The sequence below is a fragment of the Bos indicus x Bos taurus genome, chromosome 13 (assembly GCF_003369695.1).
Source record: "Bos indicus x Bos taurus breed Angus x Brahman F1 hybrid chromosome 13, Bos_hybrid_MaternalHap_v2.0, whole genome shotgun sequence".
Lineage (NCBI taxonomy): Eukaryota > Metazoa > Chordata > Mammalia > Artiodactyla > Bovidae > Bos > Bos indicus x Bos taurus.
In genome coordinates, this window is record NC_040088.1 from 29346776 (window position 1) to 29447964 (window position 101189).

The 101189-nt window shown below is 56.9% G+C and overlaps 7 protein-coding genes across 30 annotated transcripts; 5 read left to right on the top strand and 2 right to left on the bottom strand.

Moving 5' to 3' along the window:
* The first annotated feature begins 1870 nt into the window (after positions 1–1870).
* On the top strand, positions 1871–22664 carry RTEL1 (regulator of telomere elongation helicase 1). Of its 14 annotated transcripts, none has more exons than XM_027559154.1 (36): positions 1871–2335; positions 2768–3028; positions 3913–4108; positions 4356–4449; positions 4887–4968; positions 5164–5224; positions 5982–6057; positions 6501–6585; positions 6858–6923; positions 7566–7719; positions 9846–9884; positions 9958–10036; positions 10688–10785; positions 11186–11241; positions 14311–14382; positions 14569–14650; positions 15484–15616; positions 15739–15852; positions 15935–15975; positions 16091–16176; positions 16290–16367; positions 16718–16795; positions 17213–17359; positions 17445–17581; positions 17715–17838; positions 17927–18074; positions 18220–18377; positions 18523–18618; positions 19869–20067; positions 20252–20392; positions 20920–21036; positions 21195–21428; positions 21508–21654; positions 21779–21895; positions 21985–22088; positions 22222–22664. In XM_027559154.1, exons 2-36 carry the CDS (start codon positions 2927–2929, stop codon positions 22300–22302), a joined length of 3822 nt encoding a protein of 1273 aa, XP_027414955.1. In that variant the 5' UTR covers positions 1871–2335; positions 2768–2926; the 3' UTR covers positions 22303–22664. The 14 variants fall into 14 exon arrangements, with proteins under 14 accessions (XP_027414955.1, XP_027414957.1, XP_027414958.1 ...); XM_027559156.1 differs by having other exon boundaries at positions 1871–1999; XM_027559157.1 differs by having other exon boundaries at positions 1871–1999; positions 2872–3028.
* A 98-nt stretch (positions 22665–22762) lies between these two features.
* TNFRSF6B (TNF receptor superfamily member 6b) lies at positions 22763–24497 on the top strand. Its single transcript, XM_027559181.1, has 3 exons — positions 22763–23393; positions 23481–23684; positions 24089–24497. Exons 1-3 carry the CDS (start codon positions 22997–22999, stop codon positions 24376–24378), a joined length of 891 nt encoding a protein of 296 aa, XP_027414982.1. The 5' UTR covers positions 22763–22996; the 3' UTR covers positions 24379–24497.
* Positions 24498–25173: 676 nt separating this feature from the next.
* On the bottom strand, positions 25174–31406 carry ARFRP1 (ADP ribosylation factor related protein 1). Of its 4 annotated transcripts, none has more exons than XM_027559182.1 (8): positions 31302–31406; positions 30729–30827; positions 30401–30488; positions 30151–30233; positions 27248–27329; positions 26969–27039; positions 26276–26376; positions 25176–26207 (listed from the first exon to the last, which is right to left on the bottom strand). In XM_027559182.1, exons 2-8 carry the CDS (start codon positions 30819–30821, stop codon positions 26120–26122), a joined length of 606 nt encoding a protein of 201 aa, XP_027414983.1. In that variant the 5' UTR covers positions 30822–30827; positions 31302–31406; the 3' UTR covers positions 25176–26119. The 4 variants fall into 4 exon arrangements, 3 of the variants coding, with proteins under 3 accessions (XP_027414983.1, XP_027414985.1, XP_027414986.1); XM_027559184.1 differs by having other exon boundaries at positions 30729–30822; positions 31302–31383; XR_003514067.1 differs by lacking the exon at positions 31302–31406 and having other exon boundaries at positions 25174–26207; positions 26969–27034; positions 30729–31295.
* ZGPAT (zinc finger CCCH-type and G-patch domain containing) lies at positions 31325–41375 on the top strand. Of its 3 annotated transcripts, none has more exons than XM_027559177.1 (7): positions 31325–31408; positions 31937–32601; positions 39164–39297; positions 39516–39671; positions 40219–40338; positions 40428–40833; positions 40962–41375. In XM_027559177.1, exons 2-7 carry the CDS (start codon positions 32015–32017, stop codon positions 41098–41100), a joined length of 1542 nt encoding a protein of 513 aa, XP_027414978.1. In that variant the 5' UTR covers positions 31325–31408; positions 31937–32014; the 3' UTR covers positions 41101–41375. The 3 variants fall into 3 exon arrangements, with proteins under 3 accessions (XP_027414978.1, XP_027414977.1, XP_027414979.1); XM_027559176.1 differs by lacking the exon at positions 31325–31408 and adding an exon at positions 31456–31534; XM_027559178.1 differs by lacking the exon at positions 31325–31408 and adding an exon at positions 31576–31671.
* Positions 41376–41606: 231 nt separating this feature from the next.
* LIME1 (Lck interacting transmembrane adaptor 1) lies at positions 41607–44394 on the top strand. 2 transcript variants are annotated; one of them, XM_027559180.1, is made up of 5 exons: positions 41607–42950; positions 43129–43186; positions 43274–43358; positions 43443–43792; positions 43891–44394. In XM_027559180.1, exons 1-5 carry the CDS (start codon positions 42751–42753, stop codon positions 44167–44169), a joined length of 972 nt encoding a protein of 323 aa, XP_027414981.1. In that variant the 5' UTR covers positions 41607–42750; the 3' UTR covers positions 44170–44394. The 2 variants fall into 2 exon arrangements, with proteins under 2 accessions (XP_027414981.1, XP_027414980.1); XM_027559179.1 differs by having other exon boundaries at positions 43129–43358.
* Positions 44349–48475, top strand: SLC2A4RG (SLC2A4 regulator). Its single transcript, XM_027558112.1, has 8 exons — positions 44349–44459; positions 44802–45179; positions 45487–45611; positions 46536–46645; positions 47071–47234; positions 47306–47406; positions 47502–47918; positions 48006–48475. Exons 1-8 carry the CDS (start codon positions 44349–44351, stop codon positions 48115–48117), a joined length of 1518 nt encoding a protein of 505 aa, XP_027413913.1. The 3' UTR covers positions 48118–48475.
* Positions 48476–48666: 191 nt separating this feature from the next.
* On the bottom strand, positions 48667–100297 carry ZBTB46 (zinc finger and BTB domain containing 46). Of its 5 annotated transcripts, none has more exons than XM_027559171.1 (5): positions 99985–100297; positions 78720–79688; positions 66276–66560; positions 53781–53956; positions 48667–51844 (listed from the first exon to the last, which is right to left on the bottom strand). In XM_027559171.1, the coding sequence occupies exons 2-5, from the start codon at positions 79654–79656 to the stop codon at positions 51473–51475; spliced, it is 1770 nt and encodes a 589-aa protein (XP_027414972.1). In that variant the 5' UTR covers positions 79657–79688; positions 99985–100297; the 3' UTR covers positions 48667–51472. The 5 variants fall into 5 exon arrangements, with proteins under 5 accessions (XP_027414972.1, XP_027414971.1, XP_027414973.1 ...); XM_027559170.1 differs by lacking the exon at positions 99985–100297 and adding an exon at positions 99161–99328; XM_027559172.1 differs by lacking the exon at positions 99985–100297 and adding an exon at positions 88959–90065.
* Positions 100298–101189: the final 892 nt, after the last annotated feature.

Sequence of the window (101189 nt, forward strand, 5' to 3'; positions counted from 1 at the left end):
ATTTGGTGAGTGGTGTCCTGCCTGCTTCCTCCTCAGACTCAGAGTTCTGGTTGATACCCTCAAAGGGAAGGCCTTTCCCGGAGTAAGCATCACCTCTTTGGGAATGGGAAGTCAGGCAGATGGAGTGTTGTTCCCATTTTAGGGACAGAACCACTAGGCCAAGAAAAGGGCTGACCCCCAAGCAACGGAGTCCTGGAGCCAGAAGTAGAACTCTGGGGAAACCCGGAACATGCAGAGACGAAGAAAGCAAAGAACCTTGATGTGCACACTCAGTGAGCATAATGGGTAACCATCTGTCCTGTGGTCCACATGGGGGCTGGTCTACCATGGGAGTCCCACAAAGCCTACCAGAACAGACACTCAGTGCAAGTTCACTGACTTGATTGAAATCTCTGTGCCGGCCTTCTGGGGCTTGCTATGTGGCCTCCATGTCCCTTTCTGCTCATGTCTCAGGGTGTAGGACCACAGCACTTACATGTTATAATTTTAGAAGACTGGGCAGGTGGTCCTGATGCACAATGTGTGACCAGGGTCCTCAGCTCCAGTTCTGGCCCAGGGTTTGCTGAATCTCTGGGTCCTGGACTTCCCTTCCTTGGACTTCTGTGGGAGAAAATGCCACTACTCTTAGAGGGTGGGGGGTGTGGAGGGTAAGGGTAAGACTCCCAGCTCTGGGACTTGCTGCCATCTTTTCACCTGGTGGCTCAGACAGTAAAGAATCTGCCAGCAACGCAGGAGACCTGGGTTTGATTCCTGGGTTGGGAAGATCTCCTGGAGAAGGGAACGGCTACCCACTCCAGTATTCTTGCCTGGAAAACCCATGGACAGAGGAGCCTGGCAGGCTATAGTCCATGGGGTCACAAAGAGTTGGACACAACTCAGCGACTAACACTTTCACTTTGGGAAATCTACTAACCACTGCCAACAGTGTGCTTCTTTTCCTCACCTGTAAGGAGTGGATCATAGACGCACTTATCTCAGGGATGGTTTGCCGGATGGACAAACATGTTAACTCCTGCATAGATGGCACTGGAAAGTGTGCCAGGTAAACATCCAGCAAGTGTGTGCCAGGTCTCCTCATCTTCTCCAAACTCCCTGCTGAGATAGACACTTTGCCATTCTCTTACTGGAACAGGTGGATATGGGTGGATGCCAGCGTGTGCCAGGGGCTTCCCAAGCATGATTTCAGACCAAGAGCCTAAACACACATGAGGCATTAACGTGCTACCAGCAGGAAAACCTCTGGACATTAAGCGGCCCACGGGACCCTCTAAAATCAGCCTGGCCAGAGTACTGCGGCTGCCACTGCACCGTCAATTTCTTCCTGGCGCTTTCCGGGGCATACTGGGGTCACCTAGACAAACATTTCTAACCACGGAGAGCTGCGTAGACCCCTGGAACTTCCTTGTTGACTGCCAGCTGGTGCCGGGAGCTGGGGATTCAGAGGGCCTGCCCTGACCATTTGGGGACATTGACCGAAAAAGCGGCTGGACCGAGAGGACAGTAAGCAGAAGAACGGATGAGGCTCTCAGGAGCCAAGTCACGGGCAAGGGGCAGCCATTTGCGAAATCTGAGAGTGATCAGCTCAGTCAAGTTTTAAAAAGACCTCTGGGCGTTTCAAGAAAAGGTGCAAACCATAGGAAACCTGTCAGAAGGTTTGTACAGTTGTCCGGGCAGTTGTCTGAGAGGGACTTGGCCCAGGCTAGGCGGGAAGTGGAACAGAGGCCCCCGTGGGGATGACTTTGAGGAGGGAGCCGAGCGGGATCCTAGGTTCGTGCCCCGGGGCGAGAAGGGGCGGGCCCTGGGCTCAGGGTCAACGGAAGGGGCTGGTGGGACCTGGACCGCAGCGCGCGACTAGCGCGCGCACCCTCAGGGGAGCAGTTTCCGGCCGGAGCACTGCGCAAGGGACTGGGAATGGCGGCGCAAGTGCAGAGAGTTCAGGGAAGACGGCGCGCCTAAGCCCGCATACTCAGACTGGCTGCCGGCTGCGGACACGGTGGTGGTGTGTGGGCCGGACTGGGGCGAAGTTCTGGGGACCCCTATTGTGTACGGCTCCCCTCGGAGACCCGGGCACTGGAACCTGTGCTCCAGCAGCGGCTTCCGTCACTGCAACTCCCGGCAGGCCCCGCGCCACCCTCAGGTCCCGCGCTGGCGGTTCTGCCGCGCTGCATTGTGGGGCGCGTAGTGCCCAGCTCTACGCTCGCCGAGTGGGCCGGGCCCGCGGGAAGGGCGGCCGGGCGGGGTTTTGGAGCGCGGGCAGTTAGTTCCAGTGTCTAGGCGAAACCAGGCCTCGGGAGGCGGGTTGGTTTGCGGGACGCCGCACGGATTCGCGTCCCAGGTCAGAGCAGCACACGTGTTCTTTCGCTGCCCGCGTGGGAGGGATGGAGATGGCCCAGAGAACCGAGGGTGGGAGCCGCACGGGTGGGAGGTTCCGAGCCGCCCAGGCTGAGGAGCGGGTGGACGGTGGTGGGGCGCTGCTGGGAACTGGCTCCTCTGCTGTGGCGGAGGTCAGTGCAGTGTCGTTGCGGGTGGAGCACGTGGAACTGCACCTCCGTCTCTTCTGTTGCCTCTCCAGGAGTTCGGTGGAGCTGTGTGGGGCGGGAGAACAGGGCAGGGACGGCACCTCTCCGAGCCCCTTGTGATGGGATGTCACAGGCTCACCTTCGGACCTGTCCGCGGGAGGCACTGCCTGCGGGAACTGATGAAGTGGCCTGCACTCGGGAAAAGCTCGCTAGACACAGGCTTGTTGTCATTTCCGTCTCTGCTGTAGGATCTCGCGTGGAGAGAGGCTCCTTGTCCCCGCAGTGCAGGCTGGCATCACTTGCCTGAAACCGCTGAGACTCTGAGATGTTCAGAGGAGGTTTTGTCTCGCAGATCCACACAGCCTGCACTTCAGCCAACCTCTGTGACCCCCCAAGAGTAGACCAGTATGCCCAAGATAACCCTGAAAGGTGTGACAGTGGACTTCCCTTTCCAGCCGTACAAATGCCAAGAGGAGTACATGAGCAAGGTTTTGGAGTGTCTGCAGGAGGTGAGGCTGCAGACTGAGGGACTTGTACCTGGGGATGGGTCAGCGTGGGTAGAGCCTCTGCAAAGACCTAACGCATCAGTACATACACCTCCTGTTAACTTTGGCCAGGTCCTACTGGTAATGCTGCCGTTATGGATGTGGGCCTTAGCCATAAATAGGGCTCATGTTTTAGGTGGAGTAGGAGAGATGCTGAACAAATAAATTTAAAAAAGGTAATTCTAGATGGTGATGAGTTCTATAAAGAAAGGCATAAGGTGGTAGGCTTAAGAGCACCTGGGGGAACCTCACTGAGAAGGTGGTGTGTGAGCTGAGGCCCAGCGATGAGAAGCAGCCAGCCATCTGAGGATCTGGAGGACGTATTTCCACACAGAGGGGCAGCTGGTATCCAGCCCTCATCTGGGGCGGTCATTAAACCTCATGGGATACAGCTAGGGTCCTGCTGGGTTTCTGGGCATGCCCTCTTGTCTCTGCCCAAGCCCCCAGCCCTCAAGGGCTGCATCTGCAGCTGGGCACGTTGTGTCTGCTCAGGCTCCCCACTCAGGCTCCCAGCTGAGAGCTATGTAGGCCATCAGATCTCATCAAGATCATGTAAATACTTGGATCCAGAATTGTAGAATGGAACTCCTATTTTGAGGCTTGACACCTAATTAATCATTTTCCTATTTATGGCATGTTAGAAGATACTGTGGTGGTGTTTTGGGTAATGCTCTGCAAATTGTTTGCTAACATGTATTGACCTAACCTCCAGCTTTTGGTTTGGGAATGGAAAGATCCTGTGGAATTTTATGCTCTCTGCTGGCTGCTGGGCTGGTCTCAGGTGGGCTGTGTGGCCTGCGGTGCCTGCCCCCTGCTCCCCCCTGACCCTTTTTCCCCACCCCATTCAGAAAGTGAACGGCATTCTGGAGAGCCCCACAGGCACAGGGAAGACACTGTGCCTTCTCTGCAGCACACTGGCCTGGCGAGAGCACCTCCGAGACGCGGTCTCTGCCCGCAGGATCGCTGAGAGGGCATCAGGGGAGCTCTTCCCCGACCGCACCTTGGCGTCCTGGGGGAACGCCATCCCGGAAGGAGATGTCCCAGGTGATGCTCCTTCTGCCCCACTCCTGGCAGGGAGGTGGGAAAGGAAAGGGGATTTGTAGCTGCCACGCCATTTCTCATCGTCCTAGCTGTAAACCTAGGGTCATAGCCTTACAGACAAATGAGGACTCTGCAGAGACCCAGTGCTCTGCTTCCTGGTCACAATTTCAGGCACCTGATGCTTAGCTGTCTGTGGGTGGACTTAGCTTAGTGCCCGTAGCCGTGACCTGTCCTTCTTTGTGCTGGGCAGCCTGCTACACGGACATTCCGAAGATCATCTATGCTTCCAGGACTCACTCGCAGCTCACGCAGGTCATCAGCGAGCTCCGAAACACTTCCTACCGGTGGGTCGGGGGGTGGTCTGCCAGGACTCCACCCTGGGACACCCTTACTGGGCTAGAACCCTGAGCTCCTTGTGGCCATCAGGATGTCAGCTGTAGGTGTGGGTGGGGCAGCGGAGGTGGGGCTCTGCCCTGTGTCGGAGCTCCCGGCACTTCTACAAGAGGGCTGTGTCCCCTTCTTCCAGTGTCCCATGAGAGGAGTGTGGAGGTGTAGGGGCCTTCCAGAGGCCTGCCCTCATTTCTCAGCCTTGCCTCCTCACTTGCCCTGGACCCTGACTCAGGCTGGGCTAAGCCGCAGGGAAAGCCCCTGTCAGTCCTGGGGCAGATTTCTGCCCTGCCTGCCCGCTCTGGTTGCCTGGGCAAGTGAGCCAAGCTTCCCAGTATAACTCTTGGCTCTTGTCGCTGGATGGCACTGGGGCCCCCGCCCTGTCTTCTGCCAGGCCCCGAGTGTGTGTGCTGGGCTCCCGGGAGCAGCTGTGTATCCACCCTGAGGTGAAAAAGCAGGAGAGTAACCACATGCAGGTGCGTTCCCGTCCCTGCCTGTCTCCTGGGGTTCTGCTGCTGCTGCTCTGTAGGGGCTGCCCAGGCTTTAGGGCCTCAGCTGTGCCCTGGGATGTGGGGTAGGGGTGCAGGGTGAAGAGCTGGTGGGGTGCCTGAATGGTGGCAGGGGAGGGCAGGGTGCAGTTGTCACACAAGCCCAGACCTTGTGTCCCCCAGGTCCACTTGTGCCGCAGGAAGGTGGCAAGCCGTTCCTGTCACTTCTACAACAACGTGGAAGGTGAGAAGGCTCATGCGGCCCCTCCTCGCCTCAGTGAGCGTGCTGCAGGGCGGGGAGTGTGGGCGCCTCTGAGGGTCGAGCTCGGCGGCCTCCTATGTGCAGGGGCACCTGGGCTCTGTTTCGTGACATTGGCGAAGGAGCTCATACGGGCTGAGGGACTGGGCTTTTCGGGAGGGTCCCCGCCATGCCCAGTAGGGGAGGTTCCCTGGGCCTAAACTGTCCCTTCTAGGAGTCTGGAATTGAGGTGCCTGTCAGGTAGGAATGCCAGTGTGAGCAGCCCCTAGGACAGGCTAGGTACTGGGTCTCTGGAGAGCATTTCTCTTGGGGTCTTAGCCGCCTTCCACAGCAGCTTGTGGGTCAGCTTGCTCCCTCTGGTGGACCAGCCTTCACCTGCAGGGTCCCTCACCTCACCTGGAGGGACCTTGAGGAGGGAGGGGCCAGGAGGCCAGAGTGGGGTGGGGAGCTGGGGGGAGCTTTTGGCCTACAGAGGAGGTACCCTCGGAGCTGGTGCCTGCTGGTCCCTGGGCTGCAGGCCCCCTCCCACTGCCCTCAGCCTCCTCCCCTGGGTCTCCCGTTGGTGCTCAGCCTCAGCCTGTGGCTGCCTTCTAAAGCACAGAGCAGGGCTCCCTCAGGACTTGGTTGAGGCTTGGTGCCCTCCCCAGGGGCTGCCTGGAGTCATTCCATCCCGGATGACCCCTGTGGTCCAGGGGGACTCGGTGAACCTAAGAGCCTGTGTTCACTCCCACCGTGTCCCCAGAGAAGAGCCTGGAGCAGGAGCTGGCCACCCCCATCCTGGACATCGAGGACTTGGTCAGGAGCGGGACCAAGCACAAGTAAGCTCCCCTCTCGGCCGCCCCAGGCTGGGCTCCCTCCACGTGCAGAGGCACATCCATTTTTTTCCTTTTGAAATCATGAAACTAACGTTGTTCGGTATGAAAGTACATGCCAGTTGTGAGGACTGTGAAGTTCTAAGAAGTGAGACCCTTCTTCCTGGCCCCCAGCCCGCCTCTACTCCCCAGGCATTGAGCTTGTCTTCCACCTGACGTGCCCCCCACCCCCGACATCTGCTGCAGCTTCATGGATTCAGGGCTCTGGTCGTGGGGGCACAGGCCCGGCTGTCCCCTTTCCTCCCGTCTCATCCACCTGCCCAGGAGTGGGCCTGGGGCTTTTGTAGATTTTACACGAGTGAGTGGTCCACTCACACGGTTGAGGACAGATGTGTAAGATGTGTAAGCCTCGCTGCCCGTGCAGTGCCCCAGCACCTCCTCCCCTCCAGGCTATGCCCCTACTACCTGTCTCGGAACCTGAAGCAGCAGGCGGACATAATCTTCATGCCCTACAACTACCTGTTGGATGCCAAGGTGAGGCCTCAGCCTGCGCAGCTGACAGTGCCTGATGGCAAGAAGGTCCCAGGCTCAGAGGTGCCAGCAAAGGAGCCCTTACTGGTTCTGGTTCCAGTATTAGATTGTTGCTGGGAGCTGCAGGCTGGTGCCGGAGGACCAGCCTCCCTCATCAGCAGAGCTGGGTGGGTGGTGGGAGTGAGGGACTGCCCGGGGTCGCTCTCCTCCCACTGGACACCACAGGGCAGCCCGGGCACATCAGCCCCAGCCCAAAGTCCCACCTCTTGCTGTAGAGTCGTCGTGCACACGGCATTGACCTGAAGGGGACGGTTGTGATCTTCGATGAAGCTCACAATGTGGTAAGTGTTTGGGGGCCTCCCAACATCCCCTTCCTCACACAGAACAGCTGGGCCGTCCTGTTCAGACCTCCGTGCCCCACTGTCAGGACCAAGCAAACTTGGGCAAGGCAGGCTTCCAGCCTGTGCCCGCCATTTCCACACAAGACCCCAGAATCCCCCTGCCATCTTATCCTTCTCTTCCCTTTGTCCCTGTTGGCTGCCTCTGTCACCTGCTTGCTCCGCCCCACCTGTTCTGCGGCCTCTGCCAGGGCCCAGGGACCGTGTCTCCAGGCGTGGCGGGCCTTGACCGGGGTGCTGGAGGAAGACCACTTGGGGAGCCTGGCATCCTGGGCCAGAGGTGGTCACCCTCAGCCCCACTTGATTCCAGGCAGTTGTTGCCATGGGGGCAGTGGGCCCAGTGGGCTGGTTTTGACTCGAGAGTAGCTAGAAGCCAGAGTTTAGTGGGAAATTTATTAATAATGGCAACTCAAACAAAATAGTTTTTCAATACTGTCTGGACCAGACGTCCACCTCTGGGCCAGTTTGAGAGCTGGCCTTGAGATCACAGGGTGGGACTTGGGGGGCTCTCACTTCCTCTTCCCTCTGCCCCCCGCCCCACGTCTGCCTCCCGGAGCCCCATGACAGGTGGACTTGGGCTCACAGGAGAAGATGTGCGAGGAGGCTGCGTCCTTCGACTTGACGCCCCACGACGTGGCCTCGGGGCTGGACGTGATTGACCAGGTGTTGGAGGAGCGGACCAAAGTGGCACAGCAGGCCGAGCTCCACCCAGAGTTCAGCGCAGACTCCGCCGGGTCAGGTGAGCTCGCGGTGGGGCCCACAAGCGGGACAGGGGCCAGTCTGCCCAGCACCCTTCTTTCCATTTGGCTTCTGCAAACATCAGCTTCTGTTCGGCTTCTGGAAACATCAGTTTGTCAGGCTTCTCAGCCTCACAGACTAGGGGGCTGGGTAACCCAATGAGTCAGCACTTTCTCAAGTCCTTTCTACCATCTTCCTGGGGCGTGGATCTACTTCTGGGTAGACGTGAAAACCAGGGATGTTAGCTGTAGGGATGTTCAGTAACAACCTGCGAGCATCGTGCGCATGAAATGTTCTCTTCTTGGAGTCCTCACCCCTTTTTCTGTCTGATCAGGGTATGCATAGAGGTGTTGGTGGACGCGGTTAGTGTGTGCACGTGGTTAGTGTGTGTGTGTGGTTAGTGTGTGCATGGATTCTACACGACCTTTGGTAGTTAGTAATCCACGTTTTGCTCACCCAGACCACTTGGTAGCAGGGGTTTCGCTGTTGAGTTGTGGTGGGTTTGTTGCATTCGCACCTGCCCTGTGGGCATCTTCCACATCCCACTGTGTCCTCACACAAGATGCAGCAGGGTGTGAATAGCCCTTGCCTCCCAGTCCCACACGTGGACAGACTCCGGACGGAGCAGAAGCCCCTTCTCCCGTCAGGCTGCCTGCTTCTGCCTGTGAGGGTCCCGGGTCCTCTCTTGTCGTGCTCACAGGCTGTGTTGGGGGGAGAGTGGGTTTGTAAATGGCTTTGTGTGTTTAACACAGAAGTTCTCAGACATGTCAGCTTCAGGACCCTTTAGGTTCTTAAACTTTCAGTTCTGGAAATTTACTAAGCTTTGTTTTTGTGAGTTACATCTACAGATAGTTATCCTGTTAGAGGTGGAAACTAAGAAACTAAATAACAAACTGTTTTGTGTTACTAGGTGTTATGTGTCAGTTTCCCAGGTCTGCCCTAACTAAGTACTACACCCTAGCAGTGCTGGGTCAGGTGTCAGCGGGCGGCCCCTTCTGCGATTCCTGGGGCGTGCGCCCCAGCTCTGGTAGCTGCTGGCAGACCTGAGCTTGTAGACACGTCACTACAGTCTAGCTCCATCTTCACACCATGTCCTCCATCCTTGGGACATCAGTCACCAGATGAAGGCCCAGCCCAGTCCACTAGGACCTCATCCTAACTGACTGTGTCTGCAGATAAGGTCACATTCACAGGGATCAGGGGTTAGGATTTGAACATAACTTTCTGGAGGGTACAATGCAATCCAGAACATGTTAACTTAAATAGCCTTTTTTAATATAAGGTAATTGAATCTTGTAACGTGATAGCACACGTCACAGCTGTGTTCATTTCCCAGTGCTGCTAAAGGAAATACCCAGATGTGGCTTGAAGCAGCACATGTGTTCTTTCATGGCCCCCAGAAGCCCGGGAGGATCTTCAGCGCCGGCTCCACTGTGGGCTGTGGAGGAGGCTCCATCTCCTGGCCTTTCCCAGCTTCTTGGGGCATCTTCTCTGACCCTTTGACGACCTTCCATCTTGCTTAGGGTCCCCAGACAATCCAGAGTGATCTCCCCATCTCCAGGTCTCAGCATTATGGCACCTCCAAGTCCCTTTGCCACAGAGCTGACATAGTCAGTGAAGTATAGTAGCCCCTGCTCACCACAACTAGAAAACACCCGCAAGCAACAAAGACACAGCACAGCACAGCACAAAAATAAATAAAAAAGAAACCAAAGATATTTCACAGAACAGGAGAAAGTTTTTGCAAATAATATATCTGATGAGGGGTTTGTATCTAAAGCATAGAGAAAACTCATAACAAAAAGACCACCCAACCCAGTTTTAAATGGGCAGAAGATATAAACAGACACAGATGGTCAATATGCTCACAAAAAATGGAGCCCATTGGTCATCAGGGAAATGCAGATTAGAACCATGATTGGTGTGTGTCCCTGGGTCCCTCCGAAGATGACCCCCTGCCCCCACCCAGCTCAGGCTGCTGCTTCCTGTCCAATTGGGACAGCGTGGGTTTCAGGGCCAGCTCTCTTCTGTGGCATCCTGCCCTTTACGCCAGCATCCTGGCTCCTTAGGACAGCCGGTGGAGCTGGAAGTAGGTAGGTTTGTGCATGTGCACTTTTCCCTCCCCAGGGCTGAACTTGGAGCCGGAAGACCTCGCTAAGCTGAAGAGTAAGTGCCTCTCTTTTCCTGCCTGTGCCCTGGACCCCCACAGCCCCAACCTGATAGCCCCCTCCCGCCACAGTGATTCTGCTTCGCCTGGAGGGGGCCATCGATGCTGTGGAGCTGCCTGGAGACAACAGTGGTGTCACCAAGCCTGGGAGGTGAGGGCTGGAGTGGGCAGGTGTGCGGGGAATGTCTTGGGTCACAATGCAGGGAGTCTCCCCATCCTGGAGGCCCTGGAGTGGCTGCCAGCATTTCGTTTGGTCCTTGAGAAAGTTGGGACCACTCGCTGCTCTGGTCCAGCCCTCTGTCTGCAGTTGCCTTTTAGAATGAAGCACCACCTTCTGTTGGGAGGAAGAGCAGGTGTAACTGCTTGCATGCTGCCAGCTGTGCCAGCTCAGGATGCAGGCCCTGAGCCCCGCCTGCTCTGCTGTGCTCAGACCCTCTAAGGGCCCAGTTGCTCCCCACATGGCCCAGCCGTCTCCTAGGCTCGCGCAGGTTTCCTCAGCAGTTTCCACTACCCACCTCCTCCCGACTCTTTTTCCAGAACTGCTCCCTGGATGCCCTGCCCAGAGCCTCCACTCCACAGAGGCCTCCATCTGAGGCCTGAGCCCCAAGCCCAGGTCTTTCTCTGGGTATGCAGGTCTCAGGCAGACTGCTTTCCTCTCCATGGGGGCTTTTGAGGGGAGAGGCCACTCCCCTCCAGCTTTGGGCCTCCCTGGAGGCTCAGAGCTTGTTTGCAGGTGAAGGAAGCTTAAAATGACTTAATGGCTGTTATGTTCCCAAAGTGCAGAGCTGCCTCTTTCTCATAGCTACATCTTCGAGCTGTTTGCTGAGGCCCAGATCACGTTTCAGACCAAGGGCTGCATCCTTGACTCCCTGGACCAGCTCATTCAACACCTGGCAGGACGTGAGTCCCGGCCACGCACTGGGGCCGCCCCTTCCTCTGGGCCACTGACTGCTTTCTGATTGGGAGGCTGAGTCCTTAGAGCGTCTGATGGCATGTATCCCATAATGAGCAGTCTTCCTGGTCAACCCCTTTCAGGAAAGAGGATTGAGGGGCTGGGTGGCCAATGAACCGTGGGCCCCACCACTCTCTCCTCCAAACCTCCGTGCTCTTTCCACCCAGAGGGTTCCCCAGGACCACTCCCCATTGGTCTCCCTGGGGGCACCCAGCCTTGCTGTGCTCTTGGCCCCTGGGCAACCCCAGAAGCCTTTGTGCTTGTCCTACTGACCCAAAGGAGACCCCCTGGGAAGAGGGGAGAACTGTCTTCTGAGGGTACGCCCCTCACTAACCGCTGCCCCCACAGGTGCCGGGCTGTTCACAAACACGGCGGGCCTGCAGAAGCTGGTGGACATCATCCAGGTAGGGAATGACTGCCGCCAGCAGGTGGCGCCTCTTCTCCCCATGGAAGGTCGGGGCTTTCTCTGTGGGCTGCTGATGGTGCTAGACTGGCAGCAGGGCCAGCTGCCCCAGCACATGCTTCAGGTCAGCCCCACAGTGTGGGGTTCCTCTACTCTGGGCACCTGCTTCAGGCCTTGAGGATGGGACCAGGCGGGCAGCGGGTCCCCCAGATTTTCAGACAGGCCTGGCCAGCTGTAGGCTCTTCTTGTTTCTTACTGACACAGCTCTTCAGGGGAAAGTTAATGATAAGTGGATCCCAGAGTAGGGGGGAGGGGGGCACAGACACTGTGCCCTGTTATTGCTGGGCCAGCCTCACCCAGAGGGTGCCCAGACATGGATGGGGTGAGTGTGTCCAGGTGATGCCTGTGAGCATTGGTGGGGCCTAGGGCCGGTGTTGGGATCAGTGGTGGGTTGCACATCCCTGGGCCAGGCCAGTCTCACTCTGGGCTTTGGGATCTTGGAGGTGGGGCAGCTGAGGCCCTCTTGGACCCGTGGAGACCCCACCTTCCCTAAGCCAGGGGACCAGGGGCTGTCACGTGCCTCAGGGCCACTGGTGTCCCCACCTCCTGCCCCTGACGTGCCATTCTCCTCGGGCTCGGCTGAGGCACTTCCTCCACTCAAGTGGACAAGCTGGGGCCTGTCTTCTGTTAGCTGGGTAGCTCAGGGCCTTTGTTCCTCCTTGCTGGGCCTTTCAGCAGAGGCCCCTCCCTGGCCATTGGTCCTTGGGACATGGGCACCAGAGGCCCTGTGTGGCATGTGTGTGGCTGCCCATGCCTCAAGGAGTCACATTGAGGGGGTCCCTAGCTGCGTATGCTCAGTGGGCTCGCGGCCCTCGGTCACCTGCCCAGCAGCGCCTGTCACTGTCACCCCACCTTGTCCCTCTCGCCAGCCCTTGCTGTGTTCCAAGGCCACATGCCCTCTTCCACTCCACTGCATGGGTGGCATCCATGGGGCCCCTGGCCGCACCCACAGGTGCTCGTCATATTGGGATGTGAGATGAGTAACTGCTGGGTCACACTTCCTCCAGCTGGAGGGGACAGGACGTGCCAGCGAAAGAGAATGGCCTGCAGGCAGTTCAGGCAGCAGAAGATGCTGAGTCACCCGCGGGGGCCACTTAGAGCAGCTGCCAAAGGAGATTCCAAAGCCACGGGCTTAGTGGTGTTTGGGCTCCAGAGAGTCTGGGGCAGGGAGCAACCCACTCCATAAAAGGGTATCCGGGGAGGGGTGGGGCTGCACAGGCCTGGAACCCAGGGCCCTGTGAGGAGGGGCAGGAGGGGTGGGCAGAGAGTGCCACGAGGGAGGGTCTGCTTGGAAGGGCAAGGCCAGGGCCCTGCAGTCAGGACTTGGGACTCCTAGAGACCCAGCAGGCGTGATGGGTCACCGCACGGACGGTGGAGGCCTTGGACGCCCGCTACCCTGGCACGGAAGTGCCACGAGGAAGCAGGCAGAGCCCAGGCCTGAAGGACCACCACTGGCGTCCTCCTCTGTGAGCCTGGCTGTCTTTCCAGCCCCATTCCTGCCTCACAGACAGGACAGAGCCCCCAGGGTGGAGTGCCGAGCTGCCGGCAGGCTGGCACCAGAGCCAGCCAGGAGGGAGCCACACCTGGCCCTCCCCCGCAGCCGTGCCTACGTCACTCAGCACAGGGCGACCACACTGGGGTCTGAAACTTCTCCTGTCCCCTGAAGTGTGGGAGCTGCTCTGGGGCCACGGCATGGGTTTGCAAAGGAAGCCATGGCCCCAAAATGGCCTTACCTGCCAGTGTGGCCTCCGCTCTGGGATGGAGTCATGTGTGTGGACCTGTCCCTGCAGGGAGATACTTGGGCAAATTACTAGGCTGGGTGTTTTGCCATCTGGATGATGGAAAAGCTTCTTAAAGCTCCTCTTGCCCTTGGCGCTTACTCCTCACAGGCTGCACGGTACCCACGGGCTGGGCTTCTGGGGTCTCACACAGGGCCGCAGGGTGCCTGCTGCTCCTCCTGGCCCCGCACCCACGTCCCCTGGGCCCTGCTGGAGTTTGCCGCAAACAGGGTGCTGATCCATTTGTAGGAAGGTGTGGTGGGTAAAGCTTCTGCCTCCAGCCGCTGGTGGTGCCGGTCTCCTGTTCTCATAGGAACCGGGTAGAAGTCGAGGTTCTGTGGTCAATGTCCAGCCCAGCATGAGGCCCCTGGGAGCGTGAGGCTGTGGACGCACTGTCCCTCCTACGTGTGTCTTGGCCTTGTCTCTACCGGCCAAGTGTCAGCTTCTTCCTTTTCTGTGAGAGCCTCCTGAGCCTCGGCCAGGACTCCTGGACCTTTGGGCTGTTTTGGGGCAAGCCGGGGCTCTGTAATGTCCAGAGGGCTGCCTGAGGCTCAGTCTCTGCTCTCCAGGGCGGCTGTACCGTCTGTTCTGGAGAAAGTTACATCTGTGTCTTATATATTTCCAGTGTTAAATACTTTCGTTGCTATTGAGAAAGGGATCTTTTTAATGCACCGGTGCTTGTGTATGAGAAACCCATTGACTTGTATCTGTTGGTCTTGTGTGAAGCTGTCTCACTCAGTTTTCTTTTCATTCAAGATGTTTGTCATTCTGTTTCCTGGGTTTTCTAAGTGGACAGTCATGTTGTTTGTAATGTTTAGTGTGCTGTACTTTCTGCCCCAATATTTATGCCTGCTGTTGTTTTTTCTTGGCTTGTTGCGTTCACCAAGAGTATAATTCCACTTGTTTTACTTAGGGATTAATTTCATCTTTTTAGTTCTCAAGTAAACTGAGGTCCTTTGCCCTGGCCCTGAGCCAGCGCTGGGGGGGAAGGGGAGGCGAGCTGCTGACCTGGGCCCGGTGCCCATGAGAGGTGGGGACTGGCGGCCGAGGAGGGGCCAGCAGGACTGCTGTATCGCATGGGGCAGCTCTCTCCCCTCAGCCTCTTGGCTTGGAGGCAGTGGCGGGTGACGACCATGCCCTGAGTGCCCGTCTCTCCTGCGTGGGAGCAGCATGTCAGGAGAGGCAGTCTCAGGTGTGTCCTGCTTACCTCATCCCTCATCTCTGCCTTCCAGATTGTGTTCAGCGTGGACTCTGCCGAAGGTGACCCTGGTCCCATGGTGGGGCTGGCATCTCAGTCCTACAAGGTGGGGCTGCCTCCAGGATGGGGCTCCTGGGTGGGATCTCAGTCCTACCAGGTGGGCTGCCTCCAGGATGGGGTTCCTGGGTGGGATCTCAGTCCTACCAGGTGGGGCTGCCTCCAGGATGGGCTCCTGAGTGGGGCCTGGGACACACGTGCACTCCTGGGACACCTGTCCACTCCGCCCCTCCAGGTGCACATCCACCTGGATGCGGGTCACCGGAGGACAGCTCAGCGATCAGATGTCTGGAACACCACGGCGGCCAGAAAGCCAGGTATGGCTCCTCGTGGGCAGGGACACGCTCCCCCTGAACTGGGGTGGCTCCTTGTCCAGCTGTGGGCTCCTGGCCGCCTGTCCATCCAGCCTTATCTAGGTGCCACCCATCTGTCTTCTGAGAGTCTGAACAGAGAAGCCAGAGTGCCCCGAGGCTGGGCTCCTGGTCCCCAGCATCCTCCGTGGTCACTCCTTTCATTGCTGGGGCAGGCTGGCCTGGGGCAGGCTGGCCTGGGGCAGGCTGGCCTGGGACATTATGGGCCTGGGTCCGCCTCCATCCTCCCCACTGAGGGCAGGTCCCATCCTAAAGGTTGGAAGAGCCTTCTCTGGTTCACTTCTGGAAGTGTCACTGCTGGCCTGTGATGTGGCTGTGATCCCAGGGTCACAGTGCCAGCATCCGCATTTGCTGTTCCCATCTCGTTCTGTGGAGCACGGAGGGCAGGGAGGCATGTCTGTCCTGCAGGCGTCTGTAGTGGCTTCCTGCCTCCTGGGGCTGTGGGCCCAGGCCCCTCCCTCTTCTGCAGTCCCACCTGGTGTGTAGGGAGGGGACTGGCTCTTCATGCCCTGAGCCACAGGGACCTCTGGGGTTGGAGTGGGCTGATCTCTCTGGAAGTGACCTCAGAGCCCTCCTCTGACCCCGGGGTGCTGACGGGCTTCTCCGGTGTGCTTGCTGTTCCTGGGCTCCCGAGGAAGCACTCAGCCCCAGGCCCAGCTCCTGACTCAGGCAGGCCCCTGGGCAGACTTGCACACCCAGGCCTCAGGGCCCAGCGCCACGCATTGGGAAGGCTGATCACTGTGTGGCTGGCAGCTGGGCCTCATGTGCGTCCCCTGCAGGGAAGGTGCTGAGCTACTGGTGCTTCAGCCCTGGGCACAGCATGCGTGAGCTGGTCCGCCAGGGCGTCCGCACCCTCATCCTCACCAGTGGCACGCTGGCCCCCATGGCCTCCTTCAGCCTGGAGATGCAGATGTAAGGGCAGGTCCTTGTGCCCCCCGGGGGTGGGGCGGCCATCCTGAAGCCAGTCCCCTGCCCTGGGCCGCAGGGTGCTGGGGTTCAGGATTTCACAGGGACAACCCCCTGCCTCCCTCCAGCCCTTTCCCAGTCTGCCTGGAGAACCCCCACGTCATCAACCAGCACCAGATCTGGGTGGGGGTCATCCCCAAAGGCCCTGATGGAGCCCAGCTGAGCTCTGCCTTTGACAGACGGTAGGGGGCCTGGTGGGCCAGCCGGGCAAGTCGGGCAGTGAGTACTGGCCCCTCATGGCAGCAGCCCCCTGGTTCTCTGCAGGTTTTCTGATGAGTGCCTGTCCTCCCTGGGGAAGGTGCTGAGTGAGTGCATGGGTGCCCCCCCAACTCCTTGTCCTGCCTGGTCTTCTAGGGAGGGGGGTGGGTGGAGGGGCTCTCTGGACACCTGTCCCGCTGACCCAGGCCATGGCACTTGCAGGCAACATCTCCCGCGTGGTCCCGCACGGACTCCTGGTCTTCTTCCCTTCCTACCCGGTCATGGAGAAAAGCCTGGAGTTCTGGAGGGTGCGTCCCCCCTCCAGTGTTCTCTGGGACGGGTGTGGAGGGGAAGCCCCAAATGGCCAAGAGTCTGTAGGAGGGCCAGGCGCACACCTTATCTGAGAAGTCTCCTCCCATAGGCCCGTGACTTCACCAGGAAGCTGGAGGTCCGGAAGCCCCTGTTCGTGGAACCAAGGAGCAAAGGAGGCTTCTCGGAGGTCCGGGTCCCAGGCCCCCCACCCCCGGCTGCCCTGGGCTCAGGCCACCCTTAGCCCTGCGTGGCTGAGGTCCCGCTGGCCTTTTAGGAAGTTTGGGCTCAGGGATGACAGCAGCAGACCCCACCCCACCCCTCCTGCCCTAGCACCAGACCCTGTGTTTTCTGGGAACGGTAAGCAGATGCTGGGTGCCAGTCCAGATTGGCCTGGAAGCTATGCCGTGAAGAAGCTGCTTGGGCCTGCTGGCCTGCCTCGAGGCTGGGGTGCTTTGTCTCGGAGGGTGATTCCTGGGGCTTGCTCAAGGAGGTGGAGGGGTCAAGGGCCGGGCTGGGCTGACCAGCCTTCCCTTCCAGGTGATGGAGGCTTTCTACGCCAGAGTTGCTGCCCCCGAGTCCAGTGGGGCCATCTTCCTGGCTGTGTGCCGGGGGAAGGTGAGCCTCCAAAGATTGGGTCTCACACGCCTGCCCTTCCTCCCCACCTTAACCCTGTGCCCAAGGAGACTGAGGGCTCTTGACCTGGGGCTGCACCATGGGCAGGAAAGGCTGGTCACATCCCTCAAGCCCCAGGTCCAGCAGATATGGGAAGCTGTGGTCCTTTTGGTCCTAGGGGGTGGGCCCTGAGGTCCTGGAGTGGGCAGGAAGGACAGAGGAGGTTCTGGGAATGAGGACGTGGTTGTGAGGTCCTGGGAGCGGTGGACTCCAAATCCAGCCTGGTTCAAGGTTGGAGGGTTCTTCACCCTGCTCATCCTGGATGCGTGTGGCCATGAGGGTTCAGGCACAGGGAGACCCTTAGGGAAGGTCCCGGGCTTGATGGAGACAAACGGGCAAAAAGTACCTGCTGCCCTCCAGGCTAGTGAGGGACTGGACTTCGCAGACGTGAATGGCCGTGGAGTGATCGTCACAGGCCTCCCGTACCCACCCCGCATGGACCCCAGGGTTCTCCTTAAGATGCAGTTCCTGGATGAGATGAAGGCCCAGAGTGGGGCTGGGGGCCAGGTGAGAGGCGGAGCTGGGTGGGGCTGGGGACCATGTGAGGGGCGGGGCTGGGAGTGGGCTGGGAGTGCTCCAGCTGACATGACAGCCCCTCCCCGCCCCACTTCAGTTCCTCTCTGGACACGACTGGTACCGGCAGCAGGCATCCAGGGCTGTGAACCAGGCCATCGGGCGGGTGATCCGGCATCGCCACGACTATGGGGCTGTCTTTCTTTGCGACCACAGGTGCAGCCCCTCCCACCAAGCTCTGGGGCCAGAGCCCCCACCCCCGACACCGGCTCTTCCCTCTGGCGGGTCTGCCGGAGGAGTGGGCGGTTGGGGTGTGGGGTTCCTAGACTGAGGCCCCACCACCCTGCAGGTTTGCCCACGCAGACACCAGAGCCCAGCTGCCCTCCTGGGTGCGCCCCCACGTCAAGGTGTACGATAGCTTTGGCCATGTCATCCGAGACGTGGCCCAGTTCTTCCGTGTGGCCCAGAAGACTGTGAGTCCCCAGCACGAGTTGGATGTGCCCTCATGCCCACCCCGAGGGAGGGGCCGGGTGTGACCCCTGACCACCTGTGACTGTCTAGATGCCTGAGCCAGCCCCCCGGGCTGCTGCCCCAAGTCTGGGCGAAGGAGGAGGCATTGTCTCAGTGTCCGTGTCACCAGGCCCCCTCCCCACCAGGAAGGCCATGAGTCTGGACGTGCATGTCCCCAGCCTGAGGCAGCGACACACGGGTGTGTGTGACAGGGTGGCACAGCTGGGTGGGGCCCACAGGGTGGAGGGCAGGCCGCTTCCAGCAAGCGGGTGACATGCTGGGACTGATGACCCGAGTGCCTGGTGAGCATTGGTGGACTTGGCTGCCCACGTGCGTTCCTGCAGGCTCGCCAGTCACCAAGGATACTGAGGGCAGCCTGTGTGTGGAGTACGAGCAGGAGCCCGTCCGTGCCCAGCGGAGGCCTGCGGGGCTGCTGGCTGCCCTGGAACACAATGAGCAGCTGGCCGAGGGGCCTGGCGATGAGGCCCTCCCGGTGGAGGAGGTGAAGGGCTGGGCTCTCTGGAGAGGACATGGATGGCTTGGCCCCTGGTTCCGTGCAAGGGGGCTGAGGGTGCCCTGCTGCTCAGAGCAGTGTCAGTGCTCTGGGGCTCTGAGACCTGGGTCAGACACAGCTGTGTCACCCTCAGGCCTGTGGCTGCCCCACCCTGTTGGGCCCTCGTGAGAAGAGGCCAGCGGAGGAGCAGCGTGGCAGGAGGAGGAAAGTCAGGCTGGTCGGCAGCTCGGTATGTTACCCTTTGGCAGACGTGGGGTTCTGGAGGGGGCCTCTGGCTGTGTGGCTCCGAATGGTGCAAATGGTGCACTGGCCTGACTTGTCTGTTCTTGCTGGGGGGTGGGGTCTGGAGTGGCTGGGGCCCAGGGAAGGAAGCTGGGTAGGCCTGAGGGTGGGTGCAGGGGTGGATGGGGGCGACAGACTCGTGGCATGCACTGCGCTCACCCCCTGTCCCACCTTGGCCTGCTCTGACCCCATCCCAATTCTACTGTGAGAACATCTCGATCTCCACTCACCTCTCTGAAGCAGCTCGGAGGCCAGTGTGCCCTTCACTGCCAGTTTCATGTCTCCTCCCAGGGTCCCTGGGCACCCCCCCCACTCAGGGCACTCCCACCACACTTTGGAGTCCTACAGACTCGTCAGATTCAGGCTTTTCATTTTGCATTTGTTTTGGGTAGTGTGGTGAAGTCCACACAGGCCCATGGGCTCCTTCCCAGAAGGTTCCGTCTTCCCCGCTGGGCAGGAGCCAGGCCTGGCCCTTTGGCAGGTTTGAGGTGGCACCTATAATTGGACTGTCTCCCCTGGGCTGGGCTGGGCTGGGCTCGGCACGAGCGTGCAGGCTGACGTGCCTGCGTGTGAGGAGTGTGGTGTTCCCAGCCTCGGATAAAAGCAGTTAAGAGCAGCTGAGTTAAGTCCCAGAAGCTCCGGAAAGCCCCAGATGCCACTACCTCTGTCCATTTTCCTTGATTCTGGGAAGAGCCGGGCGGTGCCCAGGGGACTGACACTGAGGGGGTGGCCTGGGTGCCAGGAGCCTGGGACTCTGCAGGCGGAGCTAGGGGGCAACCTGGGAGCCTAGATGGTCCTGGTCGAGGGTCTGTGGTCAGTACTGGGGTGTGTGGCAGAAGTAGGGCACAGGAATGTTTGACGTCTGGCACATCGAGAAGTGTCCCTTGCTGTGAGCAGATAGTCCAAGCCAAGAGTGCCCACTGCAGCGGCCCCTGCCGTGGGTACTGGGAGCTCTGCAGAGGAGCAGGAACTGCCAGCCAAGAGGGCGAACCTGTGCTGTCCCTCCGCTGTGCTTGGCAGGCCTGACCACCTCGGCTGAAGCCAACCTTACTTGCTGGCCCCTCCTGGCTGCCTTTGGTGACCCCAGCCGGACCAGGCCAGCCAGGCATCCTCCCCGGCAGCCCCAACAGCAGCTTGCTGTCCCTGTGGATGGGCAGGGTCCGCACCACCTGACAGGTGCTGGGCATGTGTGTGCAGGAGGTCCCGGCAGCCAGCACGGACACAGGCAGGGCCAAGCTGTTCATGGTGGCCGTGAAGCAGGCACTGAGCCAGGCCAGCTTTGACACCTTCACCCAGGCTCTGCGGGACTACAAGAGCTCCGATGACCTTGAGGCCCTGGTTGCTCGCCTCAGCCCCCTCTTTGCCGAGGACCCCAAGAAGCACAGCCTGCTCCAAGGTGCCTTGGCCTGCACAGGCTGCCCACTGAGGGTCCTGCCCTGGAGGTTGTGCTGCAGCTGTGGGGTGGGGGCCACCAGGGTCCACGGTTGACCTGCTCCCTGGAAGAGATGTAGGTGGCCCCCCAGTGGTGGCTGCAGCCCTGGGGACCCACAGGCCCAGAGCCCCACTCTCCCCTCCCACAGGCTTCTATCAGTTTGTGCGGCCCCACCACAAGCAGCAGTTTGAGGAGGTCTGCCTCCAATTGACGGGCCAAGGCTGCAGCTCCCCGCACAAGCACGGCCATCCCCAGAGGCAGGGGGCACAACTGGCCCTGGACTCCAGTGGTGAGCTGTCGTCTGCCTGGGTGGGACCCTCAGACTCAGGTCCTAGAGGGGAGGGTTGGTGCCTAGCTCTTGACCTGGGTTCTCACGTGGCCCAACCTCCCGGTTCCTGAGGTCCAGACAGGTGACCCCACTTCAGGGGCCATGGGCCCTTTGAGCACACATGGCGCGGGCCTCATGGAGCCTGGGTCTGGGGAGCCCTGGAGACCTGCCTGCCCCATCTCTACCTGGAGGGGTCCTGCATATCCAGAGCCTGGGAGCTGCTCTCCAAGTGCCCACCTCTGGACGAGATTTCCCCCAGGATAGTCATCACGGGGCCCTGGGATTGAAAATTCCAGCCTGAGTCACCCTCTGCACACCCCACCCTGTGCCTGCCCCCCAGGAAAGAAGCTCCACCTTTCCCAGCTGTTGTGGTGACCTGAGTAGAGTTTGAGGCCAGGTCTCCCCTTGGAAAGACCTTGTCCATCCTGGGGCACCCCTGGACCCTCAGGGACTAATGGGATGGCTGCTTGTCTCTTTTGTTTCTTCAGGAAGGAAGGAGTCTGACCCCAAGCTGACTGTGTCCCAGGGTGCAACCAGGCAACTGGACCCTTGCGAGCAGCTGAACCAGGGCCGGCCCCACCTGGCCTCTGGGCCATTCCCCGCAGGTACTGATCTGAAGAGGTCTCAGGTTAGAGTCAGGAGCAGCAGGAAGACCCTGGGGAGGAGTCTCTGGGGGCCACTGTGGCTCTGATCTCCAGAACAGGGCAGGTTGGTGTGAGTTCCTAGGAAACTGCTGGACTGAGACACGTCACTGTCCCATCAGGAGACCTCAACTGCTCACTGCACAAGGGATCTAGAGCCCCTGGAGCCGAGAAGCAGCACCCATCTACTGTGAGTGCCTACCTTGCCGATGTCCGCCGCACCCTGGGGGCTGCTGGTTACAGCCAGCTTCTGACAGCACTGACCACGTATAAGCAGGATGATGACTTTGAGAAGGTGGTGGCTGTGGTGGCTGCACTCACCACCGAGAAGCCCGAGGACCTGCCCCTGCTACAGAGCAAGTGCCTGGAGTAGGGGTGGGAAGGGGCAGGCAGCAGGGCTGGCAGCGGAACCAGCCTGAGCCATGTTCTCTGCAGGGTTCGGCATGTTCGTGCGGCCACACCACAAGCAGCGCTTCCGACAGATGTGTGTGGACCTAAGTGGCCCAGGCACCCAGGCTCCAGGACCCCAGGAGGGGGGCCCTGCCATGCCTTCTGACCCTGTCTGTGAGGCTCCCAGTCCAGGTAGGGCTGCCTGTTTGGTGCTTCTGCTGCCCTGTCATCCAGTCCCCCTCAACCCTCGCAGGGTGGGCAGGTGGGCAGCAGGGAAGCGCCAGGCACCCTCAGACCTGCTCCATCCTGTCTCTAGGCCCCAGGAAGACCCAGAGCAAGATCTCGTCCTTCCTTATGCAGAGGACAGCTGAGGACACAGGGGCTCCTGGCTCGCCCCTCAGCTTCCCCCGCGGGCAGGCGCAGTTGGAGTGGGGTAGGTCTCCTGGGAGGAGCTACAGGGACTGTTGGGAGTGGGGGCTGGGATGCAGCAGGCCCATGGCGCTCACATCAGACTCCTTGCAGCGGGTGTGGCGTGTGCAGGCTGCAGGGCGGAGGACGTGGTCTTCTTCAAGTGCCCCTCCTGTGACTTCCTCCGCTGCCAGGCCTGCTGGCGACAGCACCTCCAGGTTGGTAGCCAGGCCCTGTGGACATGGTGGTGGCCCTGTGGACACGGCCAGCAGGGGTTGCCCACCATAGTGGGGCTGAAGGGTGGGGGGGTAGGAGGTTCCTGGCAGTGTGTCCAGCCCTTCGTCTCCACAGGTCTCTAGGAAGTGCCCTGGCTGCTGTGCTGCCACCAGAAAGCAGACACTTGCACAGGTCTTCTGGCCAGAGCCCCAGTGAACATGGAGCCCCTCTGGGCACTCTGCAGACACTGAGGCTGCCCTTCCTGGGGCACTGCCTGGACACTTGCCTGTTGGCTGGGGGTGGGCCAAAGAGCCTGCCTGACAGGGAGGCCAGTCCAGTGTCTGTGGTGATGCCCCTGAGATGGCAGTGGGATCTGGGTCCCTGTGAGAGGCCTTGAGGTCACCTTGGGGTCTGGGGTGGGTCCACTGGAAGGTGCTTGCCCAGAACTTGAATGGCTGCCAGCCTCTAGGCAGAGCTCCCATAGGAAGGAAGGGAGCCCTGCCCCTCCTGGGGGTTGCCCTCGGCGGACCCGCTGTTCACTAAGGGACAAAGATGTAATAAAGCTGCTGGTACTGCTGGATGTGTCTGCATGTCCTGGGCTGGTTGGAGGGGTGAGGGTGCCAGGGAGGATGGAGGCATCTGGGCAGTCTCCCTTCCACATGTTTTGCCCAAAGGGGAAGCCGCTGCCTCTTCCACCCCGCAGTTGTCAGGCCCTGCCCTTTCCCTGCCCTTTGCCATTTGTGCTGGGGGCCGTCACAGGACCACCCTGGTACTGGCTCTGGAGGGAGGAGTCAAAGCCTAGGTCCCTAGGTCGCCGACCCCTCCTCCTCGGTGGGCGGGGCTTCGCGGGGCGGGGCCAGACCGACCCTTATAGGACGCGGCCAGAGGCCGCTACAGCTCCACAGAGACCATGAGAGCTCCGCCGTGGCCCGTGACTGCCTTGCTGCTGGCGCTCGCGTCGCGCGGGGCGGCGGCAAGCGCGCCCACCTACCCGTGGAGGGACGCAGAGACGGGGGAGTGGCTGGTGTGTGACCAGTGCCCTCCGGGCACCTTTGTGCAGCGGCCTTGCGGCCGGAACAGCCCCACGACGTGCGGTGCGTGCCCGCCGCGCCACTACACACAATTTTGGAACTACCTGGAGCGCTGCCGCTACTGCAACGTCATCTGCGGGGAGCGCGAGGAGGAGGCGCGGCCGTGCGGGGCCACCCACAACCGCGCCTGCCGCTGTCGGTCCGGTTTCTTCGAGCACGCCGGCTTCTGCCTGGAGCACGCGTCCTGCCCGCCCGGCGCCGGCGTGGCTGCTCCCGGTGGGTGAGGGGAGGGGCGGGGCGGACCCTCCGCCGAACTGGGACCACTCGACTCTCCTGACCGCGGCCTCCCCGTCTTGTCCCTAGGCACCCCCAGCCAGAACACACAGTGCCAGCCGTGCCCCCCGGGCACCTTCTCCGCCAGCAGCTCGAGCTCGGAGCGGTGCCAGCCCCACCGCAACTGCACGGCCCTGGGCCTGGCCGTCAATGTGCCTGGCTCCCCGTTACACGACGCCCTGTGCACCAACTGCACGAGCTTCCAGCTCGGCCTGTTGGAGCCAGGGGCCCCGGGTGAGCAGGGGGCGGGGTGGGGGTGCTCAGGGCTAATTAGCTGGTTCCTGGGAAAGGCTTCCGGAAGCGCGGTGGGGGCGGGCCAGGAGACTATTTGGCTGAGGGTTTCAGCACTGGTGGGTGATGCCATTTCCCGCCGGCATTGGGAAACAGGCTTCGAGGGCTTAAACGGTTCGCGGGAGGGCACGGCAGCGAGTGTGGCGGGCCCCCTTCGCATCGCATCCCATTCTCAGCGTCAGCCCACGAGCCGCACTCCTTGCCCGCCACGTTTCCCGCGGTCGCCCCAGACCCTCCGGCACGGCTCTCGCCTCGGCCTTCATGAGTGTGCGGAGACCCCTCCACGGTCCTGTCCTCCCGGGGCGCTGGCACCTGACTGGGTACCCCCTTACACTACCTTCCCACAGGGACCGAGGAGTGTGAGCACGCCGTGGTCGACTTCGTGGCTTTCCAGGACATCTCCCTCAAGAGACTGCAGCGACTGCAGCAAGCGCTCGCGGATCCCGGGACGCAGAGACCGCCGCCGCCGCTGAGGGAGGGCCGCGCGGCGCTGCAGCGGAGGCTATGGCAGCAGCTCATGGAGCTCCGCGAAGCGCGGCCCGGGGCGCTGGGGGTACGGCTGCTGCGGGCGCTGCGCGCGGCCAGACTCCCTGGGCTGGAGCGCAGCATCCGCGAACACTTCCTTCGGGCACGGTGAGCACCCTTCCTGGTATTTATTCACTCCAGTCCGAGCTCCTCGTGCTGCACCAAAGGAGGCTTCGGAACCGGCCCCTGCGGCGCTAAGGTTATTTTTCATAAAGCCGATTGGTAAACGAGTGTCCAGTCTGCCAGTCCGTGCTCTGCACCCGGGGAGGGACACACCTGGGCGCGCTGCCTAGCAGCAGTACCCTGTCCACTGCCTTTCCTCCTACTGGGACTGACCCTCTCAGGTGGTAGGTCACGGGAGAGAACAGCGAGTGACACCCCTCTCTCAAAGTTTCACTGAGCGGTTAGGGAGGTGTGGAGGGAGGGCGGGCAAGTCACTGAGTTCAAGGGCTCCGTTGTGGAATAGGCCAAGTCAGCGTGGTCAGCACCAGTCTGTGCCCTGAGGTGCCAGGAAGTGTCACCTTCAAGCTGCCCCTCTTTGAGGCTCCACCCTCCTCAAAGCAGCAGGGGATTTCCCAGCAAGGGACTAGCCAAGACCTCTGGGTAGGACAGTGTGTCCCACTCACTTTCTGGGAAACGATGCTTTTCCCTTCTGGGGCAGGTTCAGATGAGGCCTTGACTCATCAACCTAGGACTCCCAGTTCCGGCAGCCCCCACCAGCCCTGGAGGCTCCTGCCTGACCTCCAGGAAGGGCCCCAGGGAGAGGCAGGATCAAAGCACCCCCTCAATGAGTCACCTCACCTGCAGCTGGCACCCACCCCCAGCCCTGACTCATCCTTTTCCCAGCATCTCCTCCCCAGCTGCCTGGGGAACCTGACCCTCAGACAAAGCCACCGGGCCTCTGGAGAATGATGGATGGGAGCCACTCCAACTCTTTATTTTGCCCATGGCTAGGCTCACGGGGTGTCACCAGCTTCCACAAGGGCCACGTGGGAGGGTCCTGAGGACCAGCCTTGCCTGGAGGGCCTGTGCCCCTGGACACAGGACTGGAAAGGGCCCAGACCTGAGAGCAACCCCGGCCTTCACCCCCAGTGGGGAGCACAGGCCCAGCACACTACTAGCCTGGGCTCCTTGGGACCCTGCCGGCCTTCCTCACACCCGGAGCTCGTCTCCAGGTTATTCTGGGTGGGTGGCAGGCAGGCTGGGGGTGGGGGTGAGCAGATGCCCACTTCCAGCACAACCACCTAGCTTTCCCATTTTCACTGGAGATCAAAACAAGGTGGCTGGGGCTCATAGCCTCCCAGGCAGGTCTCCCTGCCTCCTCCTGAAGCTGCATCAGGACAGGGATAGAAACAAGCCCAGGTCTCCCTCAGGTGACACCAACCCCCCCCACCTGAGTCCAAGATCAGAGGGGACAGAGGCCAAGGACAGTCATAGCTGCCTCCATGGGCATGAGACACAGAGCAGCCTTGAGCACTATGGAGGGCCCCACAGCTCTGAAACACCTATTTCTAAGCAGCTCCCCACCAAGGCCCCATGCAGGGCCAAACCAGCAGGCCTGCTGGGGCAGCAGCTCCAAAAGGAGAGGTGGCCCGCGGGGGCCCCAAACTGGGTCTCAGGCAGGTCTAGGCCTGCTATGGCCATAAGTTCTGCTGGTGGTCGGCTGGCATCCCTAAGGCCCCAGCACCCCTAGCAGAAGCCTCCGCTTTTCTGCACACAGAAAAATTTGTCTTAGAGAAGAAACAAAGCAAATGGGAGAACCAAAAGGCAAAGCCAACCCAGCCCCCAGGATTGGTGGTGTGGAGCGGGCAGGAGCTCTTCAGGACAAGCAGTGGGCGCACAGGCAAGTGTGCCTATGTGATGTCCCGTTGCCTCGGCGGCCGGTGCACATTCCGCACGACGCACTTCACCATCCACTCGATGCCCTCACGCACCCCCTTGCTGTGGAGACAATGGGCATGAGGCGGGGCTGGCTGTGGCCCCCGGTGCCCAGGGTGAACCCCACTCACCCTGTGAGGGCCGAGCAGGCCTGGGTCAGGCAGTCCCGCCTGCCAATCTTGGAGGCACAGTCGCTGAACGCAGTCTTGATGTCAGGGATGGAGAGGCAAGTCTGGGGGAGGTGAGGCCGTGAGGGGTAGGCCTGCCACCCTGCCCACCCTCTACCCCCGGAGCAGTTCCCAGAGCTGTGGGGGTAGAGGGCAGGTGGGAAGCTTCCAGGAGGTGCCTCCTGGCTACTGTCCAGGAGGGTACCTGCCTGGTTAGCAGCCTCAGGGAGACACACCCTGGCAGCACGACCCAGATGCTACAGAACACGCCACCCGCCTGTTCAGGGCCCCCTCCATGCGAACGGCTGCCGTGATGCCACCTCTCACCAGTGGTTCATGGAGTGGGGCCGGCACAGCTACTGTGCTCAAGGGCAGCAGACAGGTTGGTGTCAGCACTGACTCCCACCCTGAGGTGCTTCTGCACTCTTTCCAGACCTTTACCTGGGTCTGCCCAGCAGGAGGCCCCTGGCTGCAGAGGAATGGGGCACTGCTGCCTCTGGTGCAGAGGTGCCAGCACAGCAGGAAGAACCCAGGGGGTGGGGGTGCTCTGTTCGCCTGGGGCAGCCACACTCAGGGTAACTGAGGAAGGCAGTGGCCCTCCCCTGGGAGAGGTCCCCATCTGGCGGGAGCAGAAGCCCACTTGGCCTAGGGGCTCACCTCAACATCCTGCTTATTGGCCAGCACCAGGATGGGGACACCGTCCAGCGCCTCGCTTGTGACCATCTTCTCTGGGGCGGGCAGAGAGGTGGCAGTGAGCACCCTTCATCCACCTCCACACAGGTCCCCACATCCCTGCCAACCCCACATGGACGCACTTGGCTGGTGCCCTCCTGTCCTGGCGTGGCCCAACCTCCCCCCAGCCCAGCTCTGGAATGGGAACTGTGCAGACAGAACCCTCCCACTCCCCGCATCCCCAGCCTGGCTGGCTGTACCCACCAAACGCCTGTTTGGATTCAGAGAGCCGCTCTTCATCTGTGGAGTCGATGACATAGATGACACCATGACACTCTGCATAGTACTGGGCAGGAGGAAAACCAGGTGCTGAGCCTCGGGCACTCAGCCACCTCAGGGCAGCCCCTAGCTGGGAGACCCTGCTAGGGTGCTTCCTGGAGGTAGGGCAGAGTGCAGATACACCCCAGACCTGCTGGGACAGGGTGGCCACCTTCCTCACCCACTTCCCAGGTGCTGTGCTCTGAACCCCACTTCAGGATCCACTGCTGAGACCTACCCACACTCCCTGGCCTGTGGAGAGTGGCCAGAGGAGAAAGGATGGGGCTCCAGGTCTCTATACACCTGGGTAGGGGGACCCAGTGCAGACAGCAAGGCAGTAGGAATACCAATAGGGAGCCAGGGAAGGCCTCCTACATGTTCAAGGCAGCTCTGACCCCTGCATGGGACAATAGGGCCAATGACAGAGCCATGCCAGGGAGTTTGGAGCTCTGTAGGCTGGCACCAGCAGGCCAGCCGGCCCTGGGTTCCTGCAGCAGCAGCCACACAAGAAACACCCCGCCTCCACACACACACACACACACACACACACACACACACACACACAAGCACTAGAGCACGCGCGCGCGCGCGCGCGCACACACACACACACACACACACACACACACACACACACGCACGCACGCACCAGAGCCCAGGGTACAGGGAGAGCTGTGGGGAGTGAACAGCAGCATCCCTGGGAAAACAGACACATGAAACAAGGCCTGGTGAGTCCACCTTCTGTCCTGATGTTAAGAGGACAGAAACGCCCATGTCGCAGGAGCAGGTGACTGCATCCTTCTTGTCTCCACCCCAGCTCCTGCCCGGCAAGAACTCAGGAACTGGGAACACCTGCACATCCCTCAACATGGGTGGCCTCCTGGTCCACAGACCAACCATGAACCCCAAACCTGAGGCCTCTCTAGCTGGCCTGCTTGGGTGATACGGGACCCGGGAGCTGCAGCCCAACAGTGCAGGCCTCCTAGGCAGACAGGGGCACTGTGGGGTTTGCAGCAAGTCAGTGAGGGAATCACTACTTGCGTCCCGGACCCCTGTGGTGGCAGAGAACTTCAACTGGTGTGTGACTGGGCCCTGGCAGATGGGGGCTGGGTCCACCAGCAGGGTATGACCAGGAAGCAGTGGCAGCTGTGAACCTATGGTGCCCACCAGATCCAGATCCTGAGGACAGTTGTCACCAATGCCCACACTCTGGAGGCTCTCATGTGTGGCCTGGAGAGACGGAGGCCACAAGTCCTCCCTGTGGCAGGGTGCCAGAGGGTCCACAGACCTGGCCTGCAGCCGGCACGTACACAAACCTATAAGTACCAGCTTGTAGCATGAGCAGAGGTGCTGGGTGGAGGTAAGGCTGTAGAGGTGGGAGTGAAGGTCCACCAGATGCTGTCGGACTGCAAGGGGGCAGGGACAGGCCCCGGGACATAGTCTCAGAACAAGGGGAGAGCAGGAGACCCACTTTACACTCCTCCTGGTGACTCACACGGCTGGGGACATGGCACCCCTGTGCAACCCAGTCACCAGAGGCCAGCAAAGCCCTGGCCTGGCAGAGGCACCTGATGCCATCAGCAGGAGGCAGGGCACCCACTCCATTTCAAGAGTCGGGGAGCATGTGAGAAATCCAGGGCCCATCCTGCCGAGATGGCAGGCTCAGTCCTCGTGAGGAGGCAATGGCAAGGCTATGGCATGAGCAGAAGTGGAAGCTGGGGCTACCACCAACCACCAAGCTGGCTTCCCCTTGGGAGGAGCCAGACCCCAGCCAGAGGCGCAAGGGCAGCAGAGCACCTTCACTGGCTGTGTCCTGGCTGCCATGGTGGGCAGTGCGCCAGCTCCTGCAGGACCCACCAGAGCTACCTGAGTATGTCATAGCTGCCCGCCATGGTGACCTGCCAAGGGGATGGGATCCCAGCCAGCTTGGCCTGACATGGGGCAGCGCCCAAGATGACCCTGCCCCTGACCAGATCTTCATCCCCCACAACACTTGCCAGCTGCTAAACTCTGACACGCCCTGCCCCTGCTACTCTGAGACCCTGGCCTGTAAAGAATGTCAGGTCCCCGTGTGGATCTGAGGTTTGAACAAACAGCCCCTGGCTTGGTCCAACTTAAATGGTCACAGAGAGCCTGTCAATGACCTTCTGGCCATGAAATGGACAGGGTCTTCTTGGCTGGAGGTCAGGACAGGGAGGACACTTTGGGGAGAAAGAGGGGGAAATGACCAAGGACTCCCTGCTGGGGTCAAGCCAGAAACCAAGACTAGGGCATTAGACATCGGCAAGTGCCGGGGTGGTCAGTACCCCTAGAGCTGAGCGAGCCTGTCAGTGCCCCTGGCTGTCCACTGGGTTGGGGAGGGGAAGAGGCTCGTTCCACCCTGCTCTCTGCTGGACCCTGCGCCTGGCAGAGGCTGAGTGAAAGACTAATTCCGATTCTGAGGTCTCAGAAATGCTTCAAAAGGTTGAAAAAAGAGACAGGTGCTGTGAGCCTTAGAGGACATCCTCCCCTCAGTAGGAGGGACCCCATGGGGGAGACTCGGGCCCCGGGGCTGAAGCTGAGAGCCAAAGAGGCATGTGTCTTCCCTGCTCCTCAGGCATCCTTTGTCTCGTCTTGTGCTGAATAGCAACAAAATCTCTAAACCTAAAGGAACCAGTGCATCCCTGCTCTTGGGGGTGTGACTGAGGAACTGGGATGGGGGTGAGCCTCAGGAACCAAGTGGGTCACAGAAGCTGCCAAGAGTAAGGAAAGAAGAAGAATCCTAGGCCTTCTGAGAAAAGGAAGGACGAGACTAAGGTACCACCCGGATAGAGATGGTGCCAGGGAGCCGACGTGGCACCCATCCATCTTACCTTGTCCCACAGAGACTGCAGCTCCTCCTGCCCCCCCAAGTCCCAGAACATCAGGCGGGCCTTTCCCACGTCCACAGTGCCGACTGCAGAGAAGAGACAGGTGAGGCTGCAGTTCTGATCCCTGACCCACCAGCTGCCAGCTCTCCTGGGAGAAGCAGGCTGAATGGAGCAGAGGCCTCACCCGTGGCCTGTGCACACTGCAGCATCCTCAGCGTTCTGCCCCCAACCCACACCCGCAAAGGACCCTTACTGTTTAGGCCCACGGTGGTAGTGATTTTGGACAGACTCATCCCCTTGTAGTTCTTGTTGAATCGGGTCTTTGACTGCTCCAAGAAGGTCTAAGGGCAGAGAAAGAGGCGTGAGATAGAATTGTAATAGTTTTCAAACACCCCTCCTGGGGCTTATTCCTTTACAACAAGGCAAAAGAGAACAACATTTGCCTTTTAAATCGGCTGGTTGTAACTATCCTATGACCTTAAGCAGGGTTCAGAGCCTGCCTGGGTGGAGAACACGCAGCTAAAAAAACACCAAAAGGACTGTGGGGGTGGGGGATGGTGCTGACACGGAGCGGCACTCACCGTCTTCCCGGCGTTGTCCAGACCCAGGATCAGGACGCAGTACTCGTCCTTCTGGAACATGTACTTGTACAGGCCCGACAGCAGCGTGTACATCCTGCCCTGGGCACCCGAGATCGGTCACGGACGAGACGGCCCGCACCGTGGACAGAGGGTCCAGCTGCCCGCACGGCCGCTCACAGCTGAAGCCCAGGCCCTCCTGGCTCCGCCTCGCCTCCCCTCCCCTCCTCTCCGCCCGCCTACGCCTCCGCAAATGCTACAGAATCGGCTCCGCGCTCCAGGTGCTCACACGCCCACTCCGGCCCGGCCAGGGCGCTCTGCTCGCAGGCAGAGGGCAGCCCGTCCCGCCCCGCTTCTAGCTGCTCCCCTGCCCGGGCTCCCTTCAGGCTTTGCTCCCCTCGGGTCTCCCTAACCAACGCCCGCTTCGGTCCCCGCCCGCCGCGAGCGCCTCTCAAAGACGGGGCGTCTGAGGACTGGTGACTGCCCAGAGCAGTCGTGAGGCGGGCGGGCGGCGCGGACAGACTGCGGACCGGTCGCCGAACCTGGGCCCAGCTCCGCCCACCCGCCTCGATGTACCTGCGACCGCCGGCCGGACCGCCGAGCCGCGGAGCCGGGAAACCGCCTCGCGCCTGACCCACCGACCCCGCGCTAACCCCGCGCGGCGCCTGACGGGACGCGCGCTGGTAGGCCGGGGAGGTGGGGGCCTTCCCGGCAGCCCCCGCGCCAGACACTTCCGCCGGCGGCGGCGCTCGGGCGGAAGTGCCAGTGGGCTGCAAGGGCGGAAGTGGGGCGCCGGGCGGCTTTGGCCGGTGAGGCCGGCTGGCCGTCTGTGGCGGGGGCCGGGAGACCGCGCGGAGAAGGGCCTGGCCGCGGGGAGGGGGTCTGGGCAACGGGGCCTTGGCCCGAGGTTGCTGGCCTAGCGGAGACGGGCGGCGCGAGGCCGCAGGTGTGGGCCCGGCCGGAGATACTAGACTTGGACGCATAGACCCCGGAAGAGCTTGAAGGCAGCTCCCGGGAAGGGAATCGAGGCCGTGGGGCCGGCGGCCAAGGGCCAGTTTTGGCTCCTCCTCTCGGAGCTTGAAATCTCTCCAGGTCCAAAGGAAGAGACTGGTTCCGCTGGTTGTCCACCGAGGGTTGCGGTCGGCCAGCGTTCAGTGCCGGCGTTGCGGGGGCTGTCGGTCCCAGACTCATCTATCTTCTCTTCTCCGCAGCTCTGGCTCCCACGCCTCCCCTCTGAGGACCCAGGGACCCAGCCCCGCAGGCCCGGGAAATCGGCCCCTCCCGGCAGGATGGACGAGGAGAGCCTGCAGACCGCCCTCCGGACCTACGATGCGCAGCTGCAGCAGGTGGAGCTGGCCCTGGGCGCTGGCCTGGATCCCTCGGAGCTGGCCGACCTACGCCAGCTGCAGGGGGACCTGAAGGAGCTGATCGAGCTCACTGAGGCCAGCCTGGTGTCGGTCAGGAAGAGCAAGCTGCTGGCGGCGCTGGATGGAGAGCGCCCAGCCCAGGAGGATGCTGAGCCTTTGGCTCTCCAAAATGCCATCGCGGAGACGGCGGAGGTGCCGGTAGCCCCCGGGGCAGAACTGGAGACTGTTCCTTCGAGGGAGACTGGGCCAGGACCCACGGAGCGTGGGCAAGAGGAGGACGACGGGGAGGACGAGGAGGGCGGGGCAGCACTGAGTGGGAGAAAGGTGAACGCCCCCTACTACAGTGCCTGGGGCACCCTGGAGTATCACAACGCCATGATCGTGGGCACCGAGGAGGCGGACGACGGCTCCCCGGGCGTGCGCGTGCTCTATCTCTACCCCACTCACAAGTCCCTGAAGCCCTGCTCGTTCTTCCTGGAGGGGAAGTGCCGCTTCCAGGAAAACTGCAGGTAAGGCCTGAGTTCTCTAGGCCCCTAGCAGTGGGGGCGGGGGGCACGGGGCGCGGGGACTTGCGGACAGAACCTTTGCAGTTCTTTGCAGTTTTGTTTTTCTTGGCCGAGCAAAATGCTGAGAAGAAAACTTTATAGGGGCATGGGGTTCTTCTAGCAGTATCCTTGTTTAGAGGTCTTCTTGGCTTTCCCCCAGGTATGTCAGAAGTACAGAAGGGTTTATGTTGAAAAGAATGGAGCGCCGCCCCCCCACCGTGACCTGTCTTATGCTTCAAAGTGAAACTTCTAAAATTTACTTATATTTTAGATATTTTATTAGGGAAGTGGTCAAACACCCGGTAACTAGGGAGAGTAGCATAGAGACTGCTCACACTGTCTGATAGGTCAATGTTTTGCTACTCTTGTATTCTCTGTTACTCCTCCTGGAGTATTTTAAAGCAGGTTGTAGGACTTACTGGGCATTTTGCCTGTAAGTACTTCAGGATGCCCGCTTAACCTCAGTGACAAGGATGTTATGTTAAAAATTAACCTCCTTGTCACTCTCACACCTCACCAACTTAACAGCAAGACCTTTTTCGTATTTAATCACGAATGTTGTAATGATGTTGTGTTTTCCTTATGTATATTACATTTAATTTTGCTTCTTTTTCCTTTCCAAGGAATATTTCCTGAGATTTCTAGTAGATGATTTTCTTCTTTAGTCAGTAGTCCAGGGTAACTATTCAATATCTTCAGCTGTTTGATTATCTTATTTCTTTATAGATTTTTGCTGGGCCCAGAGTCTTATTTGGTGCAGTTCCCCTTTTTTTCCTTTTTCCCCATGAGTTTTGTGAAAAGTGTAGTGTACATACAGGAAAGTGCATGAATCAGTCATAAGCCTCCTTGAGCTTCCACAGGGTGGTACTGCCTTGTCCCCCAGCAGAGAGTTAAGGAGCAGAGCAGGGAGCCCTCCATCCTTCCTGCCATGGTCCCTCTGGAGGGTTCCTCCCCGTCCCTGTGCCACGTCCCATGTGGGGATGAGAACTGACATATCCATGTGCTGCTTCCTCTGGGCAGCACTGTTCCAGGGGTTTCACGTGTATTCACTCATCTGGCAGCAAGCCCGCCAGGTAGGCCCTACAGCTGCTGTGGTTGCTGGACCCCCGAGGGGCAGTCGGGCTCTGAAATGCTGCTGCCTGCTGTCAGCTTCAGGCCTGACCCATGCAGCCCACCAACCCCACCACCACCCAGGTGTGACAGTTATTTTGTTGCTTTTACTTTGGATTTTTATTTTAAAATTTACTTATTTAAAATTTATTGTAAAGATAAAGTAGTGTTGAAGTGCCCTGGGACCTGCCTTTCTATCCTCCCCTCCCGGGAGGCTTGTCACAACTATGATGAGCATCTCTCTAGCGTGTGAATCCTTTACAGGCACGTGTGTCTGTGAACAGAATATTCTTGTGCTTTATTTTCTAATTAAACTGTGTTGTACAGCCTGCTTTGTTTTGCAACTTGCTCTTCTCACTGAGTGTGTCTGGGAGAGAAGTTTGCATCGATACTTATAGGACTGTTTTGTGCATTTTAACTGCTATTATTTTTCCTCATTAATATGCCATATTTTATTCTGTCTCCTGGTGTTTCCCAGTTTCTATTTACTAAAAAGAACACACTGGAAGTCCTAGTGCACATCTTTTGTCTCTGTTGAGAATGTCCCCAGTGTGGGTGGCACGAGCATTGTCTTTCCTTGTGCTCTGTCTGCTTCCAAGTCCCTGGTCTGCTCTGTCATAGTCACCTTAGGCACTCTTGGTCACGTTCTCTGACTTGTGGATTCGAACCCACTGAAGTGAAGAGGTGGTCTTGACTGAACTTGTATTTCCTCGATTATTAGGAAGATTGAACATTTTTTCATACGTTGTTCTAACTTTATCGCTCTGTGTTTCAGTATCCTTATCCATAAAACAGAGAGGAGCATGTCTTTTGCAGTTGTTAAGAGGGTGGAATGCATTAATATGCAAAGAAAAACAGTACCTAACATCGAATAAGGACGCAGTGGACTTAAAATTTTTATCTTGTTGTTTTAAAGGTCAAATCCAGGAAGTAAAGACAGCACAAGGGATCACTGTAACACTTGAGTACTCAGCTGAAAACTACAAAGCTGCCAGTTACCCTGGGGTCCTCTGTGCCTCAGCCCAAACACAGCCTTCTCCTTCTTCCAAAAAGAACCACCACCCCAACCTTTATGATAATCGCCTCCTTGTGTTCCTTGTGGTGTATCACTCAGATACGGCTAAGGTATAAATGTTGCAGTTTAATCTTGCTCACGTCTAAAGGCTGCTGTCTGAATCTGACTGTGTACCCCCACCCCTGCCTTTCTTGGCTTCCCAGTTTCACTGTTGAAGGGCCAGACCCTTTAATTCTGACCATCACCCACCGCCCTGGTGCAGCCCAGCACATTCTTGCAGTGACCGGAAGGCTGGCAGCTGGATCCTGGGACCTGCTCACTCTCGGGGCACCACCTGGGCACAACTCAGTGCTCTGCTGCTTCTTGCAGCATGTGATGCTCAGTGCCTGGATCTGCTGGTATGGTGTGGATTGCAACAAGGAGCTTTCAGCTCCATCAGCTCATTTACCAGCTAGGGTGTTTCAGAGACACCTCTCCTCCTGTAGAAGCTGGCTAGGTAGTGGGACAGATTGTATAGAAAAGGCAGGATAATGCCTGATGTTTCTCTTTCATCTGCTTAGTTTCCAAGATAACAAATTGGTTCTCTTTCATCCTGAGGTGATAAATTCACTTTAAAAAATATTTAATATTCTTGTGGACTGATGGACTTAAATGCATTTGATGAATTTCAGTCCACTGAAATGCTGATTTTTATTGAAACTCAAGCTGTCCCACCCTTGCCAGGTGGAGCCTTTTCATGTTGGCACCTCGCCCTCTTGACACGGTCCTGGAAATCAGGATTCCCCACCCTCACCTGTGCTCTTCTTGCCACAGCCCTGAAAGCAGGCAAATCTCTGAGAAGTCCTGGTTTCTTTTAATGGCAAATGCTATTTCAAGACTCACAGTGGAGGCCCTGGGATGCACTTCACTGCAGGGGGCTCAATGCTAGGTCTCTTCAGCAGACAGAGCTAGAAGTGCAGGTGGACACACGCTAATGTCTGTATTAGTGCATCTGTATGTTCAAGGACAAGTGCCTAGTGAGTTCATACTAATTTCTTAATCTTTTCTGGATTGTATCTGTATATCCTTCTCTCCCTCAGGACTCTGGTCTTCAAGGACCAACGTCCCATAATTAACTTGTTTTATCCCATTCTGCATACACAGGACGCTCTCAGAACAGCATTCATTCTTTAGTTATGACGACTGAAAACTGTTTAAAGCATTTTGACGCGCACCTCCCATTCTCCCTGCCATCTGACTGCACTAGACCTGCACAGGTGGCTCTCATGGCTATCTCGGCCCATTGTCTCCCTTCACTCTCAGCATTAGTTCTGGAAGGAACTTAGCGTCTCCTGCTCCCATCTACCCGTCTGTCAGGGTCTTCTTAGTCATGTTGGTTGTCTGAGACTTATTTTCTGGTAGGTTCTTTAGGAAGGGCTCACAGGAATAACATTTGTAGAGACCTAGCATGTCTGTTTGGAGAAGGCAATGGCACCCCACTCCAGTACTCTTCCCTGGAAAATCCCATGGATGGAGGAGCCTGGTGCGCTGCAGTCCATGGGGTCGCTAAGAGTCGGACACGACTGAGCGACTTCACTTTCACTTTTCCCTTTCATGCATTGGAGAAGGAAATGGCAACCCGATCCAGTGTTCTTGCCTGGAGAATCCCAGGGATGGGGGAGCCTGGTGGGCTGCCGTCTATGGGGTCGCACAGTTGGACATGACTGAAGCGCTTAGCAGCAGCTTGTCTGTTAGGCTCTGGTTGTGTCTTTCATGAAGACACAATTCAGCAGTTTTGATGAACATGTATACGATTCTTGGTTCATGTTGCTTTCCTTGAATATTTGATACAACTTACTCAATTTTGACATAAAATATCCTTTAAAAGGTTTTTTTTTCCCTTGTAAATTATATGCTCTAATGCTACGATGTAAGTATCCAACTTCATTCATTTGCATGTGGGTATCCAATTTCCTGAGGCTTCCCAGGTGGCTCAGTGATATAGAATCTACCTGCCAATGCAGGAGCCACAGGAGATGCGAGTTCGATCTCTGCATTGGGAAGATCCCCTTGAGGAGGAAATGGTAACCCACTCCAGTATTCCTGCCTGGGAAATGCCATAGACAGAGGAGCACGGCAGGCTACAGTCCCTGGGGGCGCAAAGAATCAGACGTATACAATTATGTCATTGACAAACAGAGATACTTTTGCCTATTCTCTTCCAATTCGGCTGGCTTTTATTTCTTTTTCTTGTTTAACTGCCCCACCTAGAACTTCCAGTACTATACTGAATGCTAGTGGCAGGAGCACTTCCTGTCTGGTCCTGATCTTAGGGGAAAGTACCCCTCCTCCCCTCCTTGAGTGTGATGTGAACTGTGGGTTTTCCGTAGATGCTGTTTATCAGGTTGAGTGTTTTTAACAAGCGAGGTCGTTGGGTTTTTCCAAGTGTCTTTTCTGTATCAGTTGATATGCTGGTGTTCTGTTGATGTGCTGTGTTTCATTGAATGGCTTTCCCCTTTTGAACCACCCTTGCATTCCTGGGATAAACCACAGTTATGATGTGCACTTATTCTAAATGCTTGTTTTCTCATTCATGTGTTTACTTATTATTCTAGACGGTGTTATTGATAAATAATTACAATTATTCACAAATAATTATAATTACTCATAAATCATAAGCACTATTCATAAATGTTGTGAGGTAGATGATTAAGTAGGGGTGTTGCTGGAGGTTTGAGTTTGGGAAACATTTAAAATTTTTTCCTTATGAAATCTGTAGTCTGTCTTTTCCTGCCTCTGTAGTAACACCTCTTCTGTCCTGCGTAGATTTTGTCATGTTAGGATCTTTTCCTGGGTGCCCTTCATTCCATTGGTCAGGCTGCCTGTGCTCTTAGTTGACGTTGATTTCATGCACATGCTGTTAACTGCTCCCACGGTTGGGAACTTCGGTTATTTCTGTCTTCCATGTTTGGTTCATACCCTTCTGGCTCAATCTTTGCATATGTCCACCATATGCAAAGTCCACCGTACTCTTTTAGGGTCATTTTATAGACGCACTTGCTGGCTTAAGAAGGACAACAAAATTTAGGACTTCTAAGAGTACTGAAGATTCTTGCAAGGAGGTTTATTGGTGGTGTCTGGGTGTGCTGAGGAGGAGTTTGGCCAAATTCCCCCTGGGTCTGGGTCTCTTTCCTCGGTTGAGCAGGACTTTTCAACCACTGTGCCTGCCAAAAGACACGTGGACTGGTCTTGCATCTGCTGGTGCCACTGGTCACTGGCAGTACCCTGGGTGCCCAAGGACGGGCAGGGGTGAGAAGGAACCTCCCAGAACCCCACCCAGGAAGGTGACTGAAATGCCTTCTCTCCTCTCCTTTCTCCCCACGATCTCCCCACTCAAGGCTGGCTGTGTGTCGGAGCCAGGGCCTGTCTTTGCTTGCTCTTGTGGGTTAGAACGCTTCCTCCCTGAAACGGGGGCACTGCAGGAGATGTGTGCCTGGTGGCTTCATGTCTTTATTTGGCCAGGTTCAAAGTTGCAGCCCTCTGTTCCCACACTTCCTGTCCCACCTCCTCTCCTGGTTTTCGTTTTGGTGTCACTGTTTCAGTGACAAAGACAAGGCAGCACCATCACAGCCAGGTCCTCCTAGTTGGCTGGGGAGGACTCAGCCCTGTGAGTGACGCAAGCAGACCCCCTGTCTTGATGACCTGTTGTGTCCAGTGGCGAGGTCCCGGGGCACTGTTGTCACAAGTGTGTCTCCCAGCCACGTGTGTGCCTGTGTGTGCGTGACTCTAGCCCAGGAGGCTGGAGAGTAACCTGAAGCCTCTAGTCCTCAGGGCACCCAGGTCCCTCTGAGAGTTAGAGCACAAGCACATGTGTGTGTCCATACATGCATTTGTGTGCTTGTGTATGTAAGTGTGTGCCTGTGTATGGTGCATGTGTGAATGTATGTGCCTCTTTGTGTCCATGCACGTGTGTACATACATGTGTGCATGAGTGCACTTATATGTGTGCCTGTGTATATATGTATGCGTGTATAGGTATGGGTGTGCATTCATATTTATACACGTGTTCAGTTTATGTATCTGGGTGTGTGTACATATGTGCGTGGGTGTATTGCATGTGAATACATGTGTTCAGTGTCTATGTGTAGGTGCGTGTCCATGTGTGGGGGGGTGTGATGTGTGTATACATGTTGAGTGTATATGTGTGGGCGTGTGTACGTGTGGGTGTTGCGTGTATATACATGTTGTGTTCAGTGTAGATGCGCATAATTGTGTATTATATGCCTGTCTGTAGATGTCTGGACATGTGTGTCCCTCTCTCCATTCATGTCTCCATGGGGCTGTGTCCAGGCAGGTAGACTGGATTCTCTGGGCTTGTGGGACCCTGGTGGCCATACCTGAGTTATGCGGCCCTCTCTGCAGGTTCTCGCATGGGCAGGTAGTCTCAGTGGACGAGCTGCGCCCCTTCCAGGACCCGGACCTGAGCTCCCTGCAGGCCGGCTCTGCGTGTCTGGCCAAGCGGCAGGATGGTCTGTGGTACCCAGCACGGATCACTGGTGAGGCTGCCCCGGGGCCTCCCTGACGGGCCCTTCCCAGGAAGCCCTCTCCATGTGTCACATGTGTTAGTCCTGCGTGACTACTTCTCTGGGTGGGTGTTGGGGTCCCACCCCACACATGAGAAGAACAAGGCCCCCTTGGTTTTGGCCCCACCCTGCTCCCACCTTCCAGAGAGGTTACTTCCGTGTGCTGCCCTGCTGCCTCTGTGCCCCTCCAGATGTAGACAGCGGCTACTACACAGTCAAGTTTGACTCTCTGCTGTTGAAAGAGACTGTGGTAGAAGGGGACAGCATCCTGCCCCCGCTGCGCACAGAGCCTGCAGGGTCCTCTGACTCGGACGGCAGCGATGCGGATGACCCCAGCTATGCTCGAGGTATGGCTGCTGCCACCCCCAAGAGGCTCCCAGCTGGCAGGGCCCACACTGTGGTCAGTACAAGGACGCACTCCCGGGGAGACAAGGGTGTGTGTTGGACCTGGGGCATGTCCAGAGACCCACAGACGCAGAAACCATAGTCCCACGCAAGCCACGGGAGGGGATGGGATGCACAGGAAGGGACAGCTTCCTGCAGGGCACAGGGACCTGTTGGCTGGATGAAGGATCGGCTGTCAGTGTCTGGCCTCCCCCCAGGGGTGGGGGTGCCCATGTGGGGTCCGTTAGCCTCATTGTCCATACTGATGGAGGGGAGCACTGCTCTCCACAAGGGAACAGGGAGTGTGGAAGAGGGCCATCCTGTGACCAGGTCGTGGAGACGGCCGGGCTCTGCCTTCTGCTTGTGCCACACGCCCTGGGCAGGGTGCTGGGGATGCTGGGGGCCGGCTGTGCAGAGCTGTGTAGAGCTGAGCTCTTGGCTTAGCCTTGGCTGGAACCCAGGATGCCCTGCATCCAGCTGGGTTAAGCCACTGCCGTCTGATGCCTGCAGTGGTGGAACCTGGTGCTGCCAACCCTGGGACCTGCAGCTCTGCTTTTGCCGGCTGGGAGGTGCACACGCGGGGCATTGGCTCCAGACTCCTCGCCAAGATGGGCTACGAGTTTGGCAAGGGTGAGTGCACGTGTGCTGCATGGGGACAGGAGGGACTCCCCATCATGGCCCAGAGGTCCAGTGGCAGTGCCAGCCTGGCATTCCCCTAGGTCTGGGCCGGCATGCAGAGGGCCGGGTGGAGCCCGTCCATGCTGTGGTGCTGCCACGTGGGAAGTCACTGGACCAGTGTGCAGAGATCCTGCAGAAGAGAACCCGGGCTGGTCAGGCTGGTGTCAGCAAGCCCCCAAAGTGCCGGAGCAGAGGGAGTGGACCTGGGGGCCGCCCACCTCCTCGCAGTGTGTTCGACTTCCTGAATGAGAAGCTGAAAGGCGGGGCTCCGGGGGCCCCAGAGGTGGGGGCGGCGCCCCCTGGGAGGAGCGGCAAGGAGGTATACCATGCCAGCAGGAGTACCAAACGGGCCCTGAGCCTGCGGCTCCTCCAGACCGAGGAGAAGATTGAGCAGACCCAGCGAGCCATCCGGGGCATCCAGGAGGCCCTTGCCCGCAACGCTGGCCGGTACGTGTGGCCCTGCCCCAGGTGCCTCACCCCTGCCCACCTTCCCCTGCGAGAGTTCGGGGGTGGCGGGCCGGGTCTGAGGAGGGGCTGGAGTGGGACGGCAGTGCTGAATGTGGGGCCCTCCCCAGGCACAGTGTGACAACGGCCCAGCTGCAGGAGAAGCTGGCAGGAGCCCAGCAGCAGCTGGGGCAGCTCCGGGCCCAGGAGGCAGGCCTGCAGCGGGAACAGAGGAAGGCCGACACCCACAAGAAGATGACTGAGTTCTAGAGCCCTGCACGTGTTGTGGACAGAACTGAGGGGCCTCGGCTCCTGCTGCCCTTGGGCAGACAGCGGGGATGCCACCAGAAGGGCCAGCCTGCTCTGTGGCTACACCTCACAAAGGGCCTTCTTGCTGGCCTCTGGCATGTGGACACTGCTGAGCAGAAACAGGCTGCAGGGGCCCCTTCCTGATGCTTCCCTGCACACTGAGTCCACCTGCCAGTGTCCTGGGGTGTCTCGTGAGCAAAGACATTAAAGTGACTTTGTCGCAGTGTCTAATTTCATCGGAGGCTCAACTGGCTGTGGGGTCTTTGGGGAGTAGGGGTCTTTGCGCCAGGTCACAGGGCTGGGCTGGAGGGGTCCTGAGTGAGCCTGCTGCCCCTGCCCAAACCCAGAGCCAGGAGCCTCCCTGCTGCTCTCCCAGATGTGGGTCACAGCCTAGGATGCCCCCCAACAGTGCCTGACAGCCAAAAATGGGTGGAGCTGTGGTGGGAGGAGACCTTGACCATGCTGGGCCCGGGGTAGTGCTGTTAATGGGGCAGGAGGACCCAGCGAGCTGGGGGTGTTGTGCATGTCTCCTCACCCGTGCACCTGGCACATCATGGGTGGAGGCAGTGCCGACTCGCCCCACCAAGTACTGTCTAGACCCCAGGCGGGGCCACAGCAGGTGGGGGCGGCTGCCGTGGCGGGGAGATGAGATGAGGCGCACAGGAAGTGAAGTGGGGAGCTGGGCTGCGAGAGACAAAGGCACTGTGCCTCAAGGTGCCCAAGCTGCCCGCCACCCCAGACGGTGGAGCCGCACTACACCCCGGTCTCGGTGAGTGCTACTCTGGCCTCCAGACGGTGGAGGAGCCACACCACGTCCTGGCCTTGGTGAGTGCCCACTCGCTTCCGGCCTGGTCAGGGCCCCAAGCTCCTTAGTGCCTTCCTAGGATAGCTGAGGGCTGGAGTCTGGGAGGACTGGGCCCTACCAAGTCAGGGCATTGGGACCTGGGCCCTACCAAGTCAGGGCATTGGAACCTAGGCCGTCTGGTGAGGAAAGCCCACTTGCTGGGCCTGGGCAGACTGGCCCCCACCTCCAGAGACTCCCCACCCCATAGCTCTGTGCGACTGGACACCTGCTCCCCCCTGCCCCCGAGCAGCTCTGCCAAGACTCCAGGAAGTGGACATCCAATGGCAGGGGCAGTGGGAGGGGGAGGGGTGGCGAGCCAGGGGGAGAAGGGGAGTCCATGTTTAGAGTAGCCCCTCCAGCCTGCTTGACTCCCCAGCTTCCCAACCCCTGGAGGGCCAGTCTTTAGTGGACGGCCAGGAGGCACCACCTGGACAGGAGCCATTCCTGGGCAGGACGTGGCTATAGGTGAGTCTGTGGCCTGTGGCTTGCCTTCCTGGGGTGTGACCTGCGTCTCAAGTTCAGCCTGTGACCACAGCAGGGCCTTAATCAGGCCCCATGCTCAGCCATCAGTTGGGTCATCCTTGCCAACTCAGGTCCTTGTGGGGGCCAGGCAGAGCACACCTCACACCAGCACCCCGAGGCAGAGATGGGAAGGTGGGCGCCAAGGTATGCCCCATCGGCCTCCGTAGGAGGGAGGGGCTACCGAGACGTGGGGTTTCCTGTGTGCTGAGTCACAGCGCACAGCGGGGAGGGGACCTCCTGGCAGCATGAGACACAGAAGTGGGGCTGTCAGGTGGGTTCCCAGTCCCCCAGTCCCTCAGCCTCCAGCACCAGTCTTCAGCTTGCAGGCTCGTCCACATCTTCACAGGATGAGGCTACAGGGGTCCTCAGTCCCTCCTGCTCTCTGGGTCCTAGGGTGCCTCACACTGCTCCTCTGGCTGTGGGTGCTGTGCACAACCTGCAACAGGTATGTCCATCCCTGCCTGCCCTGGGTGGGGCCTGGCTCAGCTCTACAGCCAGAGGGGGGGACTCAGGCAGGCCCAGCACGGCTCTGTACATATACTTCCTGACGGGCCTTGGACCGGAGGCTGACATCTCTGACCCGTGTCTCTGCCTCCCTGGGCTGATGACCCTCTGCCACCCAGGAAGCAGGCACGGAGGCAGCCGTCCAGGCTGCAGGGCAGTGCGATGCCAGCAGAAGTGGTGAGTGCCAGAGTATCCCTGGGGCCAGACTGTTGCTGGGGCCAGGGTGGGGCCATCTGGAGGCCGACCAGCCTTCCTTGCCCCCAGTCACTGCTAAGACGACCCCACTGCTCCCTCAGCAAGTCGGACACCAGGCTGCATGAACTGCATCGCAGCCGGCCCTGTAGCAGAGGTGAGCTGGTGGGAGGGCCAGGGCCTGGAGGTGGGCAGGCATCCCCAGACCTCCCAGTAACCTCTGCCCTCTCTCCACCCACAGCCCCACGGCCTGCCAGCATGGATCTCCTACGTCCACAGTGGCTGGAGGCATCCAGAGGCATAACCAGGCCCCCAACACCCTTCTCACACCAGGAGCTGCCCCTGGCTGCGCCCTCCACTGGCCCAGAGGCCACCTATTCCAACGTGGGGCTGGCAACAATCCCCAGGGCCAGGCTGGCAGTTAGCTCTGGGGTGTGGGCAGGGGCACGGCTGACCAGCAGCTATGCCAGGCCTGGGCCTGAGGCCAGACCTGTGGTAGCTGAGTATGCTTGTGTCCAGAAGTTCAGGGGAACAGATCGGGGCCCCCAAGGCCTGGGGCAGGGGAAGGTCGAGGCAATCCCACCCACTCAGGTAACCCAAAGGATATAAGATAGGGTGGGTGGGACTGGGCAGATCCTTCACTGAGTGGATGGCACTGACTCCTCCCTGGGCTGGCTTCCTTTCTCCAGGTGGACATCCTGTATTCCAGGGTCAACAAACCTAAAAGGAGGGACCCAGGACCTGCCACAGACCAGCCAGACCCCAAAGGTGGGGGAGCAATTTTGGCTCTGGGGAGTGACCCAGCCTACGAGGTCCTCCCTCTTGGGGGCCTGGGTATGGACAAGAGCCTCCTGGAAAACGTGTATGAGAGCATCCAGGAGATGGGGGCACCTCTGGAGCCCCCGAGCTCCAGCTCCTATCAGGAAAGGACGTGTGCGGGGCACAGAGACACTTTGCTTCCTGTCTAAGCCTGGGGAGGGGTCTTCATCGCTTCCCTGCCCTGAACACCCAATTACAGATGATCCTTCCTCCAGAGTGGGCTGCGAACCCTTCTTTCCCCCACAGCCTCTCCCCCACATGCAACTGACAACACAAATTCCAGACGGCAGCGCTGCCAGCATGTGGGGTCCCCCGGATCCTGGCTGCCATGTCCTCTGCAGGGCAGGCTCTCAATAAAGCCCCAGATCCCTATACCTCAGCCTGCTCTTCTCACCCTGAGAGCCTTGGGGGTGGGGTTTGGTTCCGCTGGGCGTGCCAGGTACTTGGGCCAGGTCAGCTGAGACTGCCTCTGGTCGGGCTAGTGGGAAGGGGAGCAAGCCCTGGGGGGCGGTCCTCAGGCCGAAGGGTTCCTCAGAGAGGTGAGCTGGGCCGCAGGGTGGCCGCTGATCGCCAGGGAAGGCTCCACCACAGTCCTTGGAGTTACATAAGGGACGGGAGAGGTGGGCAGTCGTACGTTAAAGAATAACCTGCTCCAGGGAGGTCCGCCAAAGATACGAGCAGAGGCTCCCCTCGAGGAATCCGGCCAGCCCTGGGACCCGGGCGCACGGACGCGGGGGCGGGAGCCCGGCCGGCGGGCGGTGCTAGCCGGGACCCCTCCTAGACCGGCGCGGGAGGCGGCCAGCGCGGGAGCAGCCGGCCTGGGACGGGGCGTGACTGCAGGGCGGGCCAATGGGCGCGGGGCGGGGGCGGGACCTCGGGCCGCGGGGAGGGGGCGGGGCCGGTCGGCAGCCTCCAGGCGGCGCGGCGCGGGCGGCGGCCGATCCAGGGCGGGGGTCGGCGCCCCGGCCAGCCCGGCCCGGCCCGGCCCGGGGCCGCGTCCCGAGCGTCCGCCCTAGCTGCTGCAGCCTCGGTGTCCGGCCGGCCGGCCATGGAGGCCGAGCGCCCTCCGGCGTCCGGCCCGGGCTGCGGGCGTCCCCCACTCCGCACCGCCGGCCGGGACCCCGCGACCGCGCCCGTGTCGGTACCCGCGCCGCCGCAGGTACCGGGCGTGGGGCGCCGACAAAGTTCCCGCTGCGAAGATGGCGTCGGGCTGCACGAACTTTGGGCCCCGGGGCGGGGCGGGCGGGGGCGGCGCGTCGCCGCGCGTGTCCGTGGGTCCGGCGGGGCTGGGCTGGCGCCCTGAGTGCTTCCCGCCGCGACGGCCGGGGGCGGGGCCGGGGCGGGGCCACACCGGCCGCAGCCGGTTTGGGGGCGGGCACCAGTGGGTCTGGGTGGCGGTGGTGGTGGCGGTGGCGGTGGGGGTGGGGACCTGGCCGCTCCCCGCGCTGAGCCGGCCGCGTCCACAGGGCCCTGCTGTTGAGTTCGCGCTGCCCCAGGAGCCGGAGCCGCGAGCCGCGGACCTCGGAGCCCCAGGGGCGGGGGCGGCCGGGCCCCCGACACCGTCAGCGCACATCCCAGTGCCAGCGCATAGGTGAGACAGGGCCCGAGTGCCAGGCCAGTGGGGTCGTGTGCACACGTGCGCCTGTGTGCAGGAGTAGTGGATGGGCGCAGGTAGGAGCCTTCTCGACCTCACCCCCGCAGGGGGGCCTCAATGGAGGGCAGGTCAGCGTCCTGAACTGGGTTTCTGTCACCGCCTCCTGGCTCCCCTGCCCTGGAAGAGTTGAGTAGAAATGACCAATGTATTAGCATGCTTTGTTCACCCCCTCCCCAAACCCCTGGGATTCAAAACGCAGATTTTGGAGGTGTGCATGTCCCTGTCTGTGCAGAAGAGACAGTGAGGCCAGCGTGGAATTGACTGTCCGGGAATCCTGGGCCCAAATGACCATCTCCCCATCCCTGTCTGCAGAGAAGCCCTCCCCGGTGCCTGATCCCCTGGGCTGGCGGTGGAGGCAAGGGCCTGATCTGGCCTGGCCCCCTGGGGCCCCAGGACCCGCTTGTTCTTACAGCCCAGTCTCCCTTGGCTGCTGCTGGCTGCTCCCGCCCTCCCAGGCCTGGCTCTAGGCCCACAGCTGCTGTTGCACAACCCTGGTTAATGTGTGATTGGGGGGAGGGCTGGGCCTGGCCAGGCCTCACCAGGCCTGGCGGCACCAGTCTGGGGCCTCAGACCCCTGTCCAGCACCAGGGTTTGAAGAAGCCACGGTGGAACAAAGGCCAGGCTGCAGAGAAGTCAGGCTTTGGAAGGAAGACCCCAGCCCAAGCCTGTTCCTGGTGGTTCCTGGGGATTTGGGACTTAGCAACTCGAGCTGGGGGTGGGGCTGGGCATCTTGCCCAGCCGGCTCCTGGAGTGAGGGAGCCGGGTGCACACACGTGCCCAGGCCTGCACGTGTGTCAGGCCAGGGGGCAGGCCTGGAGTACTTCTTGGGCCCCACCTGCCCCCTACCCCCATCTCCTCCAGAACCCCCCCAGGAAAAGCCCGACTGGACGAGGTCATGGCTGCCACAGCCCTCACAAGCCTGTCCACCAGCCCCCTCCTGCTGGGGGCCCCAGGTGTGACCTTCAGCACAGGTGAGCTGAGAGACCTGTCTTGGGCTGGGGGTGGTGGCGGGGCTCAGGATCCTACGAGCTGTCAAGCCTGGTGGGGCAGGCAGACTCCAGCTGGAATACCATCTTCCAAGTACATCTCCTGAGTCCTGAAATGGACATCAAGACACCCATTGCCCCTCTCTGCGGCCCAGGACCTGTCTGCCTCCACCCGGCAGGCCAGGCATCTCCGCACCCCAGACTCTTCCACGTTTCCTTCTCTGTGCTGGAAAGCCTTGTTGCCAGGTGGTAGTGGCCGCCACCTCCCTGCCACTGCCGCCTCAAGAGGTTCTTTGTCCTCAAGCTCACCTGGGGCCAGGTGAACAGGCAGAGGCTCTGCATTCAGGGACTTGTAGGCAGCATAGCCTGGGCCCCAAAGTCCTGACACGGGAGCCCGTGTGTGTCCACAGAACCGTGCCTGGAGCCCTGGAGGGAGGCCCCAGTGCAGCCACCGGGCAGCGGCGGGGGCTGGGACCCTGCCAGTGACCAGTCCTCTCCGTCTACACCTTCACCACCGCTGCCCCCTGAGGCAGCCCACTTCCTGTTTGGGGAGTCCGCGCTGAGGAAGAGGAAGGTGAGCCGGGGTGGCCCTTGGGGCGGGGTAGACGTGGGGGATGCCCAGCCTGACTGCCCCCTGTTGCCCAGAGCTCGCTGCAGGGGCTGTTCCAGTGCCTGTGGAAGCGCTGCGGGAAGGTGCTGAGCTCCGCGTCGGGGATGCAGAGACACATCCGCCTGGTGCACCTGGGGTGCGGCGGGGCCGGAAGGGGGGAGGGGCAGGAGTGCCAGGCAGGCTTCTGCTTCAACCCCACCTTCATCCCCCGTTGCTCCCCTGACCCTGCAGGAGGCAGGCTGAACTGGAGCAGAGCGATGGCGAGGAGGACTTCTACTACACAGAGCTGGATAGCGGCATGGACTCGCTGACCGATGGGCTGTCCGGCCTGACCCCAGGGTCCCCCACGGCCTCGGTGCCACCTGCCTTTCCCCACCTGGAGCCGCTGGAGCCTCTGGCCCTGCCCAGCCTTCTGCGCCTGCCTGCCATGCCCCCACCCCCGGTGCTGAGCACCACATCCCCCTCCCAGGTGTGCCCCAGTGACCATGCCCACCAGGTGGGTAAGGCTGCGGGCAGCTCCCAAGGAGCACAAGGCCATAGCAGTGCCTCCTCTCAGGGCTGCCTGGCACCCGTCCGCCTGGAGCCACAGCCTACCCCTGTCAGGGCCTGTGCGCCAGCCCTGCCAGCCAAACCCAGTGCCAACCCAAGGTGGGTGTGTGTAGATGGGCCAGGGAGGGCGCCAGGCAGGGAGGGGCCCAGCCCTGATAGCACCCATGTATCTGTGTGTTCCCTCAGGAAGCCCCGGGGTGATGCCAAGAAGTGCCGGAAAGTGTACGGCATGGACCACCGGGACCTGTGGTGCACGGCCTGCCGCTGGAAGAAGGCCTGCCAGCGTTTCCTGGACTGAGCCTGCCCAGGGCCTCTCCGAGCTGCAGGGTCTTCTTTTTAAGAGGGGAGGTCCCCACCACTCAGAAGTGCCTCTGAAGAAACCAGCCTTTGGCCTTTTGCACTAAAGCCAAACCTCACCGCTGTCCCCTCGGCCCGGGGTGGCCGCCCCCGAGTCGGCCCTGGACTTGTCAGGAGTGTGACGGGGCCATGCAGGGCGTCCTCGATGCACTTTGAGGGGTGTCAGGGAGGGGCGCCCTTGCCCGCACTTCACCTGACTGAGGGCCCAGGCGCATGTCTGTGCCGTGTTTGCTCAGGTGTCTCACGTCTGGGCTGAACCAGGCGAAGAGTAAAATTAAAGATTCGGGACTTTTCCAAAAGCTGTGTCTGTCTCCTGGGTGGGAAGGGACATGGAACTGGGACCCTGCCACAGGCAGGGGTAGCAGATGGGCAGAGAGGAGGCCAGTAGCCAGGCCACAAAGGGCTGTGGGGTGGGGCGCCCTCTGGCCACCTCTACCCAGGGCAAGGCCGGAGGAGGGGACGCTGTCTGTAACACACACGAGGCGATGGCTCAAGCAGCAATTTCCCGATTTATTGAAAGTGATCGCTTTGCAAGAATATCTAACTAATCCCGTCACAGAGACGAGACCCACAGGGGTCCCAGAGCGCACCCAGCAGATAAGAAATCTCAAGACCACTAGGGAGGAGGTGCTGTTGGCATCGATGGCTCCAGGGAAACAGGCAACAGCCCTGATGTTCCACCGACCGATTACAAAAGACCCCCCACAAATGTGAAACACGTTTCCAATACAAACACAGGTTTATAGTCATTAATATAAAGTCGATATAATATAGATTATCCCCAGAAAAAAAATCAACAATCTTCAAACACTGCCCTTTTTTTGTCTGTTTTGTTTTTGTTGACAGGTTGAAAGCATGTTGAAAAAATAAATATTTAAGAAAAGCACACACACAGCGCCCTCACTACAAGGAGTTCTAAAAAGGGCCGGGTACAAAACACAATATAGGATCTAAAAATAAAAACACCATTAAGTATGGCTTTCTTAAGAGTTGCACATGTCACAGAATGAGCGAAAATAAGATTATCTTTCATATAATATTGCAAAAAGTTCCAGTTTTTGCATTTTCTCAAGAGTTCTTTTTTCTAAAAAGGAAGATGTGCAAAGTTGGAAGCAGTAGCTGTGTCCTTTCAATCGAGGTCCCTATCCAGTCCTGGCAGTATTGTGACTATTCCCAAACCCAGAGTCCAAACATACAACCCCGTCAGGATCCAGAGCTTGATGCAAAATCTTGGTTCTCCGCCCCTCCCCTACCCCAAAGAACGAGCCGCCTGATGGCCCACCTTCCGCGTTGGTGATGCAGACGCCGAACACAGACGCATACACGGGAAGGTACAAAAATGTGAGATGTGATCTACACGCTTTCCGCTTCATAAAAAAATATTTATTAGTTTAAACATTGCTTTGGAAAAAAAAAAAAGACCACGATTAAAAAAAAAAAAAATCTTCATTACATGTCTTTCCCTTCATGTTTGCCTCCATCTCTGAAATCCAGCTTACACGAGAATTAACACGGGCTCAGGGGCGGGAGGTGAATTTCCCAGTGAAGTATCGTTTTGAGGGAGAAAACACCCCTGTGGCACCGAGGGCCCCGGAGGGGTCAGCCAGGGTGGTCCAGAGTGGGAGTGGGCAGGCCCTGAGAGTGGCGCAGAGGTGGCCCTGTACAAAACCCAGAGATGCTTGGTAGCAAAGGTCTGGTTTCCAAATGCATCTGATAGAAAGTAAGTCTTGTTTATAAAAGGGTTTAGAAAGTGGGGGAAAGGTCCACAATGGGGAGCCCCGCTGAGTGGCTCAGACAGGCCCCACTATGAAAGGCAGAAGGGGGCGCGGGCTCCAGAGCCCCCTCACCCTGGGCTCCTGCCCCCGCCGGCCGGCCCTTCCCTCAAGGATGCCGACAGCTGAGGATGGGAGCAGTCCTCTTCTGAGAAAAACATGGCTGATGGTGTTTAAAACAAAACAAAACATGAAGCTGTGACTTCTCCCCTGGGCAGGGATTCAAGGACAGCACCATCCAGGTGCCTGCAGCCAGCCCTGACTGCCCACCGCCACCCCTACAGCAGCCACCTGGGAGGGGTTGGTGGAATTTGCCTTTCTCCATCGAGAAAGAGGAGCGGGAACCCGGCAGGAACACAGGGAAGCCATGCAGTGCAGGCTAAGGGAAGAGAGAAAACCCAGTCCAGCTCTCCTCCAGCCCCAGCTCAGCACCTCAGGGCCCTGACTTGGGGTCCCTCGGGGGCTCCTGAGAGAGGTGGGTGCAGAGGACGGAATGCATGTGTCACGAGCCTTAAGGAAGACAGGCTGGTGCTGGACTGGCAGCCTGATGGGGACGGGCAGCGGGCAGCGTCCTCACGGCACGAGGTGGGACCCCAGCCCCTTAGAAAAGAGAGAGGAGGGTGGATGAGTTCGTTTACAAGACGGCGAGGCTCGGGAAGAAGCCAAAGGAAAGACAACTCTGAAGATAATGCCAAACAAAACCATTTCACGTGCCGGCCTCAGTTCCCTTAGCGACTCACGGAACTGGGGCCCAGAGCACCTGGGGAGTGGGGTGGCCCCCGCGGGCGGCATGAGCAGCACGGGCGTCAGGGACACCCTCCGGCGTTAGCAGCAAGGAAGGCAAGCCGCCCGGGAGGGTCAGCAGGAGTGGCCTAGGCGCAGCAGGACGGCGGGGCTGAGGGGCAGGCCGGCCCGGCCCTCAGAGAAGTGCACACGGAGAAAGAGGAGGCGCCTGCAGTGGGAGCACCTGGGCCTGTCCGCCCGGCTGCCTCCGTGGGGAGATAGCACCTGGGCGCCCTGGCCGAGGTCGGCAGCTGCTGTATGTTGAGCACCAAAGCCCAGAAGGGGGAGGGCCGCAGGCCTTTGTGGACGCCCGACCTGGATCCCACAGGCTGCCACCGCAGGCACAGCCCTCGAGCCGCCAGCAGTCCCTCTGCAGCTGACAAGGGGTTGGGGGGACTCAGCCCTGGATGGCCGGGGTCAGTGGAACTCTCCTAACAGCCCCGGGACCCAGGCCTCAGGGACACAAAGGAGGCCCTGGCCAGCACTGGCCCCTTCCTGGCCGCCAGCCTCCTGGGCTCCCCTGAGGCCCGCCATGTGCCCCAGGTTGGGGAGATGCTGAGGGCTCTCTCAAGGCTCAAACCCACTCTGCGCCTCCACCCTGTGTGTGACCCCAGCCCCGCTAGCTGGGGCAGCGGCCGCCTCAGAGCCCCAGGTTGCTCTCCACGAGGGGTTGGGGGCAGCAGGAGAAGGGGCCCGGGGCACACACAGGTGAGGGTGGCCGCAGCCCATTGCTCGCCTGGCCTAGGAGATCCAGGCGAAGTCCTTGTCCGCGCCCCCCGTGGGGCTGTGGGGCCCCCGTGGCGAGTCGTCGTCCTCCTTGTCCCCCAGCAGCGTGTCCTCGGGGGCTAGGCCCACGTCATCCTCGTCCTCGCCCAGCTCCTCCTCGCCCTCACCGCGTGGGTCCTCAGGGTCCTCCAGGTATGGCCCGTCGCCTGCGAACAGCTCAGGGGAGCCCTCTGCGCCGCCACCATCCAGGGACCCGGCCCCGCCGCCACCTGCGCAGTCGGCACACACGCCATGGCGCCGCGAGCCGTGCTTGATGCCCACGCTGGCGGCCGACATGAACACACGGCTGCACAGCTTGCACACGTACTTCTTGTCCTTGCTGTGCACCTGCGGGGGCACGGCTGTCAGTGTGGGGGCGGTCAGTGCCGGGGGATGACAGTCAGTGTGGGAGGACAGAGGTCAGTGAGGGGGGATGGTGGTCAGTGGCGGGGGCTGGCGGTCAGTGCAGGGGGAGACGGATGACTGGGGGGCCCAGAGGGTGAGGTCTGAGTGAGGGGTGGAGACTCGATCCACTAGGCTGCTCACACCCCTAACCCTGGACAGGGGTTGAGGCACAAAGCCAGGACATACAGAGTTGCAGGTGCCACCAAAACTTGTTTCCATTCAGAGGTGTGCTGGGCACCAGGCTGGTCGTGTCCCCCAGCAGGACTGGCCCCAGGCCCAGATCTCACTGGAGGTCGTGCTGCTCCCCACACGTTCCAGCAAAAATGGCAGAGGAGTCACCTCCGCCACACCCCAGCTTTTGCCCCACAAGGGGATGGATGGGACTCTGGTGGCCCCCAGTGGCTGCGGCATGGGGGTATGGTTGATGGCAGTCTTGGGACAGCAGTGACCAGGGGTGACTCGACCACCTGACTTCTGGGACGTCGTCAGGACAGCCCAGAGCTGGGCTGAGTGCCGACCCACAGGGCAGGCAGGGCTAGGGGCTCCGAGGGGAACAGGGAAGCCTTTCTGAATTCTCCGACCGACAGGCCTACGGAGGTTTCCCTTGAGTGCCTGGCCGAGTGCCCTGGACTTCTCAGCTCAGGGGTCCCGCAGACCACCTTGAAGATCTGCCCTACTGTGCTCTTACACTAAACCTCAACCACAAGGACCGAGGACTGCTGCCAGCCAGCCTGGGCAGGCAGGAGGCCGGACGCGGCCTGAAATGGATGTCAGGAGGAACTGGGCCTCCTCACAGAATCTGATTTCAGCACAGAGCCTCAGATCATTAGGTCAGGGGCTCTTCCTGCTTCTTATCATTTGCTACATTTTAAATCTAGGATTTATGCAACCCTCTCCCAACCAGAGAGCTAAGACTTCAGTCTGGTCACAACAGGGTTGGGCGGTGCGGGCAGCTCCTGGGGAGTTGTGGGAGCTGGTCCACCAGCACCAGATGGCCAGACACTTGTCTGAATGGATGCATGGATGGGCAAGGAAGGATGCGGGTGCTATGACGGTGGGCTTGGACTCACTCCCTCCCTCGGCTTACTCTGTCAGGGTCATGCCTGAGATCTCACCTTGGCCTCCCTGGATGGTCAGCCCTGTGCCAGGATGCACCTGGGCCCCTCACCGCAGAGATGTGGCCCCTTTATGCCTCCTGGTGGCTTGCTCTGCTGGCCAGCCCATGCAGCCCTGAGGTGCCTTCATTCACACCACCCAACGTTCTCTCCTGCCCCCAGCCCCCAGCTGCCTGACCTCCCTGTTTTCTCACCCACCCAAGGGTTCCTTGCCCGCTTTTTGTTGACTCTGCCTCGCAGTTTCAAGCATGACCTTCTCTATCACTTCCTGGCCAAGCAAATACATCCACACAGCACCTGCTCCAGAGCTACGAGCCAGGCTGTCAGACCTTCCAGGGGCCGTAGGGTCCCATGGCGACTGCAGGGCAGGAGTGAGAGGGGCACGGAGGAAGTGGCTGTGTGGCAGGAGCCCCAGGCCGGGGGCAGGGTCCTGGCAGGGAAGGAGGCGCCCGCAGAAGTGGAGCTAGGGCAGAGGCAGTCTCAAGGGAAACTTGACGGGTGGGGCCGGGGCGATGTGTCCATCTGCCTTCTGCATCTGGGGCTGGGGGCAGAGCCGGTCAGGAGGGATGTGGGGGTCCCTGCTGTCCTGGTCTTTCCCACCGCAGAGTGGACCCCACTTCAGGGCTTCCCTTGGCACCCTGACACCCCACATCCCCATCCTGCCTGGACAAAGCATAGCCCTGGACCGACCCCTGCTGACCCCACACTGACCCCGTGATGACCCCACACCTCCCTGGCGTGGCCCCGCCCCCAGCGCCGCTCACCAGCGTGTGCCGCTTCATGTGCTCGCGCCTAGTGAACTTCTTCCCGCAGATCTCGCAGGGGTAGGGCCGCTCGCCAGTGTGCGAGCGCATGTGCCGCTTGAGGATGCACTGGTGCATGGCCGAGAAGCTGCAGTAGGGGCAGCGGAACTTCTTCCTGATGACCGTGAACTCGTTCACTGCAAGACAGACAAGACAGACGGCTGCCGGTCAGCCCCAAGCCCCTCCCAGTCCGCCCGCCAGGCCTGGGCCCGGGCCAGAGGGGGCTGTGCCCATGCTCTGAGAAAGTGTGCTTCTTAGATCAGCCGGTACCTCCCACATCAGCCCTGAAACACACGAGTCCACACGCGCGGCATCAACAGACCCATCTCCACATGGTCCACACCTCCACATGGCCACAACAGGGTATACGGGTGCTGCCTGGTGGACGCAGCCTAGCGAGAGGCTGCCAGCCCCCGACACACAGCCAGCAGCCGGCCCCACTTCCCCTCCTCATGCTTCAGGGAGTGACACTGTGGGCCCTAGGCTGGGGCCACATTCTGGGCGGCTCATGGGGGATAGTCCCACTGTGTGAGGCCCACCAGGCACTAGGGAAGCTCATCCTGAGTGACACCCCCTGTGCTGGGCAGTCGCAGACACCACAGTCACCTCCCTGAGCCAAGGGGCACCCCGTACCCAGACCCATGGCTCCTGGGTCGGTCACCCGAGCTCACCAGGGTTGCTGGGAGGCCCTCCCAAGTCCTTGGTGGCACTTCCTCTCAGGAGGGGAGCCCAGGATGGACATCAGTCTCAGGTGTCTGGAATAAGCCCCCTGGCCCTCAAGCCACCCACAACACTCATCCACTGCACCCCAGCACCAGCACGCAAGGGACAGACCAAGGGTCCTGACCATCAGGCCAAAGGCAGGCAGGTGGAATGAATACCAGCAGCAGCAGGACCCCTTGTCAGACCCTGCCAAATACCCGCACCCAGCAGGGCCCAGCCATGATCACGGCTGCTCCTGGAGGCACCAGAGGGAAGCAGACGAGAAGCCAGTGGCCACAGCATGACACAGCTAGCAGGGCGAGGAGAAGCTGGGGAAACTACGGTGACTGAAGCTGGCCTCTCTCGCCCAAGAGAGTCGGCCAGGCTGCTGGACACGTGACAGGACGGCTCCATCCAGCCCAGTTTCCCCAATCCCAGGCCACCTAGCATATCACACGGATCAGAGCCCTTGCCGCCATCTCCATGAGGGGTGCCCCAAGCCACCCATCCATTCTGCTTCTCAGGCCCTGGCCCCAGGTGGGTCGCCACAGAAATGACGCCCAGGGGATGGTGCAGGACGGCAACACCGAGTCCAGAGGCCCTGGACACGCCTATGTCTCCACGAGCATAGGGAAGTGGATGTTGGCCCTGAAACACCCTGAAACACACCAGGCCCTGAAACACACCAGGCAACAGGGAGCAGGACATTTTATTTTGCTTCTTAAACAAGCTGTTACTTTTCTGACAAAGGTCCATATAGTCTAAGCTATGGTTTTTCCAGTAGTCACGTATGGATGTGAGAGATGGACCATAAAGGCCGAGCATAGAAGAACTGATGCTTTCAAACTGTAGTGTTGGAGAAGACTTGAGAGTTCCTTGGACTGCAAGGAGACCAAACCAGTCAATCCTAAAGGAAATCAATCCTGAATACTCATTAGAAGGACTGATGCTGAAGCTGAAGCTCCAATACTTTGGCCACCTGATGCGAAGAGCCAACTCATTGGAAAAGACCCTGATGCTGGGAAAGATTGAAGGCAGGAGGAAAAGGGGACGACAGAGAATGAGATGGTTGGATGGCACTGCCGATTCAATGGACATGAGTTTGAACAAGCTCCGGGAGATGGTGAAGGACAGGGAAGCCTGGCGTGCTGCAGTCCATGGGGTTGCAGAATCGGACACGACTGAGCGACTGAACAACAACAAAAATCAAGCCATAGATTTTCTCCTGAGACATCTTAAAGGGCATCTAAATAATCAAGCAGCCAGATGCCTTTATTTCCCAGAACACGGTCAGTGAGACTGTCCGCAGGGCCTGCTGGGAGCCTGGCTGACCTCATGGACCCGCACTCTCCCTCTGTCATCTCCCGCACCCCATGGAGTCAGACACCAGGGACACACTGCCCAGGATGACCCCTGTCCATGCACAGGCCGACAGCTTCACCAGGGGAGGCCATCACAGCCCCAAGATGGGCTGTGTGGACGTCATCACAGCTCAGAATCCATGCCACCCCCGGGCTCGCCGCCTGCCCATGTCTGTACACATAGAGGGGCTCCACTGTCCACCAAACCTGGGCATGGCCACCAGGCCTCTCTCAGCATCCAATCCCGTGCTAAAAAGTAAGGCATTTTCTCACGTCTAGAAACTTCCGACATGTGTGTGGCTGGTAGCTAGGGTGGACGGGAAGGTGCCGGGAGGGAAGTGGGTGAGACCAGGCGGTGAGAGGCGTGAACAGTCACCATTCACTGTCCCTTCACACAGGGGGCCACAATAACATCTGTGAACTACATTTTCACGGTATGATTCTTAACTGTAGGTTCTTAAGTGTGCGGCTACATCACTATTTATTCAACAAACATGGAAGTTGTTTCTATTTTTTTTACCCTTGCAAACAGTGCCTCAATAAGATGCCTACTAGAGAACCTTTGCCCCTGGAGAGAAATCCTGAGAAGCGGCTGCGCCTGCTGTCAGGCCCTGTGTGCACCAGGGGCCAAGGCCATGGTCCATACTGGCTCAGAGGGCCAAGGCTACTCTCTGTACACGCAACACAGACCGTGGTTACCACTGTTAGCAGTACTGCTCCCGGCAAAGCTGTAGGCCCGGGTCTCAGACGCAGGCACAACCAGAGCATTAGGCAGCTCTTGGACCCTAGAGGAAGCAGCCCTTCCTGAGCAGGGCTCCAGCCCCACACGGAGGGCCATTGGACAGGTGGGTCCAGGTGAGGGTCCAAGATAGGACAGAGGGGAGGGCACCCAGCCTGGCACATCTGGACAGGCCACACCTGGCAGCTCCCAAGGAGGAAAACCTCCCACTCCATGTCTCTCTTCCCATCTGAGCACCAGGCCCAGCCTAACCCACCCCTCGATGAGGCAGTAGCAACAAAGCCACCCACATGGGCCTCTGGGCTATTTGGTGCCCAGCACCAAACCAGTTTGCACATTGCATGGAACACAGCAAGTGGGCTACCTGCTCTGAGATGGAAAAGGAGCGCGAGGAGACAGTTTTTAGGTTGTTTTATTTCAAATAACCTTTCTGAGTTATTTTAGACTTTCTATTCTGCTTCTATAAACATAAAAATGAAAATTTGAGTTATTCATTCTAGCTTGCATTTAACAATCCAGACCTACATGTTAGAAAAAATACTTATCTCTGTACACAAGTGCTGTATTTTTCCCCTAGAAAAACAATTTAGTTGCACAAACATGTGACCCCCATCCCCAGGCACACTGAACCTACCCACGATGATGCATTTTGTGGTTTCTTAACCTATTAGTTGCCTGCTAATATAAATGTCAACAATCTGGGCATCTTAAAGCATCAGACACCTGTTGTTTCTATCTTGGAGGACAGATGCCTGAGGTCAAGGTGTTGCTGGGCTGCACTCCCTCCCAAGGCTCCAGGGGAGGGTCCTTCCTGCCTCTTCCAGCTTCTGGGGCTCCAGGAGTTCTCTGGGCTTGCAGCACCTCCCTCCCCGTCTCTGCTTCCATCTTCTTGTAGCAGCTCCTCTGTGTCTGTCTCCTCATCTGTCTCTTATAAGGACACTGGTCACTGGATTTAGGACCAACTGGATATTCCACGGAGAGCTTATCTTAAAATCCTTAATTAAGTCTGGAAGACCTTTTCCCAAATAGGGTCACATTCACAGATCCCAGGAATTAGGACACGCACGTGTCTTTGTGGGGGGCACCATGAAACCCACTACTTTCATGAACACTGCTGAGAAAAATGTTCATTGACTGCTGTAATTAAAATAACTGTACAGGAAAGAAGCTAACACTTTTGTAACTTGTAGTTTACAGCCTATATATCTTAGAACACCTTTATACATCATGGAGTTTGATTCTCATAAATACCAATAAAGTCTTAAAAATGCAAACAGTGAAAACGTAATTGAAATAAATGAAAAAACACAGATAGCATCAAATTGAAACAGACACTCTCTACCAATCCACCCTGAAAACAGAGCCCTTTTGCCTGGAATTAAGTGGACAAGGCGAATGGCAAGCTTGAAAATGAGGAAGCGAGGTCAGAACTTGGCACCAGATTATCTAAAGTATGAAGTTCAATAACACGGGGCTACAGTTTTGCAGAAATGTATCTACAAAAGTACCACTCAGTGAAGCAGTGTTAGAGGAAGCCACGTCTCCGCTCAGCCCTGCAGAGAATCAGACTTGCGGTAAACTCACTGACCAGGAAACATTCCAGAACCATTTCAGATATCGAACTCGCGCCCCCTGCATTGGAAGTGCAGAGTCTTAACCACTGCACCACCAGGGAAGTGCCCAGATCCACATATTGAGAACTCCACCCACCTCAGCTTCCCCATCACAGTCTGCTCAGACCCTCGTCCACGGCCTCTTTGCCTATCCCTCTTGCCTGCTGCCAGGCTGGGCATCTGCTCTCTCCTCTTCTGATCTCCAATGACTGTGTTAATCCCTCCCCCAATTTCTGTATTCTGCAGCATCTGGGGCCTGTGACTTGGCCGGGGCTGCCCTCCTCGTGAGGGAGGAATTTCAAGAGAAGGTAAATAAACTGCCCATGAGCACAGCTTTCATACCGACCACCCCAGAGCCACCCCCGTTCTCCTCTACCAGCTCTCAAATTTGGGTCATGGTCCCCTCCATGATCACCCCATGGCCAGACCAGGGATGGCTCTATGTCCCAGCATTGCCGATTTGGTTCAGAGCAGCCAGTCTAAGCCTGCTCCCTCCACCCACCGACGGCCCTGGGGCATCCTAAAATGCTCTGTTTGATATACTGTTTTTTTCAGGAAATTTGCCCATTTCCTCCAACTTGTCAAATGTATTAGCACAAAATTGTTCACGATGTTCCCTTATTATCATTCTAACATCTTTAGTACCTTAGTAATGCTTTTTTTATACCTATTATTGACAATCAGCTTTCCTCTCTTCTTACTGATCACCGTGATAGGAGTTTGTTTTACTAATCTTTCAATGTATTGGTGTTTGGATTGGTTCATTTTTCTGTTGTCCATCTGCTTTTTATTTCATTGACATCTGCTCTCTGTTTCACTCCCTCTGCTTTCTGTGGGTTTAATTTTCTATTCTTTTCTCCCTCCTGACTTCTCAAATTAAACTTACTTTATTTTCTAATAAGTGCAAGAGCTATAAATTTCCCTTAAATAGGACTTTAGATGTAACCTACACGTTTTGATGTGTCATATTTTCATTATCATTCAGTTCAAAATATTTTGTAATTTCCATTGTGACTTACTCTAGTATCTTTCTGCTGCTGATTTTTAAAATTTAACTTCACTGAGATTAGAGCACACACTCTGTATGAGTTCACTGTTTAACATTTGCTTAGATTTCCATTACATTCCTGCTTGGTCTATTTGTAAATGTTTCCTGTGCACTTGGAAAGTTTATGCACTTGTTTGGTGTGATGTATGACTTGGTTGACCATGTTGTTACAAGCCAATACTTCTCTGAACAAAGATGCAAAACTCCTGAACAAAATAGCAAGCTGAGTCCAACATATAGGAAAAGAGCAGCATCTTGTGACTCAGTGGGTTTATTCCAGGTTAATATTGGAAAATTGTGTTCAAATCTTCTCCATCCTTGCTGATATTCTGTCTGCTGATCTATCAATTACCGAGGAAATCTGTTAAAAATCCCCGCTCTAACTGTGGACTTCTTTCTTCCTCCTTTCAAAGCTGTCAGCTTTCACTCCATATATCTAAAACCCCAACCTGTACATCCAATATTCGCATTTCCCTCTGAACTGACTCTCTTGTCCTGTGTAGCAGCCTCTGGAGCAGCACCCTTCCGCATTTCACTTTGCTTGATACAGATAAACTTTTTAGGCTGGTGTTTCCTTGGTTTCTCTTTTTTATCTTTTTGTTGTTGTTCAGTCACTCAGTTGTGTTCAACTCTTTGCAATGCCAGGGACTGCAGCAAGCCAGGCTCCTCTGTCCTCTCTATCTCCTGGAGTTTGCTCAAACTCATGTCCATTGAGTTGGTGATGCCATTCAACCATCTCATCCTGTCTCCCCCTTCTCCTCCTGCCCTCAATCTTTTCCAGCATCAGGGTCTTTTCCAATGAATCGGCTCTTCACATCAGATGGCCAAAGTATTGGCGCTTCAGCTTCAGTATCAGTCCTTCCAATGAATATTCAGGGCTAACTTCCTTTAGGATTGACTGGTCTGATCTCCTTGCAGTCCAAGGGACTCTCAGGAGTCTCATCCAGCACCACAATTCAAAAGCATCAATTCTTCGGTGCTCAGCCTTCTTTAAATTCTTTGCTTTAAACCTTTCTGTGTTCTTATCTGTAACACATGTTATCTACAAACAACAGATTTTCTTTGAAAAGCAGGCTGGTAATCCTTTCTTTTTCCCGTAGTGTTCAATATGTTGGTAATAACAGGACTATTGGTGTATCTGGGTGCTGTTTGCATCTTGCTACGTATGTTCGATTTGTCCTTTTATGCTTTTTGTTGCTTTAACCTTCCCTGCTTACCATTTTTTGAAATCAATCAAGTACTATTCCACTTTTCTCTTCATAAGTCTTTGAGCTTTACACGATGATTTTTGTCAGTGTTTGTTGAGACTTCGTAGAGAAGGCGAGACTCATTCAGACCCCACAGTTGCCCACCCTCCCACCATTTGAGCTGTTCATGCCACGTGTTACTCTACTACTTGAGTCAAAAATCCCACAAAGAGCCATAAACTTTGCTTTAAATGCTCACAGTCTTTCTACAGAGGCTGTTCTCCAGTCTTTCCTGTTGGGTGACAGTGCAGCCCCTGCTTTCTGTTTCTCTGGCAGACGTTGTCTTCATGTGGCCCTGGTCTGTGAGGGGTACATCTGCTGGCTATAGGATTCTGGTCTCGGAGTTTCTGCAGCGCCCTAGAGACTAGCGGCATTGTTTCTGTTGCAAAGTCAGACATCAGTCTTGATGTTGTTCCTTTTAATGTTCTCGTTTCTCAGGCTGCTTCCAAGGTTTCTATTTTTGTCTTTGGTTTTCAATAGTACGACAGCAGCGTGCCCAGTTTGGGTGTTTGGTGGTTGTTTTATTTTGGTGTCGTTCTGCTTTGGTTCCCTGAGCTTCCTGAATCTGTGGAAGGACGTCTTCCATCATCAGTTTGGGAACATTCTCTGTTGTCTCTCCTGACACTGCTCCACTCTGTTTTCTCTCCTCTGGGCCCCAGTGCACATGCACTGGACATTCTCACTGTTCCTCAGTGTGTCTTTGCTTGTCCCCATGCTTTTTCCCCAAGTTTAAGCTGGATCCTGTCCATCACTATCTTCCAGTCCCGTGCCCTGTCTCGGGTGGTACTGACTGCTCTACACTACTCACGCATCCTCAACCTTACACTTTGTATTTTCAGTTCCAGCAGATTCACTGGATTCTTTTCTACAGATTTTTCTGTCCCTCAAGGACTGCAGCCTTCAAGTCCCACCTGCCCTGATGACTCCCCAGGATGTGTGTGTGTGTGTGTGTGTGTGTGTGTGTGTGTCTATGTGTGGCTCTGCCATCACCACTGGCCACCTGGACCCAATGCCAGGCTGCCTGCATCAGAGAGGCCCATACCCAGGTCCACCCCCATGTACCAAATGCCTGTTCCAGTCTGGCAGCCTCAAAACCCATCGTCCACAGGTGTCCATCTCTTGGGGCTCCTTATCTGACTTCAGGGTGGAGCCCTAGGCAAGTCCACCCAGGCTGTGAAAGTGCTCCTGGCCATACAATGAGCCAAAAGGACACCCCGGTCATCCTGGCTAGGCCGGTAGAGCCTGTGGAAACCTCAAGCCCCAGCTGGAATCACCTCCGGAGGGGCCAGTCCCTCAGCCCAGGCCTCTAGGTCCGGGGGTGTTGACCTAGGAGAGACAGATGAGTTATGGGCCATGAGGACGTGGCCGACTTGGGGAGACAGTAGCACAGAGGCGTGTACCTGCTCACCGGGTCCCCGACCAGCCACCACAGGATGACCATCACACTTCCAGAAAGGAAGCCTGAGCGGACATGCGAAAAATCCACATCAGCACAACACCAGCTCCTCCCACTGAAACATCCTGGTTTCAAATGCACAGAAATAGCATTTGATTTATTTCAAATTACAAAACATGTGCTTAAACTCTCCCTCCTTGAAGATTTTTTCTTCAGGGAAATACCGGAACCTAACAGACCTGTCTTTAAATAACTACCTGAGACATAGGAAGTGGGTCTCAGATGCCTGGTAACAGACACACAGCAGCCAGCACCGCAGCAAAACCCGCTTGAGACCAACCAGCACTGCTCAGGGCTTTTAACCCACTGCTGTAGGAGTCTGTACACTGGAGAAAATTGCCCCTTAGAAGCATTGTAATTTGAATATCAAAGCTGATTTAATGTCACAAATGTTGCAACTATTACTGCAAAGCCGACATCTGCATCACCCTGAGTGACACGGGGCCGAGGGGATTGTGGGGCAGAGGGTGGATGGAAAGCAGCCACGACCACATAGGCTCACCCAGGACATGCTGCATGTGGGTTCTGGGCACTGGGCCCATGGGGATGTGCCCAGTGGACAGGCATCTGGCCGGCAGCCCTCGAGTCTTACCTGGGCTGGGGAGGCGGCCGGCTCCCTGGGCTCCGTCTGGCCGGTCACCAGAGCGGGCATCCGGGGCTCTGAGTGCAGGAGGGCGAAGGGGCCGGAGGGAGGTGACTTGGGCTGGTGCCAGGTCCTGGGGACACAGGAAAGGAGTCTCACCCGCGTGAACGGACACCAGCTGGCAGGCCGTGGAGAGTTCGGGGAGTGTTGTCCTTGGCCATCCTGCAGTGAGCCACACGCTGCCATGTCATGAGGCCTGGGTCTCACTGGACGAGGTTTCTATCTGCTCACCACTCCCAAGCATCTGGGTCTCCGCATGTGCCTTGTCTGGGGGGTGGTCTGGCTACGACGGGGTATTCTATCCAGAAAGTCAGAACCCGCGGCAAGGATACACCACATGCCCAACATTGCCTGGAGCGAGGCTCTTCTAGAAAGTCCTTCTAGGTGTGTGAACCTAGCTATTTACCTATAAGGGTGGTAATACCTAAGTCAAATGCCCTTTCATACATAGGCGAGTGTTTAAGGTCCCATATTAAGCCAGACTCAAGTGAAGGTCCTTAATTCATGTAAATACCAGAAGGAAATATTCTTTAAACCACAGTCAGAACAAAACCCAGCTGCTTCCCTGACCGACACCAGGGGCAGTGCACGGAGAAATGTGGGCGGGGCGCCTGTGGCTGGCCGTCCAGGGTAGACCTCGCCTGCTGCCAACCCAGGTCTGCATTCTCTCCTGTAGGAGCACATCCTTCCATAGAGACAGGACAGCACCGCCACCGCTGTGAGGAGATAGACACTCGTGTGTTCCCAGTAGCCACGACGGCGACATGCACAGGACGTTGGGGTTTCTAGGAGGTTGGGGACGCATCGCCCTCGGGCCTCGGCCTCCAGTGACCAGAGCAGCTGCTTCATCTCCAGTTCGTTCCCGAGAAATAAAGGTTACTTGTGTTCTCATGGCATTTTTCAAAGTCCCTCCCGGATCAACACACACCCACAAACACAGCTCAGGAAACAGCACGTTTGGCACCACAGAGGTGCTTGCCATGGTTTCTATTCAGTGAACAGAGACTTTTAACCAATGGGATGTCAGCCTCCTACTGCAAACATAATAAAAGCAAAAAAAAAAAAAAATCAACTTAAACTGAAGCAAAATGAAAAGTACACAAGTCCTCTCGCAGAGAAATCAGTTAAACAGTGGAGATCCACCAACGAAACCATCTGTGGAGCTTAACTGCCAAGCCAGATGTGATCAGGTCTGGGAGAACAACTGAACTCAGTTTTCTTGGAGGCTCCAGAACTGTCCAGAAAGGGCCTTCAGTCACTGCTAGGCATCGCCTGCAGATCTGATGGTTCTCTTAATTAAACATGTGCTGATACCACCCCTTCCTTCTGCAACACTGCGTGTCCAGCAGGCCACACTGACCACAGGGCTCCCCTCTGGAGACTGGGATGACCTGACAGGGCCCAGGAGTCCCACTCAGCACACCGCATACCATGGAGCCACCCTCGTCAGACACCATGATGAAGACGTGCCCTCCCCCAGCTGCTCCAGCCATGAGCTACGGCTGCTGGGATGTCAGCCCAACAAATCCCCCAACATCACAGAAGGCTTAGGCCCAGAAAAATCTCATTAACAAGCACCTCGAGGAGCCTGGGGGTTAGAGTCGGGAAAGAGACCCTACAGCCCCCTCATACCAGACCAGGAATGAGGGACTCCCAGCACCGCGGCACAGGGCCCCATCTTCCTTCTGGGCCTCCCTGGATGAAGCATGGTGGCCTCTGTGTGTCTCTGCATTGCTATCAGTGGTGCCCAGTGTGAAGCCATGCTTCCCTTCCAATGTGTTTTTAGGTCCACAGCGCACACGCCATCCCATGCTGCCCAGGGTGGTGGTCTCCGGGGGCTCAGGCCCGTGCTGGGTGGCACCCTGGAGGGACTCTCCATCTGAACAGGGGACAGGCCCATCCCTCCTGTGACCACATGGTTCAGCACAGAGGGGCTGCCCCCACCTCCTGGGGCCTCTGACACACGAGGTTCACACACCAACTAGGAGAACCCCAAAAAAGCCAGAACAAATGTACTGCCCTGCAGGGGATGCCCCCACCTCCCCACACCCTACCCCAAGCTGCTCCTGCCACGGCACCCACAAAGCTGCCAGCTATCCTTTCAGCTCCTGTGGACTTGCCAACTCTAAACCCCAGATGCTGCAAACGCCCTGGGACCACTTCCTCAACTACCGGTTTTTGCCAACACATTCAAGGTTTGACCTGAGCGGGGAAATGGACTGACGTTGGGGAGTGTCTGTCAGACTGACTTGGTTTATGCGTCCATGTTTTATATTCACAACAGCTGTATAAGTGACACTATTCCCATTTCTCAGATGCAAAGAAATGAGACCTAAACATATTTTCAAAAGTGTGTTCATCAGCCTTGGGGGATTCAGCCCTGGGTCTGACTTCACAGCCAGGTTCTTCGACAGCCCCAACAACTACCTTCCTCGGACTCTGGCAGGAGAAGCAATGAGAATGGGCACGCTGCTCTCCACATCGGTCTTTATTAGCCACAAGCAATTTCCATCACAGATACTCAGGATATTTTGGTGCCCGTGAAAGCAAAGTTGTGAAGATATTGTTTTTAAAATTAGAGTGAAAATTAAAGACACTCCACTGATGCCCAAAACCAGCTGCAGCTTTTCCTTTGCTTCTTTCAGTGGTGCTCAGGGACCACGCATGGCCCCGCCAGCCACACACACTTGGACTGTAGGACCCTGGACCGGCCCCTTGCCCACACCCTCTGCATTCAGCACTGCCCTTTCTGGGGTGTGTCATCCTGCCCCGAAAAGGGAAACAGGGCCACACCTGGCTCTTCCTCACAGACACCAACCTACCAGGGTGGCTGGAGACATAGTCACGGTCCCCTGCGCACCCAGGACAGGGGATGTTCAGAGCACCTGAGCCTAGGGGAAGCAGCTCCCGCCCAGGCTGGCACCACCCTCGGGGGCTCAGCCAGCACCGCTGTACCTTATGGGCTTCTTGGGTCACTCCGTCATTTGCTTCCGAGCAACTGGAATTCAGCAGGAGACATTTAAGGTGTAAGCACAACACCCAAATCCTTTCCACATCTGAGGCGGGGGCAGCAGCACTGCCCGGAGAAAGGGGATCCGCACGCTGGCCACGCCCCAGGCAGGACGAGGCGGTGCCGGCGGGGCGTGGCCAGCAGAGGGAGCCAGAGTTCGGCCGTCCGGAGACCGCCCTGGCACCCGTCCTCGGCCAGGCACAGCGGTGCACTTGTCAGCTGATCAGGGTTTAGGGTTAGATGCCTGATTTCAGGGCTTCCCAGGCGGCGCAAGTGGTAAAGAACCCGCTTGCCAATTCAGGAGACATAAGAGATACGGGTTCAATCCCTGGCATGGCAACTCACTCCGGTATCCTTGCCTGGAGAATCCCATGGACAGAGGAGTCTGGCGGGCTACGGTCCACCGGGTCGCAAAGAGTCGGACACGACTGAAGCAACTTAGCAACCACGCACGCACGCCTCGACTTCAAGCATGAAACATTCGGAGAAGCACACGGCTGCTTCCCAGTGCCCCCGACAGCCCCCCATCGCAGGCCCCGTGACCCATCGAGACCCGCACGTTCGCACGGCACCCTCAGCACCGTATCATGGGCTGAGGCTTGTTATTCCCGCCGACTCTGGGCGCCGCGGCACTTACGGGACAGGGAATGGGCGCCCTTGGGCAGGTACTCCAGCAGCAGGGAGCTGTCTTCCCCGAGCACGTCCGCCTTCAGGGCCAGCAGGCTGTTCTTACTCATGAGCGCCGCCCGCAGGTTGGCCACGGCGGTAGCCTGATGTAACGCGTCGTCCTTCTCTGGGGTGAGGGGCGCGCCTAGGTAGCTGCCTTCTCCTCCCAGGAGCCCCTCGTCCACGTGCGCGAGGAACTCTGGCCTCTCCCCTCGGCTGTCCGAGCTGCTGGCTTCAGCGATGGTCAAGTCCGCGTCTGGGGAGGAAGACACACGTTAGAGACCTTGCAGGCGACTCGAGGACCTTCGGAACAGCCAGCACGCAAACGTAGGAAAAGCTGGAGCCAGGAGCTTCCCGGCCCCCACCTGCTTGTCATCAAGTCTGATCCCGTCCTGCCATGAGGTCTCAGGACAGCGGTGATGTCACAGCCAAGACTTCGGATGGGGTTCAACCCAGAACACGGCGGGTGGGGGAGGGGGGAGCCCACCCAGAATAAGGGGTGTGCTCTGAGTATCTGTGTACGTTCATCTCTCAGATAAGGGGCAACCGTCAAAATGGATCAAAGAGCCGAAAAGATACAACCCTTAGGAAAGCTCCAGCCTCAGAACTGGGCCACAGTCTCAGTGGTGACACCAAGGTGAGCACTGAAACAGATTAAACTGAACTTTGTCAAAATCAAACCTTCAGAGGCCTCCAAGGACACCGTGAGCAAAGTGTGAGGACAGATCAGGAGCAAATCCCTGCAAACTGTGCCCCGACATGAGATTCCACCCAGACTCTGCACAGGAACCTCAGAGCTCAGTAAGAAGACAGACACCCCAGTTTCAAAGATATTTGAACAGATACTTGTCCAGAGAAAATGCATAAACGGCCAATGGGGGTGCTCAATGTCATTTGTCATCAGGGAAATACAGCTCGGCACATGGAGGCCCCTCACTCCTACCGGTGCCCACGGGGCGTGGGGTCCTGGAGCCCCCCGGGCTGCTGTAAGAATATAAAGTGATGTAGCCTCAGTGCAGGAGCTCAGGTCCTTAAAAAAGAGCGGCCTCATGGCCAACATTCCCATTGGCAGGAGGACGTCCATGCTCAGAATGACAGCACCCATCAGGGTCAAAGGTAGGGCAGCCCGAGTGCCTGCCTACAGGTGAGGGACAAACAGGGCGTGGTCCATCCACGCAGTGGAACGTGATGGAGCATAAACAGGAGTGACACTCTGGCACAGGCTACAAGGCAGATGAATCTCAACACGTTACATAGGGTGAAAGCGAAACAAACACTGTCCTCTGATTCTGCTCACGTGAAAAGAGGCAAACCCATGGAGAATGAAGGAGACTGGGAGTTGCCAGGGGCTGGGAGAGATGGGGGGATCTGGGGGTGACTGCAGGTGCCTCAAGACAGGCCGGTGCCAGATGGACCCCAGGGAGAGCTGCTGCCTGGCCAGGGCTCCCCAGGAACAAGTGGCTACTCGAGAAATCAAAATAGAAACAGGAAAGCTAGTTCCTTCCCGAGACAGAGGCAAGTAGGGGAGGAGGGATGGGCCAGCTTCTCCCACCCCTGCACTGTCCTGGGGGATGGCGCTGGAGGAAGACTGGGTCACCTCAAACGTGAAGCCGTGGGGCAGACACACAAGCTGGTCCTTGAAATGACAGGTCCCTCCTCAGACCCAGGAAGCAGGGGCCAAGTGGAAATCAGAGACTTGGACCAACTTGAGCATCACGCCCCTGATAGGGACATGGCCTCACGCACCTGGGAAGTGGGGGCAGCAGGCACCAGGCCGCACCACAGGGGACCTCCACCTGGATGGGTCTAGCCCAGGGATCCAGACACTCAGAGCCACTGTCCAGGGACCCTTCCAGCTACTGCCAACAGAGGTTTCTGAAGGATATTTTGGTTTTTTCAAACTATAAATCTTTTTTATATTTTTTTTGCCAGTTCTTCAATTTTATATCAGCACTGACTTTGCATTGCTAGCCACTAACTGTAGGGATTAAATAAATTGAAATGAAAGCTCTGTCTCCCTTAGCCTGGCTCCTGGAAAAGACTTAGGTGGTTCTTGTTCCTGGGGCTGGAAGGGCCAGGATCCAGGACTGACAGGGTGGTGGGAGCCTGCTTCCAGCTTGCAGACAGCCACCTCCCCGCTCTCCTTGCCCTGGCCAGTATGTGGAGGGCCTCTGATTACCCCAAGGACTTGCTTGCTGGCCCCACCTCCAAACATAAGGATTCAAGATATGGATTCTGGGGACAGAAACATTCAGCCCACAACAAGCTGAAAACTAAAAAAACACCAGATTTCAAAAACAAAATTTATTGAAATTATATTAACAATTTAAGTTCAAAAGCTTATTATAAAAGAAATCAAAATGAGCTGAGAGATTCCTGCCACATGTGAAAAGCTAAAGGCTGGGTTTTGGGGAAGGATGTCTGGCAAGTGAGACCTGCAATGAAACAGTGAACCGGCTTCCAGCTGCAGTGCAGTGGTTGGTGGGGGGGCGGGCGCAGGGCGGGAGGGGCTGGCGAGCTCTAGCCAGACACATCCCCGGGGTGACCACCCTAGGATGCTTGTGGTGAGCGGCGAGGGTCCACAGGGTGCAGGGCGACAGTGAAGGAGATTAAAGTCATCAATGGAGGATTTCTCTCACGAATGCTAGAGACTCAGAAAAGGCACCACCACCGGCCCAGGAACGCAGTCAGCCCACCTGTGGCGGCTCGATGACCTCACCTAGAGTCCTCGCAGGAACACTGAAGAGCCCACAGCCCCTAGCAGTGTGACAGGTTGAGCAGAAACACCTACCTCCCAAGTCCTCCAGTCTTTCTGCCGGGCACCTACCCGGGACATCTCCTAATATAAGGACCAGGTGGCGCTAGTGGTAAAGAAGCCTCCTGTCAATGCAGGTTAGACATAAGAGACATGGGTTTGATCCCTGGTTTGGGAAGATCCCCTGGAGGAGGGCATGGCAACCCACTCCAGTATTCTTGCCTGGAGAATCCCATGGACAGAGGAGCCTGGTGGGCTACAGTCCATGGGGTCATAAAGAATTGGACAAGACTGAGCAACTTAGCATGCATGCAAGCACCATTCAGTGAAACATGGAAGGAATGGGTCTATTCTGAAGACAGGAGTCATGAAGGAGACCGGGGAGGACGAAGGGTCCCTGACTGTCCAACATCACCTCAACGGTCAGCTCATGGACAGCGCGGCCTAGGATGTATTGTTAAATTGAGAAAGCAGAGCAAAGTGCCCAGAAGGCAGCACGTGAAGCCTACCCTGGGTCCAGGTCCTGAGCCTCCTGCTGGGCAGATGGGCCAGGAGCCTGGCAAGGGGACAGGGGGCCGGAGGTGGAGGCTCAGGCCCAAGAAACGCGCTTATGCCTGCAGGGCTGAGCCAGACACCAGGAGGGAGAGCAGAGCCCCTTCCAGGCCCTTCTAGACCGTAGCTGGATTTAAAAAAAAAAGGATTTAAGATGAGGTCAAAATGAAATTCTACAAACAGAACAGGAAGTTGAAAGCATTGTTTACATTGCAACAAATCCTTTCGTAGATAAAGAGTCTGATGTCACTTAAACCCTTGAAGCAGGCTCTTACTGTTATCAAAAAGCTAAAATCATCCCCAGTGCCCTGGGGGTGGAGGGTGGGGACCTGTGAGGAGCATGGCTTCTGTGGTAACTTGATATTCACCGGTTAGACTCAGAACACGTTTCATGCTGCTCTGAGGAGGATCCCAGCTGGAGCCGGTAGAGCTGGGGCGCCAGGCTTGGACCCGAGCTTCAGGGAAGGCCTCCAGCCCAAGCCACCAGCAACCATGCATGACAGGACTATCCCCAAGTGCCCTCTGGGCAGGGACATCTCCTGAGCGAGGATCTGAGGACCCTGGGAGTCCTTCCTTCAGCTGCTGGAGCTCCTCCACCAAGTGACGACCCTGGAAACTCCTCACCTCACATTTCTCCTCTGAAGAGCCTTTTGTGGCAAACTTAGACTAGGTGACTCAGAAAAAAGCCTTAAATGGTGACGTTAAAAAACTGACAAGCCAGGAGCCAGGCACGTGATGGCCGCCTGGGCTTGGCTGTTAGTCGTGGGCGGTGGACCCCGTCCGGGCCGCCTGGTGACACCCCAGCACCGTTCTTGGACACAGCAGCCCACAGCGGCACTGCCCGGAGCTGGACAGGGAGACCAGCCGCCAAGACAAGGGACAGAGAGTGTCCAGCCTTTTCACACACCTGTGACGGCAGGAAATGTCCCCATGCCAGCCCCCGGGCCAGCAGAAAGCCACTCAGGGCTTCTTCCCCAGCCAAGCTCTCTCTGATAAACAAGGCAACCAGGACAGAAAATATCAACATTTAACTGTAAAAGGCCAAGTGTTAAAAGTAAAGATGGATTCAAGAGCAGAAGACAGGGGCAGGGTTGTTCCTTCTTCCTATAAGTGATATACTGTAAGAGTTGGAAATTTTCACTCAACCTTTAGCTGAAACAGAAAAGAGATCATAATTAAAACAAGCAGAATTTCTAGACAATTAAATTAGATGATGCAGTATGAACTGCAAAGGACCTCTACGTATATATCTATACACATAGACACATATAAACATATACGTACATATGTGTAAAGTGTTGTCACTACCAACTACCTCTCATTGGTGTGTGGTTTAACTTCCCACATAATGGAATACTGTATCCTGTTTAAAAAAAGATAAGGAAGGTCTTTGTGCACTGATGCTGCAAATCTAGCAATAATAAAATAAGTACAATGTGTGTACAATATGCTACTTCCAATGTAAATAGGAAAAAATAATATATTCGTTTCTTTTTCATTCACAAATTCTTGAAAAACCCAAGAATAACTAACAGTGATTTCTGATCTGATAGGTTGGCATCCAGGCAGATGAATGTCAAGGACAGCTGGAAGATACTCATGATATACATTTTTATACTTTTTGGTTTTTGAATCACTCCATTAAATTAGAAAATAAGAAATATCTTTTGAAAGACAGTGCTGAAAATATATGGACATAATACCAATAAAGATACCGCTAAAAAAAAAAAATGATGAAGCAGAGGGCACATGTCCAGGGCCTGGGGTGGGGGCAGGGCCACCCCGCCACTGGGGCCTGGGCGCACAGCCGGCGTTCGGTTGCTAAGATTTCCCCAAATCTCATGCTCCACGATTCTCAGAGCTGCTCTCCAGCTGCCTGTCACAGCCCTTCTGTAGATGCCCAGCCCCACCCAGCCCAACCCGCCACCTCTTGTCCAGGGAACAGGCGCCTGCATCCGCGGCTGTGCACACAGCAACGTGGCAGAACCTTCAGGACAAGTGAAAACCGCAGAGCGGAGACCAGGCCTTACGGCTCAAACCAGACCTCAGTCCTAACACTCTCTAGATCTCATGAACAATATAAAAATAAAGTTAAAAAAACTAATTATGCACCTTGTCCAAAATTTACATTCTTACTTTATGTGTCTAAGGTGTATTATTTCTTAAGTGTCATGCTTTTTATCCATGTTAAAATCAAGTTACTTCATTTTCTATCACTATCCAAAAGTTTCACTTCATAAAAGAAACTCGCTTTAATTAAAAAAAAACAAAACCCTATATAGTCAGCAAGGTAGTTCCATGGGCAGATGATATCAGAACAGCTGGACACCACATGGAGAAGGCGACCGTGAAGGCTAATCCATCACACCCCAGGCCAGTGGTCACACTCAATCCTCCGGGAAAACCACAGGAGAAATCTTTGTGACCTGAGGCAGAGGTTCCTTGGATTAGACCCAAATAGCATGAACCACAGAAAAACAACAAAAAAAATTCACACACCAGACTTCATCAAAATTTAAAATGTGTGCGTGTGTGCTCAGTCGCTAAGTCACGTTGTACCTTGAAACCCTGCGGCCTTCCAGGCTCCTCTGTCCATGGGATTTTCCAGGCAAGAATACTAGAATGGGTAGCCATTCCTTTCTCCAGGGGATCTTCCTGACCCAGGGGTCGAACCCAAGTCTTATGTTCTCCTGCATTGCAGGCAGGTTCTTTACCACTAGTGCCACCTGGGAAGCCCCTTTTCAAATACGTACGCTTTTCAAAAGACACTGTTACTGGAAAACACGAGTCAGAGACTGAGAGAATGTTTTCAGAACGCATGCCTAACAAGCAAACAGACACCTGGAGGACCGTCCGCTCAGCCAAAATGCTTCCCCAGGAGGAGGGTTGATGTCAACTCGGATGCTCATCTTTGGGGTGGGACTGCGGCCAGTGGGATCCCCGGAGTGCAGCGTGCTGGATGGCCCAGTGCTCAGACCTGCCACCAGGCACAGCTCTGAGCAGATACCACTCAAAGGCAGACGGGGAGGCTAGTAAACCCTGAGAAGACTTCTCACCCTGAGAAGATGAAACCATGAGGAGTCACCCCCACACCCTCCAGAATGGCTAAGGTTTAAACACGAACCCAAACCACTGCCTGCGTGACACTGGCACAAGTGTGCCTCACACCACTACCTGGTTCCTCGCACACACACCACCTGACAGCCCAGTCCGGGAGGCATCAAGGCAAATCACACCAAGACTCGTCCTGGGACGTTCAAGGCAGCTTGAGCATCATAGCCGGAAACCACACAAACAACTACATGTCCATCGGCAGTTGTGTTACAGCTGAGAACAGAACACCGCTTGGCAGTGAGAGAATCATCTGAGGACTCTCATGGAGGCTGGAGCAAACTCTGAGAACAGGTTGGCAACCACCTGGACAGACCAGAGGTTCCCTAGGCTACGGAGGGAAGCAACCCAGGATCCTCCGGCAGTGACTGAGCAGGACCAGGTCAGTGAACGGGTCACCGTGTGACATGCTCGCTTGTAGCCCCCAGGCTGGCATGAGATGGGTGGAAGGGTCCAGAGGCTGAGGGGATGTTTTGTCATCAAAAGGCACATGAAAGGTGTGGGTCCCAGCCTCAGAAATGCGGGCTCTGGTGAGAAGCTGGCTGAGAACGCTGAGCTGAGGCCCTGCTGTCTGCTGCTCCCTCTGAAATGTGCAAACGAGGTGAGATTGGATGATCAGACAGATAAACATGTAAACACAGCAAAACATTAGCAGATAGAGAATCTCAGGTGGCAGGTGGGCTCACGGTCCATTTTTTCAACTTTTCTCTGAGTGTGAATGTCTCCCCAATGAAATGGCCAGGAGAGAGACAATAAACTATTCAAACCTTACAGTTAGAATCTGTGCAGCTCGCTGAATGTATACCATCACTGAGACAATAGGAAAGGGGTGGTGGTTTTCTTCAAACACCTTGGTATTGTTTGTCCCCCAACTGTCCCCAGGTGACTGGGGACTCACCTCCAAGACAGTGAATGTGTCGCCTCATATGGCAAAAGGGACTTTTCAGGTCCTTGAGATGGGAGATCACCCTGACCCTCCCTGTCCACACAAGCGTCCATCTCAGAGGAAGAGGGAGGCGGAAGGGCCAGAGCTAGTGAAGGGGACACGGCACCAGAGCTGAGATCTGAGGGATGTGGGGCCCCGAGCCAAGGGTCGAGGAGCCTTTGGAAGCTGGCAAAGGCTGGGATTCACCCCTGAGCCCAGAAGCCAGCCCTGGGGACCCACGGTTGCCATGTGAGGGCGAGAGAGGCTATGGTGGGGCTGTTTCCACCACTAAGTCCATGGTCAGTTGTCACAGCAGCAGCAGGGAGCAGCCCCTCAGAAACACCTCGAGGTCGACTTCAAACACACAGGCACCAGCACCGAGGGTGGCAGCAGAGGGTCCCTCATGTCCCTCTGGTCAGGACAGGGCCCACGGCTCAGGAAGGGCCCCCACCACGGGCTCCACCAACAGCAGACTGATCAGGAGAAACCAGCACCCAGAGATCTGGGGAGGGGTCCCCAGGACAGGTGTGGGGGTGGGCATGGGGGTGTCTGGGCGTGGGTGTGGGGATGTCTGAGGCTGTGGGGGGTGTATGGCGGGGTGGTGTAGAGGTGGCTGGGGGTGGTGTAAGGGTGTCTAAGGGGGTGTGGGGGTATCTGGGTGTGAGTGTGGGGGGTCTTGAGGGCTGGGTGTGGGGATGTCTGGGACTGTGGGGAGTGTCTGGGGGGTGGTATAAGGGTGTCTAAGGGGGTGTGGAAGTGTCTGGTTGTGAGTGTGGAGGTGTCTGCGGGCTGGGTGTGGGTGTGTCTAGGGCTGTGGGGGATGTCTGCAGGGTGGTGTAGGGGTGTCTGGGGGTGGTATGGGGTGTCTGCAGAGGTGTGGGGGTCTCTGGGGGTGGGTATGGGGGTGTCTGGGGGGCAGTCAGGCCTCTGCCAGCTGAACAGCTGTGATACGGCCTTTCTGATGTGTATGTTCTGCTTCTGTTTTTAAAAAATTTGAAAAAAGCAGTAGCATAAAAGTTTTCAAATGAACAGTTAAAAAAAATAACATTCACAACTCCTTTTAAAATCTTCATTTAAATGTAAGCTTCCAAGCTGTGCCTTTAAGTGCATATATATAAACGCACATATACACCACTGGGCATTTCAACACAACCAGAGCCCCTTTGTCTCCAGGGTCGGGGGGGCGAGGGCAGTGGGCTCAGACCCCACCCTGTTGGCACCTAGGGGCATCCCCATCACAGTGTCCAAATACCAGAAGAAAACACACACATGGTTAAGAGGACAAAACGCCTCAAGTTCAAATCAAAACAGGACTCATCAAGGTGGCAGAAAAGGCAGGTGGCCTTCCTGTCAGGTCAGCAGTGGTGCTGCCTGAGGGTGAGGTGACCTGAGAGCAGGGAGAGCAGAAACGCACCCTTGGAAGCTCCCAGCCAGCGCCGGCTGTGGAGCGTCCCCAGCCCAACCCCCGCACGTCTGTCCCGAGTGGAACCTTGTGGGTCCCGAGAGGGACCACTGGCCTTGCTCACCTGTCACCCCCAGGGGCCCTGCCATGTCCTGATCACCCAGATCCAGACCCTGCAGCTCAGCTCTTCACGGGGGCAGCGGCCGCAGGGTGACCAGCCTCCACTTCCACATTTGGAAAGATGAGAAGCCTCAGGGCCTCCGTCTTCATGAACTTAATCTTCTAGAAAGTCCAAGAACTGCTGTTTTGGCAGAAACAAAGCTCTGTTGGCCTCTCAGTAAAGCCATGCCCACGGTGATGAAGGCTTAAGTCCAGGTGGTAACTCAGAAGTGTGGCCTTGGGCCAGGGTGAGCCAGCCAGTGAGGCACAGGCCAGGGGTCTCATGGCCGAGCCCTGCCCCACTCGGGCCCCCTCCACAGTGCCCCCGCTCTGCTGGGTCAGCACTGGGTCCCCCAACTCCCTTCTCAGCAGCACGTCTTCCCCTACGTTCCCAACTGAATGACCTGACGAAGCCCACTGCTGAGGTATCCAGGCACCAGCAGCCCCCGACCACGGCTCTGAGGTCGAGCAGATGGATTCCAAGCAATTCTGCTCATTCCTGCAGGGAAAACGTCTGGGGGCCCAGCGAAGGGAGAGGCCACTGGCTTGGAGTTCCGAGGGGCTAAGAAGCGACCCCTCTGACCTGGTCAGGGCAGGCCGGGCCCTGGTCCCAAGCATCTGCTCCCACCCTGAGCTGGATAGCAGCCCTGGGCTCAGAGCAGCCGAGACAACCTTGGGAGGCCACCTGCACCCCTGAACCTGCTCTGCAGTTCTGACGCGCCCTTCACAATCCCGGGATGCCAGGTCCACCCTTACCAAGGTCCAGACACGAAGGAGTCCCTCACAAGACCTACACACTTTACTTCAGCTTAGAACTTTGCATCTGCAGATCCTCTTGGGAACCAGTGTGGGATGTTGGGATGGGCTGGCCGGGCTCTCCTGGCACAACCTTTGAACTAGCAGCTATAAACCCACCACGCTGAAGGCTTACAGCCTGGGGATCGCGGAAAAAGGGGTGAGGCAGGAGCCTGGCCTGTACACATTGTACTGGCTTGTTTAAACGCTGTTCCCCACAAGCCATCACACAGACAGGCTGTGACCCAGAGGCACATTTCAATGGATGTTTTCTTGGAAGCTGCTGGGTTACAAAGCCTGCTTAGAAAAATCACTCTTAAACACTAACAGGCCCCAGGGTCCCCAAAGCCGAGGGGGACACACAGAGGACAAGGCGGTGGCCCTGCTGCAGGACTGGGCATCCAAGCATCTTCACCAAGGGCCCTGAATGATCAGCAGGAACCTCCTGACACGTTCCTTGGAAAAGGCCTGTTCTCCTATAAACGGGGTGAGAATAAACAAAAATACTCTCTTCTAAGATGTAATATCTTTAATGACAGCAAACCCTCCTCCATCGGAGATCGTGATTTATACTTCCAAGCCCCAGCCCAGGGCGGGCGGAGGAATAAATGGCCACTGTGATGGGCAGAGCCGTCCCACGCAGCCCACACCTCAGGTCCTCATCTTAGCAACTCGGGGGAAATCTGGCAGTTGCCTTGGTAACCCGAGGGATTTCAGACAGCAGCAAGAGTACATGAGCCGAAATCACTTGTTGGATTCCAAAAACACCTTCTGCTCGACAACTGCTTTTAAAACATCAAACCCACGGGCTCATAGAGCGCCCTCATTCTTAACTTGTTGAGGAACTCTTCGATCTAGAGGCCTCCATCCCTGCTGCCCACCAGTGTACGACAGGAGGGGAAGGCTCTTCAGCTCTGACCCCAACAAGATTCCTAAAGTCAGTCCCCGTGGACGCTCCTCTCAAGGCTTCAGTCAGAGCTAAGGGACATTTACTCGTTACCAAGGGAGCCGACACAACCACCAGCAGGGCGATAAGTGGCCTTTCCAGCAGCTCAGAAACTTAACCTTCTGATTTAGTTCAGTTAAACTCCACTGGTTCTGGAGGGCTGCCCATCTTGGACACAACCAGGGGGTGGGCACTGTTGGCATCCTACAGACCCCAGGACCCCACCTTGCACGGAGCCATCCCTCCGAGGTGGCAACAGACTGAACCTGCAGATGCCTGGCCCAGCACTCAGGGCTGTAAGAGAATGAGAACCAGGGAGACAGGCCACTGTGTCCAGGGGCGATGAGAAAGTTCTGGACACAATACTAGTGATGTATTTAATGCCAATACACTTAAAAGTGTTAAAGGGGTAACATCTATGATACATATGTTTTACCACAATAACAAAGCCAGTGTATCAGGAGCCCCAAGGGTTGCCCTTCTGCTGGGGTGGCAGCAGCTGGTTCCCCCAGGACGCCCACCCACCCAGCATAGGCCTAGCATCAGTGACATCTTTCAGGGCTTATGTCCACATTTTGCTGCCTTCAGTCCACCTCTGTCCAGTCATGAGGCCCCTTCCTGGAGAGGCCTCCCAGTTGAGAAGCCTCCATCCTGCCCTGCCCCACCAGGGCCTCTCCGCACCCTGAACACAGCCCTCGTGGCCCAATGTGCCATTCGGGAAAGCTCGGTGCAGCGCAGTTATCACGAGCTCCACACCAGGAAGAGCACCCGGCATCTAGTGAACATTTAATTTGTTTACTAGCCTGTCCATGCTAAGTCACTTCAATCGCGTCTGATTCTTTGTGACTCCATGGACTCCATCCTGCCAGGCTCCTTTATCCATGGGATTCTCCAGGCAAAAATACTGGAGTGCGTTGCCATGCTCTCCTCCAGCAGATCTTCATGACCCAGGAACTGAACCCACGTCTCTTAAACCTCCTGCATTGGCAGGAGGGGTCTTTACTACTAGCACCACCTGGGAAGCAGGTGGGAGACACCTAGCCTGGAAGACAGATAAAACCGCCCTCCAGAGGGCGAGGACAGTGTGAAGGGAGCTAAGCTATGAGCCCTCACCACTGATGGACTGGGGTCCAGGAGAGCCCCACCCCCAATGTGGTAACGACCCCCGCCCCTACTGCTCTGAGTGTGGACAACCAAGCCCACACTTGTTAGCAAAGAGGAAATACCCCTTATTGGGATGGGAGCTGGTGGCCTCAAACTGTCACATCCTCCAGCACAAAACTCAGGCACGTGGGTTACAGCCCACAAGCCTGGCCTGGCCTTTCCTTCCACCTATGCCACTTCACTTCAAGGACTTTTTCATCTCTTTAATGCTGTGGTGTTTCCATCTTTAAAAATTAAGGTATCCCAGCCATTGCTTCTGAGGCTCCCAGTGTGAGGGAAGTGGCCCCATACCCCACATTGGGCTCCTAGGCGTCACCCCACTTCTCCAGCTCCAGACCCCCTGCTTCAGAGAAGCCCCACCCCAGTTCCCTCTGTGTGTAGGCGGCCCGGGCGCAGCACTGATGGTGACACCAGGAGGTCACCACGGCCGCATTCTAGCTCTCACACCTATTTACTGCAATAATCAGAGAAGCTGCTTATGTGAGCCTGGAAAGGTGACACTTTGTGGACAAAACGAGTGGCCCCAGGGTCACCGACATGCCATGTCTTTGTGCTGCCGTGGCCCCAGGGTGCCTGAGCCCCGCCTGTAACAAAGGAAAGGCTTACTTGAGTCACGGCTGCTGAATGGCCACCCGGACGTCGGGAGGAAAGATGGCAGTGGGGAGCCGGCCCGGCTGTCCTCCTCTACCTGCTGTGTGATGTGTCGGACTGTGTCTTTGTTTTTCCGATTCTTCCTCCGGCCCGTGGGCTGCCAGCCATCCCCGGCAGTCTGCTCCGAGAAGGAGTTCTGGATGGTGCCATCCATGGCAGAAGGTGGCTCGCTGCCCCCATAGTGGGCCGGTGAGAGCGGCTCCTCCTTGACGTGCAGGGGCCCGCAGCCCACGTCGCCAGGCCACAGTGGCTGTGAGGCAAGGTCGTCAGGGCCTTCGGCCTTGGGCTCCTGATCCTCCTTCCCGTAGCTGCTCCCGCCCTCATGGCAGCTGGCAATGGCTGAGTCCCCGGAGGAGTTGGCGGGGCTCGTGCGCCGGGCCAGCCAAGGGGAGATGCTCCTCCCAGCCATTACAGCAGAGATGAGGGCGTCCGCACCACCACCGGGCGGGGCGCCCACCTCAAACGCCTCGAGCTCATCCGAGGCGTCTGGCTTGATGCTGATGTCCAGGGCGGCCTTGATGAAGTCATGGCAGGCCTGCACGATGTCCGTCATCTGCAGGAAGCTGGCCGCGGACATCACCTCGATGACGTTCCTGCTGGTGAGAGCCAGGTGGGCAGAGTACATGAAGTCGATGATGGCCTTGAAGCCCTGGGCTGTGACGATGTCCAGGTGCGTGACTGTGGCCTGCTCAGAGGTCTTCTGCACCTGGCAGTAGAGAGTCTTGAAGTAGCGGCTGCTGCCGAGCAGGACGTTCTTGTGGGCCTTGAAAACCTTGCCCTCCACCACCACACACACGTCACACAGCACTCCGTGCTGCCTCTGCTCATTCAGCTCGCGCAGCAGGTGTCGGTAGTGGGACGCGATTTCCATATCTTCCTTCCGGTTGTTCATCTGGGATCCTGGGGTGGCCTCCTCTATGGACTCTGTGGGGTGAGAACGGAAGGGTTACCCGCATAGTCATACACGCACCAAGGGCTAAAGAGTGTGCAGAGGGAGGCCGCTGGACACAGGGCACCTGAGGGCGGCACCTGAGCCAGCTCCGTCCTCCTGCACACAGCGCTGTACATGCTGCAGCTGACCCTCCAACCAAGCAAATATTCCAGAAAGGAAGAGAAGGCCCATCCGCAGTCAAAGAGACTTTTTTACCCAAACAGAAAGTCTAGGTGAAGAGAACCAGGTGCGCCTTTACCCCCACCCTTTAAGAAGAAGTGTCTTTAACGGCAAAACGACAGCAACATCCTACAGGGTCCGGCCCGCGGGGCAGGAAGGGCCAAGGCTGAATGCCCACAGGCCAGTCCAACCCAGCTACAGAGGGAGGAGGCCCCTGACTACCTCAGCTCCCCAGGAAGGTATCCAGTGGAGGAGGGACCCAAGGTGACAAGAACCCCCTCTGTTATCCCGAGCCCCCGAATCATTTCTCAAGTTGGGCTCCACCGTGCTGCTCCCCCTGGTTCTGTTTCCCAGCTCTCTGCTGCCCCCAAAGTTTCTGGGGCCACCGGAATGTGTGGCCGAGATAAAAGCACTTCAGTGCTGCCCTGTCAGGAGGTCACAGCCCGAGGCCGTGGCGTGGGCAGGGGTCCCTCTGAAAACCACGCAGGGGATGTCCCGGCCTTTGCTGCTGACCAGCAACCCTCAGTGTCCTTGGCCCGTGCGGCGTCATCCCCCAACCTGTATAGTGTCACTGCGCGTGTCGGTCCCAACATCCCCCACGAGGACATGGTCATATTGGACAAGGCCCCTCCCACTTCAGTACAAGTCCCAGCCCAACCAGGTCAGGTTCTGAGGTGCTGGGGGCGAGGACCTCAATACACGAATTCTGGGGCCGTCGTCACTGCGTGAAACCCCCCAAGGAAGACAGATCTTCCTTTTAAACTCACCCTTTCACAGCTGGTCAGAGGTGGGGACATCGTCCACCTTTCCCACGGGGAGCAGACAAAAGGCAGGCAAGGGAGGGGAGGGTGTGGGACACTTCGTGGTGGAACAGCTTTCCCTGGACTTCCAACACATTTCCCAACGTCACCTGGGCTCACCTGCAGATGGCTGCAGTCCTCACGCCAGGAGAACAAGGCCAGGGAGACTCCAAGTCTTTTGCTCCTTCATATCTCTCGACAGTCCACTGGGCACTGTTCCCGCCAGCCCCCACCCCACCTCAAGACCAAAAGTAAACAGGCTACTTCAATCGTGAGACCAGTGGGACCAGACCCCAAGGATGGACCCTGAGGAGGAGGGGGAGTGGTCAGAACTGGCCATGTTGGGGGGGGTCCCCACACTCACAGCTGATACTGGGGTGTTTGACCCTGGGTGCATGGGGGCCCCCCAAGGGCAGTCATCACCCAGTCTGCTCTTCCTCCACGGCATGCAAGGAGGGGAGGAGAACAGACAGATCATCCAGGTTGGCTTCACCCCACAGCTGGCATCACACTCAGGTTAACCAGACACTGAGGGAGGACTGGAACACGTGTCAAGTCAAGAAATCAACCATCTGAGTGCAAAACATTGGCTTCATGCCTGAGTCCACAAGGAGCTCCTGGGCATGTGCAGGGGATGGTGGTGGGGTGGAGGGAGGTACTCAGGCACCTAAGGACCCTGTATTCAAATTAGGAAGATGCAGGTTTCATTACCTGACTTCCTGTATGAATAATAAATCTCTTTATTCACCAGTGAAGCATATCCTCTAAGAATCAGGAAGAAAACCGAAAAGGGGGAAATGCCAGAGCCGTTTACAGAAGCAGCAACTACCTCACAGGGTTTGCATTTCTAAAATAATTTCAACTCATATGGGAAGTTCTAAAATAAATTATTATTCAATCAGAGCAGCTTAAAAATCAGTTATGTATTTTACAGAGAATCTGTTGTAAGAAAATACAATTTTCATTAGGGAAAAAAGCTACCTGCATGCTAAAAAGAAGAGGAATCTAAAGGAATGATAATCAAAAATAGATTATTCAGGGTCTTCTCTGGGGGGGCCAGTGGTTAGGACTCCACCCTCCCACTGCAGGGAGCACGGGTTCAATCCCTGGTCAGGGAATTAAAATCCCGTGGGCCATGTGGTACAGACGAAAACAAACAAACAACAGATTAGTCTGCTATGGAAACACTAAGCATACACATAATTTATCCAAGCCTACTGAAACTTTAGGGGAATGACTGAATTTGCATTACAAAGTGAGAACATCAGTGAGACATTCATGGGGTCCTGCCCACCTGACCGCAGCAGAAGAGCTGCTGCCCAGTGGCCGTGACCCTAAAAACAGAAGCTTCCTAGTAGTCACATCACACAGCAGTCTGACCAGAAAGACGCATGCTCACAGAGGTTTTTATTTGAGGGCTAGGACAGCAGAGCATCTGCCCTGCCCCAAAGGAGGGTCCTGCCTAGTGGAGACGCACCTGGCCGTGGGACAAACACCTGCTCAGGGAGCGCACGCCAGTGGACCCACACTTGTTCACAGGACACACATGCTAAGTTGCTCAGCCCTGTCCAACTCTTTGTGCCCCTATGGACTGTAGCCCACCAGGCTCCTCTGTCCAGATTCTCCAGGCAAGAATACGGGACAGAGTTGCCATGCCCTCCTCCAGGGGACCTTCCTGACCCGGGACTGAAACTGTCTCTTACGTCCCCTGCATTGGCAGGCATGTTGTTTACCACTAGTGTCACCTAGGAAGCCCCATCGCACACACGCCTGTGGACAGATAACCTGATTGTCATTCTGAATCACCTGTGCTGCTGCATGGACCACAGGGCACTGTCGTGCATTTCAAGGTCCACATGGGCAGTCCTGTGAGGAAGGGACCCTCAAAGAGGAGCCTGTGGCCCTGAAGGGTCCCAGACGCCACTCTGTCAAGAGAAGCTCAGGCTAGTGAGAACAAGGGGGCAGACGGGTTCCCTGCTGCCATACCAGCACCTGCAACTTTGTTAGTGACCCACGTGCCACCTGGAAGCCACTCCATCTCTACGCAGGTTTCATGTCTCCTGGGGTCCCTACTCTCTGTTTTATTTATAGCTCGCTGATCTCAAGACACTTCAGCCTCAGACAGAATCACTTATGACCACCTTGGTGCAAATACAAGTTGAATCCAAGTTCCAGACTAGACTCCAAAAGTGTGCCGATCTGCACCATGCAGATTTCGGAGCCACCCCCAAAGACATAACCCAGGACACGGGGACCATGCAGGTGATGGCACGGCGAGTGATGGAGGGGGCAGCCGAGGCCCCATCCTGCCTGGTGGGAATCTTGCCTGATGCTGCCAGAGCCATTTCTAATACCGACGCCTCTGGGAAAGGTGGAGGTGGTCTCCAAGCTGCCTGGCAGGGAACCTGAGTCTAGCCATCCGGAGCCACCGAGCTCGTGTTGGGTGCCACGGACCTGCCCTGCCCCAAGTCTCACAGTCCCAAGCCAGCTCCCACGACTCAAGAGACCCGAGTCTCAACTCTTCATTATGGTGACCTGGGGTCAAGGTGGGTGTTGAGGTCTCCCCTAAACAAGTTGCACTCAGACATGAGCACGGACCTGCCGTGTCAACCTCCTCTGTGAGCATCAGGGGCAGATGTGATGTCAGGGGCACTCCCGTCTGTCACTTCCAGGGTACAGAGCCCGCAGCACTCCAACCCCAGGGTACCTCATGAACCTTCTCCCCACAGCATCTGAAGGTAAGGAGGCTGCAACAAAGAACCATCTTCAAAAACTACCAGCAGGAGGCCCATCTCTTATTCATCCAGCTTGCCCATGAGACCATGGATGCTCCACTGGTAAAAGCCAAATAAACTGCCAAGTCTCGAAAATCACAAGAAACACAAAACGTGCAGACTGCTCTGAGTTTATCTCATTTGCTGCACTGTAGGTTCAGATTAGCAATTCTGGGAGAAGCGGGTATTCATGTTTTTTCTCTGGTCCCTAAAGAGCTCCACCTTGAAGACAATTGGTTCTAATAATAAGGATGCAAAATAGTGAATGCATTTGGACTTTGTATCCAGCTGCACTCAAAGAAATTCCAGGTGTGGGCACGGATCGGGAGCCCTGGCCGACTGGTCCCTCCCCAGGGTCGGTCACCGAGTCCCAGTACAGAAAAGCCCAATGCTAAGAGGTGAGTGCCTCTAACACCCATGGAACCTCCTCGCCAACCCGACTTCACCTCTTCTCACTCTGTGTTTCCACTGTGCTCCATTTACACTTTCTTGAAATTTTCCTGGAAACATGACCTAACAGGTGAATATTGTTTTAAGGTGGAAGCAACGTACTTTTAGTGCTAGAACCAGACCACCCACTCCTGGTCTGCAGAAGCCAAGCTGCTCTCTGCAGGCCCCATGAAGCCCCATCTCCGCCCTTGCCTGGCCGGCCGAGCACGTCTAAAAGGCCCTTCCAGGTGGACACGGGTGAGTCTCTAGATAATTACACTGTGTGAAAGCAACCGGACAAAGGAGACAGTGCAGTAATGCCTTCCATGAAACTGGAACCTGCAAAGAGACCTACATGGGCAGGAACAGGGGCTGCCTGGCCTGGGGACAGCGAAAGACAGAGAAAGACAGAGATACCGCTGTGTGCAAACCCACCCATTTACCCTCTTCCAATGAGTAGCTTATTGTACGCAAATTATGACCATGTCAACTACAAAACTACTTTTATGGAAATATCCTTGCTCGACTACAAACCAGTGCGTACCCATCACCATTTGCCGTGGGTTGAACCATGTCCCAGACTCACTTGTTGCACATGACCTTATTTGGAAATGGGGTCCTTGTAGATGGAACTGGTTAAGACAAGGTCACTAGGGTGAGCCCTGCTCCAATGTGACTGGTGTCCTTAGGGAAGGGGACCCTGGGACACAGACCTTCATGGAGAGACAGCTATGTGACAGAAGAGATGAGGCCATGGCCAAGGAAGCACCAGAAGCTGGAGGGATGCCTGGGACAGGTCCTCCATCCTGCCCAGCACCTTCAGAGGAGGTGTGGTCCTTGTTCTCTGACCTCTGCCCTCCAGGGCTTCAATGGGATACACCTCTGTCATTTAAGACACTCAGCCCAGGGTTCTGCTAGAAGCCCGGGACACACATGTCTCTTATCTACCAAAGAACCCACCAACACCAGTGGGTGATACAGTCCATATGGCAAGTGCTCGGCTTTTCCCACCAAGGCCTCTGCCCATGGGCAGAACCCAGCCCGCCCCAGGCCCTCCCTGTATGGACACCATGTCCCACATCCCAAGGTTCTGAAAAACCCAAGATCCAAGACACTGAGAACAGGGGACCATTTTATAACCCACACTTTATACACATTGTTTTCTCAGGGTTCCTTGTTGCCTTTTAAAATTTAAAACTAAGCTCCTGACTAGGAAGAAATATTCCACATTCAGTAACAGAAATCATCTTTAGGTGCCCGGGGAGGGCAGCTCTGCCTGAAGTTTCTCCAGTGACTCACAGCCTGACCCTTGGGTGCTGCACACCAGGGTGATCTCATAATGCAAACCCTTGTGGGCCAGGGTGGTTCCCCGCCCCCAGCCCCTGTCCAGCCCCACGCCACCACCACCCTCTTCCCTGTCACAGCCTCTTTCGGTTCCCTTACCTCCATGGGACCAAGAGTCTCCTCCGCCCCCCTCCCTGGACTCTCCTACCTGTCTAGATGTCACTTCCTCTCAGGATGCACACACCCTGACCACAGAGGGCCAGATGCACCCTGTCCCCGCCTGCTTGGCTCTGGCTCTCAGTGTGGAATGACCCACAGAATTCCAAGGTCATAGCTGTGGCCCAGACTTAGTCCCACTGTGATTCCATATCAGCCCCTGAGGGTGTCCAGGAGCCTGGAGCTGTGCTGGGCACTGAGCTCAGGCTGAGGACTGGCCCCCCGCCAGGCCAGAACCAGAGCAGCACAGAGGTGCTATGAGGGCTCTCAGGGAGGGCTTGAGGAAGGGGCACAAGCAGTGAGACTAAGTGAGTGGGGCCTGAGTATGGCCACCCCAGAGACCTGGCCGAGGCTCACCCTAAAGGTTCCAAGGCACAGAGCCACCCATGCTGGCGGCCCAGCCCAGCCTGGAGGACTGCGGCCCAACCAGCATCACGTGGACAGAAGAACCACAGAAGTCAGCCCAGCACCTTGGGACACAAGAGGCCTGTGTTTCAGGACGGTCGAGGGCATCGAGCTATGGCCAACACACAGGCAGCCCAGGGAAGACACAGCACCTCGGCGTCTGACGGGAGAGCTTGTGGGACACAGACGGGACGGGGCCAGTGAGAGAACCACAAGGAGCCGGGGTGGTGCCGGCCTGGACCTCAGGGTGGTTGGGGCACCAGCCACCAAGATGGGGAAGCCAGGGGCTAGTACGTCAAGGGGAGACACGGGCTCCCAAGAGAGAGCAGCCCCCCAGGGGTCCCAGATGTCCTGATTGGCAGGGTGCCTGGGGCCCCAGAAACAATTGCAGGGGCAGGGAGAGAACAGAAGAGACCAGGCAGGGAGACCCCCCACGATGCCGAAGCAGAATCACGGCCCCAGCCAGGCATCGACCCAAGAGCTCTGTCGCTTCTGCTGGTGGGAAGCCGGTCCACAAGTTTGCTTTGCGGGGTTGGGGAGAGCAAGGGGAAGAGGTTACGGCTTTACCTGTGCCCCCAGGCACCTCCTGCTACACTCGACCCTCACTGTGGCCCTTTCCTCTCTAAACGACGCACAACTGTAATGGGCAGCTACCAGCTCCCTTCAGTTTAGTTCAGTTCAGTCGCTCAGTCGTGTTTGACTCTTTGCGGCCCCATGAATTGCAGCACACCAGGCCTCCCTGTCCATCACCAACTCCCGGAGTTCACTCAAACTCATGTCCATCGAGCTGGTGATGCCATCCAGCCATCTCATCCTCTGTCATCCCCTTCTCCTCCTGCCCCCAATCCCTCCCAGCATCAGTCTTTTCCAATGAGTCAACTCTTCGTATGAAGTGGCCAAAGTACTGGAGTTTCAGCTTTAGCATCATTCCTTCCAAAGAACACCCAGGACTGATCTCCTTTAGAATGGACTGGTTGGATCTCCTTGCAGTCCAAGGGACTCTCAAGAGTCTTCTCCAACACCACAGTTCAAAAGCATCAATTCTCCGGCACTCATCCTTCTTCACAGTCCAACTCTCACATCCATACATGACCACAGGAAAAACCATAGCCTTGACTAGACAGACCTTTGTTGGCAAAGTAATGTCTCTGCTTTTGAATATGCTATCTAGGTTGGTCATAACTTTTCTTCCAAGGAGTAAGCGTCTTCTAATTTCATGGCTGCAATCACCATCTGCAGTGATTTTGGAGCCCCCCAAAATAAAGTCTGACACTGTTTCCACTGTTTCCTCGTCTATTTCCTATGAAGTGATGGAACCAGATGCCATGATCTTAGTTTTCTGAATGTTGAGTTTTAAGCCAACTGTTTCACTCTCCTCTTTCACTTTCATCAAGAGGCTTTTTAGTTCCTCTTCACTTTCTGCCATAAGGGTGGTGTCATCTGCATATCTGAGGTTATTGATATTTCTCCCAGCAATCTTGATTCCAGCTTGTGCTTCTTCCACCCCAGCGTTTCTCATGATGTACTCTGTGTATAAGTTAAATAAGCAGGGTGACAATATACAGCCTGACGTACTCCTTTTCCTATTTGGAACCAGTCTGTTGTTCCATGACCAGCTCCCTTAGGCTGTGATGAATCATTGGACAATACAAATGTGCTCTTTTTAACAGGTGGATCGAAAGGCATATCCTGCCATGGATGCAATCCCCCCAGCTGCTGACAAGCCGTCTCCTCCTGGAAGTCTCCAGGGGCTCCTCCTACAACAGCACATGTGGTGCCTCTGTCAATCAAGAGATACTGTTTAAACGTCCCAGCTTAGCTCTTGGTAGAAGTAGCAGCGGACAGCACTTTCCTGATCCTGGGTGGGCCTGAAGGTCCCACTTTCACCTCACTGAAGGCCATGACAGACAGTGAGGCCATGGACAAAGGGCCTCTGACCAGCCCCATGACATCACAGGACCACAATTCAGAGCTGACACCACAGGTGTGGCTGAGAGGTGGGCTCTGATGTTCTCCATCAGTCACAGCTCACAGTAAAGGTGGAGGATGGATACAGAGTTACTTGCTTTTGTGGGGTGAATCGTGTCCCCAGAAGACAGTACCTGTGAATGCAACCTTATTTGGAAACAGGATCCTGGTAGATTTAACCAACTTACGATGAGGTCATAACCCAGTGGGACGGGTGTGTCACAAAAAGGGGAACTCTGAACACAGACATGCAGAGGGGGATGGAGGTAGAGGTGGGGCAAGGGGGACGTGGCCACAGCCCAGAGGTGCCTGGGCCACAAGAGCTAAAGAGGTGGGCAGGACCCTCTCCCAGAGCCCCCGGAGGGAGCACAGCCCCACGACCCCTGTTGGGGGAACATGTTTCTGCTGTGTTTGCCACCAGTCTGTGGCACTTTGTTACAAAAGCCACAGGAAAAAGCCACACATCCACTTAAAAATTTTAAGTTTTTCTTAAAAAGAAAACTGATTGGCCTAAGAAGGCAGAAAAATTATATCCAAAGGTTTTAAATCTGAGCTATACTGACTTGAAATGTTAACTCTAACACTTGTACTCCCTCTGCCAAAGAAAAACATCAAATCTAAACAGGAAAGGGAAAAAAACCAGCACCTAGTTCTCAAGCAACAGGATGGAATCCTCTGTAGTCTTTTAACTTTTGTCTTTGAAACACTTTCCAACAGAAGGAAAAGCTGCAAGAATGATTCTTGAGAGAACTCCCTCCTAACCCTTAACCAAATACACCAGTTCTTTAATATTTTGCAACATTTGTTTACACCAAGCAAATGCTAGAATCTTCAAGCTGTCTTTTCTATTCAAAGTTGCATTTCTTGAAAACAAGAGGATCCAGCCAACCCTCTAAGGTGCTACCTAGGAAACCCCATCATATAGGTTTGGACTGGGGCAGAGAAATGTAATGCCCGACTCCCCGGCTGGTGGCGGGAGAGCCCCCATGCAGGCTTGGACCAGAACAAACGTTTGTTCTGGCATCTGACACAATTTTAGCTGCTAATCGGACGTTTCCAAGTCCCCACTGTCATTCTGCATAGGCCTTGCAGACGGTAAACACTCATTAGATGCTGAATAAATGAAGGCTGGGTGGACGGGTGCCGAGTGAATGAGGAGTGTGTGTCTGCAGTAGCAGACAGGCACACACCTGAGAGAGACTCTCACCTTCTCAGGACGCAGAAACCAGGTGACAGTGAGGCGTGAACCCCACTTCCCTCACCAGCTCAGCCAGCGTTCTCCTCACGAGAATCAAGCCCCCTGCCCCTTGGCCATGCAGCTACTTCATCAGCTGCCATTCAAACAGAGGGGCACACGCTCCAGACCCAGGGTTGGCTGTGGATGAAAACAATTTACCTAGTAAAGAACTATGGCAAAAATAGCTCATGGCTCCAAACAATCACTAAAATATTCGAAAGAAATGATCTTGCCAAAAAATTATGCTTACAAAATTCCAAAATGATACTACACTTTATTAAATCTAGAATTTTTCAAATAAAACTTACATAGGTGATAATCATTTTGAACAGATTATGTACAGATCCTTAACAGAAGGTACAAGTATCTTTAAAAGCAGGCACAAAATATAAAAACTATTCATTTTTTAAGTCAGAAATTCCGATGCAGACGTCACTGTCACACTTCAGACACTGAGTACCAGACACGCGGTCCCGGTTGCCTGGTCCTTGAAACAGGGTGGGGCTCCTAACGGTCAGGGAATGCCACCAGCCAGACCACCGTGTGGGACCAACAGGTCTGACTTTTCAACAAACAGCCCAAAACAGAATAAAGCAGATTCCAGAGCCACCGCCCCAAGTGCAACTTCTCCAAATGCAACTCCTGGGTCTGTCCCGATTGCAGCTCAAATCAACCAGTAGTAAAAACTTGGAGGATGCCATCCCTAAGCCTGAGCCCCAATTGGGGGGCCCCAGGAGGTACTCACGGAACCACCCACATGAAGGAAAGCATGGGACAGTGAGACACAATGTCTGTGATTTGCTTTAAAGTAGTTCAGAGCAAAAACAGAGGAACTCAAATGTGAGAACAAAAGGGAATTACTGAAGGAAACACACTTGCTAATTCTGTGTGTGTTTGAAAACTTCCAAAGTAGGGATCTGAAAATACGATGAGGTTACAAAAGAACAAGATCACTTTTACAGAATCAAGGGAGTTTGTGACTAAGGAAGGCTGGTGCTAAGAGACGATGCTTCCCAGGTGGCGCTGGTGGTAAAGAACCCACCTGCCAGTGCAGGAGATGGGAGTTCGATTTCTGGGTTGGGGAGATCTCCTGAAGGAGGGCATGGCAACCCACTCCAGGACTCTTGCCTGGAGAATGCCAAGGACAGAGAAGCCTGGCAGGCTACAGTCCATGGGGTCACAAAGAGTCAGACATGACTGAAGCAACTTAGCACACACACACACGTATGTGCTGAGAGACAAGGCTGGTGCCTGGCCTGCAGACCTGAGTCCAGGACTATGCATGCCAACACAGTGGGGGGGGGGGGGTGCTGTCGCACAGCCTGTCTGCTACAAGAGTCACAAGGGTGTGCATAGGGATCTGGCCCCTCCCACCCCAGCAGGGGAGGGTCCTTATCCAGGAGGTGACCCTGGGAGGGGATCAAAGAGACAGCCGTGACCTTGGCCTTCAGAGGGCCTCCAGAGGGTTCGGGTCCCACGGATCAACAAGAAGGGAAACTTCACCTGTGAACGTGGACGACATGCCAGGCATACAACAGCCCTGTCTATACCCACAGCCTTTATGACCACCATGGGACACTCCCATGCTGGTCACTGTAAGAATTATGACTTTCAGACCAGTTACTCAATGAATCTATTTGATGTTATGTGAGCCTCCTCATGTTACTCTTGCATGAAAGGTTTTCTAAATTTTGAAGACTACATTTTGTTTTCCTGCATCTCCTACAAGAAGCAATAAAAATGCTGTCTAGAAAAGGGGCCCCTCCCGCTTCCCAGGAGCAAGAAAGGCCTGGGTCCACCTGGGGGGCAGATGGGCACATGGGTACCCAGTCCTGCAGGGGGGTCAAAGGAGGGGCCGTGTCCTGCTATAGCGCAACGGCACTAAACACCCACCCCAATGGCCCCACCGGACACCCTGGGCTCTGCCTCTGCCCCCACCACACCCTCCCTCCAGGCCCAGCTGCATCTCCTCTCCTCTACAGGCATCGATGTCTGTCTGCTCTGTCACCTCCCCTCTGGGGACATGCGACCCAACACAGCCAGGACCTTGTTGGTGCCTGCGTCCTTGGACCGAGAGCCCCTCCTTGCTGAGAGCGTGGGGCTGAGCGCAGATTTGTGGGGCAAACTCACTAACACCGTGGTCACTGGCCTCATTCGCTCAACCATCAAGGGAAGGGTAGGTATGAGTAGTGATTGCTGGAGATGAATGGGGAGCCCTCATGAAACCCTGGCATTGAGAAATAAATGTGGCAACGTGTCAGGAGAACACAAGCTGTAACGGTGGAGAGGGCTGAGTCCTTTCCCCCAAAATGATCTCCTCACGTCTTAACCACAGGAGAATATAACCTCACTTAGAAACAGGGCCTCTGCAGGTGTAATCAAGTTAAGATTAGATCATCATGGTGGACACTAATTCAAGGTGACTGGCATCCTAATAAGTAGAGGCAGATCTGACACCAGGGTGACAGCCATAAGGGCAGGATGGGAGGCATGAGGGACACATCTTGGCTGTGAGCACCCAGGACTGCCAGCGGCCACCAGAGACTCAAAGAGGCAGGAAGTGTGTCCTTCCCTGGAGCCTCTGGAGAGAGGGTGGCCCTGACCACACCTTGACTTAGGACTTCTGGCCTCCAGGTTGGGAGAGAATAAACCTCTGTTGTTTTAAGCTCCCAGATCAGTGGTCCTTTGCTCTGACAGCTCCAGAGAACTCATACAAACAGCAGACTAACTTACACAGATTGCTCCCTGGTCAGATGGTAGGAAGGCTCTCTGAGATGGGCCTTGAAGGGTTCCCAACCAGGATCCACACAGTCCAATCCACCAGCCTCCCCCGCACCTGACTCAGCAGCTTGTGGCAGGGCTGGAGGTTGTATCCAGATGAAGCTCACCCCATCAAGCCAGAAACACAGCCCACCACTTCCTTCAAGGAAGCCATATGGCAAGGCCGCCCATGTCCAGAGTCTGGAACACGGACAGGTTTCACAGCAGCTCAGCCTCACCCCTGCACCCTGGGCCTGGTGCTGGCCCCCTCCCAGCAGGTGGCAGAGGGGTATGTGGGTAGTTCCCTCGAGACAAAGGGAGAATCGTTGTCTGCCCTAATAGTCACATGTCCGCTTCAGTGTGTATCAAGAAATACATAACTGAGATGCCTGACTCATGACTTCATGGATATTCTTGCTCCTTAAGATGAGGCAAAACAAAGGTAAGTAGATGTGAGGTTGGTGTGACCCTCAGGCAGTAGCATGGGCAGCATCGAGCTGTGCTTGCCCTGCGTGCTCCTCCAAGGCTCGGAGCATCTCCTGAGCTCAGAGGAAGACACTCTTTGAGGGACCACCTGAGACTCAGTGAAGCGGATCTGCTAGACACAGTGCAGGTAGGTCCCCTGGCACTGACCCTTCCGATCCTCTTCTCAGGCTCTCAAGGGCATATGTACACCTGGAAGTGCTTCTGGCTCCCTGGCCTCCTGAGTGCCCTGCTCATCACAGAGGAACCATGGTCACTGCAGCCACGCAGTACACCTGCTGACTGAAACTTCTGCCTTCTCTCTGCTCCTAAGTCCAGGCGCTGGGCTTCCACCCCACAGCAGAATCAAAAGCAGCAGATGACAGAGAAGCCAGAAGGGAAGAGGTTTAAAAGACCCCCACACACACACCCCAGTGTTTTTCACATCGTCCAGTGGAGCTCAGTGACTTTAATGGTAAGGTGGTCCAAGGACAGTGTCACCTTATCACTCCCTGTTCTGACCTCATTCTGCCAACAATGTTAGAAAGAATAGGAGGACCCCCCCAGTCGTCCAGTAGTTAGGACTCTGCTTTCACTGTTGAGGACGCACATTCAATCCTGGTTGGGGAACTAAGATCCTGCAAGCCACATGGTGCAGCCAGAAAAAAAAAGAAAAATAGGAAAAGTCAACGTACCCAATATTAAAGATCAATTTTCTCAGGTGTGCAGCAGGCCTGTCATGATACATGGTCACTGCCCCCGTGAAGGGTGTGTCTGCTGCTAACTCATGAAAAGTTCTTCAAAACAACGCTGAAGTTGAGGGAGTAAGTCTTCATATAAAATAATAGCAATGAAATAACAATGTCTCTATATCACCAGAGGCAATGAAAAAACACCATGTCCTCATGGAAAAACCTGGAAACTTCCTGCTTATGGAGTTTTCCATGTATAACCAAAAATGAAAGCAAAAGTGACAGTACACGGTAACACACACACTTTAATAATATAATCCTGAAGAGAACTCTAAAAGTGCCAGGAGGGAGCTGACCGGAGAGGTTCCACTCACCGCAGACGAGATGCTCAGCTCTTGGCCAGTTAGCGTCCAAGTGGTGTTAAATGTCCTGCCTCCTTTAGTCTCTATTTGGAAATTAAACATTACGCATGGACACAGCATCAGCAGCAATCACCTCTCATCAGAAGATTGAGCTCCTGTGAGACATTGCTGAGAATATTCAGAAGGTAGGCGACCGTAGCCAGAAGCTCGGGTCTCTTCTTCAACAGCAGGGACTCACGTCCTCAGCTTTCTCTTACCTGAGGAGCTTTGTAAGGGAAATTGCCACTTTTAACTTTCCCCTCATTGCCAGTTCTTACTATTAACACTTTAGAGGTAGATGGAGAACGCTGGTCAGTGGAGAGGGGTCTGAGACGGGCAGTGGAGGCTGCACTCAGACCACTAGCCACAGAAGTCATGCTAAGGCAGTTTTCATGGGACAGGACAGGAACAAAAAGAATAGCTCTGTCCACTCTTCTTAAACAACCCCTGGGCCCTGCCAGTGGGGCCTCACCTTGTCTGATTGACAGGCCCCAAATGAGACCATGTTGGAAGCTCTGGGACCCTCCCCTCCAGGGCTGACAAGCTTTCCCCAGTGTCCTGGGGTCCCAGGGTTCTTGGCCTTGGAGAGGAGAATGCAGAAGGCTTCCCACGCTTTGATCACAGGAGTTCCTAGGCCAGCCACAGACGTGGGGCCCCGTCCCACCGGACGGGCGGCCCCCCAACCCTGGTCTGGATGCGAAGACCCACTGGAAAGTCAAAGGCTGCTGTTTAGGAACAGCCAGAGTGTCAGGGACCTCAGGGTGCACACAAGCCGGGTGTGGCCCCCTGCTGAGAAGTGTGAGACTGTGGAGGGGACAGCTGGGGGTGGGCTACAGACTCCAGGTCACGGCCCCAAAGCTCTGCCACCTGAAGCCACTCCACGCTCACCCCAGAACAAGCATTTGACTCTGCGCCCCGCTTCCCCACGTGACCTTTCCTCTGGGGACCTGGGACGTGTGGCCCGCCAGCCTGCTCCACTTTTCGTGTGAGAGAGGATGTGGGCCACAGAGCTGGCTGCCACAGGACTGGCAGGAAGGACTGGCCTTCAAGTGCAGATGGACAGCTTCTTCAGAGACCAGAGGTCAGGGTGGGGCCTAGGCCAAGGGGCCCGATTCCCTGGGAAAGGCGATGGCCACCTGTGTGCGAGACTCTGAGTATCGGGCGTCTCTGACTCAACCTCGCCTGAAGCACAGGGGATGTTGCTGGTCCAGGAACTGAATGTAGAGGACCCGGCCTGAGCAGTCAGCTGGCTCTGCAATTCTGAGACTGTTCCCCCCCAGAGTCAGCCCTCTCCTGCCTCGAAGGAAACAGTAGTGTCTGAGCCATTTTCAAACTTCCTAAAGAAGAGGAAACTCCGGTCCTGAAGCTGCACTGCTTAGAATGGGATGGGATGAAAAAACACACCTGTTCCAGACATGAAGGCCCATTTGAGGTGCCCGCCTGACTTGCTCACAGGGGCAGCCCATTTGCCCACAGCCCTGAGCTCCTCCAGTGACCTGGCCCCTCCCCTCGGTCTACAACACACCTGAACGGACACCCGACGTCATCCTGCCCGCCCCACCCTGGGCTTCTGGGCCAGCCTCCTGATGGTGTTTTCCATCATCCATCACTGAAATCAACAACCCAGTGCACTGGTGCTGCCCCTCTGACCAGCGGGCCCAGCCGGGCGTCCCTGAGTGGGTTTCACGAAGCCCATCTCTGTGCATCCTGACACAGTGCCCTTGCACCTTGGCACAGCCACCTCGAACTGAGGGCAAATCAGCACCCGGATGTCAGCCTGGAGAACAGCAAACCCAGCCTTTAGATGGGTGAGGGGTGAGTGGCCAGCCTGAGGGTCCTTGCTCCCCAAGCCGAGTCCCTGCTGGGCTCTCCAGCCCCAGGTCCAGCCGAGGGACAGTGTTCAGAGTGGCCAAAAAAACCTAGGTCAGACCCTCTGCGTGCCAGTGACACACCGAGAGGGCAATCTACCCAAAGCCGCCCAGGCCCCACCTGACATGCGTCCATCTTCACGGCAGCTCTGGTTGCTTCAGGTTTTCAAATCCTCTCTCGAAGACAGAGGCATCTTCTTTCTGCTCCACAAAGAAGGGGTTCCACCCCAGGTCCACTCAGACAAGCAGGGCTGGGCTGCCACTTGGGAGCCAGGAAAAGGACAGCTTCCCTGAGACTTTCCCCGTGAGCGTGACATTTAGGAAGGGATTCATGTGCTGAAACGCGGGCTTTGGAAGGCATCATTTGAAACTACATTGCCTCTCACCCCCAACCCCACAGCCAATCAGCCCCTAAAGCTGCCTGGCCCCAAGGTTTCTGCTCTCTCCTTGGCTACCCACTCTCCATGAAGCAGAAGTTAGAAAATAATTTGCCACATAGGTACTGGAACCAGGGGCTGGCACCACAGGCCCAACCTGGGCCAGGGGAGGGGTCTGCATGGACACCCTTTCCTCCAATAGTCTTCAGAAAGGCCACCAGGTGGGCCACACCCATCCTTCTCTGAGCTCCCATTAGCATCTGTCACCCACATCGGTGGTTCCTGTAGGGCCCCCACTCTGACCCATCCCAACAGGTCAACAGCCCCACTGCAGGAATTCTGTCTCCAATCTGGCCCACAGCAAGCTCTCAATCAGCCAAAAATCATCATGAATAAGAAACTCTGGGAATGTCTCTCTAATGTGACTCAAAAAACACACCTGTCAAAACACAGAACATCTATAAATGCTGTTGAAAAGCACGCTAACACTGTTCCTCAACTTTCTAAAGTGCCTAAGTTGCTAATTTTTTATATCCAAATAATGACATTTAAAAAGGTTTAGTCATTTCAAAATCTCAATAAGAGTTAAACGGCAGTGTTGAGAAACACTGAACAGAAAACTTTCCATCAATCACCCTAAGGTCAGACCTGACTGGTTGAGTTTGTCCTTATCCTTCACTAGAACAACTTTTCAGCTTGTTAGGAAAAGTTGTTTTTCTTTTCCATGACTTCTCCATCTACAAGCATCTGTCATCACCAGAAAACCAGAACCCAGAGCCCAAGTACACATGTGTCAGGCACATACCATACTGAAGCTCGAAAGGCAGAAAAGAGGGAAAATGCCGGTGAACCCGGGGCTGAAGACCCCAGCTGTACTGGCCATTCCAAAGTCAGAGCCAATGGCAGAGGACACAGGGGCCAGGGTAGGACATGACAACTGCGTTGCAAAGACTGAAATGAGTCTTGTGGTCTCAACAGAGATTTTCAAGCATTGTTTATTCTCAGGAGTTGGGCCATTCAAGCACACTTGTAGCAAAAAGAAGAATCTTTTTTGTTCAGGGGAGTGGGCAGGTTCACAAGGGAATTCTTGATAGCCTACCAACACTCAACAGATTTTAAGTAGAATATGTTCTGTCAGAGAGAAGGAAAAGCCTCTGTTTTTATGAGTACACGAAACCCCCAGAACAGGGCACAAGAACCCTCCGCCCATATTAACACAGCAGTCAACAGGGCACCTGGGCACAGGAAGCACCAGCAAAGTGAGGCACGAGTTCAAGTTTAAGTTCACAGCTCCAGGCTCTCGGAAGATGTTTTGCGGGGCCTTCGCCGCTGGTCCAAGACCTCTGGTAGAGCACAGCAGGCGCACAGCTGCCCCAGAAACACAGACCACAGGGACGCAGTGGCCCAATTTTGCTTAATTTGAAAAACCCCACAAAAGGACAATGTTGAAAAGTTTGTAATATTTGGTTTAACATGTTTGCAAATAACACATTGTCTGACTGTAAAGTCCTTCCAGGCCCCCAGTGGAGTCTCACCCATCCTCAGTGTCGACCTCACCTTCCAAGTGCTTATGTGTGACCAAGGCGGGGGCAGCCCCCTCCCCCTGGATGGTCGAGTGGGGACACAGAGCACCCAAGAGGGTTGGAGCCCCTGCAGCCGACACTCCACCAGTTCTGAATACCAGAAACTAGACGTGGAAAAAGAGCTCATTTTCAAATCTTAAACAGCTAGAGCTGAACAAAACTCATCTCATCCAAACAAAATTCTTTCATCCAGGGTAATGTCAGTGAGACCTAATGAGATCCTGTCCTGAGGCTGGCCTCCAAGAAAGGCTGACCTTGGGGTTTAGCCTAGAGGTGAGGCTGGCCTCCCAGAAAGGTTGATCTTGGGGTTTAGCCTAGAGGTATCGATTCCATACCCCCTAAACAGAACTCTCCCCATAAACACCCACATACACCTCCTTCACTTCAGTAAAGGATATAAAAATAATTACTAGTTTTCTAGGGAAACATAGTGTCTAAGTCAGACTTACACCTAGTAACTTCTGCCTCAACAACCTCTCACTTAGTCCTTTCCGAAACAGCAGGGAGTCTCAAAGTTTTCAGTTCAGAGTATTTATCATGAAACACACCAACTAGAAGCAGTGCACTATAATAAAATTCTGTTGTTTACTTCATCATTTATGTGAAAAACCCTTCCATAAGTTTCCCTTTGGGAAACAAACTATTTCCCCCTCCCGATGAGTGAAAACACTGCCTTCACAGGCTACACGCAGGCCAGCGATAGACCGAATCTACAGTCTGCTACCCAAAGGGAAGTTAGCTTTGATGATAAATCCAGTATGAAAGATTCTACAACTGACACAATTAAAACGCACTCAAGGACTCCGCACAGGTGTCTGAGCCCAGCGGCTCGCCAATGTGTTGCCTGATTAGCATTTCTTTAAACAATGCTGATAACAATCTTGCCTCCGCAATCCACGACAAACGCTTCGCTGAGACTGGAGCAAGGAAAGCGTAAGGAAAATCGCTGAGAATCTCAGTCAAACTTTCTTTTGTTTGTATTTCCTCGGTGACAGAAAATACCAGTTCTTCGCCCCTTTGGGATATACCCAGGTTCCTCGGTCTAGCCCTACTGTGCGTGGTCCGTTAAACCTACAAATAATGAATTTGTCAGCAGGGCGAGAGGAACCCCAACTAGCCTGAGCCCTCCTCCTGGTGCAGAAAATCGCCCATTTGCCATCCAGATTGAGTTGTCAGACATTGACTCGTGCTACCCTGCGAAACTGACATGTCTATTTACAGAGAAACAAAGACGCGGCTCGCGGCGGACCCCGCTGCCTCCGCGCGCCCCGTCCGCTCCGCGCGCCCCTCGTCGCTCTGCGCGCCTCGTCCCCTCCGCGCTCCTCTAGTTGCCCGGCCTCGAGGCCCCTGCGCCCTGGTTCAGCCAGTAATTAAAATGGAGACGAGGCCAGTGCTGGGCTTCAGGGGGAGACAATGACCCCCAAGGCCCGGCGGAGAGCGGGGACCCGCCGCGCCCACCTCCCGCAGTTCCGACTCTTGGCAAACTCGGCGCGGGCGGGTCCGGGTGCGGCTCGGAGGCGCGGGCGGGGGGCGCGCGGGGCGGCGCGGGCGGGGGGCGCCAGGACGCCCCCAGGCTGCCTCCTGGGGCCGGGCGTTGACGCAGCAGAAATTACCAGCTGGAAAATTCCCCTTTCGGAGGTAACGGGGGAGGGACCGCGGCGGCGGCGGCAGGAGGCGCCGAGGACTAGGGGCGCGGGGCAACCCCGTCGCCGCCTCCGCCTCAGCGCGCAGCCCCGCAGGGACCCCGCGTAGCCCTCGCCGCCCCGCCCCGCCCGCGCCACCGGAGCTCAGGGACCAGCGGGGACAGGGCGGGGGTCTCTACCGCCGCCCCCAGAGCTGCAGCCGGGCGCACCGATCGCCGCCGGGAGGGCGCCCCCGCGGGGCGGGGCGCGGCGGGGCGCGAGGGGCAGGCGGCGGGGGCGCGCCCCGACTCTGAGCGGCTCCGGCCCGGAGCGGTCCGGCCGGCCTGAGCCCCGGCCCCGCCGCGATGCGCCGGCCCGGCCGCGGACAATGAGCCGGCGCCGCTTACCTGTGACCCCATGGGGCGCGGGCGAGGGCGGGCGCCGCGGCCGCCGGACCAGCGCCGGTGATCGCCGCGGCCGCCGGGCGAGCGCTGCGTCCGGGCGGGTCCGAGCTGCGCGCTCGCCTTGGCCGCTGTGTCCGTCTGTCCGTCCGTCTGTCCGTCAGGCCGGCGCGCGCCCCCGCGCCGCTCCAACCCCGCGGCCCCCGCCGCCCGCGCGCGCGCCCCGCCTGCGGACCCTGACCCCGCCCCCCGGCGCGCGCCCGGCCGCTGCTGATTGGCCCGCGCCCCAGCCCCGGCCCAGGCCACCGCCCCGGGCCCCGCCCCGCCGGCCCGGCCGCCGCCCCGCCCCTCGGTCGGCCGGCTCCGCTAGCCGGGCGGAGGGGGCCGCGGCGAGGGTCGGTGCGCCTCCGCCCCCCCGTGGGCGGCTGGACAGCGGAAGTGCGGGCTGGAGCTCGCTGGGCATTGTGGGAAGCCCCCTCCGCGGGGCTGGCGGGGGGCGGGGGTGGCGCGGCGTGGGGTCTCCGGGTGCCCGCGCCCCTTCCCACGGGGACCAGCACCCGGCAGACCATCCGGTCGGACACGTGGGTCGGGACGAGAGCACCCCAACTCTTGCCCGACCGCGCACCTGGCGCTGCCCACGCGCCTATCCCCCGGGCCACAGGCTGTCCGCGTCCCCCGACGCGCAGTCGCGCCGCACGGGTCTCGCAAACTTCGCGCCTTCCTGGCGGTTTGTGCGGCCGCGCGCGGTAAAGCGAAACAGCGGTCCCACAGCGCCCAGGGGCTCGGGGCCGCGCCGTCGGAGACCTCGGCGTCCCCGGGGAGAGGCGCACCTCAGGGCAGGGGCCACGGGACAGTGCGTGCCACAGGGCTTGGATTTGACCAATGGAGGCATCAGCGGCCGCGCGCGCGTCGGTCCTTCCAGCCGCGTGGTATGCCCACGGCTTTGCCGCGCTTCCCCCGCAAGCGATCTCCAGTCCTGCTGCCCGAGAGCAGCCCCGTGCGTCCCTTCTCGCCCCCGCTGTCCTTGAGTCCTCGGGCAGACAGAATGGGAAGCGTGGCCCCGCATTCCTGGCTGGCCTGTGCGGGGGCAAAGGCCACCTCGCTTCCTCTCCCGGCCGCGACGGTGGGAAGGGAGGTGAGCCTGTGGCTGGCCAGCCGCGCAGGGGAGTTGAGCACGACCTGGCCATCCAATGGGAAGGCGCCGCGGACCGTCTGCGCCCTACCTCCCTGCGGGCCCAGCGCCGCGGAATTCCTCGGGAGGTGGGAGGCGGCGGGCCATTATGGATGCTTTCTCAGGATGTGTAAGGAGGCATTCACTGGGCTGCTGGGGGAGGGCAGCCTGGGGTTGGGTGGGGGGGAGGCGGGAATTCTCCTTGAGTGAACAAGGGCGGCCGCGGTCTGGCAGCCAGCGATGAAAAGGCTGGGACACTCCCTCGCTGCAACCGGCGCCTGAAAATGGCCGCAGACACCCGCACCCCACTCCTTTCCCGCTGCCTACGCAGGAGCAACCCCCTTCCCCGCAAGACTTACTCCTGGAGGACCCAGGCCTGGAACGGCAGGCCCAAGTTTCCTGGGCCCTTTCAGGTGGGAACTGGGCACAGTCAACCTTAGAAGTGTCTCTTCTAGGCCTCCAGGAGGTTTTGGCTGGTCATTCTGTCCTCCCTTTGAGGGGACGGAGGGCACTGTCTCGGGGTCCTCCCCTCTCACCTGCCTGTCTGCCTGGAGTGCAGTTGTAACCCATGGAGCAAATGATGCGGGGGAGATGGAGAAGTGGGTCTGCCAGACTGGGGAGGACCACTTGCCTGATGGCTGCCCCTCCCTGGACACTCTCCGAGGAGAGCAGCATTGCTGGAATGCTGCGGAGGCTGCCCGGCTGGGGCACACAGTGGTGCTCAGCCGCTGCTCAGGAGGCCTGCCCAGGAGAACCGAGCCTCTCTCATCAGCACCAGGGTGCACCCCACCTACTAGCCCAGGTCTTCTGGTCTTGGTAGAAAGTCTCACTGAGTCCTGGAATGCGTCCCTGGGGCTCTGGAAC

What these genes read in the sequence shown, in the direction of transcription:
- RTEL1 (XM_027559154.1), top strand. Translation starts at nt 2,927, where the DNA reads ATGCCCAAGATAACCCTGAAAGGTGTGACAGTGGACTTCCCTTTCCAG. An exon ending in CTCCGAAACACTTCCTACCG is followed by an intron (nt 4,450 to 4,886) that starts GTGGGTCGGGGG and finishes GTCTTCTGCCAG; the next exon opens with GCCCCGAGTGTGTGTGCTGG. An exon ending in CGCAGACTCCGCCGGGTCAG is followed by an intron (nt 7,720 to 9,845) that starts GTGAGCTCGCGG and finishes TTCCCTCCCCAG; the next exon opens with GGCTGAACTTGGAGCCGGAA.
- LIME1 (XM_027559179.1), top strand. Translation starts at nt 42,751, where the DNA reads ATGAGACACAGAAGTGGGGCTGTCAGGTGGGTTCCCAGTCCCCCAGTC. An exon ending in CAGCCGGCCCTGTAGCAGAG is followed by an intron (nt 43,359 to 43,442) that starts GTGAGCTGGTGG and finishes CTCCACCCACAG; the next exon opens with CCCCACGGCCTGCCAGCATG. An exon ending in AGGCAATCCCACCCACTCAG is followed by an intron (nt 43,793 to 43,890) that starts GTAACCCAAAGG and finishes TCCTTTCTCCAG; the next exon opens with GTGGACATCCTGTATTCCAG.
- ARFRP1 (XM_027559182.1), bottom strand. Translation starts at nt 30,821, where the DNA reads ATGTACACGCTGCTGTCGGGCCTGTACAAGTACATGTTCCAGAAGGAC. An exon ending in TGAATCCAAACAGGCGTTTG is followed by an intron (nt 27,040 to 27,247) that starts GTGGGTACAGCC and finishes TGCCCGCCCCAG; the next exon opens with AGAAGATGGTCACAAGCGAG. An exon ending in GCCTGCTCGGCCCTCACAGG is followed by an intron (nt 26,208 to 26,275) that starts GTGAGTGGGGTT and finishes TTGTCTCCACAG; the next exon opens with CAAGGGGGTGCGTGAGGGCA.
- ZGPAT (XM_027559177.1), top strand. Translation starts at nt 32,015, where the DNA reads ATGGACGAGGAGAGCCTGCAGACCGCCCTCCGGACCTACGATGCGCAG. An exon ending in CGCTTCCAGGAAAACTGCAG is followed by an intron (nt 32,602 to 39,163) that starts GTAAGGCCTGAG and finishes CCCTCTCTGCAG; the next exon opens with GTTCTCGCATGGGCAGGTAG. An exon ending in TGACCCCAGCTATGCTCGAG is followed by an intron (nt 39,672 to 40,218) that starts GTATGGCTGCTG and finishes TGATGCCTGCAG; the next exon opens with TGGTGGAACCTGGTGCTGCC.
- ZBTB46 (XM_027559171.1), bottom strand. Translation starts at nt 79,656, where the DNA reads ATGAACAACCGGAAGGAAGATATGGAAATCGCGTCCCACTACCGACAC. An exon ending in ATTCAGCAGCCGTGACTCAA is followed by an intron (nt 66,561 to 78,719) that starts GTAAGCCTTTCC and finishes CTTCCTCCCCAG; the next exon opens with ACGCGGACTTGACCATCGCT. An exon ending in GGGCGCCCATTCCCTGTCCC is followed by an intron (nt 53,957 to 66,275) that starts GTAAGTGCCGCG and finishes TCTGTCTTGCAG; the next exon opens with TGAACGAGTTCACGGTCATC.
- SLC2A4RG (XM_027558112.1), top strand. Translation starts at nt 44,349, where the DNA reads ATGTCCTCTGCAGGGCAGGCTCTCAATAAAGCCCCAGATCCCTATACC. An exon ending in GGTTCCGCTGGGCGTGCCAG is followed by an intron (nt 44,460 to 44,801) that starts GTACTTGGGCCA and finishes GACCCCTCCTAG; the next exon opens with ACCGGCGCGGGAGGCGGCCA. An exon ending in ATCCGCCTGGTGCACCTGGG is followed by an intron (nt 47,407 to 47,501) that starts GTGCGGCGGGGC and finishes CTGACCCTGCAG; the next exon opens with GAGGCAGGCTGAACTGGAGC.
- TNFRSF6B (XM_027559181.1), top strand. Translation starts at nt 22,997, where the DNA reads ATGAGAGCTCCGCCGTGGCCCGTGACTGCCTTGCTGCTGGCGCTCGCG. An exon ending in CGCCGGCGTGGCTGCTCCCG is followed by an intron (nt 23,394 to 23,480) that starts GTGGGTGAGGGG and finishes TCTTGTCCCTAG; the next exon opens with GCACCCCCAGCCAGAACACA. An exon ending in GTTGGAGCCAGGGGCCCCGG is followed by an intron (nt 23,685 to 24,088) that starts GTGAGCAGGGGG and finishes ACCTTCCCACAG; the next exon opens with GGACCGAGGAGTGTGAGCAC.